This window comes from Podarcis raffonei, chromosome 13 (assembly GCF_027172205.1).
Source record: "Podarcis raffonei isolate rPodRaf1 chromosome 13, rPodRaf1.pri, whole genome shotgun sequence".
NCBI lineage: Eukaryota > Metazoa > Chordata > Lepidosauria > Squamata > Lacertidae > Podarcis > Podarcis raffonei.
Window position 1 is genome coordinate 39928432 of NC_070614.1, and position 124726 is coordinate 40053157.

Below are 124726 nucleotides of genomic sequence, written 5' to 3' on the forward strand. Positions count from 1 at the left end.
TTGGAATCAGCCGGGAGGGGGCGGGTCTGGGGGCGGGGCCCGGCTTATAATGGGCGGTCCGGTGGGTGGGCGGGGCTTCCAAGTGGGGCGAGGCGGCAATAAAGAATGGGCGGGGCTTAAACGCGACAGGGCGGGGCTGGCGATCTGAGTTCCATCGAAGCCAATTTAAGCAACCTTTATTATTATTATTATTTATTATTATTATCATTATTATATTAGAATTTAACTCAGTCCTCGGGGTTAAGGACATTTATGCTGATATGCAGTTAGACGTAAAGCAGAAATGTAAATATACGTGGGCGGGTCAGTGCAGCAGCCCGAGAGCCTTCAGCAGGTTTACTCGGGAGTAAGCCGGGCGTAATTTAATTAGGGCCCGTTTCTGCGGAGGCGAGTGCCCCAACAGGATTACAGCCTGAAAATAGTCCGTGAAGGCTGCAGCCCGCTGCACTCAGGGAAGCAAATCCCGCGGAATGCATATTTATTTCTAGCAATCGCCGATCGGGCATAGGATCGGCTTGCCAGGGAATGAGCACGTTCAACTCCACGCCGCCGCGCGCGCCCGGGACATAAAGACCTAACGAAGCAGGGGGGCTAAATTCCGAGCAGAAAAGTGCCAAGAGCTGTGCTGCATTTAGCACTAAGGATCAAAGGAGACGGGGGAAGGCGATTACTAAATTAATAATTAACTCAATGATTTAAATTAATTTCAATTCATGATTCAATTCATAATTACGACGACTTGGTAATATGCAGCTGGGAGACCTCCGTGTAACAAGCAACGAACGAGTCTAATAAATTTAATGTTCACACCAGCAACAACCCTGTGCATATAAATAAAGGCAGTCCGATACAGATAATATATGGCTTAAATAATGCCGGCGCTGATGGGAAACAAAGCACAGTGAGGAGGATAAAGGGTGTGTGTGTGTGGAGGGTTTGAAGTCCAGTAGGAGGGGCATCAGGTAGGAATGAAAAAGTAGGATTGGAATTGGGGTGGTGCTTTTGTTTGCTTGTTGTGGTTTCTCTTTTTCTTACAAGGCCCCTATGTTTAAAAGCAGCTGCACAGCAGGCAGAAATTCAACAGGTGCAGCTTTTCCTTGCATGGTGATGTAGTGATGCAACTCTGTCCACTTCCTTGGGAGAAGTGACTGGGAGATTGGTGCTATGCTGTTTTGGAGTAATGGTCTTGGGAGGACTCTTAAGCTTCCAGCCACTTCTTCTTGCCCACTAGTTAACCACACCGCCTCTCAGAGGGCCCAGGACTCCATTGCAAACTGCTGTTCCACCACTGGGGGGGGGGCTGGAAGATTGGCAGCTGCATTCTCTGTTTACTTTGTCCATCTGCCTCATCTGTCTGTTCTGCATTCCTCTCTGCAGGGCTGAGATGCCAACTGCAGCCACCCCCTCAGCGCTGCAAGAAATGCTCATATTGTTCTCTTGTTAGGCCCACTTGCGGGTAGAAAAATGCCACCCAGATGGGCACGTCTGGTGTGCAGTGGGGAGGGCATGAACGGAAAAGGCCAAGGGATCCTCTTTGCTAGAACAAGGGGCACCATCTCTCCCTGGCAGAATAAAAAAAAACTTTGCTCATGTTAGTTTAAGTGAATGCAAATTAAAATAGTCCATGACCCAGGGTTCAAGTCCTATTAAAATGAAAGTATACTCTGATCAAAACAACCCCTCTGCAGTGCCACAAATCCAACTCAGTGCTGTAACACTGGAAAGTGTCAACGACTTCTCCTACCTGGGCAGTTATCTTTCCACAAAAGCGACATTGATGCCGAAATCCAGCATTGCCTGAGCTCTGCGAGTGCAGCCTTTTCCCAACTGAAGTGCAGTGTTTGAAGATCGAGACATTTTAATTTAAAAAATGCTTGTTTACAAAGTTATTCTACTACCAACCTTACTGTATGCTTGTGGAACACGGACCACTTATAAATGCCATCTCCAACTCTTCGAAACATTCCACCAACAGTGTCTCCGAAAAATTTTACACATCCCCTGGGAAGATAGACGAACTAATGCCAGTGTACTGGAAGAAGCAATGATTCTTTAACATCAACTTTGTTGGAGTGGTCATGTTGTTCGGATGCCTGATTACCATCTTCCAAAGCAACTACTCTATTCCAAACTTTAAAATGGAAAGTGTAATGCTGGTGGTCAACATAAGAGATTTAAAGACACTCTCAAGGCAAATGTAGTAAAACACCGACAATTGGGAAACACTGGCGTGCGAGCGCTCCAGTTGGAGAATAGCCTTTGGACACTCAAACTCAGGATGAAAGGGAGAAATGTGCTAAGAGGGAGGCACATTTAGCAAACCCTCACCATGATCAACTCCCATCCGGAAACCTATGTCCCCACTGTGGAAGGACATGTAGATCCACTCACAGATTCACTGTTAAGACCGTGTTCATGGAAGACAATCTTTCTCAGCTTTGAGTGACCACCAAAGAATACTCTGATCAGATTGGTTTAAAATTTGATCTGATGGTAACAGGAAATATAGTTATTCCCCACCTCCACTGCTGAGGGGTGATGGAAAAAGCAGCCTGTCTATTAAAACAGAAACAGCATTTTTGTAAATTTCTCCAGGTTGGCTTTCAGAAGGTACAAGTGAGGGCTCCCCCCCCATAACAAAATGTTGCAGCGTGTCACCAGCTCACAACTTTGAGCATGTGCAGCTTCCAGGCAACATCCAAGGCCCCAATTACAAGTTGGCTGAGACAAAGTTTTGCAAACTTAAGCACCGTTTCCTTAAAATTTCCTAGAATTCTTGGTTCCACTAAGAGGTGCCCAGCCTTCCCAGCATTCCCTGCTCTGTGTGAGTAGGCCACAACCTCCCTCCCAAAGAACCTGCTTCCCAAGAGCAGACAGTGAGGAAGGCGTGAAGTTTAAGAACCATACTTCTTTATTTAATAAACAGAATAGTATTAAATCTGTATTAACAAAATATACAACCAAAAATATTCTATAACAATATACATCTTCTGCTTTGTAGATAAATATTTTCTCTGTCTTGGCTCTTCCCAGCGGCTTGGCTTTGCAAATTGTTGCCTGTCCTAAACAGCTGAAAAGTGACACACTGGCAAAATAGTATTGGTTTTGGGGGTTCCCCCCTTTTTTTGCAACAGTAAGGGGAAAGGGCGGAAGGAGATGAAAGTACAGCAGTACCCTCTGCTGGCGGTGCCCATATGACAAAGTAATAATTGTTCATTTGAATAAATGTATGCACAAGTCACCCACTACCGAGCACAGAAGAAGAAGAAGAAGAAGAGTTTGGATTTGATATCCCGCTTTATCACTAACTGAAGGAGTCTCAAAGCAGCTAACAATCTCCTTTCCCTTCCTCCCCCCCAACAAACACTCTGTGAGGTGAGTGGGGCTGAGAGACTTCAGAGAAGTGTGACTAGCCCAAGGTCACCCAGCAGCTGCATGTGGAGGAGCGGAGACACGAACCCAGTTCCCCAGATTACGAGTCCCCCACTCTTATTATTCATCCCCCCCCCCAAAATGAACAGCAAGGAAAATCTAGATAAAGCGAGGCCCCTAATGCTCGGTGGGTAGTAATACTGCCGCCTACTGAAGGGGGTCATTGTGCCCCCGCTGGTGTGCAAAGTTTGTGAGGAATATTTGCAAGGCCCCACCTTATGCCTCCTCCTCATAGCAACTGGCTCCACTACCCAGTACAGAGGGTGCCCCCCATTTAGCAAAGCCCAAGCTCAGAGGAAGGCACGCCTTCAGAACCTCTCATTTTCAGTCATGTTCAGAATAGACATTTAAAGAACATTTTAATTACAGAAACAGAGAATTGTAGAGTTAGAAGACACCCCTGAGGGTCATTTAGTCCAACCCTCTGCAATGCAGGAATCTTTTGCCTAATGTGGGACACGAACCGACAACCCTGAGATTAAGCTCGACTGACTGAGCTTTCCCCCAAAGAATCCTGGGAATTGTAGTTTGCCCACCCACAGGCAGAACTATTCTACCCAGCTCCCTTAACAAACTGAGATTCCAGGATTCCTTGGGGGATGCCATGTGCTTTAAATGTATGAAGTGGGTGTGGACTTGCTGTCAGTGCATGGGAAAGCATGGGAAGCTGCCCCCAAAACAGCAAACCAGGGTTTCGCAGGGAAGTAAAGTGATAGTACAGTTAGAACCTTCAGAGGGGTCATCAAGTACCGCTAATCTCCCATGGCTAACAGTTTGTCAGCCATTTCTCCCCAGACTTCTAAGAAGTCAGCATAAATTCTTCCCCACTCACTACAGAGGGAAAGATTATTATTCTAGCCAGCCCCACAGCTTTTAAGTGTGAAAGGGAGTAAAAGACCAGTGATTTATTTCATTTTTTAAAGGGAAATTTGGATGATGTTGACATTGCAGGTTTGCATCTGCAAGATCCTCTAGAAAAATCCACTTAGCTGAATCATGGCTCTTGCTGGGCAAATTTGGAACATTTGCTGGAACACAGACAGGCCAGCTGGCATTGGAAGGCTAAAGGTATTTTTTAAAAAAGAAGAGAGGTGCAAAATAAGCTAGTTTATTTATATGGCGAGTAATTCCACTGGCACTGGAAACTGCATCCAACCATGTGATTGTTTTTAGTCGGCCACTGTAGCTATGTGGCCGGCTGATGCCACCCAATCGGTGGTGGTAGCCTGTGGTAACTTTTATCGCCAGTTGGATACAAGTGCCCCGATTTCAGATGAAACATTTTGTTAGGTACTTGGGGCCCTGACTGACAGGACCGGCTGATCTGAGGGTGTAACTTGGAACCCACAGTTGTTCCAAGCAGACTATTAAAATGCAAGGAAATATCTTGTCACCGCATTAGTCACATTAGTGCTCAAATTGGTCTATCATTAGAACTCAGATGGACAGCTCAGCGTGTCAGTCTCGCTGACGGAGAAATGCCATGAAACCTCCCTCCATTGCTGGAGACAGGAGGCCTCTGAATACCACGTCCTCAAGCAGGGGGAGTAGTAGTACTTGCACACTTCCCACAGGCATCTGGCTGGCTGTCAGGAAAACAAAACATTGGGCAACAGGGGCCTTTGGCCTGATCCAGCAGAGCTCTTCCAAAGTTCTTAGGAACCCAACTCACGTGTTGCAATAGGAACAGAGTTGCACCGCTGGGCCAGCTCCCAGCTTCACATCCTGCACCTCCTGCCTGCGCACCGAGCACAGAAGTCTGTAAAACAGAGGCAGCTGACCTTTTTCTGGCTGAGGGCCACATTGCCCAAAGGCCAGCATTCCAGGGGCCACATGTCAAAGTGGGCATGCCCAAAGGGCAAAAGTGGGGTGTAGCAGAACCCCAAACTTCTTGCCATTATTAATTACCTTTTATTCCTTTCCACCCCTTCCTTCTTATCAACTTACTCTTACCAACTTTCTTTCTTACTCCCTTCCACCGCCAGCACCCCATATTCCTTATTCTCTTTCTCTCCCCTTCCTTCCTAATACAGTGGAAGCTCGGGTTGCGAACGTGATCCGTGTGGGATGCACGCTCGCAACCCACAGCGCTCGCAACCCGCGTCTGCGCATGTGCAGGTTGCGATTTGGTGCTTATGCACATGCGCAAAGCACGATTTAGAGCTTCTGCGCATGCGCAACCGCCGAAACCCGGAAGTAACCCGTTCTGGTACTTCTGGGTTTTGGCGGTCTGCAACCCGAAAAGATGCAACCTGAATTGGCTGTAATCTGAGGCCTGACTGTACATAGGGCTTTCTGCCCTACTGCAATGGACATTCCAATCTCCCTGTCTTTCTCTCCCCTTTTCTCTCACCTGTAAAGCGCATCTCCAGTACAAAGGGACCCCCAACCCTACCCCTGACATCGTGGCCCCAGGCTAACCATACGCATGTGATATCCACACATCGAGTGTGCATGCTTGTAAACCAAACTGCTGGGCCCGCCCCTGACATCATGTTCTGGGCTAGCCCTGCCCACAAGATCCGTGCAAGGAGCATGGACCCCTGTGTGTCTTGCATGCTGGTTCCTGTACACTCACAGATCTCCGCACTCAACGCTCCGCTACTGGGACCGGCAATGTGGCTCTGCTCCTATTACAACACGTGTGAGTATCCTCTGTGTGTATAGAGTGTGAACAGCGGATCAGGTATGAGCAATGTAATGGAACTGGAGAACAAATTCCTTTGGCCTGGAGTTAGTTGACAAGCTGCTAAGAGGCCCAGAAGCCATTTCAGCCCCAGCCACCTCAAGCCTTGGTCTCATCGACAGCTGCCACTTCCGCCACCAATGAGTTCTGGCGTTGATATTCCCTCCACCACCTGTCCAGCTCCTCAGCTTTTCCGGAAGAGTGAGAAGAAGCCAGTGCCGTTGGGGATGCTGGTGCCTCGGCGAAAGAAAGGAGGGTTCTTGCCTTCCGCCGGGCTTCTAGGCGACGAAGCGATGGGGTGGGTCTCTTCCTGGTGCTTCTGCAGCAGTTGCTGGTGAATGATATACTGAATATCATCCTGTGTGGCAGGAAAGAAAAGAAAAGAGGATGTAACCACAACAGTGCTCCTAAATTGTGAATTTGTCTATTCCTCTTTTAAAGCCATCCAAATTGGTGGCCTTCCTTACATCATTCCACAGTTTCGCTAGGCGCTGTGTGAAGAAATGCTTCCCTTTTTCCTGCCCTGAATCTCCCACTGTGCAGCCTCATCGGATGGCCTCAAGTTCTAACATTATGAGAGAGGAAGAAAAACATCTCTCCTTTCTTCTAAGCTTAAAGAGCCCCATACGTTTTAACTTTTCCTCATGGGGGCAGTGGCTTCAGCCCCTCGGTTGCCCTTTTCCGGCTCTACAATATCCTTTTTGAGGCAAGGTGATCAGGTTTGTGAGCCTGATGGCACTAGAGGCTCTTCCCCTCTTTTAATTGATGTGAGCTGCTTTGGGAGACAATCGTTGTCTGAAAAAATGGGACAAAGACCCCATAAACAAATAAATACATTTTTGTGTTTGCTACCCTCTTCTTCTTATTCGACATCTCCCAGCTGCTGCTGCTACTTCTCCTCCTCTTCTTACCCTGTCATGGTCTCTTTCCCTTCCTTTCTTTTTGGTCCCTGTTCAGAACTGGAATGAATCCATAAAGCAAACTTGGAACAAATTGTGAATGCAGGGAGAGAATCAGAAATTCTCACGCTCATCCCATTTGTGTCACTGCGCAGATCTGGAATTTATTAAGCACGGCAGGAGCCAAAAAGCTGTTGTCTGACTTGCAGTTTGGGATTTAAAAAATGTTGTGTTTGCTACTATGAAGTTCCCTTTGCCCTTTTGGCTGCTTCCTTCGGCTTCCAGCATATAAACTGGAAGGACAATTGGTGCAGTTTAAAATGTTCTGGGTTAAATTTCATATATATATATATATGTGTGTGTGTGTGTGTGTGTGTGTGTGTGTGTGTATTCTGGTGTTTTTTCTTACTCACTTGCCAAGCTTCCAGCTCCTGGGAAAGGGCCATCTTCTGGCGAATGACACGCAATAGCTGCTGGCTCATGGAATCCCGTTCCAGGGAGACTTTTGCCAGTTCCAACTCCATCTCGCCTTTCCTGATAAGACAGCAGATAGAGACATACACAAAAAGATAAATAAGGCTGCAAGCCTGACCACGTCTACTCAGTGAATTCACTGGGTGCTTTCAGATGGTCTGTTTACTGATCATTCATTCTGATTTGGTTTGGGGGAGGTTAGACGATGTTGCATCACAGCAAGTGTTATCCCACAATTTCCAGCTCATTTTCCCTTTGCTTACCCTATTGCAAAAGCCCTGACATTTTCGGGAAGTGAGTTTGTTGTGCAAGCCCTTCCAATCACCTTGGAATTTCCCAGTTAAGTGATTGAATCCCACCCCAAAATAGTGACTGTCTGGAAATGCCCTTACTCCCAGGTAAGTGGGGTTAGGATCACAGCCTCGTACATTACAAGGTCCTCCAGGTTGTCACTGTTTCATGGGAGGGATTCAAGCACATACCATACATCTGCCTAGCTAAAGTGGGTTAAAGGACCTCGCCACCCACAGCACAAGCAATCCAGTTTAAAATAAGAATTAAACTTTTTGCTGTTTGGAAAGTGACAGAGAAATGCACTGAGAAGTGTGGGATGAATGAACGATCAACTAACAGGAAGACGTGTAAACATCCCACAAGCAAACCAGAAAGCACGTTCATTGTCGAATAATCACCCCATAAACAAATCAGGATAAATGCTCAATAAGGACTGGATATACTATCGAACCTCTGCGCAAGCTTTGTGCAAGCAAATCAGGATGAAGGCTCAGTAATTAAGGAACAGTTTTACATGCAGTTCCCAGTTCAGCCTGAAGATGTCACAATTCCATGGTTTAAAAACTTTCCCCTTCCCTGTTGCCTGCAGAGGGGGTGGGGGTAATCCATGGAGCCCTTCATCAATGGCTGCCGGACTGGACTTTCATGACTCTGCCGCCATTTACGATCAGCCCTTAAACTGGGCAGCTGTAAAGGAGTGTTCTTAGTGCTCCAAGGCAGATTCTCAAATTACAGGAGGAATGGAGGGACCCTGCATAAATGGAATGAGTGTTCTAGGAGGTTCCCAGAATCCTCTCTGGCTCACAGGGGTTACAATAGCAGACATAGAGGGTTTTCCTCTGAAGAAAGGGTTTCCTGGAGCTAGAACATTCGCTTTAAAACACTGCAGAAGAGAAATGCATACAGCTGTGAACCGATTCAGATCATTTGAGTTAATTCCCTGCCTTTAAGGTTACTCATTAACCTGCGGGAGTAAACATTGCAGCCTCTCAAACAGTAGGTATTTTGAGGATATTTAACGAAGGCGGCAGGTTTACTCCGGGACCGAAACTGCTGCTCTGATTTGTTTGCAGGGAGGTTATGCGATGTTGTGTTGTTATCCCACACTTTCGAGTGCAATTTCCCATCACTTCCTTTATCACACACACAAAAATCCAAATTTATAGCGAAGCAGGTTTGCTGTGCAAGAGCACCAAATCAATAGCACCAGTCTGGAAACGCCCTGAATTACACTGCCCAAAAAACAGGTGGCGGTGCTTGAAAGACTGAGCATCTGCCTTGTGTGCAGAAGGCAATATCTAATTCCTCTAGACAGAGGGCTTCTGACAGTCATAGTAGACCAAGGTTTCCCAAATTTGGGTCTCCAGCTGTTTTAAGACTACAATTCCTATCATCCCTGACCACTGGTCCTGCTAACTAGGGATGATGGGAGTTGTAGTCCAAAAACAGCTGGAGGCCCTGAAGTAGATGATACTGAACTAGATGAGCCTGTGGTCTGACTCAATAGAAAACAGCTTCCTATGCTCCTTTGAATTATAGGGTAACTTGTTCGGTTTTCTTATTTTTTGTGACCATCCCTTTAAAGGTTTTTAGAAGAGAACTGAGTGTTTGGGAGAGACAATTTGACAGAAGCTGGAGAGCCTCAGGTACTTTCTGCCTCCCCCTCACTTCACCACCCCCATAATTTGATCACTGATGAAGGAAGAAGCCATTATGAATAAGATGTTCTGTGGCTGGTACTATGGTTCAAAAAAGCAGCAGAGATAAATATATATCTTACATATAATAAAAAGGTAAGGCTGTCGTCAAGTGGCAGTTCACGTGTCTGCCAACAGGTAGCACTGCGAACTGATGACAGATTTCTGAGAGTTGCTGGGCCCATGATGGAGGGAGATGGAAGCAAGCAGGCATAAATGGAGGGAGGTGGTTTTGGCAAGATTTAAGAGATGGGGGAGATTGGCTAGTGGGGCAGGATGAGGGGCAAAGTGAGCAGGGGCACAGCGCCTAGGAGGCATGTATATGTGTGTGCCCATATATACATTTATACACACACAGAGAGAGAATAAATATGCAATCAACTCACTTTATTATAGCCTCATCTCGATCTATTATGGCTAATTTCAGTGCTTCGTCCCGGTTGCTCTCTTGATACAGGCGCCTCTGGCTCTCGATCTCAGTCTTTAAATTGCAGAGTTCTACATACTGTAGTGTAATCTGAAAATGGGAAAATAAATTTTAAAAATGCTTTTTAGAAGGAAAATCATGCCACTCCACAATGTAGCATCCTCAGGTGGGGAAAGCACAGCACACACTACCTGATCCTGAAGTTTCATGATCTCTGCTTCTTTCTGTCTCAGCAGATCCTGTTCCTGGTGACTCAGAGCTGACACCCGTTTGGCATAGTCAATTCCTTCCTCTTCCAGCCTCTTTGAGGGGTGTTTTGCCACTGTGGGGGTATGACAGGAGCCATTGCAGGTGCCGTTGGCCATCAGCTAAAGCAGACAAAGAAATCCAAACACATACCCATAAACCAACGAGATCTCAATGACACTAGGACGCAGCTGACTCTAAGGTGAGTCACAGCAGTTGCTTATAAAGGACAGTAAGTCTTCAAATGCCCAGAACATATTTTCATGGAAATTCTTCATATAGCACAAACCTCCCATCTGTGTGACTCTGGACATGTGACTTAAGGTTGCAAACCTATGCAGGTTTGCCTGAGAGTAAGTACCATTGTACACATGTTCGCTGGATTGCAGTGTAACTGAGCTTAATTGCAGCACTGCAAAACAGAAGCCATGTACATATTTAGAACTGAGAAATGTTTTTGAAGTGCATTGTGCAGCACAGTTCTATACATGTCTAGTCACTGAATTCAATCTCACTGAATTCAACAGAACTTACTCCCAAGTAAGTGTGCATAGGTTTGTACCCTTAAATCACTGGTGAACTGATTCATGAACACAATGCTTTTACACATTTGTGGGGTTTTTTAAAAACCCTTCTTCTTTTTTAGGTTTTTTTAAAAAAATTCCAGCCATGAGATAAACTTTACATATTGCTTGTATTCTTGTGGAATAGTAAGGAATGTCAGAGAATTCTGGCAGAAATGGGAGCAGAAATTGCCAATGTTTGCTCATTCATCTCATGTTCACAACAGAAATGAATTCGGTGAAGACCATTGGCTGTTGTTTTCAATCCACAAACTATATGCAACTGAAAACACTCCCCCCCCCACCATGTGATGCATTTCCTTTGCCCTGAAAGGAATGGTGTGGAATAGCGTAACAATAATGTGATCAAATATGTAAAATTCTGCCATAGCCAACAGCAAGATGAATAACCTGGGTTTTGTTGGAAGTCGAACTGCAGTGAAAAAGAAACAGCGCTTACATCCCTACTTGTGGTAAGACATAAAGGTGTACTATAAATATTCCTCTCCAGCAGTGAGTGGGAGCAGCAAGTCATAATTATTGGCTTACCTCTGTGTCCAAACCAGGGTGGTTTCATGGTTTGTTTTACTTGAAACAAACCACAGTCTGAAGCCAAAGTTTGTTCTTGGCTCAACAAAGCACAACCCCTACAGGTTGGACATAAAGCTAAGCCAAGGATCACTGGTTAGAAGGGAGCTGTGAAGTGGGAGATTTGTTTAAGAACACAAGAACAGCTCCGCTAGATCAGACCAAAGGATCATTTAGTCCAAAATCCTGAGCTCACAGTAGCCATAAGCAGGACTTGAGCACAAGAGCCCTCTCTCTCCCCTCCTGCAGTTTCCAGAAACTAGTATTCAGAGGGATAGGGCTATATCCAGTTCTAGTCCTACTAGAACACAAGTTAATGAACATGGCTAACTTAGAGTCATCGGTTTTAATGGGTCTACTTTGAGGAGAACCAGCATTAGCTACAACTCTTGTTTGTTTGTTTTTTTTAAATTGCGCAATGTAATTCTGTACATGTTCCACTGAGCCCATAAACTGTGTATTATCATACTATGAAAACACAGCCTTCCCCCCACTTATAAATCTAACAGCATCCTCAACTAAGCATTTTGGAGTGGAGGGGGAGGATATAATTTGCACTTAAATGTGAATTCCTCCTCCCATCCACTTAAAAAACAGCAACTCTGCTTCGTTCTGGATTGCAAGCATTATTCCCCCCCCCAAACTTAGTACAAAAAAGAAAAAGAAAAGATAGTATGCTTCAGTCTTTCCAAAAATACATATTTTTGAATTTGCGCTGTGTGGGAAAGACTGGTGGAGAATCAGGTATGCCCAGCAGTGTACATTTCCCAAATTGGCACATGGAGAGCAATCTTCTTTAGGCATTGGAAACTTTGCCCGTGACACAAACAGGTGAACTTAGATGCCCCTCCACCACCGCTTCCTTCCTCCCGTACCTTAGGAGCCTTCCCGGGCGCTCCAGGAGCATCCTCCAAGCTACTTTCGATCTCAGACTGGATGGAGGTGACGGAAGTGTCCAAATCGTGCAGGCGGATCTCCTCCTTCATCTCCTTGACCTGATGCTGGAGGCGACGGCTGGAGGCCCGGAGCTCCTCAGCTTCCACTTCGACCTGCTGCATCTTGGGAGGAGAAACAGGAAGTGGGTACGGAGGAGCACGAAAACAACGTGCTTCTGTGAGGGGCACCTACCAATGAGTCCTTCTCTTCCTCATTCTCTGCATTAACCACGAAAACGCCTTCCTCATTCTCTTACACACAAGCCACGTGTCCCTCGTCTTTGTTTTCAGTTGACTGTCCCCAAGGGTGAGGAAATTTCCCCAGCCAGAGAGCCGCCTTTCCTTTTTAGGCAATCTCCTGAGGGCCACAGGCCAGTGGAGGACGAGGGGCCTGGAGCAAAAGTCGGTGGGGCAATGAATGTCTACGTCAACCTTTGTGCGCTAGGATTTTTTCGGCTCACACTCAAACATCTCACTCTAGCCTCCATCCAGACAAGCGAGAGGCATTACCAGGACAAGCATAGGGTGGAAACCATCAGGGTGTGGTTTGAGGAGAGTTCCAGGGGCCACCCCTGCCCATGTCTCCCATTTTCACCCTTGAGCCTCAATGAGCCCCTTGCTTAGTAATTACCCGCAGCTCCTTCTCTCGGCTCTCGTTACGGAGGAGGAGGAGGTTGTTGTGCAGTGTGTCTACCAGCGCCTGGATCGATTCGTTCTCCTCCCGCAGCTGATGGGTCTGCTTCTCCAGATCTCGCTTCCGCTCTTGTAACATAAGGTTCTAGGGAAAAGGAATGTGCATGAAAGCAAATAAAATGGTCGGAGCTACGCCCCAGATCTTCAGTCCCAGATGAACCACCAAGTGGTTGTGGTTCAGAGCTAGCACCTCCCAGGGGGTTCCTGTGTCCTATTCTGTTGGGCCAGGTTAGCGGGGCATTTTCCTGCCAAAGAAGGGATATAAAAATAAAAGATTTGTGGAGCTAGAAGGGACCACAAGGGTCATCTAGTCTAGCCCCTTGCAATGAGGGAATCTTTCACCCAACGTGGGGCTCGAACCCACAACTCTGGGATTAAGAGTTTCATGCTTTACTGACTGAGCTATCTATCCATCCCACTCCCTACCCTTAGAAAAAAACACATAATAACAGCAAATCATATAAATGCCACCCTTTAATGGCACACAAAATGGCCCACATCTCAAGGAAGCCATTTTGCTATCATAATGGCAGGGTGAGGCTGGGTGGCAGCATGTAACTCCACAGCAAGGGGTTGCCTCCAACATTAATGGTACGCTGAGCAAATCCATTGAAACAAATGGAGGTAACTGCCCATTAGTTTCAATATGTCCATTTAGTTGGATGCCAACCGCTTTCTGTGAGTGTATGCAGAACGTCCTTTTGCTCAGGTGACCCAAGTAGCCACAAGCAGCCACAGCTAGCCCCCTGCACAACAAGGACTCAGGTGTGGGAAATCGAGGAGGGCTTCTGTGAACAACAAGGCCCAGCATCATTTCAAAAACTAAGGACTGGGATTTTGGCCACCATTGTCTTATTCCATGGTAAAGCCACAAGTCTCAGCTTCAGAGACAGCTTCTTGAAGAGGGCTAGAGGGGGAAACATAGTATTTCCCTGTTCCCCAGTGCCTTCCTTGCCCCATCTGCCAGTTTGAAGATCTCCTGTCTTACCTCAGCCTGCAGGCTTTGTGCCCGGGCCGCGTGTTCAGCACTGCTAAGGGACAAGGTCCGATGCTCCCCGCGTAACAAGCCCAGTTCTTCCTGCAGCCGCTGCTCCAGGTGTGTGAACTGTGGAGTGGTTGACATGTGTTAGGTTTCGGTTTGGCAAAAAACTGACACTTCAACCTGTTTTTCGGCACTAGACCTCAGTCCTCGGCTGTGATGAAGTAGAATCTGCACCTGAGCCTATGTATGGCGCACATTCACCTTCACCACCAAATATTCAGTCTGAGTGGTATGTATACAGTGACATGAGAGAAGAGAATGCCACTGAACATATGCAGAGTGCCTTCCCTTCGGGCTAAGAGCTCTTTTTCCTCTGGTATGACGTTTGCAGCAAAGCCCCACACCTCTGTGACCTGTGCACTATATTCTCCTCTGCCCAGGCTCCCCTAAGCATGCTGAGGATGAGAGACCTGAAGTTTAAAGGAAAACACATCCTTGAAGTTGTAGTAATGTATTTTATTATAATGAAGTTTTCTTGTATTTTGCAAGCTGCCTTAGATACCAACAATGGCAAAAACCATACCCCACAAGTGTCCTGGGGAAAACTGAGACATCCCTTTTTTTATTGTGCACTGCTCCAAAATGCATGATTTTGGTTGCAGTGCCCCCAAAAAGCACCTTTTAAAAGGGGAAACTGTGGCCCGAAATCATGTGAGATCACAGCAACCAACATGGCAGCTGTGCTCTCATGATAAAAAACGGAAGATGGTGTCCAGGAAGATGGAGTCAGGGATTTTGGCTTCAAAGTGTTGGAGGGTATGAGAAACGTAGAATATACCTTTAAAAACAAAGAAGAGCTACCAGATTTGGTGATGATGTTTCCTGGGAGCCAGTTTCCAGAACAATGTAGGCTGCTATCCTAACCCTACACACCTGGGAATAAGCCTTGGTTGCATTCAATTGGACTAACTTCTGATCAGACATAGTTAGTATTGTGCTGTTAATTGTCTGTTTCACACAACAGGAAATAGAACGCCAGAAGCTGCCTCACGCTGAGTCAGACCAGTGGTCAATCCAGATTAGGCCTGTCTGCATCAGGCATTAGGCTGGTGTGAAAGAGTTCAGTTGGTCCCTGAGGTACGCTGGACCCAAATTGTTCAGCGTTTTGTAAATTAATACAACTTGGCTCAATAGTAAATTAACTGGGGGTTGGGGGTGAGGTGTTTTGGTGCCAATTAAGTCATGTGGACCATGGGGGAAAAATAGCCCCGCATATCTGAGGAACAGACACCCCACCACAAACACCTATCTGCCCTAACTGGTTCTACAAGTTCCAGTAAGCATCAAAGTCAAGAGAGTGACCAATCCAGAGCCCATAAGGGCAGAAGGGAACATCCTTTTAGGGAACAGTCCCAGTGACTTTTTAAAAGTCTAATCTGGTTTCATTATTATGCACGTATCCGACTTTTGCAGCAAATAGAATACTTCGTAAGGTTTGTCTAATTTATTTGACCTCATTAGCAGCTCCTCCCCGCAGTTAGTTTCCTACATTCCTGGAAACCTGCCAGTCTGGGTGATGATGCTATGGCACTGTGATCTCAGCCCACATGGCTTGTTTGACTCAATGAATTCCTTGTTCTATTTTCGGAGTTCAAGCATGGCGTGCGCCTCTGTCCCTCCTTCTGTGGCGCTGGTGAGCTAGTATTTGCATGGAAGCAGGAAGCTGCCTTATATTCTTACCCCCTCCGAAACAATAACAAAAGAACCCCTCTCTGCTCACAGAACATCAGCAATAGCAGGAAGCGTACAACGCTAAGACAGACCACTTCTTCCTCGCAGACTAGATCTCTGCAGGAAGGGAGTCATTGTTTTGCAGAAGTGTCCAATCTGCACCACACACAAACACCTGCCTGCATGCTGAGATTGTGCAGCTCCCGGTAAGGCTGTGACACATGCTTTTTTCTGAATGTACACAAGATGGCAATCCAGCCTCCTGTCTGCCCCAGCTTTTCACAGGACCACCACCCCACACACTCAAACATATTCCAGGCCCCCACAAATATTTGGCTTCAATCCCCACTAGTAATTTGCATACAAGACCACGCCCACACAAACTGCAGCCATAAATCTGGACTGGTGACCATGTTCCCAAGCTTTTATCAGTGGCATGTTGGGTGAAGCATTCAACGTAACTGCCAAATTAGCATCTTCTAACCCAGTGCCCTGCAGGTGTCTTGAACAATGGCTCCCATGGAAGTCCTGTTCCAAAACATCCAGAAGGCACCAGGTTGGCTAAGGTATGCTGTGCAATGTCAGACCCTCCAAGTGTCCCTATTTTCCAGGGGCAGCCCCGGATTTACAGAAGCCGCCCCAGTTTCTGATTTGATCCCAGAATGTCCTGCTTTTCCTTAGGTAAAGGTAAAGGGACCCCTGACCATTAGGTCCAGTCGTGGCCGACTCTGGGATTGCGGCGCTCATCTCGCTTTATTGGCCGAGGGAGCCAGCATACAACTTCTGGGTCATGTGGCCAGTATGACTAAGCCGCTTCTGGCGAACCAGAACAGCACACAGAAACACCATTTACCTTCGCGCCAGGGCGGTACCTATTTATCTACTTGCACTTTGATGTGCTTTCGAACTGCTAGGTTGGCAGGAGCAGGGACAGAGCAATGGGAGCTCACCCCATCTTGAGGAGGACATCCCTATTTTCTTTCGATTAATGTATTAATGTTGGAGGGTATGGAGTTATGCAACCCCCAGGCCAAGGAGATAAGTAACTAGAAAACCTTTAGAAGACACCTGAAAGCAGCCTTGTATAAGGACTTTTTTTCCTAATGTTTAATTATGTTTTTATATATGTTGGAAGCCACCCAGAGTGATTGGGGCAACACAGAAGGAGGAGGAGGAGGAGGAGGAAGAGGAGTTTGGATTTGTTATCCCGCTTTATCACTACCCGAAGGAGTCTCAAAGCGGCTAACAATCTCCTTTCCCTTCCTCCCCCAAAACAAACACTCTGTGAGGTGAGTGAGGCTGAGAGACTTCAGAGAAGTGTGACTAGCCCAAGGTCACCCAGCAGTTGCATGTGGAGGTCAGATGGGTGGGGTTTAAATAATAAAATTATTATTAGTAGTAGTATGGAATAGGATATCCCTATTTTCATCGGAGAAATGTTGCAGGGTATGCTATGTGAATTCAACAGACACAGCACTTCCCAGCATGAGGAAGCAGTTGACGAGAGCTACACCTGCGGAATTCCTGCCCGTCACACAAATGCTAAAAAGCACAGGTTTCCCTTAGGTAAGGAAAAGGGGAAGTACCGGCCGACTTCCCAGCCGATCCCTCTTGCCTCTCTTCCCCTCACAGACCTGAGGAATCTCTGTGAGCTGCGTCTCCTTTCCCCTTACCTGACTGAGCTGCTCCACCAGGCGCTGGTTCTGCTCCGAGAGGTCCAGGACGGCCTGCGAACTCTCCCGGCTAGTGTCCTGCTGCTCCATGCGCTTCTGCCCCAGCTGGGCGCGGACTGTGGCCAGGTCAGTCTCCAGCTCCGCCACGCGAGTCTCAAATTCAGCACTTCTGGATTCAAGGTGCAGGCGGAGTTCGTGCTTCTCTTGCTCCAGACGCTGGGAGAGGCCAGAGAGAAGAGTTAGGGACAAATGTAGCAGGGAGCTGTGAATTTATTATTGAGTGCAAACATTTCTAAAATGCCTTTCATGCAAGGGCCCCAGGGCAGCGTCCAAAAAGCAGGGATAAAATTATTCATATGCAATAAAAACACAGTGGCCACAGCTAAATTGTACGTGTAAAGCAGTATCACACCACTTTAAACAGTCACGGCTTCCTCCAAAGGATCCTGTGAACTATGGTTTGTTAAGGATGCTGAGAGTTTTTTGGGGGAACCCCTATTTTCCTCACAGAGCTACAATTCCCAGAGTGGTTTCACAACCAATCCTTCTTCAGGTCACATGTAAAATTCAGGTGAATTTTCATTTGATTTTTTTTTTTAATGTGGACATGAGAAGAACTGAATTTAAGATTGTGGCGGGGATGAGAAATGGAAAGAACTTGAAACAGACAGGTTCCTCCACCCTTCTTGGCTCAATCCCAACTGATGCTATCTTTGGTGAGAAAGCCAAGTTTTGAAAGATACCAAAGAAGCCTCACTTCTGCTCTTGTGGTAACCATCAACTGAAAACCTCCCTTGCTCCACCGGTCATGGAAGGAGAGGGGGGAATCTCTCCCAAGCAAACTGAAGAACTAAAAATACTGATTTACCTTTACAACATTTTTAATTGCTAGCAGTAACATTGACGTGACTCATAAAGTTGGCTTTATTTCTCCTGGCTTTAGCAATATATTTAACTGAGGCTTTATTTGCTTGCCATCACATTATATAAGTGGTGATATAGAAATTTAGTGTGTTCTACTTTTAGAGGGGTGATTGGCCAATATAAAGCCAATACTTTGGAGTGTCACGAGGTTCTATCTTGTCCCGTATGCTTTTTTTGCATGAAAAGGCTAAGGAAAGTTACCTGGAACTTTGGCTGAAGTCACTATCCAGAGGACACTCAGCTTTACTTTGTTTTTCCTTCTGCTAATCCCAGGAAAGCTCTTGAACTGGTGTCTGGAGGTTTGGGGGTCCCACAGACCCCTTCAGTGCAGGACTTTTTGGAAAGCTCTGAAGATCCATCTGTTTTCTTTGGCCTTCTCACAGAGTGTACTTGTTGGATTGATAGTCATATATTGTTACCGGGTTTAACATTTTAGGGCTGGTTGTTGCTTCATACTTTATCGCTGGTTTTATTTATAAAATACGTTGTGCTATATTGTACTCTGTTTTTATCTTGTAAGCAATCTCAAGAGGACTTGGGCCCTTAAAGGTAGTCTAAAGATATCTATATGGGTTTGTGGATCCAGAACTCCCCTAAATTCTTGGACCAAACAAGTGTTAAAAGCTGAACCGGGCTAGTTTCGCCCTCAGGTAATCGCCTGGGAGAGGAGCCATTAAGAAAACAAATGAAAGGTGATGAGCCGTTAAGAAAGCAAAGAGAAGGTGGGGCCCCTCCTTCAACTCTTAAGATAGTTGGAAGGACAAAAGCCAGAGTTTTTAGGGTTGGCTGTGATGTGACCCAGGGGGGAAAGGTTGTAGGTTGGAAAAAGCAGAGAGAGAACATGCTGTTGGATTTCTGCTTGAAACCAAGACCATGGCAGTAACAAGACCCTTTTGGGGTGTTGATGCTGTGGGCCCCTCCATTGTAGGCTCAGGTTGTATATATGCGGAAATAAACCACATATCATAAAAACACCACAGTCTCCGCTATGCCTCATTCCCAAATGAAACACCAACCCTGGATAAGTGCACAGAACCCCTAGAATGTGGCTTGGAGATGGGGGTGGCCTGCAACAATATTTTAAATTACATAACAGCAACTATATGCTGTATTGTAAGGTAAAGGTAAAGGGACCCCTGACCATTAGGTCCAGTCATGACTGACTCTGGGGTTGCGGCGCTCATCTCGCTCTATGGGCCGAGGGAGCCAATGTACAGCTTCCGGGTCATGTGGCCAGCATGACTAAGCCGCTTCTGGCAAACCAGAGCAGCGCACAGAAATGCCGTTTACCTTCCCGCCAGAGCGGTACCTATTTATCTACTTGCACTTGCTTTCAAATTGCTAGGTTGGCAGGAGCGCTGTATTGTAGCTAATGGCTAAAATATAAATCTGGATTAGAAATTCCAGAAGTAGAAGAAGAAGAAGAAGAAGATATTTGTGATGCATTGTATGCTGTGATGGCTGAACAATAAAAATGAACTGGAAGCCCCCCTTCCATGCAAAACCGTCTCTCCACCACCAGCCAAGATGTGAGTCACAAACAGTGTCCCTTAGAAGGGACCAACAACTGCATGCAGCCACTGCTGGTAGACCATCTAGCTCTGCATTTACCTAGGTGGATATTGATTGAGACAGTGTGCAGCCCCCCCCCCAATGATTTCAAGTACCTTTTTGAAACTCCTGGTTCTGGTGGTAACTATTCTGCTCCAGCTTATTTGCTTCTGTAACATCCACATGCAAATAAAATTGTATGCCACCACTCCCACCCCCGAGCTGCCTATTAGGAAGGAAAGTATAACATTATTTCATCTCTTGCATATTGTATACCTGACAATCCATATCCTTAATTGCATTTCCCTCAGTATCCAAAGGCTATTCATATAAGACATAAGACAGTCATATGCATGAGCAGATGACACAGTAAAGTCTTAAGAAAAGAGTGTTGGCTAGGCTCACGGCTTCCTGGAATCCACACCCCCTGACCTCAAACCTCAGACCCTAATCCTTGATGCAAAAGACTATTAGTCAAGGTAACTAAATGGAGCTTCAATGTTCAGGTGCAGTCTACCTCTGGGCACCAGGCACTAGGGGAAGGCACCTGCATATCTTGCTTGAGGGAACCCAGAGACCTCTTGCAGATTGATACTGTAAACAGAACAGTCTGGTCTGATCCAGAAAGCCAAGGCAATTCACATGTTCACAATCTACAAGCCCTGTGCGTAAACTCCCCTCCTGGAGCAAGTCAGTCCTGCTTGAGAAAGTTCCCAGAGAAAGTGCCCCCAGTGACAGGTGCCTACACCCAAAAAAGGGAAAGCTTTTCCATTTGGACACACCTTGGATTCCGCTGCGGATATGGATGGCAACTCTTATTAATGACAGGGTCGTGTTAACAAGCTTGGGACAATTTCTGGCTTCGCTTTTCAGCCCAATTGCCCAATTTCAACCCTGAGCCTCCACCCTTAAGGCAAAAAAAAAAAATATGCAAGTGGCTGGCATCCTTCCACCCAGTTTCTGTAAGCAACACAGAAATATATGGGCCTCGGGAGGGCACAGCTGGTGGGTGAGGTTCTTTGTGGGTGATTCATGCTGGGCGCTTTCTATTCCTCCTCCTCCTCAGTTCCATTTGGTCACTCTCTGTTCTTCCTTCCCTCTAGCTGGCTAATTATACCCACTCTGTCACCACAAACTCCACCTTGCCTCCTCAGTGCCCTCCTGCTCTGTGCCAGACTGGTTCGACCAGCTGCCACAAGTATCATGCCCAGAGGTTGCCTGTGCCAACTTCACCCTAGGCCAGGACCTTGGGGATTACTTGAGAGGCGAAACGGGTTTAGAGCGAGGCGGATGAAACTGAACTCTGGAATTTCTCAGCAATCCAGAGAACAGAAGGATCTCTGGCAGAGAAGGTCTCAGGCTCAGTCCCTGGCAGGTAGGAATGGGAAGACTGAAACTTTGGAGAGCTGCTGCCAGTCAGTGTGTGCAACACAGAGCTACATGGTGCCATGGCCCAACCTGGTACAAGTCCGCTTCCTCTGTCCCTAGGGTTCACATGTTACGAAAGAGCTTCTATGTAATAAACAGCATGCTGTCGCAGGTTCACACAACAGCAGTCCCCACATACATGTAGGATTGTCCCCAAGCTCTAGAGGAGATATGCGAGATTTCCTACACCGGCCAGCAGTGTGCAATGTGTAAAGCAAAGGAGTCAAGAAACCCCAAGTTTGGGTTTTGAAGGATGTTATAACAGCAGCAGTGTTGCTTTGGAAAGAGGACAGGACACCCACAGAAAAAATGAAAGCCAGAACTACTTTGGGCAGAGAGCTGCTGGAGTTCAACAGCTGCCAGCTGTTGCCATCTCAGGTGCCACTACAGTGGTACCTCAGCTTACATACGCTTCAGGTTACAGACTCCACTAATCCAGAAATAGTGCTTCAGGTTAAGAACTTTGCTTCAGGCTGAGAACAGAAATTGTGTTCCGGGGGTGCAGCGGCAGCAGGAGGCCCCATTAGCTAAAGTGGTGCTTCAGGTTAAGAACAGTTTCAGGTTAAGTACGGACCTCTGGAACGAATTAAGTACTTAATCTGAGGTACCACTGTATTGCCCCACCTTCCTTCTAAAGAACTTGCAGTGACAGAAACAGCGGCAATCCAATTTTCTCCTTACAACAACCCTGAAGGTAGGCTACGTTGAGTGAAAGAGAGAGGCCCAAGGCCACACAGGAAGGTTTCTGACCGAGAAGGGAATCCCCGGCCCAGGCCTGGCATTCTCCCCGCCAAGTCACGCCCTCCGCTGTGCCCCCTTACCTCTTTGGTCTCCATGTGCTCCTTGGCCAGTTCCTCAAAGCGCCTTTCCAGCTCCTCATTGCGTTCCAGGAGCATCTTCCCCAGCTCAGCTGCCAGCAGCAGGTCCTGCTCCTTCCTCTGCAGCAGCACCCCCAAGTCCGCCTCTTCGGGGTCCCCGCCCCCAGCAGCCACATCGCCCCCAAAAGTCTGTTGCCGCTCCCCCCCAAAGGGATAGAACTCGTCCCCCAGGGCAGGTGGGGTCAGAGGGAAAGGGGTCCGAAGGGCAGCCTCCTCCTCAGGGAACATGGAGGGAGCTGTGGTGGTTGCCATGGAGTGGGGCTGGGGAGAAAGAGGAGGGAAAGGGGGGTGGGATCCAGAGGGTTAGAGTGGGGAGAAGTGGGGAGCCAGGATGCCAACCTTCGCTGGCAGGGCTGTGGCTTTGAGGAAGGGGAGAAAGGCAGTCAGCAACCAGGGCACCAGGGCCCAGTTTCTCCCATGAGAGAAGATGCCTTCTGAGGGAGGGGGAGAAGCAGGCAGGTCGTTTCCTCCAGGTATCCAGGTATGAAGAGGCAACCTGAACTGCTCCTGAGGGAAGGGAAGAAGCAACAAGCTTGCCCTGGCTTCTCCGCTTCTTCCTCTTCTTCTCCTCCTTCCTTCGACTCCCGGTTGGGTTTCGCTGTTTATTTCCCGATTCCTGCCTCCACCCTCCCACAGGTTGTGACAGGTGAGGTTTTCCACTCGGCTGGCTCCTCCTCCTCTCATTCACGCCCTCACCTGTCGTTCCTGTTCCCTCCTCCTCCTCTGCTCTGGGAAATTTCCAACCACACAGTTCTTCCACTGACTTGTGCTTACAGGGCCAGCAGGGACCTGGTCCAGGAATCCTCCTGCCTCCCTTACAAACCCTTCCCAGTCAGATACAAAGAAGAGAAAGCCTCAGTGTCTTTATATAGCCTGTTTCCTAAGTGATCACCCACCATCACAAATGAATGTACAAAGTTAGCTTGCTCTGAATCAGATTATTGGATTGTCTCACTATTCTGCTTTGTGACTAGCGGTGGCTGTCAGAGCACCTGCTTGGCATGCAGAAGGTTCCCAGTTCAATCCTTGGCATCTCCAGGTACGGCTGAGAGAAAACCCTCTCTGAAATCCCGGGGAACTGTTATCCTTACAGCAGCCCCGCAAGGGAGAGCAGCACTACTAGTTTCATGCTCCAGGCTGGAGGCTGAGGATGAGAGAATTTAAGCGGATGCTTCAGGGCACCTGTATATTTACAGCAAAACTAGGATTTGAACTCTGAGGCTAAAGGGCTTGTGAGGTTGACTGCTTTGGCTCTCAAAACAAGCCGGCTTTATTGTCTTCTGTATAAACCCAGCAATCCCAGCTTCAAATTTTCCCTTTCCCAAAAAAACCCTTCCCTATTTAATACAGTGGTACCTTGGGTTAAGAACTTAATTCATTCCGGAGGTCCGTTCTTAACCTGAAACTGTTCTTAACCTGAAGCACCACTTTAGCTAATGGGGCCTCCTGCTGCTGCTGCTGCGCCACCAGAGTACGATTTCTGTTCTCATCCTGAAGCAAAGTTCTTAACCCAAGGTACTATTTCTGGGTTTGCGGAATCTGTAATCTGAAGCGTATGTAACCTGAAGCATATGTAGCCCGAGGTACCACTGTATACAATAATAATAATAAAGCAGGTTGAAAAAATAAATAAATGCATAGCCTTGGAATAGTTTTTTCCTGAGTGAAAAAATAAAGTGGGCAAAATCTCTCTCTCTCTCTCTCTCTCTCTCTCTCTCTCTCTCACACACACACACACACACACACACACACACACACACACGGGTGATCAGCCAGGCTGAAGGGGAAGACTTCCATTGTTCAAAACTAAATATGTTTTAAAAGAAGAAGATGGAAATAAAAGATGCCTGTGACACTTGGGCAGCTACACCTGTCTCCTCACTCCAGCAATCTCAAGGAATATTTTACAGTATCTTGTGAACTGTTCTGAGGTCTTTTGATGAAGGGTGGTGGTATGTATATTATAATAATAATAATAATAATAATAATAATAATAATAATAATATCTTGGCTGGGAAAATATGGTTGCATTTTCCCAGATACAAAAACATGGTTGCTTGAGTGCTGGGACAATGTGATGCCGCTAGAACAGAAGCTCAGTTATTAGGGACAAGGAACAGACCTTCAGCAGCAAACAGCAGACAAATGCCATATATGTAATTCAGCCAAGAACTGCACAGAAGTCTCTGCAGAACCCCGGAGTCTAGGAGCATCTCCCTCAGGTTTCAGACCACATGCCATTCTTCCTCCAGAGCAGGTGTGGGGAAGAACCTATGGCCCTCCAGATTGTGGCTGAACCACAACTCCCATCAACCCCAGCAAGTGTGGCCAATAGCCATGAAGCATGGGAGTTGTAGTCACGGATGTGGTCCAAAGGAAAGCAGAGCAATACGTTTGGCTGCAGGAGTTGCCAGAAGGAGGCATATAAGGCGCCATCCAACCATCTTAGGGACTCCGCTCCTGATTTGTATAGTAGAGCTTACTCCCTAGCCCTTTCTGCAAGGCAGCAGAAGTGTAGGATCAGTTTTCCTTCTCGTAGATGGGCTACTTTCCCAGGTTGATCTGCCCCTTATTTCCCTCTACAGCATGTGCAGAAACCGTCTTCTTGACTGTTAGACCCACTATCTGTCTCGTCCGCCCAATCCACCGGAGCCGGTCTTTGAGTGCAGGGGAAATCCCTAACTGGAGACCCAGCGGCTTCCCTCACCTGGTTTAGCCGGCCAGTCGAAACTGTTTCCAGGGTGTGGCCACCGTCGCATGCCGACAGCTTGGAGGAGCCACAGGTGAGAGAGGTGAGTGCAGGGTGGGGACCAAAGGTGGACAAACCACCCCAGAAGGAGCACAATGCGTCCCCCACCAGAAATACCTTCCCCTAACATCCCATGCACCCTGCAGCTTAAATACCATCAACGAAGGACAGCCCACCAGCTCCCTAGCCAATCTGTTCCACTGCCCAATAGTGCTTAACCACTAGGAAGTTTCTCCTGGTGTTTAGCAAAAACCTGCTTCCCTGCCATTTCCACCAAAATTGGTTCTGCCTTCTGCAACAGCAAAGCAGCAGCCTGCCTGCTTCTTCCGCACGACAGCTCTTCAGGTATTTCAGTATGGCTATAATGTTTCCCCTTAATCTCCAGTCTAAACATACCCAGCTCCTTGAAGCCATTCCTCATAGGAGCTGGCTTCCAGATCTGTCACCATCCAAATCGCTCTCCTCTCTCAGTATCAGTGCGATATGGAAACCAGAAGTGGACAACCACAGAACAGAGCGGAGCTATTACTTCTTGGCAAGGCACAAATCCTTTGGATTAAAAAAATGTGTGCGTGTGCATGCTGAAGGGCTGACCTGTGTTGAACACAACCACTAGAGCAATTATGAGCTATTCAAAGTCAGCCACAGCAAATCCTTTCTAAGAGGCTATCTAATCTTGACCACATCCCACAGCAAACCTTGCTGATTCCCACCCTCTGCCAGGGCTCAGGAAATGGCTCTGAGCTTTTCACTTATTTATTTTATTTGTACACTGAAGACCACAGGGCAGTTCACAACTTTGAAGTACATAATAGGAACAGAAAATACAAAATGAAAACAAATCAATAATATCCCTCTGCTCCCACAAACACATTGAAAAGGCCATAGAATGCTTTGGGCATTATAATTGTTCAGATCGTGAATTAATAAGTGAATAAAATAAATGCATAGCCCACTAGTTCTCACTTCCTTCCCAGAGAAACCAGCAATCACTGTTCTTTTCCTAACCCACGAACAACGCAATCCTGTGCATGTTTACTTTAGAGTAAGCCCTACTGTGTTAAATTCCTCGGAAGTGTGCATCGGATTGCAGCCTAAGGCTACAGACAAAAGTACATTTGCTAGGAAGTGTAAACAGGCTTAGCCTTGCACCAGCAATCACACCCTTGCTCCCCCTATGACAGGAGGTCAGGCTTATAGTGCGTATGGAATAGAAGCACCTGCTCCAGCCCCCTCTGACACAGCACCCCCTAGAGGCAAAATGCACATTTCCTTCAGGCCTTCCATTTTGCTCAAGGCACCAGAGCTTTAACAAGATGTAAGATGTATTTAAAAAAAGAAAAAAACCTCAGTAAAAACACACACTAGATAGATCGATAGTCATGGCTCCAGGCCTTCCACTTCACCTCCTCCAGGGAGAAGATGGGAATGAAGAAATAATTTCCGTGAATGCATTGCCAAGATAGATACGTGCCACAGTGTGAGATGTTTACAAGCCCTTCCAATTTTTTATTCAGATCAATTTGACAGCAAGCAGGGATTTTAGTGGGATCTGCTCTCTTCTAGGGCAACCAGTGCTGGTAAACTTGCTTCCCCCTGTGGGTTTTCCAACCAGCTAGGGTGGGGGGAAAGGAGGCCCCTCTTCTGCAAGTGAGTCCTTTTTGTGGCATGGAGATAAGCATTATCACCCGAAGATGGATATAACCTAAGCCTAAATGTCTCTAACAAGCACCGACTCACTAAGTTGCCAAATACACAAGTTGTCCCTTGTGCTTCTGCTATATTAGGGTTGCCAACAAATTAGAACTATGTTTAAATAATACAGGATACATTTTAATCATGGCATTTACACCTGCTAAGGTCTGTAGATCAAGCTGTTATTAAAGGCACAGGAGCAGGGCTGGTAAAAAAAAGTTGGCAACACTATTTTCTACTTTGGGTTGCAGTGTTGTTCTTATGAGTGGGATTTTTGAGGAAGGGGCAGCACTCTCCTTCAATGTTTGAAAAAATATATGCTTGTGATTTCATATTCCTTAATATTGGAATACCTTAGAATTGCCAACTTTTTGACCAGGGACTGCAGCTGTGGCAGAGGACAACATTCAAAGCCAACCAATATATGTAAATAAGTAAGTACATATGTAAGTAAAATAATAATAATAATAATAATAATAATAATAAATTTTATTTATATCCCGCCCTCCCCAGCCGAAGCCGGGCTCAGGGCGGCTAACAACAATCAAATAATCAAACAATCAAATAAACCAACATTCTAAAAATATTTCATTATAAAAATTAATTAAAATCAAGTTAATGGCAACCATTAAGCAAAACTCTGTGCAGGTTGCCAGAGGAGGGAGTCAGGCTGCGCCCTGACCAAAGGCCTGGTGGAACAACTCTGTCTTGCAGGCCCTGCGGAAAGATGTCAAGTCCCGCAGGGCCCTAGTCTCTTCTGACAGAGCGTTCCACCAGATTGGAGCCGCAGCCGAGAAGGCCCTGGCTCTAGTTGAGGCCAGCCTAACCTCTCTGAGGCCTGGGACCTTCAGGATGTTTTTATTTGCAGACCGTAGGTTTCTTTGTGGGGCATACCAGGAGAGGCGGTCCCGTAGGTACGAGGGTCCTAGGCCGTATAGGGCTTTAAAGGTTAAAACCAGCACCTTAAACCTGATCCTGTACTCCACCGGGAGCCAGTGCAGCTGATATAGCACCGGATGAATGTGGTCTCGCAGCGAAGACCCCATAAGGAGTCTCGCCGCGGCATTCTGCACCCGCTGGAGTTTCTGGGTCAGTCTCAAGGGCAGCCCCACGTAGAGCGAGTTACAATAATCCAGTCTGGAGGTGACCGTCGCATGGATCACAGTGGCTAGGTCAGGGCGAGAGAGATAAGGGGCCAACTGCTTAGCTTGGCGGAGATGAAAAAATGCCGCCTTTGTTATAGCTGTAATCTGCGCCTCCAATAGAGAGGGAGGTATCGAAGATTACACCCAAACTCTTAACGGACGGTGCTGGCACTAACTGCACCCCCGCAAGAGATGGGAGTTGCCCCCTCAATCCCATATCGTCCCGTCCCAGCCAGAGGACCTCTGTCTTCGAAGGATTTAACTTCAACCAGCTCCCACGTAACCATCCAGCCACAGCCTCCAGGCATCTGGTCAGTGTGTCTGGGGCCGAGTCAGGATGGCCATCCATCAACAGATAGAGTTGGGTGTCATCGGCATACTGATGGCAACCCAGCCCAAAACTCCGAACAAGCTGGGCGAGGGGGCGCATAAAGATGTTAAAAAGCATCGGGGAGAGAATCGCACCCTGAGGCACTCCTGATAACCACCACACTGCCTGATTTCTGCATGTCCAAATGCAAAAAAAAAAGACATAACATATTCCAGACCATCCAAGTGTCCCTATTTTCCAGGGATGTCCCTGATTTAGAGAAGCCATTCTGTTTTTTTATTTGATCCCGGAATGTCCCATTTTTCCTTAGGAAGTCCCTATCTTGTATAGGGAAGTTTTTAAAAAATGTTTAATGTATTATTATGTTTTTATATATGTTGGAAGCTGCCCAGAATGCTGGGGCAACCCGTTAAGATGTGTGGGGTATAAATAGTAAAATTATCATTATGGAATGGGACGCCCCTATTTTCATCAGAGAATGCGTATTATTTTCAGATCAACTGGCAATCCTAGAACACACACTCAGTGAAACACCAACATTTCCCCCCCTCAAATCTGGGGATGGGTGTGTTTTCCCTCATACCAAATTGTTATAAATATTTTTTTCAAAACAAACAAAAAAATTCTCCCAGATTCATATTATCCCATACTGGAAGTCTTTGAGATCAGGCCTGGAGAACTGCCTGTTTGCTCATTATTTATTAATAAAAATATTCATAAACTGCCCACTCACATGAAATATCAAGGCGGTGTACAACAATACAATAAACATAAGAAGCCATAAAATGATGCAGTACAGTATATTCTTTTTCCCTTTTTTGAATGACCTGAAGAAAAACGTTAGCAGTTGAATAAGTCTGTAGGGGGAGCTCAAGCTCCGTAATCTGCTGCATTGACTGACCAGACGAGGCCTGCTTCAGCAATTAGGTTTTTGAAATGAAGGAAGAGGGCTGGTTCCTTTCCCTAGACCCTGTTCCCACTTCTCACATTGCCTACGAACGGAGACCATCTTACTCATTTGCTGCAATACAGACAAGAGCACAACGTACTTTACAGATGTTTAAACCAGGGCCTCTCGACAACGTGCCTCCAGTTTTCAATGGTCCACCCCTCCCCTTGTGTCCCCATTGGTCGCCACCCTCTTCAGGGGATTGCAATTTGTTTTAAACTCTTTTTTTAATGCTGCATTTTAAATTGTTGTGACCTGCTCTGGGACCCAGGACCTTAGGGTGAAAGACAGGCAAGCAAATGCCAGAGAGCATCAACTTAGTCAGAGGAGGGTCTGGCCGCAGTCTACGTGCACTTGCCATAAACAACCTCCCACAGTGCCGCCCGCTTTCCTTCGCAATGAAAGGCAGCGGGGTGCAGTGGTCAGAGCGTTAGACTAGCACCTAGGAGCGCAAGCACTCAAGTCGCCTCTCAGCCATGAAGCTGACTGGGTGATCTTGGCTCAGCCAGAGTCATCTCTCAGTCCAGCAATTGTGCAGGGGAGAGAACCTCACACGCCACCTTGAGTTCTTTTGGGGAAAAGTGGGGTATCAAGGAAACAACAGAAAATAATTCTATATGCTTTTCAGAGCTTCAAAAGAACTGAAGGTATATGGTCTGTTTATTGGCAGGAACGGGGAAGACTGTTATTTTTAATAGTTTTTGGTCTGTCCATCCCTAAAAAGGGTGGTATTTAAATAAGTTTTACTCAGAGTAGCTCCACTGAAATTAATGAACATGACCGAGGCTGCATACACATTCTTTCCCTCAAAGAATTCTGAGCATTGTAGTCTCTCACAAAGCAGCAGGTCCCAGCAACCCTTAACAGGCTACAGAGCCCAGAATTCTTTGAGGCAGAGAAATGTGCTTTAAAGGCATAGTGCGTATACAGCCAAAGTTAGGGTCTTTAATTTCAGTAGGTCGACCCTAAGAAAAACTTGGTTGCATACAACCCCCCACCCTCCAAAAAAGTTTTACTGTCTGAACAGCTATATACAGAAGCAAGCAAAAATTATAGTACATTTATGAACTGCTGCCCTGGGGCTTGCAGATAGTGAATGAGGACTGTCCCCTAAAGGACTAGGCCGGGGTAGCCAACACAGTGCCCTCTAGATGATGTTGGATTATAGCTCTCATTTGCCCCAGCCAGCATGGCCAGTGGTAAGGGATGGTGTGAGTTGTAGTCTGACAACATCTGAAGGATGCCTCATTGGCCAAATGGCAAGGTCTGGACCTTCCATGGCAAACTGAAATTCCCTCTTCTACAACTAGTAAAAGCTGTAAGAGCCTTGCCCTCTTTCACATCAGCAACCAAACATGCAATGGGTGGTTACAAAAACTGGGTGTTGTTGTTTTTCTCTCCCTTGTAGGCCACAAAACAGGTGCATGTGGGTAAGTCAGGTAGTCAATATTTTTGTGGGTTAATCATGCACATATTTAGGTATTCTCTATAAGCTCCTTCCTGTTCCTGCTTCTCCTCTATATACAACAAGAAGATATTTACTTTATACGTAAGGGTGGCGCTGTGGGTTAAACCACAGAGCCTAGGATTTGCCGATCAGAAGGTCGACGGTTCGAATCCCCGCGACGGGGTGAGCTCCCGTTCCTCGGTCCCTGCTCCTGCCAACCTAGCAGTTCAAAAGCACGTCAAAGTGCAAATAGATAAATAGGTACCGCTCCAGCAGGAAGGTGAACGGCGTTTCCATGCGCTGCTCTGGTTCACCAGAAGCGGCTTAGTCATGCTGGCCACATGACCCAGAAGCCGTTCGCCAGCTCCCTCGGTCAGTAAAGCGAGATGAGCGCTGCAACCCCAGAGTCGGTCACAACTGGACCTAATGGTCAGGGGTCCCTTTACTTTTACCTTATCTGAGCTTCTCTATTTTACAGTGCAACAAATATGCAGTTGTTTGTTGAGCAATAGTTAGAACCTGCAACTACAGGGAAGCAGTCAATCACCACTGCTGGCTGCACTACTTGTTGGCCTTTTGGATTTTATACTGTGACAGCTGTAGCTCAATGGTACTTCACCTGCCTTGCACACAGGTTCAATCTTCAGCATTTCCGAGTAGGGGTGGGAATGTCCCTTCTCTGAAACCCTGGAGATTTGCGGCCATTCAGTGTAAATACTGAGCTAGATGGACTCAGCATTGGGCAGCTTGCGGGGGGCGGGTGGGCAGGATTAAAAGCCTGTGTCAGTTTTGAACACTGCACTATGGCAAAGTAGACAATGGCATTGTCACTATGGATTTGATTCATTTTGCAATCGCATCCGACTCCACAGAACGCTGCCGCAACATCTACCACGATAGCTTTTCAGGTGATGGGGAAAGCATGTGCTGTTTTCCTGCCCCACATCCGGTTTCAGAAATAAAATGCTTTAACTGGAAGGAAATTATGCAAAATACCTCAGAACTAGTTCTAACCCAGAAGCAAAATGCAGTTGTTGCTAAATTAGGTGGCAGCAGGGCAACTGGGTTGGCAGCAGGCAAAGTGAGATCAGTGGTGGATGTTGGGCTCTCAAATTTCAGCGGTGACCCATGCGACACAAAAATCTGGGGTGCGCCCCCTCTTGCGCTCCGTTCTACGGCCTTTTTGTGGCTCCCCCTACAGCACAGCAGAATTTGTTACACTCCCCTAAAACCGCCTCTGGCCAGATGGACTGTAAGGAAAGGCTCCTGCGTTACAATGACCTTTTCTGTTCCGTCAAAACTCCTTTTGCCTTTCGCAGGTTCGTGAGGCAAAAGCTCAACAAGTGAAACTTTCTCTTTCTAGAGTAAGCAACACCCGTGGAGTTTGTCCTGCAGGGACTCAGCAGTTAAGCTCAGTTGACCACTGGCGCTTACAGAGGTGGCAGAGCCTGGGAGCTGCCACATTGATTTCCCACAATGCCCCTGACATAATGTTGCTCCAGGGCATTGTGGGGAATTTCCCTAGCTGCCCTTGTGCCAATTAGGGAGTAGAGAGGCCGGTCATTGGCTCATCTTTGTCATGAGTCCCTTTGTTATAAGCCAAAAATAGCTGGGCCACCACCACACCTTCAAACCCTGGAAAGAGTTTGAACAGGGTGTGCTGTCCCAGAAGACATCTCTATAGGAGAGTCCCAAACAGGGGAAAGACCAGCATATGCTCTCTCACCAGAGCAGCATTTTCATGAGGAAAGAATAATGCCTGAATAGGGCTAAGGAGCCTAAACAACAAACAACCAAGGCCATCTGCTGAATGCTGAATGTCTTCTGGGAAACACAAGAGGCTCATCCAAGCAAGAGGAAGCAGTTAGCTTACTCATTTGCCTTGCTTTGTCAAGATTAGATTTCTTTTCTTTTCTTTAATGCCATTGTTAATGTTTGACTAAGACGCCATTGCTTGGCTCCCCTTTGCCTCGTAACCCGAGCAACGTCAGCTTACTCCTCCTTGCACTTGACCTGTCAGGCTGCAGCCTATCCAAAGTCAAAACAAAGCAGCCGGAGATGGAGCTTTCTTGAGAGCCCTGCCCCATAATTCCACGCGGGGGTGCCCTAATGCACTTTGCACATGCTTCTCATCATCTCTTTCCCAGCTTCTAAAGCTAAGCCCCAATATGTGAAACTGGGAGTGGGGGTGGGTGGGACGGGACAAGTCCTACAAGGGCAGAACAGACAACGTATGCAGCCCTTCCGGAGGCGAGAGCGTTTCAGGAAAAGGTTGCCTTACCAGGACCCACTAGAAGGGAAAGTGGTCACGTGCACACGTTCAATTACACGAGGGAGGCAACGTGAAATGTAGGGAAGAGCCAAAGGAGGTGACAGACTGCGCGTTTCTATCACTTCCAAGACCGCAATACTTCTCACTGCGGGCCGTTCGTGCGTTTTCGGCCCCTGAGATAAAACGATTTGCATGCACGTGTGAATCTGCGGGGCGTCTGTGTATATGGAGCCCTCTCCCCAAATAGTGCAACGCGGCTGTTTCTGGGGTGAAATCAGTTCTTCTAAATATTTCTCCTGCAACCTTCCACGTGAGTATTTTGTAAAGACTTTTTTGCTTTGGGCTAAAATATATTTGTCACTGGAGGGCAGTTGCTGATGCTGGATCAAACTCCTGCAACTTTTGACTCACCTGCCTTTCAAATCCGGTGTTTGTACACGGACCCATTCACCCCTTGCAGCTTCCATTCTTGCAGACCCGGCCTTCCTCCCCCACCTCTGAGCTTATCTCCATTAGGATGCCCTAGAGTCCCATCAGGAGGTAGCCAGGTGTGAAGCAGGAAATTAAACAGCGAGTTTAGGAAGAAATTGAGCAAAGGGAGGTGAGAGTGTGATGTGTTAGTTTCCTCTGCAAAACGATGCAAAGCGAAACGGGGGGGGGCGTGATAATGAGGGTGGGGGAAGAAATCAGGGATTTGTGAATGATCTGACTCAGTTGGTGAAAGGCTGGTCTAGACGGTTTCCTCCCCTCCTCTACAACAGAACCCAGGTGTCCTGACTTTTGTTTAATCAAACCAGCTTTTAGTATAAGGTCCCCTCCAGACTTATTATGGTTATTATTCTGCATTTATGATTATTTGTGCTCATGGTGGTGTCAGGTCAGCTGAATGTTTTAAAATGTTTTGTCGTGTCTGTTTTCCTTCAGGAGGAAGGGCTTGGGTATAAATGTAGTAAATCATGCCTCTGCTTTCAATATTGTTTTGCACCAGCAAAAAGTTTCAAACCGGAGGTATAGCATCGTTTTCAAAACTAGGGCATGCCCCATAGCTTTCTGCTGAAATCCTGTAACTTTCATACCACAGATGTGCACATGAGTGTTTTGCATTTTTTGTGCTAAAGCACAAGATTGCCCCTCTGGACAGCAATAATGCTGTATCTTTTGGGAAGCATCAAAAGTCCTAGATCAGGGGTGGCCAACTCCCAAGAGACTGCGATCTACTCACAGAGTTAAAAACTGGCAGTGATCTGCCTCCTTTCTGGGGGTTCAGGTCAAATTTGTCAAGCTTTTTTTAGGAAGGAAAGCCCTGCTTTTAGGGGTTCAGGTCAATGTTGTTGAGGTTTTTTAGGAACAAGGAAGGCCTATTTTTTTTAGGGGAGTTATTGAGCCAGTGATCCAGCTGTGATCTGCCACAGAGGTCCGGTGATCTACTGGTAGTTCATGATCTACCCGTTGGACGTGCCTGTCCTAGATCATGGAATCATAGAGGGAATATGCAGCTGTCAGAACAAGTAATAAAGCTGAATGATGTGTAGACAGTCCAGTATAAACCCAGCACTTATGCACTTTTACCGTGTCAATGATATGTTGCATAAACCTCTCTGTGAACAACAACCCCCAAAACCAGTCTGGAAAACGGCCAAGTGGTGCCAAAGAAAGATAGAACTTTTTTCATGTATGCTACAACAGCAGCAAGAATACTCATTGCAAAGTATTGGAAGACGCAAGATCTACCCACTCTGGAAGAATGGCAGATGAAACTGATTGACTGTATGGGACTGGCAGAAATGACGAGCAGAATCCGTGACCAGGGAGAAGAGTCGGCAGAAGAAGATTGGAAAAAATTTAAGGACTACTTACAGAAATATTGTAAAATTAAGGAATGCTGAATGGTGTTGGATTGAAATTGAGTAGTTTCTAGCTGTAATGATATAAAGGAACATGAATGGGAAAAAAAGGGTTTGGATAGAAAATAAGGTGATATTATAAGCTGTAATGCTTTAAGTTAAGGATTTGCTGAACAAATAATCTTAAATGGAATACAAGAAGGGTAGGTATGAGGAGGTCAGAGAAATTTGTTATAGAAAAGTATGCTTTATGAACTATATGTGGGGTTTTTTAATCTCTTTGTTTTTTTGTTTGTATAAAAAATTGGAAAATTTAATAAATATCTTTAAAAAAACAAAAAACAAAACCAGTCTGGAAAAGCCTTAAGTCTCATGTTGACTGAGAAGGAAGACCCGCAGAAGACGGACATTGCAATCGTAACCATGCCTACTCCTATTGAATTCAGTGGGGCTTGTTCCCAGTGGGGTGACACCTATATCCTTGACCCAGAGTATTTAGGACTGCAGAGTTGCTTAACTCCAACCCTGTGCTGCTGTAACTCTTCCGAGTAGCTTACACTCACCTTGCAAGAACCACAGAGCCCCACTTCCTATCCTGCTCCCCCTTCTAGGAAACCCAGGAGTTCCTGTCCCCCTTTCCTCCATTTCCCCCTCCCCCCCATATCCCCCTCTGAATCTGCTTCCCCTGGGGGGAAACTGGGATGCTCTGTGACTGGGATGGATTTTCTCAGCAGGAGCAGAGAAAGAGAACTGAGAGAGGAAGGGGGCGGGGGAAACAGGAGCTGCTGTATAGGGCCAGAGCTGCAGCTGGAGGCATCAGTGCCTCAACAGGAAAGCAAAGATGCTGCTCCTCTTGGCATCTCTCTGCCTCTGGACTTTCCCCCAGACCAGGGCAGCACCATCTAGCACCCAGGAGATGACCAGAGGGCTGGTGAGTCCAAGATGCCTGGGTTTTCTCAGGAAAGAGCGGGGTCTGGGAGTTTAGGGTAAGGGTCTAGGAGTCAGGATTCCTGAGGTTTTTTTTGGGGGGGGGAGAATCTAGTGTTTATGGGGAGAGAGGCGTTGGGACAGCAGATTCTCTAGGAGATCATTAGGGTTCAGGGGTGGGGAGGAGTTCTGCTGGCTAGGACCCCCTTGGGAAGAAGCTGGTGCCTGGAATTAGAGGGGGCTGTGGAAGGATTTGTCAATGCTTGTGAAAAAAATAAATATGCCCAGGAGTTTGTAATAAGTGGGAGCTGGACTCTGTCCCAAAGTCTCTGGGAGTGGGGTGAAGGAGGAGCTCCTATCTCTTCATCTCTTGCCCCTGAAAGAGGGATAAAATCGATCCATTTCCTTGAGGTTTCATGTTTCAAATTGCCTGCTGTTGGGAAATAATTGATCCCTTTAGTTAGTCCCTGTTTTCTTCCTCCTGCCCCCCTGCCTCAGTTCTCTAGGGATAATTTTTCGCCTCTTGGTAATGTGCAATCTGACCTTCGTATCCTGTCCCCCCACCCCTTATCTATAGCCATGGAAAAGGGTATATTCTGTCCTCTGTTGGAGAAAAACTGAGAGATCTGCCACCATCTGTCTGTCCTTTCCAATTTGATGCCTTTAATTGTCCTTTTTGAGTGGTCCCTACCCCCCAATACCATCCTTCGCCCGGGATGGGGAGGACAAACCCCTGGAATCTGCTTATTTTTTAATCATTTTCTAAATATGCAAGGCAAGTTCAAAGAGTAGCTATCCTCTGTAGCTTTGAGCCTGTACACTTGCTGAGCTCAGACTGTGTCTCAATAAGTCTGCCCATTGGGATCCTAATTTTGCATCCCAGATTCACCCCCCAAGTCCCTGTGTCTTGATCAGCTCACTTAACAAAGTCAAGGAGTCCTGGTGGCTGAAGCTGCCCATCAGCTTTCATCATTGCTGCTCCTGTTGCAGGCTAGGATATCGCCACCCACCCTTCACACTCCTAAATCCTGGGGGGGCGGATTGCAAGATTGATAATATAATCAGATAGAGGAACTGTCAGAGACACATGCACTCTTCTAGGCTAACACATCGAAAGAGGCTTCTGCACAAGGGTGCTTTCAGATGGGTGGTAATTATGGGATGGATGCTTCTCCATGCACAACGGTCATTGGCATCAAAATGCCAGCCTCTCTTCCTGCCCAGCCTCATTCAATCTGGATTGACCCTTTCCAGGAAAAAGCTGGTAAGCTTTTATTTTAAAAGCCAGTTCTTTTGCAAATGACCTGTTTTCAATATTACAATGACCTGTTTACAGTAATAAGCCCACACCTGGAAGAAACCTGACTTAAAAATGCTAGCATCCTCTTAGATCAGGGGTCAGCAACCATTTTCAGCCGTGGTCCCTCAGACCATGTGGTGGGCCGGACTATATTTTTTTGGGGGGATGAACAAATTCCTATGCCCCACAAATAACCCAGAGATGCATTTTAAATAAAAGGACACATTCTACTCATGTAAAAACATGCTGATTCTTGGACTGTCCGCAGGCCGGATTGAGAAGGCGATTGGGCTGCATCTGGCCCCTGGGCCTTAGGTTGCCTAGCCCTGTCTTAGATAAACTGCTCCCAGGATAGAAGGCTTTGCTTAGAATGAATCGGTATACCATTGTGGCCCAGGGCTGCAGTTCAGCAGTGCACTTATTATTTGGAGCAGGGGGTCTCCCTTTAGCTGGTAATGTGCCTTAGGGTGTTGCTTCCAGACATAGGACTCCTAGTGCTGCCAAACAATTGTTCTTCTGCTATTAAGGCACGAGTGGGATTGCCGTTCACACTCCGAACTTCAAGGACATATCCTTTTTTGAGTGTCACTTAGGGATGCAGGAAGGTGCCTTAACCTGAGTCATCTCATTGGTCCATCTAGCTCAGTACTGTCTACTCTGACTGGCAGAAGCTCCCCAGGGTTTCAGGCAGCTCTACCTGCAGATGCAAGCAGAAGTTCAATCCCCAGCGAGGCAGATGCTCTGCCACTAAGCTATGGCTCTTTCCCAGTAGCCACTCCAAAATACAAGCCAGATTTGCAATTTGGGAGGTGTCTTCCTGCTCATTGCCTCTGTGCCCTAAAGTCCTACCCTGAACGCACCACTATTACTATGTGCACCTGTTCTTCCTGGAACGGAAAACCAGGGCCCAGTTTCCCCCAGTGTTGACAGGGTTTAGCTCATTGAAAGCATTTGCCACCAAAATTTGGGGGGCAGGACTCCTGCATTTTGAATAGATTGGTGCCAGGCAGAACCCTTCAATGGAGTAAACTGTTAAAGATACAAGATCCTTGCCAGGAAATGTGGGGACATAAACTTGGAAGTCTCTGTGGCTTTTAACGAAGTGGAAACATCTCAGCTGTGGCTCTAGCTGCAGGATCAGTTCAGAAGTCCAGTGCCGTCTTAATATCTTTCTCCTGCGTCAGCCTCTTTTCCAAGAGTAGTGCCAGTGGGAGCCAAGTGCACAGACAAGCTTGTATCTGTAGGATTGTGAACCATTAAGATTCTAGCGGCATCTTTTTTTTCTGGGGGAGGGGTGTTACTGGGTTGTTGTTTTTATTTTGATTATATATATATATATTGTGGTTTTAATGTTGGATCTTATCTGTGAACCTCCCCGAGACCTGTGGGGTATAGGGTGGTTTGTAAATTTATAAATAAATAATAGAATAATAGTGGGAGGCTTGGGGCTGTGTGCATCATATCCATTCATTTCCTTTTGGCATACTTGGGGCGTTTAGACTCCCCCAAACAACATTTAGGTTTCCTGCATCTATGAATCAGATGAACAAACCACATTAAATAGATTGTGGAGGAGTGCTTTTCTCAAAATACTTTTTGTGGCATTCAAGCAGCACACGAGACACTCAAAACTGAAACTAAAATTGAGGGCCACATAAAAATGCACCCGTTGAATGCTCATGCCTCTCATGTTCTGAGCGTGATTGCCAAAACTGACCATTGAAATAGACTTCCCTTCCCCCATCTTCCCCAAATCAAACTTGCTAGAGACTCTGGGTTTTTACTGCTAATGCCTGCAACATGCAGCTTGGCTCACTTTCTTGAGTAACCTCCTGCTATCCTTCCTGCAGACAACTACATTTTGCAGTGTGCCTAATCCCTTTTAGCAAAGCCACTTAAATAATGCAAACAGTCTAGAGAGAAAAGTTCTGACAACAGTTTGCTGAGCAGAATAAAGAGAAATAGTGTATAATAAAAAGAACAAGAGATTTTGTCTTTCCTGGTTCAGATCTTGTACAACACATATACAGGAAAATTCCCTCAGAACTAAACAGCCAATCGGAATACAGGAAGGATCATGCCTGTATAGTTGCTAAGCAACACCATTTGACTTTAACATCAATAGGATTAACACTTAAGTCACAAACGGAATGATCTCTGCTGTTTGCACTTCCAACAATCTCTGGCTGTGTGGGATCATATTCTAGATTAGCAGTAGAGCTTTACACACCAAACCAGACTAGGTGGGCTCTGTTCTCTTCCTCCTCCAAGATTCTTTTGCTTCTTTACACAACGCATAATTGGCGTGTGAAATTAACTTCTGCAAAATGTGATGATGGTTGCTGGTTTAGATAACTTCAAAAGTTTGCTGCTTTTGCAAAGGGCAGGTCTAACAGCTGTGGCTCAATGGAGCATCCATGTTCAGAGACAGTGTATCACTGAACAGTACCAGTTGCTGGGGAATCATTTCCTCCTTTCCCTGCTTGTGGGCTCCATTAGTGACGATGAACGCAATTAATATTGCAGAGGGTTCGGCACATTTTCAAAAGTGCTTTTATTATAAATGATTCATAATACACTTTCAGGCAGGTTTTGCGGTGTTGCGGGATGTGGCAATAAGACCCTCCCTCCTCTTTGCACCATTTTTTAATGCTCACCCCACTTCTTTGGAGAGGGGGGATCCCTTCCAACTAGTAGATCTGGGGATCTAGCCGCTCTCAGTTTGGACTCCTTCCACTGGTTCCCATGGCTACCTATTTTGCGCTTCCTCTGGGAAGATGATTTCCGCCAGCCGCCTGACCTTTCTAAGAGAAAATGGCAACTCACCCATATCCCACCAGCTGGAAACAGCAGGGCGTGTGTTTGCGCCTCTGTGCAGATAGATGGATACACAGAAGGAGAAAGGTCCATCCTGGAAACTGGTGCAAAAGGGCTGGTTGTGGGGAGGTCATGGGGGTCCAGAGAAACTGGGGGCGGCTCTTGGATTCCACAGCAGCCTTCAGGGAACGAAACAAAGGGGCCTTTGAGCAGGGCAGGGGGCTGTGGTGAATCGGGAATCTGTGAAGCTCACTCAGGCCAGCCCTCCAGCCCAGAGGATGTTGCTGGGAGCTCCCCCATGAGATCAGCACTTGGTCTTTGCAGCATCCTCTTCTGGGACTACGTAGGAAACAGCCTTACACCAAGCCAGGCAGGCTGTCCATTCATTTAGCCTTGTGCCGTCAGCTCAGACTGACAGCAGAGTGTTGAGCAGAGAAGGCTTTCCCATCACTCTTCTTCCAAGGGCTGGAGCTCAGTGACAGAGCCTTGCAAAATATCCAAGGTTCAACCCCTGATATCTCCAGGAGAGACCCATGTCTGATACCCAAGAGCAGGGGGCCGGTCCACTGTCCCTCAGCCCTTGTGGGGGGCCGGACTATATTTTGAGGGGGGAAATGAACCAATTCCTATGCCCCACAAATAACCCAGAGATGCATTTTAAATAAAAGGACACATTCTACTCATGTAAAAACACTCTGATTCCCGGACCATCCGCGAGCCGGATTGAAAAGGTGATTGGGCCAGATCCGGCCCCAGGGCCTTAGTTTGCTGACCCCTGCCCTAGAAAGCCGCTGCCAGTCATTGCATACCCCTCAACTGCTCTGATTAAATTGGGACATCCTGCTTTGGGGCCGCAATCTTGCGCAGGTCACGTGACTTGCACAAGGAGCACATTCTGGGAGACACGCATTCCGGTTTTCCACGATGACATGTTGGCGGGCATGTCATTGTGGACAGGACAGAGTTTGCTTGCTTGTGATTTGTTTATGCATATCGATATTTCTAGATTACCTTTCCATGGGGTAGGCAGCTAATATTGAAAGGCAGCAAAAGCTTGAATAAACCTTGCATGCACAATACAGAAAAAAAACCCCAATCTTTCAAACTGAAAATTAAAGAAAGCTTCATTCTGTTGTGTGTATCCTTGAATCCTCTCCCCATCCCACAGCAGGCTGAAGTGGTGTCCAATTCCAGAGCAGTTATCACATCACTTGCTCCTTGTGTGAACAAGGGGCACGGGTTCAGCAAGCCATCACCATTAATTTAGGCTTTCTGTGCAGATTTGCCTCAGAAAACCTGTGTAAGGTATTGAATTTATACCATGGGCTTATCCACATCCCTGTTTGCTGTGCTGCTTTCTCCCTGGGAAACCTGCGGTTTAGCGCTGAATGGAAACAAATCGGGTTTCCCATGGATTGCTGTTTGTTCCGATTTAGCACTAAAGAGCAGGTTTTCTGGGAGAAGCTGCTCAGGACCATGCCAGGAAAGAGCAAGACAATGGACTGTTGATATTACTGGCCTCAAGCCTTTTTAAAGGAAGAGCAGAGCCACTTGCAGAGAGCAGGTTTTCTGAAGCACCTCCCTCCTTCATTAAACCTCACGGCAGCAGCATTTAACAGAGATGGGGACACACTCGACAGAGAGGTTTGGCAAAGCGCTCTGCAAAGTGCCTCTCCCCTCCATTAAACAGCTTGCCTGGACCATCTGCCACCCATGCTGTTCGCTCGCTCACATGCCTGCCGTTCTCCCATCGTGATGGAGTTTGGCAACCACACAAACTACAGTGTGGCTCCAGCATTCCCTTGTTATATATATATACTGTATATAGCAGAGTGTGTGTGTATGCACAGACTTAGACAAGCTTGGCAGATCATGAAGCCCATTGTAGGAAAACTTCATCAAAAGCCAGTTTGGATACAAAGCATTAGAGTCCTTATAAACATGCAAAGCATAATAGAAACTCTCAACACCTTCAGCTGAATCCATTCTCAGAGGCCCACGAGACAAATTATGCGATTAAAAGTTTGTTTTGAACTCGGAGAGCCGCAGTGGAAAGCTTCCTCAAGGGACCCTCTTGGCAGATTCACTAAGTTTATACACATGCATTCATATAGAGGCTTGAGAGCCCCTTGAGTCCTCCGTTTCCTCAGGGAAACTCTAGAACAAAGGCTACATACACAAGTGTATGCCTTTAAGGCACATTCTTTCCCCCAAAGCATTCTGGGCACTGTAGTTTGTTGAGGGTTTCTGGGAACTGCAAGACTGCGAGGGGTTAACCACAGGTGCCCAGAATTCTTTAAGGACAAAGAATGTACCTCAAATGTACTTTAAAGGTACAGTGTGTACACAGCCCAGGAAGCTGCATGGGACGTGGGTGGTGCTGTGGTCTAAACCACTGAGCCTCTTGAGCTTGCTGATCAGAAGGTTGGCAGTTCTAATGCCAGCAACGGAGTGAGCTCCCGTTGCTCTGTCCCAGTTCCTGCCAACCCAGCAGTTCGAAAGCACGCCAGCACAAGTAGATAAATAGGTACCACTGTGGCGGGAAGGTAAATGACGTTTCCGTGTGCTCTGGTTTCTGTCACAGTGTCCCGTTGTTCCAAAAGCTGTTTAGTCATGCTGGCCACATGACCCAGAAAGTTGTCTGTGGACAAACGCCGGCCCCCTCGGCCTGAAAGCAAGATGGTCGCCGCAACCCCAGAGTCACCTTTGACTGGACTTAACCATCCAGGGGTCCTTTACCTTTACCTTTAGGAAGCTGCAAGAGTTTGGAAGCTGGTCAAGTGTCCGGTTCCCTGTCTCATGCCTGCCATTTTCACAATTTTCTTTGAGAATTGAAGAACAACCTTACTGTGGGTCTGTGTTATAGTTCTTCTCAGAGAAGGGCCATTTAAATCAAAGGGCACAACCACCCTCAGTCCACTGATTTCGGTGTGTCTGCTCTGAGGAGGTGCAACAAGGGGGCAAAGCGTCTATCCCAGCATCCTGTATCCCCACAAGCAAGAGAGCAGACCTCTTGCCCTGTTAAGTGCCAGCATACTCAGAGTCACACTATCTCTGAGCCTCGTGGGTGCCTCTGGGCACCAGGCTGGCCCCATGCACCTAGCCATCATGACTAGTAGCCATTTATAGACCTATCTTCTGTGAGTTTGTTTAGTCCTCTTTGAAAGGGGTCATCACCCTAATCTTGTGACAGCAAGTTCCAAAAATAGTAAATACAATAATGTCCTGGGGAAAGAAGAACTGTCCTTTTGTCTGTTTGGGATCTCCTGGCAGTTGGCTTCATTGGATAGTTCATTTCTTCCACTTTGTTTCTTTCTCCTGCTCTTGTGTTCGTCTCTTTCTTTCTTTCTTTCTTTCTTTCTTTCTTTCTCTCTTCATCCTTCACCGACTGCCTGTAAAAAGAAAGTGCATTTTGGAGTGCCTACCTGGCTGGCTGATTTAAGGTACATGTCGGCGTTTGCTGAAACTGCCTTCTTCCAGGGACCTGTAGTTCTGCAGCTCATTAATCACACGCTGCCATTTCCAAGTTAACTTTGGGCAAAGCCTCGGCCATGAGGCTGGTCCCAGACTAATACATTTCTTTGTAGTTCAGATATGCCAGAAGAGGAAGGAAAGCGTGGTGCCTTTATTCAGAATAGGTGAAGGAATCGGGTGCAGTGAGAGGAGCTGCAGGGCTGTGCTTTAGCCCTATCCCACTGTTGCCACAGAATCATAGATTCAGAAGGGACCCCAAGGGTCATCTAGTCCAACCCCCCTGCAATGCAGAAGTTGTGGGGACAACTTCTGGGCTGAGCACCTTGCAAGGCAGCAAGAAGGCTGCCCCCCCCCCACGTAATTTAGAACCCTGGGGAAATTGTGGTTTTAAAGCATGCAGAAGGTGTGTTCTAATTTGGTGATGGTTGGAGGAGTCAGGTGGCTTGGGGATAGGGGGCTATATATCTGACTCCCCCAATCTCTTTCACCATGCAGTAGTCTCAGGGGCTACTATCTGCATGCTAATTTCCCGAGAAGATTTTATCTTTCAAAAAGAAAAAAACATTTCCTCTTTATTTAGTTAAGAAAGAGTCCAAGCCTCTGCAGGCATAAAAAGTTCTTTTTCCTTGCTCTCAATTCCCCTCAAGTAGCAAGAAAGGCACCACTCACTTCAGGGGAAAGGAAGGGGAAGTTGGGAATCCCCTCAAGAATATCTGTCCTCCTCAGTCACAAAAAATAATTAGAAGACCAAACATGGACTGAAATAATTGGGGCGGGGGGAGTCCTTCTCACCCATGCTTTCCACATTCTTTAAATCAGAATAGAATGTGAAGGGGTTTTTTTTTAGCTCTGATCCTGCATTCACTTGAATACAGATGGCTGAAAATCACAGATGGGGTCAGGGATATACACTCAAGTCCCATCCTCCAGCAGCCACAGGTGTGCAGACTCCTCTTTAGACCTTGGTCACATTGAACGCCAAGGTCTGCAAAGGATTTCTAAGAGAGTTATGTCTTATGAGGCACAGGGAGGTTTCTAAGCATGCTGAGTAGAAGGCACTTAGGAACCTTCTCCAGATCTTTGCACAACAGTCTAAAGAGCAGGCTGCTTGCCCAGGTCTCATGTGTGCACTTGTGTTTTTAGGCAAAGCCCTGAGCAGGGACATACAAGACTTCAGGGTTGTTTGATCAGCTTTGCTTTTTTCACTCAAACCCCCAAATCTACCAAACAGCAGCAAAAAGGAAGCAAGAGTTTTAAAAAATGGAGTGTTCAGAGTATTGCCCCATCTGCACTGTACATCAAAATAGGTATCATAGCACTTTGTACAGTCATGGTTTCCCCCAAAGGATCATGGGAAGTGCAGTTTGTCAAGGATGTTGAGAGTTTCTCAATTCCTCTCACAGAGTCACAGTTCCAAGAGTTCCCAGGAATTGCTTCTACTGACTAACAAACCCCCACTAATTATGTCCTCGCAGGAGTGGTTAACCCGCTACGGCTACCTCCCTCAACCAGACCCAAGGGCAGCTCGCCTTCAAAGCCCAGAGGAACTGAAAAGCGCCATCAGAACAATGCAAAGATTTGCAGGACTGCCTGTGACCGGGACGATGGGTATGTACTGGGTGAAGGTGAATCTGGTAACACCTTCTCCCCACCCCCAGTGTTGGTTGGGATGTGTTGCCGTTTCTCTTTCCGGCTGGTCTCTTGGGTGTCAGATCTCAGCTTTTCACACCAGGGAAAGTGTAAGTAAAAACGTCTCTAAGCGTGTGTAGATTGCTCTTGCCTCCGCAATGAGGGCCTGTCTCATACGACACATAGCCAGTTTGCAGCTGTCCGTCATGTTTTCCATTATGATCTATGTGTTTGGAGCCCATATGCACCTCTTAAAGTTTGACAGGAGCATGTGTCTAAAGATCAGGCCTGTCAGGCTGAAAAGGTTCCTCACCCAGGAGAGGTGGTCCCGTAGGTACGAGGGTCCTAGACCGTATAGGGCTTTAAAGGTTAAAACCAGCTCCTTAAACCTGATCCTGTACTCCACCGGGAGCCAGTGCAGCTGGTATAGCACTGGGCGAATGTGATCCTGCAGTGAGGACCCCATAAGGAGTCTCGCCACGGCATTCTGCACCCGCTGGAGTTTCTGGGTCAGTCTCAAGGGCAGCCCCACGTAGAGTGAGTTACAATAACCAAGTCTGGAGGTGACCGTCGCGTGGATCACAGTGGCTGGGTCAGGGCGAGAGAGGTAAGGAGCCAACTGGCACGTCCCATGGAGGACCTTACGGTCTTCAAACAAAAACATCTTGGAGGTCCCGGGCCACAGGGAGGTTAGGCTGGCCTCAACCAGAACCAGGGTTTTTTTGGCTGTGGCTCTGATCTGGTGGAACGCTCTGTCACAAGTGACTAGGGCCCTGCGGGACTTGACATGTTTCCGCAGGGCCTGCAAGACAGAGCTGTTCCACCAGGCCTTTGGCCAAGGCACAGTCTGACCCCCCTCCTTTGGTAATCCTCACAGAACTCTGGCCCAATGGTTGTCATTAACTTGATTTTGAATTGATTTTAGATTGCTGTATTACTTTACTGTTGTTAGCCGCCCTGAGCCCGGCTTTGGCTGGGGAGGGTGGGATATAAATAACTTTTTAAAAAATTATCATCATCGTCATCATCTATGGGATGTTGGGCCCAGAGCAGTGTAGTCAATGTAGTCACCTGCAGAAAAGATGTGTTTGGGACCTTAGCAGGGCTCCTCAGGAGCACACCTGGTGCTCCAAGTTGAATCCTGGAGCACAGCTGGTCTCAGCTGGAGGGCAGGGCTCTAGCTTCAGTGGGGGCATGTGCTAGGCCCAGAATCCAGGGACGACAGGCCACTAGTTGCAGATCCAGGAAGCAAAGTCATGCCAGGTTCTGGAAGGCAAGGCATAGCCCAGGTCCAGATAGGCAACATCAGGCAAAGCAGGGGTCAAAACCTCCAAAGCAAGCATGAGAGGTGGGCAGCACCCTGGAGAGCTCCAAGTGGTGGGACAAGAAAGGTTTGGGCGAAACTGATCCAGCAACCATAAAATCTTAGCTGAGTCTTGGGGCTCGTCCACACTTCTGCTTCTTGTGTGCTAAGAAAGCGCAGGTCCGAGGCGTTTTCTGCTTGTCCCGGCTTGCTTTAAGAGCATGGTGTGGATGTGGCCTACGTTCCTCTCCTTTGCAGACCAGAAGACCTTGGACATGATGAGCCACCCTCGCTGTTCCCTTCCGGACATTATTGGCACCTCGGAGTTGATGCGTCGCCGGCGCAGGAGGAGACGCTATGCTCTCAGCGACAGTGTCTGGACAAAGACCAGCTTGACATGGCAGTAAGCAGAGGGTGGGGTTGAGTGGGTAAAACCACATCTCACTTCCTGTTACTCTTTTCTTCCTGTGGTTTCACACTAAAATATTTTAATGGTGTTGGTTTGCATTGCTATAAATGATTTGTTTCCATTTCACACTATTTTTAATTTATTCTAGACATCCTGTCGTTTTCTTACCTTTTTTGGGCAGGTGTCAGGAATCTTTGGACTGCTAGAAGATGCCGAACTACAATTCCCATCCTCTTTACCCCTTGGCCATGCTTGCTAGGGCTGATGGGAGTTGTAGTTCAGCAACAGCTGGAAGGCCAAAGACTCTTCACCCTCACTTTATGGGCTGCATCCAATTAAGAGAAGGCCCTCTGAAATTAATGAGCCTAAGTTAGTCATACCTATCATTTCTAGTGGATCTTTTCTGAGTAGGTACAACATTGGATAGAACCCAGGGTTCCATCGTTTTGCTCACAACCCTGTCAATCTGTTGCCTTCCTCTCCCTTATTCCCTCGTTTTTCATTTTCCCACGGCAGCATCCGTTCCTTCCCCCGCACCTCCCAGTTGAACCCCTACAAAGTCCGGGAACTCATTTCCCTCGCCTTCCGGGCCTGGAGCCGTTCCTCAGCTTTGACCTTCCGAGAGGACACTTCTGGGCAAGCTGACATCGTGGTGGACTTCAGCCGCTCCTATCACGAAGACAGCTACCCTTTTGATGGGCCTGGAGGCACCCTGGCCCACGCCTTTTTCCCTGGGGAACACCCCATTTCTGGCGACACTCATTTCGATGATGAAGAGACATGGATACATGACCCGGACAACAAGTATCCAGGTACCTTCAGAATCAGGGTCCCTCCAGACATCTTTTTAGTTGTGTGTTTTCATGATGATTTGCACTCGTGTTGCGATCTAGGAGGCAGGTGCGTCTTACCCATAGAGGCTAGTGGCGCGGGGCACCAGGGCACCAAGTTCTGGAGGGCACCAGGGAAGAGGTGGAGGCTGGATACAACACCTCCTGGCATCAGCTTGCTGCCCTCACTCGCCTCTGCCATGCTGCGCCAAAGCAGCGCCACGCCCAGAGCCTTCGTCTGCCGTGGCCACCACAGCATGAAGCTGCCGGCTGAGGCGGGAGGCGCCGTGTCCAGCCTCTGTCTCTTTCCCGCCGGAGGAGCCGCCCTCCTCCAGCCCCGCCGGCAGCGCCGCCCTCCCTAAAAAAAGGTGGGCAACTCTGGGAAACGGGGGGCGGGGGCGCGCCGGAGGGAGTTTTGCACCACGGCACCAGATATGCTTAAGACGGCCCTGCTAGGAAGTCAGACACGATTCCGGCTTTCGATACCATTTGCACACGCAAAAGTTCTGGGACTGTTGCACCCGCTTCCTTTCATTCCAGTAACTTCCTGCTGAAATCACACTGCAAATGCTTTGGTGTATTTTTTTGCCCCAGCTTTTATTGCGTTGTAGCTCCTCTGGATAGCAAGAATGGAGAAGCATTGGGGATACATCGCAGCGCAAACTAAAGCAGAACAGACCCTTCGCTGATGTGCTGTTGTTGTGTCGAGAACATGCTGAGGAATACACCACAATAAAACACCTGATTGGAGAGGCTGGCAGGGAGAAGAAGCCAAGCCCATGGGTAACCTTTCCCTTTTCTCCTGACATCAGGTCAAGGCACAGATCTCTTTGCCGTAGCAGTTCACGAATTTGGCCATGCCTTGGGGCTGTCTCATTCTTCCATCAAGGAATCGATCATGATGCCCTATTACCAGGGACCTGTTGGGTCGCCTGAGCTCTACCAGCTGCCACAGGATGATGCCATGGGGATTGAACAACTCTATGGTGAGAGACTAGCCAGTCCCCTCCTGTTTTCATCTGCTGTCTTTCCATCTCAATGTCTCAATGGCCAGCGTTTCTTCTCCTTCCTCCAATCACATCCTGTCCCTTCCTTCCTTTCTGTATCCTTTTATAACACCCCCAACACACACATAGCCACACAGTTGGCAGTCAGGGTGCAGTAAAATACACCCAGTGCAATTTGCCAACACCCTGCCCCAAATAACCTACTGAGAGAGCAGGAGCTGTAAATTCCACACTGGCTAGTTAAAGGCCAAGATCAGCCTTGTAAGTGAACAAGCTCAGCAGAGGAGGGAAGGAGCACTTCGCCCCTCCTCTGTCAAGCCAGCTCACTCGCCTGCATAGAATTCCTAGCTGCCTATACTGACCAGGCGACTGCTGAAATACAAGGCTGACCTAGCAAACTTCTCCAGCCGCCACAAGAATCTGGGCCCCTTCCAAAGCGGAGACGGGGAGGCCTACATCATCCACTGAGCTCAGGCACAAAGGTGACCTCAGATAGCACAGCAGGTGTGTCTTGGGCATAGATTTCTCTGCATCTCTGCACACGCCGCCCCTTTTGGGTCGTCCTCTTTCTTCCGTCTCAGTTTCTGCTTTTTCTTTCATAATGTCACTGCTTGCTTCATTTTCTTGTAAGCGTCTATTTTTGACATCCTGTCATAGAGTTGCATAAGGTGAGGCAAGGCCATCTATACTTTGCCTCTAGAAAGAGAGAGTATCTCAATTTCTCTATTCCATCACCCTTCTGAATACATACATCTTCTCTCTTCCGCTTTCTCCCATGTCAGAGAACACCTTGTGCTTGGATGTATGTTTCATATTTTTTTCTGACTCATTCCCCCCCCCCATTGTTGTTGTTTTTTAAATTGCCTGCAGGTAAGCGTCCATCAGGTTCATACCCAGATTCCGATATCCCAAAATTTCCAGTCCCCACAGACCTTCCAATCCCTGACCTGCCACCCGACAGACCCACACAAGGGTGAGTATCCTTCCTTATTACATATGGAAACCCCACAAGAAGTGGGTAGTTCCAGATGTTGCTCACCTATAGCCCACAGCATCCTGGACCCCATGACCTATACAGAGTGGGGTTGATGGGAGTCATAGTCCAAAACATCTGGAAGGTACTACCTAGGCTACCCCTGCTGTAGGCGTTGAAGCTAAATTAACTGTGAGGGAATATGGACTAGCTATGGCACAGAAACCCAGAAAAACCAAAAAACCTAGTCAACAGCAAAGTTTTCTTTGGGTTGTCTTAGCATACTGGCTGGTAGTTTTGGATACACCAGGGCAACTGACAGGAGATGAACAGCACTGGCCAGTCAGGTCAGAGAGTGAAGATGGGATCTGATGACTGAAAACAGGAGATGGGGAAAACTTGGCTGGATTCTTTCAGGCCCCCAGAGCCCAATATCCCATCAGTACTTCCTGATGAGATCCAACATAGGCCAACAGCTACACTGGTGCACCTTAATCTGGGTCTCTCTAGGCTTAAATTCCAGCTCCGTAATGAGCACACTTGCCTTGAGGAAGCTGTTTTGTTTTTCTCTTGCTTTCAATTCCCCTTTTTGTGTATTTGGGAGCATATGAACGACCTAGCTGACAAGGTTCTTAAGAAGAAAAGGGAACCTAAACACTGCAGTGTTGCTTATTTGTGACCCTCTATAGTCATTGGCCGAATTTCTGTGATGTCACTACAGGTCCGCTTGAAATTCCAGAGTAGTCATGTTAGTTCCAGGGGCAGGTGGGGGGGGAAACAAATAATCTATTAGTACCTTCAAGGCCAGCTAGCCTATTTGTACAGTCCACTTTTGCAAAAGTGGTAAGTGGGCATCATGCATGGAAGGGGTTCAGGGAGGGGATAGAACAGTAAACTGGGAAGGTGGGAGAGCTGAAATGCCGAGAGCACATCCTGATAGCTGAGTTGTGACACACGAAGGTCTGTTGCAGGCAGGTGTTTCACACACTGTGATCTGCTAAACTGGGGTCAGTCTGCTCAATGGGGGAACCTCAAACTGGTCCCAGGAACAAGAGGAGCTGCATGAAGCAGGGAGCCAGACTTGGGACTCAGACTTGAGCAGACACATGGGCAAAAGATCAAGGAGAGGCTGTGAGGGGAACAGGAAGAGTTGTCTGTACTGTTTTGGGTGTGGGCTGCAGAGTTAAATAACCAGCTGGGTAGTTTAAAGTAGCTCTGAGACTCTTTGTTCAAAAGTGATGAATGCATAGAATAATATAGGGTAAGAACCAGCCAGATCTTGAGCTCACAAATCCCCAGTTAGCAGCAATCCTGAGCGCCCCTCCTCTCCCTTTCAGGCCACGTCCACCATCACCTGATCGCTGTGAGGCCCGGTTTGATGCTATCGCCAACATCCGTGGGGAAGTTTTCTTCTTCAAGAGTAAGTAATGCAACCCCCCCCCCCCCATTCCAGATTAGCTGGCTTTGGAGTGGGCAGGGGGCACCCGAACCTTTTGTTGGGAGAACAAATCTTTGATTTCCAGAATCACACGTAATTTGGCCCACTGGACCTGCAGGGCAGCATATCCTTCTCTTATCCAGAGGACGCCATGTGCATAAGAATTGTGGTGGGACCATTTCCTGCTAGTTTGATGGGAGGCGGGATCCTTTTCCAGCAGCCACCAATAATAATGACTTTTTAAACGCAGCGAATGGTTGCACAGGTTACTTCGAGAAGAGCCATATCTCTATGATCTGCTTGGCAAGTGGTCCCCAGTTCAGTCTCCAGGTAGAGAACCCCACCGAAAATTCTGGACAGCTGCTGCCAGCCAGTGTAGACAGCTAGATGGACCCCCTGGTCTGACTCAGCTGCAGAAGGGAGCTTCAGAGGCTGCAGTGTTCATATAATTGTGCTCTTTGCACACGCTTTCCCCTGTGCCACCTCCTTGCAAAAGAACAATGCTCTGATTGGCATTTGTAAAGTTTTCTGTGGCATGTTGTTTGCCTTCTGGAGTTTTCAAACGGTGGGTTTAGGAGAGGCGACTGTTATTTGGTTTCTGAGCTGGCTAATAGGCACCCTATACAACCCCTTTCGCAGAAAAACATTTCTGGAGGCTGCAACCAAGCCAGCACCTGGTTTCCCTAGAGCCGGCACAGACGCTGCGGTTTTGGAACGGGCTTCCCCAGGATTTCAAGGCCATTGATGCTGCCTATGAACGGGCCAATGACAGCCAAATTGTGTTCTTCATTGGTGAGTGTGACGCAGGACAATGGAAGACGGGGCTTCTGGTCTCTTTGGAAGTAGAGTGCAGTCGAATATTTAAAGAAGTGTGATAACTGGGAGAATAAACTTCCCTTTAGGATTTTTTTCTGGAACCCTGGGAATTGGGAGGTTTCCTGGATCCAGCTGCAGGAATCCAAGCAATGTGAAATCTTAAGTATTCACCTGCAGCAGCAAGGAGGTTGAGCTTGCAATTCTGAGTAGTGGCGTATACATGCTCTGTGCATGCAGAGTAATAACATTTGCTCTAGGGTGCAAATGTACAACATCCTGGGAGCTGAAATCTTGTGAAGAAGCTTCCCTTTTCAAACCATTTCTAATTTAATTTGAACATTGCCTATGTATTAAAATGTGTGCTAGGCCGTAATGTCTGACATACTTAGGCTTTTAGCGGTCCTTGCTTATACACTGTTGAAAACTATAAATAAAAAACGACTGTGTTTTTAAAACACACCCCCAACCTCAGATGCTTCCGAGCAGAATTCAATTTGTAAAGAATATGAATGTCTATTTAGCCTTGACTATTAGATCCAGGTTCTACAAAGGGGTTGAGTTGAGGGGGTTATATACTGCTTCTTAGCAGGGCTCTTAATACAGGCCTGCAGCAGGATTTCTCCTCAGTCCAAAAAGCAAGGGAGTGGGACTGCTGAGTGATAGGGCGATAGAGCCCAGTTAATTCACTGTGTCTGACTGTGATGTAAACAATACTTTGGGGAGTCTGGACTAGAGAGGAAGGTGGGAGTGTAGGATACAAATAGTCTGTGCTCTGTGGAAATCCTGCACATAAGGCTGCTAGAATCTCTTCTGGTAATGGATCCTTTTTCTTCCTCATTCATTCTTCCTTCTCTGCAGGGCCCCGCTTCTGGGTTTTCACTAATACTCAGGTCAACCCGGGCTACCCCCGTCCTGTGTCCGATCTTGGCCTCCCTCCCCGCACTGTTGTGGGTGCCGTTTTTGTGTGGCCTCACAATGGCAAGACGTACCTCTTCGAAAAGGACCAGTACTGGCGCTATGATGATCGGATGGGTCGGGTGGAACAGGGATACCCCAAGCCTGTCAGCCTTTGGAAAGGAGTACCTAATGACCTGGATGATATCACAAGCTGGAACGAGGGTATGTTTCCGTTGAAACCGACTCCCTTTCGGAAAGTATCAAATGTGTCTGTTCCTGGCTGTGGTTTCCCTGACAATAATTGCAGGGGTGGGGAAGACACATACTTTTTTTGTTGGACAGCTTTGCAAATAAAAATCCACAGAAAAAAAACTAGACCACAGTTTCTTAACTGCCCTGACTGCCGCTAACAGAAGGAAATGGTTGTGGTAATGGGGAACTCTTAACTTTCCAGGGTAATTAAGGAAAGCCTACCATTCTAATGTAACCAGTTCTCAAAGAGGCTGCTGTGTGACCCATGTGCCCAATAGGCCTGTAGCCAGAAATGTTATGGAAATGGGGGCCTTGGGAGTATATTGCTTTGTGTGTGCAGAGAGGAAATGCAAAAACCAGAGCAGCCAGCCCCTACATATGGGAAGTCTGATATGTTTAAAGTTGTTTAATTAAATTTTATATTTTAAAAAAAATCATTAGGAGTCCCCTATTGAACTCACAGAGCTGCATTTCCCTGAGAAGAGGGACTAGTTGATGCGTTAGTTATTGTTGATTTATTGTTATTGTCGAATCTTAAATAAAATTTATTAATTAAAAAAACAAACCACTTTGGGAACTGTACTCTGTGAGCATAGCTGTCAACTTTTCCCTTTTCTTGTGAGGAATCCTATTCGGAATAAGGGAATTTCCCTTAAAAAAGGGAAATGTTGACAGCTATGTCTGTGAGGTGAATAGGCAGTCTCCTAACAACTCTCAGCACCCTTTACAAACTACAGTTCCCAGAATTCTTTGTGGGGGAACCATGACCATTCAGGCATCATGCTTTGCATGTATATAAACAGCGCCTCTCTGGCTCCCCCAGCTGGCCATAGGCATAACTCACTGCTTGCGTCTCAACCTGTTCCCTCCGTTCTCAGCTTTGCCTTTGTCTCTCTCTCTTCACCTGCAGGCGACACTTACTTCTTCAAGGACACCCAGTTCTGGAAGTTCACTGGTGGCAGCGTGGAGTCCGACGCCGGCTACCCACGTTTCATTTCCCATCACTGGCTGCACTGCGAGGGCCCTGCCACGTCCCCCCCTCCCTCCCCACGGCAGGGGCCAGAGAAGGGGATGTGCCTCTGTGGGGCAGCAGCCCCAAAGGCAGCCCCTGTCTTGGCCTTCGGGATCCTGGCCTTCCTTTGGGCTGTGGGCTGCTGACCTCCCTTGGGCAGCTATCAAAGTATTGAGAGACTAATGCACTTTATAATACCCAAAGGAAGGGACCTGCTGGGAAGGGAATGTGGTGTCCCTCCCCAGGAACAGTCTCGGAGCCAAAGCTTTCCCTTCCTTCCCACCCATCCGCCTTCGATGGTGCTCTCACCCCTTCCAACCTGCTTGGCCCCTCTCTACTCCTCCCCACACCCCACAATTCCATGCTTAGTTGTTGGTTTGTTATATTAAAAAATAGGTGCTAAGACTGCTTGCAGGCCACACCCACTGACCTGAAAACTCTTCCCCCTAGTCCCAGGTATGTGGTGACGGTCTGATTTCTCAGGGGTGAAGGAAATGCACTCTGTACCTGTTCAGAGGCACTCTCCTTTTTAAAAACCATTACTTCACACAGCGCAAGCCTGGATTGGGGATCAAGCCCTGCCCAGTTTAAATCCTCTATCTAGCCTCAGTTATCCCCATCGATCTGGCGATGCCCCTTCCTTGCCTTTCTCCCAGTGGGAGACATATGGAGGGCTGAATCATCAGCTTAAATCAGGGCTTAAGTGCAGACCTGGCGCTTAAGGTGTTTTCATGTGCATAGAGATAGGTGAGTTTAGTGACATAGGATTAATGAGAAGATGCGCTTTATGACAAGGCTGGGGGGGGGGGAGATGTGGCTTTCCCCCTGCAAATACATCACCAAAGAAGGCCTTCTTTCTGGGTGGCACTTGCCCACACTGTGACAATAGCCACGTGCGAACTTGTGGCACAAAACACAAATCAGAGCAGCAATGTACGCATTCAAAAAACCTCCCTCTCCCTTCTCAGAGCCAATGCCAAGAAAATATAACAAGGGTGATTAAGTTATTGGGTGATTTAAAATTTGGAATTGGTGACGAGGGGTCATGTAAACAGGTGTGCCTTGGCCTCCATTTTTATAATAAAATCTTTAAAACACGCACCTGACTTTCTTATTATTATACACCTGTGATTGAAAGAAGAGGGGTTCTGGTCAACAACATTTGGAGGGCACCCCTGATCTAAATCAGGGAGGTTGCAGGGAGCCAGGTTAACTTCCAGAACAACTTCCAAGCATTATAAGAGAGAAACCTGCTGGTTTTCTTTCCTTTATTCCCCCTGTGAAGGAGTTTGAGAGCAGGGAACAGCTACCATCTAACAATACATTAATTTTCAAAATTATTTTTACCCTATCCAAGGAAGTCAAAAGTTTCATACGTTGCCTGCCTACCCTTTATCCTCACAACAGCCCTGCAAAGTTGGCTAGCTAGAAACTGAGGTTTGTGGCCAAACAGAAACTGAGTCTCCTTGGTCTTAGTCCAACACTTAAGCTGGCTCTCTTAAGCTCAGGAGTCCTTAGAAAATTATATATTAATTAAACTATTTAGAAATTTGGTAGGCAGGAAGGAAAAGCAGGTTCCTCTGAAATTCTATGAAAACGGCCGCTGTTTGGTGCACAGGGTGAAAATTACAGGAAGATGTCAACACAAGACTGAATCACATTCCTTTTAATTTATGAGGACATTCTGCTGAGCTCACTGTGCCTCAACTTCCTCTGTTTCAAAACGGCAGAAGCAACATGTCCTGGTACAGAGAGAACAAAATATTTCCAGACACTTGCACCTGACCCATTCTGTCGAACACATTCCACTGGGTATCTGCATATTTTAATAAGAGTTTTCCCAAAGTCGCCTCCATCTTTTTTTCCTCATTTATGTACTGCATAAATTAACAAGTGGTCTAGCACTGTTGATATTCCCACCCCCCCAAAACCCCTAAACTTTCCACTCACTAGCGTTTTAGCAACATTGTGTTGGATCAGAAGCGTTTGATAAGAGAAAACAAACATTAAACACATCCAGTTAAGGTTTACACAGAGTAAACCTGCTGAGATCAGTGGACCCAGGTTAGTCATATTAATTAACTTCAACGGGTCTACTCCAAAGCATGGCTAATGAGGGAAAGCACCTTTTAATTTCTGACAATTCATGTGAGTAGCAACGAGCAATCACGCCTATAAACAAATTAAACTTTAGTGCTATATAAATAAATAAGTCATTTTTATTTGTGTTGTTTTTAAGGAACACTCAGAATTTTTGTTTTTAAATGGCAACTCAGGCGACTTGAAATAACACAATTAACATAGAAATCAGTTTGCAACTCCTCTTGTAGATTACAACAGAACAGCAATGATTTATTAGTGCTAGGAGCCATCTCTCCGGAAGCAGCCAAAATTGCTAGGCAGACTTCTTGCTTTTCCTTCAAAACATACCTTTTCTTAAGTTTAGCTTTCTACCTGGATCCCAGACCCCTCCTCTCAAATCCCATTCCTCTCGCCCAGGGAATCCTTAGGTCCTGCCTCCCAGATCCACATGATTCCTCCTTCCCTTGTAAGCTAGTTGGTTGCTTGAGGAGTTTGTTCCCCGGGCCCAGCTGGTTCTGACGCAATTTCATCTGCTAGGGACACTCGATTGCGTTTGAAGAATCCAAACTGGAAAGGGGGAAGAGAGAGAGGTTTAAGTCTTGTCGGGGCATCCCATATCTCTTCTGAGGTCTGTCTGATGGCAAAAATGCCTACCTTAAACAGGACTGCCACGATGATGGCCAAGAGCAGGATTCCTCCAATGGTGCTGCCAACGATGATGGGAATGGGATTGAATGGTGAAATCAGCTCAACTTCAGTGCTAATCTGCAAAGGAGAGGAAAGGCACTCAGAGTTCCTGCCCATAACGATAAGCAGTGCCCCTCAAATCCTCTGGGCCAGACTTGATCCCCGCAAAAAAAGAATTTTGCTAGTATGTTCAGGTGTTTAAATGTCACCAAAGCATATCAGGGAAAGCAAGACCTTATTGTGTGGCATTTGGGAAGGCTGATTGTGCCAAGTAAGAACTCTGCACATCCTCAGAGGCACCCCTAATGTTACTTCATACATTCCAGGGCACTGAAAACAGGTTTTTGAGGCCCACAAGGCATTGGAAGGTGGTGCATTCTTCTTCATTAGAGGTTTTAAAACAAAAGTTGGGTGGCCATCTGTTGATATGACCCTGGAGATCCCTTCAAGCACTACAATTCTTTTGAGTCTACATTTCTATGATTCAATGCAACTGAATTCTGTGCTCAGTAACCAGCTCCACTATTTGCACAGTGAGGTACACACAGCGCGTCCAACGTCCATGACATAACCATGCCCTGCAAGTTTACCTGACTGAACTGAAATTCTTCTGGCTGAAAAAACCTGGTCTCATCAACCACCGCAGAGGCTTCGCTCCGAAGATGGAGTTTCTGGGCCGTCAGCTGTAGAATCAATAGGCAAATTGAACAGATCAATAACATTTGGTCCTCCACGTCTCCCCTCTCCCTGGCACAGCTCTGTAGGGCAAGAGTGAGGACTCTTCAGGCCCTCCAGATGTTGCTGAACTACAGCTCCCATCAGCCTCAGCAAACCTGGCCAAGACTTCAGCAACATCTGGAGGGCCATAGCTTCTCTACCTGCTACAGGGAGACACCCAAAGCCAGCTAAATACAACTGAGGGCTCTTTCATTATTTTCCACCCCACAATAATGTTTATGCATTCTTTAAGATGCCGAAAACTTAGCACTTAACAGAGGGCGCTAACATTGGTCTATGCATGAATGTGATTACTATATTATTAGGACTTTAATATTATGATGGATTGTATGTTATTGTTTTGTTTTATTTCTAAAAATGTACAGACTGCTTACTCAAAGAAATGTCTAAGCAGGGTACATATAAAACAATGCATAGAACCCATAAAGCAATATATATATATTTTAAAAACCTAATATACGCACATTAATTAGCATTAAAACACAAAACCAACTTTTTAAACTTTTTAAACTGATATAGGCAACTGAATTATATGTCTGGGTAAACTTGTTGCAATCAGTTAAAAGAACAGCAATAAAAGGAGGACATTTGCCAAATATCAACAGCAGGGAGGTTCCAAAAGCAAGGTGCTGCTTCCGAGTGACAAATTTAATTTATTGTTTTACTGTTTTGTGCAGCACTTTCAATCTGTCCGATATACAACAGTATATAAATGTTTTAAAAGAAATACAAATGATAAATAAGTGGTCAGGTGTGGAGGTTGATCTAGGAAAAATAATCTTTAAAAAAGTCCTATTTTTCCAAGCTTCCAATGGAAACATCCCCTCCAACCATATTCCTTACCGTTTGAAGGGAGCACCACTCACCTTGCTAGCGATGTCGTCTATGCTGAAATTCCATGAAAATTTGAACTTGACCCACTGTCCCCGAGAGAGATTGGAGATCAGGCACTGGAATGTGGAGCAGACAGTGGCCCCCAGGCACCCTCTCTGTCAAAACAAGAAATACAGAGAACCTTAGGGTTACTAAATGTCCTTTCCACACAAGCAGCTGTGTGTCTGTCCTGGGCAAGAGAGACACCCTTCTATGAACCACCAGCCAACCCTGAATTTTCCACCGGGTTCTTACTGTGATGGGTCCTTTGAGGTCTTCAGTCTTGTGTCTTGTTCTGAGCAAGGGCATTATCGGACATGAGGATGGGTTTATCTGGAAGAAAACAGGCAATATTCTGTAGGGGTAAAGGTGGCACTCCTGTATTCCAGCCAGCCAGCCAGCCATGCCCTCTCCCAGGATATTCTGCCCCCCCCCCAACCCTCACTCAACGGTAGGTCAGCATTTCCCATCCGCTGGGCTGGTCCAGCTCTCCCTGGGCTGCCTCTGGGGGTTTCCGGTCCCCACAAGGTTTTGTTGCTTCCGTTGTTTGCAGAAGGGCTTGCAGGTCACCCAAGCTGCTGATACCACTTGTATGCGGACTGTAGCATTTTGTCTGAGTTCACCGTTGTTTTTTATTTGATTTCTGTAACTTGCTTTCTGTGGGGCTGCCCTTGTATCTGGTCCAGAAGGTGTGCAGAACGCAAAGGCCAAATACCTCACGGGGCAATTACTGGCAACATGTTATTCCACCGCTGAGAGAGTTTGCACCTGTTGCTGATTTGCCAGCTCCACATTTCTTGTGTTAATCCACAAAGCCCTGATTTAACTTGGGCCCAAAGTACTTTAAGAACTGCCGGATCCCTCATACTCCACCTTGATCACGGAGACCACCTGAGGGGGCACGTCATTCTCTGGTGGTTCCTCATCCCCCTGAGGTCCAGATAGCCTTTCTTAGGAGCTGAGCCTTTAGTGTGGAACTCTAGTGCCCTGTGGAACTCCCCACCACTTCGTCAGGAGCTGTCACTGCCCTCTTTTAGACGTCTTCCAAAAACTGTACTATTTAGACAGGTCTTCATAAAGTGGGCGTCTCTTTTTAACCAGCCAGTATTACTGATGTTAATTAGGTTTTACGGATATATATGGACTGATTTTTCTTCTGTTTTATATGCTGAAGGCCATTCTCATATAGCTTATGTAAGTGCAGATTATAAACATTTAAATAGTAATAGTAATAATTATATATGCTACAAACAAGATGTATCTCCAAAGCACCCTCCCTTCCAAATCTATTCAACTCTCATTCCATTATCCCCTTTCCCACCCACCCCCAATTGTCCAGAAATCCCACCTCACACAACTTTGAATTTATAAGACACCCCCTCTGGAGCGTACCCTTCCTCAAATCTTATACTCACCACATCCCTGTGGGATGGGGTTACATTCCAGGAGAATCCAACTTCAGTGTTGAAGGGGAGTTCAAAGGTCACGTTGACTGGAGTAGCGGTCGAATCCAAATTTCTAACCTGCCAGGACAGAAGAGGAAATGGGGGGGGGGGATTGGAAGATCAGCGGAAAGATGATAGAAGTTATTGAGCAGGTGGTCAAAAACTGTTGGGGGGGGGAACATTTCTTGTCAGGTCGCAAATGGAAGGAACTGAAATTGAGGCTTCTCCTTCAGATCTTAGAGGGCCGGGTGGCTGGGAGATGAGGACTGAGGAACCAGTGGTCCTCCAGCTAGAGTTGGACACCAGTTCCCATCAGTCCTAGTCATGGAAGGTGGGAAGTGTCATCTACCAACATCTTGAGGCCACGGGTTCGGTTCCCCATTCTTGCTCTAAAGTATGGACACAGGGAGAAACGACAGGAGGGTGGACAGAAGGGAGAAGAAGATACATTACCTCAAAGGCATGTATGAGAGTCTTCTTCTCTGGCATCTTGGTGGAGAAATTGAGGTACGCCGTGGACGCCAGCCTGGGGGAGGACAAATGTTTATGTACGTCACCGAGATCACTTCCAGTATTAAACGGAACATTTTGTCAAAATTATCAGGGAGATGCCAGGGAGAGAGCAAAGGCACTGTGGATTTGCTAAAAATCATGATGAATCATGGGATTTTTCAGGCTGTAGGAAACTCTGAATTTTTCACTCTCTCTGTGGCTCCAAGAGGTGAGCATTTCCCACCCCCCACCCCTGGCAATTCTCCCCCCCCGAGAGCTAGAACACATGATCAATTTTGTTGCTCCCAAGAGGAATCAAGAGGTTTCGTGACGCATGTGTATGGCGCCCCTTTAACTCGGGGGTGTGGGGTTTACTCATCCTGGGGCCATATTCCCTTCTGAGGAACCTCCCAAAGGCCCCATGTCAACAGTGGGAGGGGCCTGAGACAAAAATAGGCAGGGCAACAGCGGTAAATTTTATTTATAGCATATTGGCTAGTTTCTACAGACACTCACACCCCCGTCTCTATCCTTTGTCCAGACAAACAAGAGGCGTTATCAGGGTTCAAGATTTCAGCCATGCAAAACCACACAGGGTACAAAGGAGGATACTGTGCCTCCAAGGGCCAGATAGAAAAGCATTTGGCCCCCAGGCCTAAAGTTCCCCACTGCTGTTCAACTGGAGATGCTAGAGGCTGAACTCGGGTCCTTTGGAGTGCAAAACACACACATTTCCATTGTGCTATGGTTCCTTCCTGATATGTGAGGCCGTTTGTTGTGTAAGGTCCAAAATGTACAGCCTCCTTTTGACCCTCCCTCATGGCTCTCCGTGGGGGACAAGGGTGTGTGGGTGTTCAATTACCCCTTGACAATGACGTTGACTCGGTGCAGCACAGGTAGCCGGCCTGTGGCCTTGTTGTCGCTCAGTGTGTCGTTCTCATTCTCACTGGAAGGCCACAAGCGAAAGGAGAGTTAGTGATGGGCAAGGAGAAGTCGCAGAGGCAGACAGAGACATGCTGTGCCTTCCCCTACCTGTGGGCTTGGATATCAAAGTAAGCAAAAGTGTCATTCCAGGAGTCGCCTTTCGAGGACTGGAGGGAAATCTGGAGTACGGCCTTGAGAGAACAAAAGGCAGAAATGGTTGAGTCTGTAGACACACGGTTTTCCATTTCGGCTCTGTTACCCACCCTCATCATTCTTTCTTAAACTTTTTAATAAAAGCAAGACCGAAGGCCCATTTTCAATATGGTGGCACAGCTGATAGATCACAGAGGTCCAGAAGGTTAGAAGATGCCAGACCTCTAGATATATTTATTCTCATCTTAAAACTGATAATTTATTGACTGTCGGACATTCTCAGTAGAATAGAACCAGTGTTGGATCATTTAAGTCTTGAGAGTTGGCTAGAATGAGGGGGAGACAGTTCAAAATCCCAATGAAGCCATTGGTCCAGAGTCAAAAACATCTGATATCAACAGGAAAGTGTGCTCTCTGCGTCCCACTGTCCCAGCACCCCCAAATTAAATGTTGTGTTAAGCCAGGTAACCAGTTCCACGATTTCCATGCCTCCCTTTAACTTGGAAGACGCATGGTGTGCAAATATTCTCTCAGTGCTGCTCCTGAGCTTCTTGAATTCCCTGTGCAAAGTGAAGAGACTGGAGGGGCTGTCGGGGAGCTGAGCCCTCTGCTGGTCTTGTAGTGCCAGCAAGCATCTGACCTCACCACCCTTTTGAGTTGGCCCTGGCGGAAACCCCAAATCTGCAACCTGTATGAAATGCACAGACGCAACAGATCTGCTCCCTTTGGCTTATTTTACATAACTGATTTAGCTTCTACCAAGTCACAGGGAAAGGCAAAAGACTACTCATACTATTCAAATCTGACAGCCCTCTCTGTCTTCTTGGATGTCACCACACACGCCATCCAGTGTCATGATCCCCTATCCCGGCATATGGACGAGAAACGGGGTGGTGGTGGGGGGTTAGAAAATAGAAAGAGCAATGCTGAATTCTGTGCTTTTGGGGAACACCAGCAGCCCTGCCTATAACTACCACAATCTAACACCCTGTTCTCTTTCTTGTACCTTTTTCACATTCTTAAAACTTTCTCTCTCTCTCTCTCTCTCTCTCTCTCTCTCTCTCTCTCTCTCTCTCAATGTCTCACTCATAGCCCAATTATTCCATTTCACTCGCACATTGATTTTCTCAGGCTTCCACTCATTACCTGGGTGCCTCCCTTGAGGACTGGTGGGTTGAAGCGGCAGGAGCTGTGACGAACTGACGCATTTCCTTGGGGTCCATGCATTTGGCAGGCCGGGGAGAGACGCCAATTGGACTTGAATGAGGGATGGAGGGGGTGTATGAATCATCATAAGTAAACTCACAAGCGGATTACAAAGGAGGAATAGAGATTTCTGTTGTTTACCACAAAGTAGCAGAAAACAGAATGAACAGGCAAGAAGGCTTAAGACAGGTGAGGCTCCCCCCCACCTCCACCTTGGGCAGGACTGCATGGGGCCACATGCACATTTTTTCAAGGGGTGTTGGTTGTTTAAACGAACAGCAGCCAAGGGAGGCTGCAGTCTTGAACTAGGGACCAAGGGGACCGCTTAGCCTTTCCCCCTTGGGTCAACTCCCCTCGCACCCTTCAGAATTGCCCCTCACAAGCACCTTTCCCCTCCCTTGGAAAAGATACAAGTCTCTGTAACGTTCATAGAATTGTAGAGTTGGAAGGGACCGCAAAGGTTATCTCATCCCAGCCCCTGCAATGCAGGAATTTCAACTAGATCATACATGACAGGTGGCCACCAAACCTCTGCTTTATTTCCAGATAATATGCTCAGGGCTTAAGTCTCCAGAAACTATTTTTGGTTTCATATATTGGAGAAGGGGTTTATAAACAACAGATTGGTAGCTGGGCCTATATCTTATTATTATTATCAGACACTTATCTCCTTGCCCACAAGTTTTCAGTTGTCTTCCCTGGCATCCTCTGCCTCCAACCTTTCCCAATCTTCTACTCTCCCCCACCCCCGAATTATTCATCCAACTCACCTGAAGAACGGAATGCCCTCGGAAGGACAAAACAGAAGAGTAGTAAAATGAAAGGTGTGGGTTGTACGCTGCCTCTCCCACGTTTTCTAGTTTCAGTGTTAAGTTCAGTATGAAATTTGGACTCAGTTTAAGACCATTCGACCTGAAATTTATTGAGAGAAACATTTGCTCAGTCTCCAGGAACTCACTAGTTAGATGCTGGGCAAGCTGGAAGTTCCCTTTGGGCAACATGGCTCTGTGGTTAAAGCATCTGCCTTGCATGCAGAAGGTCCCAAGTTCAATCCCCAGGTAGGGCTGAGACAAAACCCTGTCCAAAATCCTGGCGAGCCACTGCCTTGTCAGTGTAGACAATTCTTAGCTGGATGGACCAATGGCCTGACTCAATAGAAGGCAGCTTCCTGTGTTCCCAAGTCTCTCTGTCTCTTCACCTCTGTTTCTCACTCTGTAAAATGGGCACAGTCACACCACTAGAGTTGTAAGAAAACGATGGTAAAGAATTTGACCTAATGATCAATGTCTCTTTGTCCTAGCCGGTGAAGCAGATCACCTGACTCCCACTCCTCAGCTCAAGGTGCCTGAAGAAAGCCAATAATCTGTGTGAGCCAAGAGGGGCTCTCAGGATCCCTGGTGTATGGGGAATTCTGGGAGAAACACTCAGGTTGCACATTAAAGTAACCGGCAAGCACATGATTAAAGAGGTTCACGCCCACATGTTCTGGTGTATTGTATTTTAATATTCTGTTGGAAGCCGCCCAGAGTCGTGGGGGAAACCCAGCCAGATGGGTGGAGTATAAATAATAAATTATTATTATTATTTTATTTCTTGGCTCTTACACTGCTTCATACTTGCCGAGAGTCACAACCCAACATCCCATGCAACCTCTGAGAGAATGGCAGGGTTGCACATCCTGTTTCTGAGTAAGAGCATAGGAAGGATCCTGTTGGATCAGGCCAGTCACCCTCCACATCCAGCATCCTTTTCTCACAGTGGCCAACCAGAGTCTGGGGGAAGCCCACAAGCATTGCCTGAGCACAACAGCACTACTCTCCCTTCCTGCAATGTTCAGAAACGTTGCTGCCTCGGTGAAGGTCAGTGGCAGGGCACCACTGGAATCATAGCATTGCAGAGTTGGCCCTGCGATGCAGGAAGATGTAGCTGCCCCATACGGGGATTGAACCTGCAACCTCGGCGCTATCGGCACCGCGCTCCAACCAGCCGGGAAGGGGTCCGGAGGCACAGCATCTAAGGGCAGCAAAAAAATATTGGGGTGGCCCTCGTAGGAACAAAATAGGCTACTCACCCTGAAAAGTTAAAGGAGATTCGAAGATCAGCTACACAAATTTTATCGAGGCCGCAGTCTTGCTTGAAGGGAACCTGGCAATATAAAGGAAATGAACATCCAAGGGTGTTCCAAGGTCTTGCCTGCTTTCCCACCGGGAGACTACTTGGAGCTATCCATGGTGCTACCTGCTTGGATTGCTGGGACCTCTCCTAGCTTGCCGAGTTTGCTTAACTGGATCTACCCTCTCGCTTTGCTTGGCTAACCTCATTTCAACCATAACTCTGCTTGCCCTGCCCCTGCCCCCTGGACTCTAAGCTCCGGTTGTTTAGCTTTGCCCCTGCTGGAACGTGGCTTCTCCTTGGTCTGACTTTCCTGACTGATTATTGAAATGGGATTACCAGTACAGTGGTACCTCGTACAGACGCTTCAGGTTACATACGCTTCAGGTTATAGACTCCGCTAACCCAGAAATAGTGCTTCAGGTTAAGAACTTTGCTTCAGGATGAGAACAAAAATTGTGCTCCGGCGGCGCGGCAGCAGTGGGAGGCCCCATTAGCTAAAGTGGTGCTTCAGGTTAAGAACAGACCTCCAGAACGAATTAAGTACTTAACCCGAGGTACCACTGTACATGACCCTGGAACCCCAGGTCTCTGTGGCCAACAGACGCCTCCTGGCTGGGGTCACTGCTTGGGCCGGACCAGGGTCATGTTTTGCTTTTATTGCATTTTGGGTTTTTGTGCTGAGATATATTTGAATGAAGCATGGTTGGGACATTTTAATTAATAAATAAATATTTCGGTAAAGTCTACAGAAGCATACAAGTTCTCTGTGAGAATGTTTTTCCCCTTATCCTTTCATCTACAGTGGTACCTTGGGTTCTCAAACTTAATCCGTTCCTCAAATCTGTTCCTCAAATCCGTTCCAAAACCAAAGCGCTCCAAAACCAAGGCACGCTTTCCCATAGAAAGTAATGCAAAATGAATTAAGTCGTTCCAGACTTTTAAAAACAACCCCTAAAACAGCAATTTAACAAGAATTTTACTATCTAACGAGACCACTGATCCATAACATGAAAGCAGTAAACAATGTACTGCAGTCACACAATCAATTAATCAATCAATCAGTAGCTGAACTGGGTTCCACACAGTCACAAAAAAAGAGCCACAAAAACAAAAACACAAAATAAATAGCAAAACCAGACAGAACTCAGCGTAACACTCAAAATGGAAGTGTGGCACTCAAAACGGAGCAAGTTCGGCTCCTGAAAAAAGTTTGCAAACCGGAACACTTACTTCTGGGTTTGCAGTGTTTGGGTTCCAAGTTGAGTACCAAGGCATTTGAGAACCAAGGTACCACTGTATTTCTTTTGGTCATCATTGTTAAACAAACTAAGGCAACAAAGTTGCTGATTTCTATTTCCACTGTGCATTCAGTATATATTATTACATTTATAATACTTTCCCTGTGGCATGCACAAGGTTCCACCACCCAGGCACTGACCAGGCCTAGATCTGCTTAGATTAAGCAAGGTTCATTTATTTAGAAGAATTGAGGGCTGCCCAGTCAACAAAGCCCTCTGTAGTAAGTACTCTGGGATGAGCCGTTCCTTTGATGGAGGAGGCTTTGTCCTAGGCTTGAAAGGGAAATGGCCAGGAAATAAGACCTTGATCTCAGTGGACAAATTAGTTGCAGGGTCCAGGACAGGGCGTAGGTTCCTTGCAGAGGCTTCTGGTTCCCCCTTGGCTGTTACATCCGCCCGCAGCACAAGTGGAGAGAAGGAATCATCCAGGCAGAGCTGGAAGACAGTAAAAAAAAGGGAATCACAAGTTTCCACCCAGCCAATACATTTCTCCCCGAAAATGAAGTGATCATTCCCACAGTAATGTTTCTAAATACTGTGAGCTTCCAAAAATCAGTGTTTCTCCAACAGGTGGGTCATTTACTTTACAGTGGTACTTCGGGTTACATATGCTTCAGGTTACATACGCTTCAGGTTACAGACTCCGCTAACTCAGTAATAGTACCTTGGGTTAAGAACTTTGCTTCAGGATGGGAACAGAAATCGTGCTCTGGCGGCGCAGCGGCAGCAGGAGGCCCCATTAGCTAAAGTGGTGCTTCAGGTTAAGAACAGTTTCAGGTTAAGAACGGACCTCCGGAACGAATTAAGTACTTAACCTGAGATACCACTGTATCACTTTTAGACCATTGTAGCTGTCATGGCTTCTACCAAAGGATTCTGGGAGCCAAAGTCTGGTGAGGTGCTGAGATAATTCTGCATTAGATATTCCTAGCACTGCCCCCCCCCCACAACTAAGATTACCCAGGGCGCCATATTTCAACCTACTGGAGCATGGAGAATCTTTTCGACGCAGACTCGCTTAGTTCCAACCAGAATGGTGTCTGAGAATGTGGAAGCCTCATTCTCTAGCGTCAGGCGTGATGGGGACTGCTTAGCATCAGACCGGAGAGTAAATGAGATCGCAGCTTGCAGGGCACCTATTTTCTTTCCAAAACATACAAACAAATTGGATCACAGGAGCAGAACGAACTAAACATTTTGGCTGTCCAAGATGTACTGAACTCCAGCTCTCATCATTCCTGCCCCATAGCCATGCTTGCTAGGGCTGATGGGAGTTCTGGTTCAGCAACATCTGGAGGGCCAGGGGCTCCCCATTCCTGCGCTAAACGGGTCTCTGGAGTCACTATGAATTTAATGAGAGAATCACTGAGAAAATGAAAGACAGAAAGAATTGTTGATCTTAAACATAATTTTTAACGCAAGAGGGAATGGATAAGAAAAACAAGTGAGAAAATAAGCAACAAGAGTCGGGCTGGGAGAATGGGATCTAAAGAAAAATGATAAGATAATGAGCAGCTGCAGAGAGAATAAGTGAGGGGAAAGGAACAAACAAGTCCACAAAAAATAAATAACACTGAGAGGACTCATAAAAGAATGAGAAAAATAACTAAGCAAGAGGCGAACTGAGATGGTGCCTTTACCGTGGGTCCATTTTGTGCTGATGAGTTTTAGGTTGAAGCAAAGACTGGTTTTCCCACGGGGGGCAATTCCTGAAACGTTCCCGCTTCCACACTTAGGGTCATCCAAGGGGATCCAGCGATGAGAGAAAGTCAGCGAAGAGTTGATTGTGAAAACAGGACGAGATCTGGGAGGCAGGGGATAAAAGGGGAGGCCTTTTCAAACCAGCAGCTGTCCAAAATTGCCAGCAGTCCTGGATCAGGCCCAGTCTGGAACCCAGCCCCACATTAACTTCCTGGAGCAGGAAGTGCCCCACTCAGACTCTGCATGGCTCTCTGTGCTTCATATTCAGCACGCTTGGTCTTTCAACATCTATAGACTCCAGCTAACGCAGGGGTCAGCAACCTTTTTCATCAGGGGGCCGGTCCACTGTCCCTCAGACCTTGTGGGCGGCCAGGCTATATTTTGAAAAATATAAATACCCTGCAAGCTGGTCCCGCAGCTGCCTCCGGACCTGGAGGAGGAACTCACTCTGCACGTGCTCAGGAGCACGTATCTGCGCCGCCCGCTCACCAGCGTTGTTGACGAGCAGCAGCCGCTCCATCAGCCCGTTCCTGCAGAGCTCCCAGGAGGCAAGCACCACGCACTGCGGCCCATTGTCTGACACCAGGTCGGCAGGCAGGCCGTGCACTCAGAGCACCGGGCAGGCGGCGCACAGCTCGCCCTCCAGCTGCTCCGAGCGTGCCACCAACAGCAGCACCAAGCCGGGCACCAGGCACAGGGCAAGCAGGTGCACCAAGCTCTGGCTGAAGCCCCGCGACACGCCCTTCACAATGCCCATGCCGCGGCCCAGACCCGCCGCCTGCCCGCCAGCCTCTCTGTCCATGGCCACGCCGGGTTTACCTCAGCCGCAGGCGGCGAGGTTTCGGATTGGCTGCAGGAACTTCCTGCAGCCAATTCGAAACCACACCAGCGTCGCCACCTGCCCAGAGCCGTCCGCGGCCTCAGATTGGCGGCAGGAGCTTCCCACCCAGAAGCTGTGCCAGTGTCACAGAAGTCAGTCCCCACGCGGCAAGGCAGGCCATTAGGGTGCACCAAATTGACCAGAGTACATGCAACAGGTTTGTGCAGGTTTTTAAAATCAAGTTCAGGATGCAGAATTTGGAGGCAGTTGGGGAACACACACTGCAATTATTTCCTGCTCTTTGTGGCCTACCCACAATCCATCACCGCCCTCGCCCATTCTTACCGAAGCAGCACTGCGCTTCCTAGTGCCCCAACAGCCAGGTCAGTCAGCCCATCCTCGCTCAGATCCATTCTTCCTTGGATGGACTGTCCGAAATAATGGAGCACCAGGGAGAGAGACTTGGCAGCAATCCGCTAAATAGGTTGAGGGGGGGAGAAAGAGAAAATAGGGGAACAAGGAAGGTTAGAGATCCTCAGCAGATGAGGTAGACACACCCTCAGTTCAGCTATTTCGCATGCCCATTTCTCCAACGCCTTTGTTTTAGACCCAATTAAGAAAATATTAGCCAATTAATCAGTTCCATTTTAAGTCCTTTAAAGGATTCATTAATTAAATCTGCATAGGGCAAACTAGAATAGTTTTGAAAAAAGAAGCACACTTTCTTTGTATATGTGTGTGTGTGTGTGTGTGTTTGCATGTGTGTGTGTCACAACAGCCAGAATTTATAAAATGTCCTGTTTAGTTACTGGATGCAAGTTGTCACATCTGTTATTATTATTGTTGTTGTTGTTTTTTAACTATAGAAGTACAGATTCTGCATTAATCTGTGCAAAGATGATCTGGGCCCGATATTGGGGGGTGGGGATCACATCTGTCATCCAAAAAGGGAGCGGTTATTGAGATTATGTATTGAATTGGGTTTCTATCCAGACCTGGCTGCAATTGCGTTCCAACAGCTCTGTTGCTTTACTGCTTCCATTTCACCAATGATCAGTGGAGACTGATTCAGGAATCGGCTCATAAGAATCCAATGGAGAGATGTGGAGGGACTGAATCTGTACTGCCTGCATCAGGAATAGGAAACCTGTGCTCTCCCCCACCCAGCCAGCATGGCCATTGGTCAGAGACGATGGGAGTTGTAGTCCAGTATCAGGAGGGTCACGCATTCCCCATCCCTGGCCTAGCTCTTTAGCCATTGGACCACCTTGCCACACACAAGCAGACAATATATGCACTTGCTGTTCCAATATATGCACTTTTGACTCTCAGGCTCACCTGGCCGTGGTGTTTCTTCAGCCCGCCTGCTTCTCCCAGGAAGATGTAAATGGCCCCACAATCTTCATCCTCCATGGGAGCTCCGATCGCCACATCTGCAAAGCCATCCCCGCTTATGTCCCCTAAAGCGCAGAGTGCTGCCCCAAAACGGCCAAAGCTGCTGCCAGGATCCCCACGAAGCGTTTGGAGGGAAACAAGGTGACCCTGCCGGGAGGAGTGTAACTTGTTAACATAGTTATACCCTCTCCAACTTCCCTTAACCAAATTTCAAGGCGGCAAATATATTTGGCATTAAAACGACTCCAACATTTAACAATCAATAACTGGAAGAAGGAACAGCATTTAAAGCAGCATTAGTATGACATTATTTTTTTAAAAAAATAGACAGTGGGAAGATGAGCTAAGACCATTCTCTAAAAGCAATGAGGCAATACAACCAAAACACATATCCTGGATTAAACGGACCTCAATCAACCTCCTGGGGTCTGACAATGATGTTTACTGTCCTAGTGAACGAAATTCCCCCAGTTAAATCTTATTTCATCTATGAGCTCAAGATGGCAGTCTCTGCCCTGGTGTTACAATTTAAGGTCCAATTTTGTACCATGGTTGACTTGTACCATCAGACGACACAGCAAATCTTCAAACAGCTCTTGTTTATTCACAGGCCAGAACAGAACTGGGCTGAAGGGTTCAGCCAACCTGCTTATATAGAGCTCAACTACAAGCAACAGTAACCACTTTCTGTAACTATCCAATCACTGAACGTCACTTTCAATTCCTTATTTGCTTATGTGGACCTGAGTGAAAACTATCTACAATATCCCCCTGCTGGCCCAAGGTGAGAACTTCAGTACATAACACCAATCACAGGAGGAAGGAAAGAGATCGGCCTTCAAATGCTTCTTGAAAATAAAATGTGTTGATTATACTCTGCAGAGTTAGCACACAGCTTGGAAACTGACTGCATGCCGAGTCCTTGCTAGGAGAGCAAGCTCACCTTGGTTGCAGTCGCACACAGAGACACTTGGTATTGAAAATAAAAAGGGCCTGGGTGGGTTTTTTTATAGGCAAGACATACTTGGGTAGAAAAGAGTTCTTAGTTCTAACTAAATCTGGAGATGCAGCAGAGCCATGCTTGGCTCCTGGGATAGCTCAGTTGGTAGAGCATGAGACTCTTAATCTCAGGGCCATGGGTTCGAGCCCCACATTGCGCAAAAGACTGCAGGGGGCTGGACTAGATGGCCCTCATGGTCCCTTCCAACTCTACTATTCAACCCTATTCTATTACACCCCCCTTGCAATCAGCAGAGATACATCCACAGATGTCCTCTCCCCATCAGCTTCAGAAGCAAGAGTGCAAAGAAGGAAATTTGATCATCTTTATCAGTCTAACATCAAAGGAAAGTTCAGCACAGAGATCCAAGGACAGTGAGAAAGTTTGGGAATCTTTAAAAATTCCCCTCTCTATCTGCATTAACCCTGTGCAAACCACTCATCAAGCTGAGCTGCATCCCAACATTTCCCATGAAAGCTGGATGGAGCAGAAGTTCAGTTTTTCCAGAAGTTCAGGGCAGCTGCTTATCAGCTCCACCTGGTACACAGGCTAAGACCCTACCTGCCTGCAGACTGTCTCCCCAGAGTGGTGCATGCTCTAGTTATCTCTCGCCTGGACTACTGCAATGTCCTCTATGTGGAGCTACCTTTGAAGGTGACCCAGAAACTACAACTAATCCAGAATGTGGCAGCTAGACTGGTGACTGGGAGCAGCCGCCGAGACCATTTAACACCGGTCTTGAAAGACCTACACTGGCTCCCAGTATGTTTCCAAGCACAATTCAAAGTGTTGCTGTTGACTTTTAAAGCCCTAAATGGCCTCGGTCCAGTATACCTGAAGGAGTGTCTCCACCTCCATCGTTCTGCCCGGACACTGAGGTCCAGTGCCGAGGGCCTTCTGGCGGTTCCCTCGCTACGAGAAGCCAAGTTACAGGGAACCAGGCAGAGGGCCTTCTCGGTAGTGGCACCCGCCCTGTGGAATGCCCTCCCATCAGATGTCAAAGAGAAAAATAACTACCAAACTTTTAGAAGACATCTGAGGGCAGCCCTGTTTAGGGAAGCTTTTAATGTTTAATAGGTTATTGTATTTTAGTGTCCTGTTGGAAGCTGCCCAGAGTGGCTGGGGAAACCCAGCCAGATGGACGGGATATAAATAATAAATAATAATAATAATAATAATAATTATTATTATTATTATTATTATTATTCCAGATGCTAGCAAGTCTGGTCCATCCTCCTCTTTGCCCCTTCTTCCCACCCACCCACCCTTCCCAACCCTACCACTGGTGCGTTTCCTCACCTGGTCATTCATAGAGCGGACATCAACAAGCCCACCTTGGTTCTTACTGTAATAATGGGGAGCCCCAATCAGAACAAGGTCAGTATTGTTGTCTTCATCTAGGTCAACGGAGCAGACCTCAGCCCCATAGTAAGAACCCAACTGGAAAGAAATAGAAAGACAATATGGAGGTGACTGGCAGAAGTGAAGATGACCAATTAGACTAGTGGGCTTAATCTTTGCCAAAACAGACTCATGGGCCAAACTGAGAGGCATGGGTATAGCCAAGGCAGGACAGGGTGGGGCAGCTGTCCCCCCATAAAAAAAATACATAGCTAACTGAGGATATGCCTTCCCTAGCAAAAGGCCCTCCCCAACAAAAAACCTGGCTAAGCTCATGTCAAAAGGTCTAGCAGGTTTAATGAGGTCCATGGATCACAGCTTTACCACCAATTATTTAGATTTTAAGAACAGGGCAGGCTAATGGCACTCATATCTTTAGTTTCATGTCTAGCTTGGCCCTGAGAGGGAGAGAGGGAGAGAGAGAGAGAGAGAGAGAGAGAGAGAGAGAGAGAGAGAGAGAGAGAGAAGGAAGATGTAGGCCCAAAACCCTCTTGGAATATTGATGTGAAGCAGTTTGAGACTGACAGGAGTATCCCATGGCAGAGTTAATCAGTTAGTCAACTGGAATCTGTGATCAAATAAAGGTCAGTCAGAGAAGGGGCACAAGAAAAAGAAGAAACACAGGAATAGAGCCTTTTCAGATTTTAATACAGTGGTACCTCGGGTTAATTCATTCCAGAGGTCTGTTCTTAACCTGAAACTGTTCTTAACTGAAGCACCACTTTAGTTAATGGGGCCTCCTGCTGCCACCGTGCCACCGGAACACGATTTCTGTTCTCATCCTGAAGCAAAGTTCTTAACCCGAGGTACTATTTCTGGATTAGCAGAGTATGTAACCTGAAGCATCTGTAACGTGAAGCGTATGTAACACGAGGTACCACTGTAGTTGCAGGATTTACTCCTAATCACTATCAATATGATGTCTGCTTATTGTTTAGCAGCTGCTCAGTGATTTTTGACAAGTTGTTCGATTATCAACTCCCTCTGTCTCTTCCATGTGTTTGAAGTAAACTTTCTAAGAGAAAGAGGGGAAAGGCTGTAGGACACCTGCTTGGCATGCAGAAGGTCCCAGGTTTCCATCCTCAGCATCTCTAGGCAGGGATGGGAAGATCCGCTGCCTGAAGCTGACTGCTGCCAAGTCAGTGTAGACAGTACCAAACTACATGGGCCAATAGATTGACTCCTGCGCTCCTATCTCTCTGCTGGTTCTAGATTAGTTAAGGTAGCCTGCCTTGCTTTAACACTAAACTTCCAGGGCAGCTTACAACTTTCACACCCAACATGAAGTGAATGGGAGACTGATCTGCACCCCGGTTTCTGCCTCTTACCTGATCCCCTTCAGAGAATACCACCAAGCGCTTACTCCGGCTTTCAAAGACTGCGACAGCTCCGACATGCTGGTATCGTGGAGCCCCAGCTATATAGAACTGCTTCTGCCCATGTTGAGCTACAGCCACCGAATAGCCTGTCAGAGACAAAGAAAGAGGAGGTTGTGGACGTCGGGTTGGATGAGTTAGCTCCTGGCAGGCCATTAGATATGGAAGGCAAAGGAGAAGCTGCGTCGACTTCCGGTTGGCGCCAGCGCTAATGGCCGCCTCCCGCTGAGCTCTGCTCAGGGAGGCTTCTTCACGAGTTCGGGTCTGACCGCTACGGCGAAGCGGGGACCCTTAAAATCTCAGGCGCAGAAGCCTGAGAGCAAGGAGGCTCGGTGGGCACCTGAAGCGCCCCTCTTTACTGCAAAGGAGCCTTTTTAAAGGCTCCGGAGTGGCAGCGGGGAGCGCGGTGCTGAGAGCCGCTACCCAGCCCGTGAAGTGAAGCCGCGTCGCCATTGATGGAGAGCGCCGACTTCTTCCTGACATTTGGATTACAAATTGGACTACCGTGAGTAAGACTGAGCAAAAAAAATTAAAAGGAAATAATTATAAATTGGCTGAAAGCGGAGAAGGTAAAAAATAAGGAAGTCTGCCTTCTCCGGACTGCATGTAAATAAAGCATCGAAACAAGAAGCTGCAATTGTCAGAAAGTGCTTTAAAAGAGACGGACTCAGGCATTGGACTTAGCTCCCCCCCTTGGCAAGCAGGGGCAGGGGGGAAGATTTATGAACTGTCTTACCTGCATGAAAGAGGCTTAGAAGGGAAAGTTCTGCCGTTTTAAACCCTTGGGGAGGACTGCCTGGGAGTGAGCTACCGGGACTGAGAACTGTCATTTGAGACTTGCTACAAAGTACGTGTTTTGCTGGATTACAATTAAAGATTTGATCTGACAGAAGTTTGGAACTTTGGAAAGATACAATTTGGCTAGTTAGAAGATATTGGACATTTGGTTGCCACTTTTGTTTATCCAGGAAGGGAACTTTTGTTACCTTGTATTGGAAATTCTGAACTGCTCCATCTAGAGGCTGTAGGGAAATAGCTATTATTTTTCTGCAAGGAACAGACTTGTGGAATTTTCCACCTGAAAGTGATTCTCGTGGGAAAGACCTTGGGATATGAGTGGCCCAACAGAGGAGAGAACAACAAGGGCTAAAAGCAAAGCTGAACAAAAGAGAAGAGGTTCAATTGTACCACCTGCAGCTCCCTCCATGGATACAGTAACAATAACAAAGGCATTAGTCAAGATAAATGAAACCCTAGAAGTGCTAACAAAGCAGAGCACTGAAAATTCCAAACAGTTGAATCAATTATCAACAAAATTGGACTTGAATACAGAGACTATAAATAAATTAGTTCAAGAGAATGAGATAACTAGAAAGATTGCAGAGGAGGCAAAAGTTTCGGCAGAGGAAGCAAAACTTTCTGCAGGAAATACACAGGAACAGATAGTACCAGTCTGTAAAAAGCTGGAAGAACATGATGCTGCTCTGTCTTTACTGGAATTACAGAGAAAAAATAAAAATCTGAGACTGAGATCGATTCCAGAAAATGAAAAGGACAATTTGATAGACTATTTGACAAAAGAATTTCTGGAATTCTGGCAGGACAGCTTGAAAGAGGAGGAATTTAAGATAACAACGGCTTTCAGACTGGGAAGGAAACAGAACAGAAAGAGCCCAAGAGATTGCCTTATAACTCTGAGATCTCAGGAGGAGAGAGATAAGATATTGAATTTACATTTCCAAACAGCCCTTGAAATTGAAGACTCGCGTGTGCAGATTTTTAAGGATATTCCTAAAAATATCTTGGAAGCGAGGACCCATTACAAGGATTTGGTCACTCTATTGAGAAAGAACAACATACTATTCAGATGGGAGTTCCCACAAGGCCTGTCCTTTAACTACAAAGGAAAGAAAATCAAGATAAAAACAGTGCAAGACAAAGAACAGTTCCTGACAAGAAATGAGGAAGATCTTCTTAAGGAAACGGCGGAACCTACGGATCTAGAAAATCTACCAGATATTTCAAATCTGTCTTTTGGAGCTAGAAAATCAACAGAAGAAGATCTCCTTGGTGCTGTTGGAGGGGCAACTGAATAAATAACAAGATGTCTCTGAAATTCTTAAGTTGGAATTGTAATGGTTTGAACCTTCCTAGAAAGAGACGAGAAGTCTTTCATATTCTGAAAAAAGAACAATTGGACTTGATTTGTTTACAGGAAACCCATGTGACTAGGGTACACCGAAAATTACTTATCAATAAAAGATTAGGACAAGAATTTATTTCATCGGATAAAGTGAAGAAAAGAGGAGTGGTGATTTATGCAAAGGAGAAGTTGGCCCCTAAATTAATATTTAAAGATGAACAAGGAAGGTATTTGGCAATTGAAATTCAAGTACAAGGAGAAAAACTATTGATAATAGGAGTCTATGCACCAAACGAAGGGAAGTCGGAATTTTTTAAGAAACTGCATGAGACATTAATAGACTTTCTGGATTACAATGTAATCTTAATGGGAGATATGAATGGAGTGGTCTCTACAAATATGGACAAAGCACAAAAACAGGTGATCTCCAAGGATGGGAGATTACCTAAGACATTTTTTGAAATGACTGATAATATGAACCTGATTGACATTTGGAGAACAAGGAACCCTCTCGAGAGAGAGGGAACCTTTTTCTCTGAAGTAAAAATGACATGGACGAGAATCGACCAAATATGGATAACTAGTGGGATGGCAGCAAAGGTCAAGAAAGTGGAAATCTGCCCAAAGACTTGCTCCGACCATAACGCTGTAAAGATGGAAATGAACCCAACAACAGCTGGTTCCTTCAGATGGAGGATGAATGACTCCCTATTTAGAGATGAAGAGGTATATAAAAAGGCCCAGAAGGCGGTCAAGGACTATTTTGAGATAAATCTGAGAACAGAAGTGGAAAAAAGAATAGTTTGGGATGCAAGTAAAGCTGTTATGAGAGGATTTTTAATACAACAGAATGCCGTAAAAAGGAAGAGACAGAATGAGAGAAAGGATAAGATCATGGAAAAGATAAAAGAAGGAGAAAAAAGACTGAGATCTAAACCAAAGTCTCATGAAATTTTGAGAGAAATTAAGTTTCATCAGAGACAATATATGGAATTGATGAATCAAGAGATAGAATGGAAAATAAAACAAATGAGACAAAAGACATTTGAATCGGCAGATAAATGTGGGAAACTTTTGGCATGGCAATTGAAGAAAAGACAAAAACAGAATATGGTTACCAACTTAGAAGTCGAGGGAAAGAACATTTATAAACCAAACGAGATTAGAAACTGTTTTCAGAGCTATTTCAGGAGACTCTATGCACAAGGGCCGGTGAACGAAAAAGAAATTGAAGAATTTCTCCAAAAATATGGATTACAAAAAATTTCGGAACAAAGTAGAGTGATTTTGAATCAGAAGATAACTGATCAAGAAATTGAGGGAGCCATTCAAAATATGCAATTGGGAAAATCTCCAGGACCGGATGGACTGACCTCCAGATACTACAAAGCTTTGAAAGAATGGCTTATGCAACCGCTGAAGGAGGTCTGTAACGAAATTTTGGAGGGGAAGAAGGCACCTGAATCGTGGAAAGAAGCTTATATTACACTTATACCAAAGACAGAGACCGAGAAGAACCAGGTCAAGAACTACCGCCCTATATCATTACTCAATGTGGACTACAAAATTTTTGCAGATATTTTGGCAAAAAGACTGAAAAGAGTTTTGGTGGAGGAGATTCATAAAGACCAAGCGGGCTTTCTTCCAGGAAGACATTTGTCAGACAATGTGAGGAATATAATAGACATTATGGAGTTACTGGAAGCTAATATTAATACTAAGGCAGTATTAATATTTGTGGATGCGGAGAAAGCCTTTGACAATATTTCTTGGAGTTTTATGAAAAAGAATCTCCAAGGGATGGGGGTAGGCCAAGGTTTTGAAAATGGTATAAGTGCAATTTATTCTGAGCAAAAAGCAAAATTGATTGTAAATAATGTGGTTACAGAAGAATTTGCTATTGAAAAAGGGACACGACAGGGATGCCCAATATCCCCACTACTTTTTATATCTGTCCTGGAGGTTTTATTAAACATGATTAGAGAGGACCAGCTGGTTAAAGGGATTCAGGTCGGAGCTAAACAGTACAAACTGAGAGCATTTGCAGATGATTTAGTTTTAACCCTACAAGAGCCAGACACTAGTACGAAAAGAGTTTTAGAACTAATACAAGCATTTGGTCAAGTAGCAGGTTTTAAGTTGAACAAACAGAAAACGAAAGTACTGGACAAAAACTTAACAGCTGTTGAAAGGGAAAAGTTTCAGAGTGAAACGGGTTTAATGGTAACAAAGAAGGTGAAATACCTGGGGATTAATTTGACATCTAAGAATGTGAACTTATTTAAGGATAACTATGAGAAATGCTGGTCAGAAATTAAGAAAGATCTAGAAGTATGGTCAAATTTGAGACTTTCCTTGTTAGGCCGTATTGCTGTTATTAAGATGAATGTCTTGCCTAGAATGTTGTTTTTGTTTCAAACATTGCAGATTTTAGACAAAATGGATTGTTTCAAGAGGTGGCAAAAAGACATATCTAGATTTGTCTGGCAGGGCAAAAAGCCCAGAATAAAATTTAAGATATTAACTGATGCAAAAGAAAGAGGGGGGTTTGCCCTGCCGGACTTAAAGTTGTACTATGAATCAGCGGCGTTTTGCTGGCTGAAAAGTTGGCTGCTTCTTGAAAACACAGACATTTTGGATTTGGAAGGGTTTAATAACAGATTTGGCTGGCATGCATATATATGGTATGACAAGGTAAAAATTCATCAAGGTTTCAAGAACCATATTGTTAGGAAAGCATTGTACAAGGTTTGGACTCGATATAAAGATCTGTTGGAAAACAAAACCCCCAGGTGGCTGTCACCAATGGAAGCTAAGGAAGTGAAAAAACTTAATATGGAATCCAAATGGCCAAAGTATTGGGAAATTATAGAACAGGAGGAGGGAAAAGTGAAATTGCAGAGCTATGAGAAATTGAAGTCAAAAGTAAGAGACTGGCTTCATTATTATCAGATAAATGAAGTCTTCAAACAGGACAGGAAAATTGGCTTCCAGGTGGAGAGGTCAAAATTAGAAACAGAGCTATTGGAACCCAATACTAAGAACTTGTCAAGAATGTATAACTTGCTGTTGAAATGGAATACACAGGATGAGACGGTTAAATCAGCTATGATTAAATGGGCACAAGATATTGGTCATAATATTATGTTTGCTGACTGGGAGCAGTTATGGACCACCGGTATAAAGTTTACGGCATGTAATGCCTTGAGAGAGAACATTATGAAAATGATTTATAGGTGGTACATGACCCCAGTCAAGCTTGCAAAAATTTATCACATGCCCGATAATAAATGTTGGAAATGTAAGGAAACGGAAGGTACTTTCTACCACCTTTGGTGGACGTGCCCAAGGATCAAGGTATTCTGGGAAATGATTTATAATGAAATGAAAAAGGTGCTTAAATGCACGTTCGTGAAGAAACCAGAAGCCTTCCTCCTGGGCATGGTAGGCCAATTGGTGTCAAGGAAAGATAGGACGTTCTTTATGTACGCTACAACAGCAGCAAGAGTATTATTAGCGAAGTATTGGAAGACACAAGAACTACCCACACTGGAAGAATGGCAGACTAAGGTAATAGACTATATGGGACTGGCTGAGATGACCGGCAGAATCCGTGACCAAGGGAAAGAGACGGTGGAAGAGGATTGGAAGAAGTTTAAAATCTATCTTAAGAACTGTTGTAAAATTAATGAATGCTAAAATGTTTTGGGCAACGTAAAATAGAATTGCAGTGATTAGCAATTGGATATGAGAAATAAGACTTAAAGAGATATTATATTGATATTAGGGGATGCTGAAAAGATTGTCAACAGGGATGCAGAAAGGGGAGGTATGGGGAAGTCGCTGAAAGAAGGCTTAAGAAATGAAAGGTCAAGAAATTATACGTGTTTGTATGTTTGTTTGTCTTGTATTGTGTTGTATTGTCTTGTATTATGTGTGGAAAAAACTAATAAAAATTTATTAAAAAAAAAAAAAAAAGGAGAAGCTGCGTCACTCACCCAGATATGAGACATTGAAGGAAATGTTCAGGAATTGGATTTGGGGAGGGTCTCCCAAAGACTGTTCCTCCAAACCCCCAGACCAAGTGTGAGCACCAACAGCTCCAGTCACCACATGTTCCTGGAAGAGGATGGAGGAAAAAGGAATGGAGGCATGAAGAAAGATAGGGAGGTGAGGGGAGTACAGACTGCAGTCCCAGGTGTGGTGGTGGTTTCTCGGTGTTGAAGGACTGCCTTTTCCCATAGGAACTGACTTGGCCCCTGCACTTGTCATCTGAGGCCGTTTTTTATGTCTTTGCTCCCCAAGAGGTTTGGAGGGCGGAAACACAAGAACGGGCCTTTTCTGTGATGGCTCCCTGACTGTAGAATACTCTACCCAGAAAAGCTCGGCTGGCGCCATGGTTACATGTCTTTAGGCACCAGGAAAAACCATTCTTTACCCTTTGGTCATTAAATAATCTATGGCTTGTTAAAGCTGTGGGATTATATTATTATTATGCTGTCTATTATTATGTTTTTTATTGTGTGTGTTTTGTAGTGCTCTGTAAAATGTGTTCTTAATGTTGTGCACCACCCTGGGACATTTTGATAAAGGGTGATATAACAATTGAATTAACAACAAAAACATCAATAACTGAGCTCTACTCCCCCGCCCATTCTGTTTTAGGCATGAGTAGTCAAATTGCACCTCTCAGTTCTCCTCCAAAGCCACTTCCGGCCTGCCCAGGAGGTGGGGTTGCGGGCTTCACGCCCACCCCACATGAGCGGGGGCTGGTTGCAGCCCCCGTGAGAGCAGGGGAATCCTGGTCGGGTCTGCCCCCCCCCAGCCAGCCAATCAGCTGGCTGGCTGGGGGGGCATGGCCTGCCCTATTTAGGGCCGGCACTGAGGGGGCTCACCCTCTTTTCGCTGACCAAACCACAGCCAAGTCAAGCATTTCCCCTCTCTGCATAACAAAATAACAGGGTGTTCTACATGTAATCATAGAATTATTGTGGTGTTTAAAAAAACAACACAAATTTATTAAATTTATTCAATGATCATCTAGTTCAAAGCTATTCTCCTACCAGTCCTATCCCTTAGAGGCCAGTATACAGATTTAAATCCAGATCAGTTTACAAATAGGAACAGCTGAACTACAGGAAGGTACCTGCAGAGCACAGAGCTGCAAATGGCTTGAACCAAACAGTCAAACTACATCCACACAAAGGGAACAACATTCCCAGGGTGCGAACCAATCGGGAGGGGGAAACAGACGAATCCATCCCACACAGTGTTGTATTGCTAGTTGTGGCAGCCCATGAGGAGAGACTTCCCTTTAAATAGGGACGGTGGTAGGAATTGTTTTCAGAACTCATGAATGAAAGATTAAGAGGAACCGACTGAAATGCATAACTGAATGGGAAAATAAAATTGGATTACTTTTTCACCATCTCTCATTACATTGGAAGCCAGGGTCCTAAAGGGAGTAGAAGCAAATTATAGCTTCTTCTAAAACAAAGTTATTGTTCTCTTTTATTTTATACACACACACACAAGTGCATTTTTCTGAGGGGACGCAGGGGTATACATACCCCTAAACATTTTGTGAATCTTTGTACTTTTGTCCATTTACTGTATTTATTTTCCCCGATTTGAACCATAAAATGGTGAATTTCTTGAGTCAAAATGAGTGTACCCCAAACATTTTTTTAGAAAAAAGCACTGTACACACACACACACACACACACACACACACACTTATTGTTTGGATGGTCTTTTGTAAACCGCTCTGTGAGGTCTGCCTAAAAAGCGGGATATTAATACCCCAAACAAAGCATATGTTCTTATGACACGAGTTTCTACTCACTGGGGTGAGGAGGGCACTGAATCCTCCCTGAGAAAGTTCTTTTTGAAATGAATTGCCAGCAGAGATTCCAGAGGTCCCTTTTGGGGAAATGAAAGATAATTAAGACAGGCAAGAGGTAGAGAATGGAAGGGGGGGGGCAAGGAGAGGAGGAAGGTTGGCCTCAAAATCTGCCCTTTCTAAATGGTCATGTTAGAGCAGAACAAATGCAGTTTTCCAGGGGTTGGGAGAAGAGTAATCTTTCGTACAAGAAGTACTTCTGTTGTGGGGCTTCAGCATGGATGGCACCCCCACATTTGCACCTCCTTTGCAAACGGCTGGGCAGGGTCAGGTTGCACAGTGTCGGTGAATCTGTTGAACGCCTCAGCATTGGAATAATGATTGACACAATGGTTCACCCTGTTCCACAGTGCCCATGTCATTTTGTGAATTCTGAAATGTAAACTTCATTCCCTTGTTAGGTACTTCAGTTCTTTACAGCCTGCCCCCCCCCCTTTACTGTACCACACCTATAGTTCTTGGACAGAACTGAGCATCAGCAAAGATGCTCCATCACCTTGTGACACTGACCTTCAATGGCAAAGATCTTGTCCTTCAGCTGGTTCTGAATGCTACTGAGCGCATCAAAGCTGTCGACTTCGAAAACATTATTAGGTGACGAAGCAATTGTGTTCAGCTCATCTGTTCTAGTTTGTTTGCCAACCTGGAACAAGCAACAGGGAATTTCTAAAAAGACGTCTTGTCCCCCCGTTACTAATGGGTCCCTGCCACATATAACCTCAGCACTTGGTTCCCCAAGGCACCAATCCTGCACTTGTCTGCTTGCATGGTGCAGTCACAGAATCCACACATTGCAACCTCAATGATGGTTTTGAACTCCATACCCCAATGGCATAACGGATGATGCCTTTCTTATCTGCAGCCTGTATAGCGACTTCAAATGTGGTTTTCCTGTCATTGGATACGCCATCGGTCAAGACAATGAGGAGTTTCTTGCTGTGAGGTCGCATGCCAAGCTTGGGTAAGAAGACTTTATCCCTGCAAAGAAGGCAGCAAATGGCTTGGGTCTGAAGGGGAAAAAGGCACCTGGCTCTTCCTCCAACCCAAAAAATCATTTCCCTGGTACTCACACCACATAGCGGATGGCAGTCGGGGTGTGAGTATTTCCTTTGGTCTGTTGAATTGCGTCGACTATTTCCTTCACCTTGCTTTTAAATGCATTGTAGTAGTTAAAATCAAAAACCAGGTTGACTTCAGTGGAAAACTGGACCATAGCAAACTGGAAGACACAACAACGGAAAGTTGCACTGCTCCTCTTTCCCCATGCAGTGGGGAGTTCGGATGCACATGTGAAGAATCAATATCATTTGGAGAATGGCTTATGTCATCAATGAAAATACAGTGAGCACACCCCACACTTTGGCACCGTTAGTCAACATTCAGGACTTTGAAGCCCAGGAGCTCCTCTCTGGCAAATGACACCAGATGGTATGTGGCAATTGTTAGAGTGGTGGGAAACTGTGGCGTGTGCTGCATACATCTGCCAGCCTTGAGCTGCCTGCCATGTGCTGCCCAGAAGCATTCTGGGTAAATAAGTCTAGCTGACACAGTGGTTCACTTCACAGCACCTGATGCCCAACCATTCAATATATTTTTCTAAAGCAAGCAGTAGTAACAAGAGGGCATGAGAAGGGCAGCCCAGCCCAAAAGGTCAGCAATGGCAGTGACGGGGAAGGAGTACAGAATTAAGGGCAGCAGATGAAGAATGACCGGTGCCACATGGGGGTTCCTTTCAAACTTGGCAGGGCCTGTGACCAGGTGAAACTCAAACTCAATGGTAGAGCATCTGCTTTGCATGCAAAAAGTCCAGGTTTAATCCTCAGCATCTCCAGGTGGGGATGGGAAAGAACCCTCTCAGGAATCTGAGAAAGGGGAATTATGAGTCTCAACACCCTTAACAAGCTGGTGTTCTTTGAGGGAAGCCATGACTGCTTAAATGCTATAAGAGTGCTTTGAAACTATGGAGGGGGTGTGACCTAAGAAGCAAAGCCCAGTGACACCCACCCACCCAGTCACTTCCCACATGCAGCGCCAACAAGCTCCTTATTGCTCTCACCTGCACATCTGCCTCAGAAACAGAAGCCATTAGCTGAAGGGTGAAGTTCTTCACTGTGAGAAAGGAACCATCAGAAATGCTCCCAGAGTCGTCAAATAAGATCACAGCATCCACGCCAACAGTGCACTCTGAGTGGAGAAGAGGCATGATGGGGGTGGAAAATGGATTGCATTCCCACGACATCCCAAAACAAAGACAAATGAATAGCCTCAACGAGGAACGGAAGCCGATATGCCCCAGCATCCTAAAATAAACTTTGCAGGTCTCCATAATGTGGGGATTGTCCCATTCAAGAGCCACAACATTTCTCTCCAGTCAGAACCCTTTGCACAACAGTCTTTAACACATGATAATCTCAGGTAACAACTGCAAATGAGGAATTGGGTCTGAACATCCCAAATTAAACTTTGGGCTGCCACAAATCACAGAGCCACACCTCCAAGGGAACATGAGATGTTTGAGAATTATGTCCAACCGAGTATTTGGTTTTAGTACATGACATTGCCAGGTGTACAAGCCCACATCAATAATAGTCAAAAACAAAATGAACAAGGAACCAAGGACATGTACCCCAAACTAAGCTGTGAGTCACCCCAAATCAAACATCCACACCTTCAGGAGAGTGACCTCAGAGACACGATACAGGTAGAAGATACCATTCTGGAGGTGTGCAAGTATGATTTGCAATGGTCAAAATTCCTTATTTGTAATTGACATATTGGGTCACTGTGTATTACAGAGCAATGTACAAAAAGAATGGTTTGACAGGAGAGAATTGCCATGGAACTCAAAGGGGATAGCCTGGTAAATACAATATGGGGTAGGCCAAAGCTTATCTTGGGATGCTAGAACTGCAGAATAACTCTCACCTGGCATGCAGATGCAGCAATGGTGAAAAGCTGCACATATTGAATTTCTAACTGTGCTGCAGCACTTAAAAGGACACAATATGTGTGACAACCTTGGTCCAACTTCATGCGCATGACTGTCTCCTCTTCCCCTTTACCAAACCGATGCTCCCGAACCTAGCTTATTAATGCAATATGCTATGAGGCATGTGAAGCTAATTTTCTCCAAATCTTACCTTGGAAAGCTGGATGGATCTCTTTGGCAGGTTGGTTAAAATTGCTCATGATATAGCAGACACCATTCAGATAATCAAAGTCCCCACATCGACGCTCCCATGTTGGGCCACAGGCCTGTGTGGACAGGAAGGATGAAAACAGCCATGGGATCCCAGTCTCCTAAGCTGATTCACCTAGGTCATATCCACACCATAGACTTATTTATTGAAATGTTTAAAGCACTCTTATACCACGGCTTCCCCCAAAGGATCCTGGGAACTGTAGTTTAGTAAGGGTGCTGAGAGTTGTTAGGAGACTCCCCCCAGAGCTACAATTCCAAGCATCCTTGAACTACATTTCCCATGATTCTTTCAGGGGAGTAAAGGCTGTTAAAGTGACATAACTGTGCTTTAAATGTATGATATGGATGTGACTCTAGATTGTCTCAGCCAAACTGAGAGAAATTCCTCCTCAAGGCCAGGTCAGGGCATTTTCTGCTTGAGCTCAATATTTTCTCTCCAAAGCCAAGTTGCAAGGCACCCACAGCTGGTCAAGTTATTCTGTCACCTGAAGCAGAAAATCCCACAAGTTCCTCTTCCCATCCCTGACAGTAAAAATACAATATTAATAAATTTCAAAATGATTTTTTCCTCCTTTAATTAAGCCCTGAATCAGCTGCTTGAGGCGGCTGCCTCATTCTCACTAATGTCAGGGCTGCCTCTGTTTCACCTCCTTTCTGAGTGACAGACACTGCAAACACAGACACACCCATGGATTTGCACTATTTTGCTATTTGATTCCACTCTGGTTTTACTTACTATTATTTTGGAGTCTGATTTATCGGCAGCCAGCGAAAGTCCCAGAGATATTCCAGAGGTATCTTTGTTTCAGACAAGGAGAGATGGCATGTAGAAAAAAAGAGACAGACATATAAGTGAGACATAATATATAAAGAGACTTTGTCCCCATGTCTCATGGATATTAATACATACACAGAATTCCTAGCTATTCTGCATACCCTCCAAAATTTAACTGATGAAAATAGGGACTTGTAACATCTGTATCAGTCTGTAGTGCAGATATGCCCTCAAGAGTTACCTCTCTCTTCTCAGGAGATAAAATCATCAGATGTGACACTCTCACCTTCAGAAGAATGGAGGCACACAAATTTTTAGCTTACTGTTGTGGTGGAGAACCACTGGCTGGCACTTCTCTGTATCATACGAGCAGCGGAAAAGCGATCCCGTCCGGTTGCCTGACATGGGGGCACTCACTACCAACCTGCAGGAGGGAAGCAAGTTTTAGAAAACAACTGTTTATGGGCATGTGGCTGCTCTGAACAAAATCAACTGGCAACGGTTTGGTTCTCACCAGGACGTGCCATCGTCTGCTCTCGTCTGGACAACCCGGTAGCCAAACTGAGGGGCCTTGTCACCTTGGAAAAACACCGGAGTCTCTGTATCAATGATGTTGAAATCTGAAGAGACTGCAGAACCTAGAGTGGAAAATGGTAGCAGAATGCTGTGGCACAGAGAGTTCGGCGCATAAACACTGCTAAGAAAACATTTCCTTTTCACAAGCTGCCAGGGGCTCTTCCAGATGTGGAAGATGTCCAAATTCCAATTTAAAATAATTTTTGTTAAAAGCCCAACCTGAAAGCAGCCTTGGGTTGGGGGGGGCGGGGAGCAATTGGAGAGGCTACCACTTGAATAAACAGGCCCAAGTGTCCAGTTATTTTTTCACATTTTGCCACCATGAATGTTGTATATTATGCCTATGCTCCAGCTGTCCCTATTGACTCACCCCAGTCCCTGGTAAATCATTGCTCCTTTGGGGAGAGGGGACAAACCTTGTTTACATCTTGTTACTATAGGTTGCTAGAGTTATGGTATATGCTGGACAGTTATACAGACTGGGCCCAAAGGCAAGTGAATGGGCAGGGAGGAGGCCTGTTCAGGATATTTTGCCTGTAGCCCCCCCCCCAACCCTGGAGCCAGCACAGGGTTCTGTTTTCTTTCCAGGGGTCTCTGGCAGTTAAATCTTTGGCTGGGGAATGGACACATCTTGTCTCTAGGAAAAGTGGACAAGTGGCCACAGGTAGAAGCAACAGGTGTCTAGGAAAAGGAGACAGGAGTCCTGAGAAGCTTGCAAGTGGGTGGAAGGGGCACAGTAAGGGAAGGTTCAAGGAAGGAGGGGGAAATGCCGGAGAAGAGAAACACAAACAGCCGGCAGCTGAAGTTCACATGCTGCTCTTTGGAAACAAGGCAACCTCTGACTGTTTGGATGAAGTCTGTGCTTTCCAAATGCTGGGGTGGAAAGTCTGTGGTTGGCACTTTCCAAGAGCTGGTGTAACCTAATGGCTGAACTATGGATCAGGAAGATTTTTTCTGATAGTAAGAGCTGTTCCACAGTGAAACAGGCCCCCTCAGGAGGTTGTAGACTCTCCTTCCTTGGAGTTTTTAAGCAGAGGTTACGGACGCTTTACTTGAGATTCCTGTGTTGCAGGGGGGTTGGACTAGATGACTCTCAGGATCTCTTCCAACTCTACAAATTATTTGATTCTATAAGTTGTTCAAATCTTGCACATGCAGGAAGCTCCCTCAGGCAATCTGTTCTCTCCCAGTAGCAACCCCTGCTCTGCAGTGAGGATGCGGGGAGAAAGAATAGTGCTGCTGACCTACTTTCCAAGCTCTCTGCATAAGTTTTACAACAAAACCGTATGTAAATGGACTCAGAGTGCTCAAAAATGCTACAAAAATGCCCAATATTCCTAGGGATAGCCTGGCTGCAGCAGGATGCAAGCCCACCCCCATCGTAGGCGCCACTGCTTTTAGCGTATGAGTTTTAATATTTTATTTCCTCATGCATACATTTGGCTCTTGACCCACATGTCTGGCCGGGAGGAAGTTGGCCACATTTGGACATTCCCCAACACGCGGCTTCTCCGTTGACAAAGAGATGGCTAGATGAGTCATCTGACCCTTATTCTCCTTCCCAGTCTTATGGCCTCTTCCACATCTTTGCAATGCCCTGAATCTCCGTGAGTTTTCTTAGCGTGCCAGTGGGTGCATGTTATTTCTTCACAGAATGTGTCAGAATGCACACAGTGGGAAAAGAAAGGGAAGGGTTTGTGGCGGCGGCAAGGAGGCCTTTTTGCCCCCTGAAGTAACTCTAGCCGCCAGAGGCCAGGAAGCCGTGTCAGCTCCCTTGCGCAAGATGCTCTCAGTGACCCCACTGGGGAAGCGGCAGGCAGCCCAGATGCTCTTAAACATTGGCTTGATGCCAATGCGAAGGTGGTCCTACCATTTGGTAGGCTGAGGAAACAGCTTCAGACATAAGATGCTTGGTGTGTGTGTGTGTGTGTGTGTGTGTGTGTGTGTGTGTGTGTGTGTGTACCAAGCAGCTACAGGATGGTGGGAAGCAGAGGTGTGTGTACCATGTCATCCGCTGCCTTGCAGCTCCAATCTACTGTATTTTCTGGCATATAAGACGACTGGGCATATAAGATGACCCCCAACTTTTGAGAAGATTTTCCTGGGTTAAAAAGTCGTCTTATACGCCGGAACATACTGTAGTCTGCTGCCCTCAGGTGGGGCAAAGGAAACTCTTCCGCCATCAGTGTTGGACTAAAATGAAAGCTGCCCGTCTACTAGAGCTTTTGGGGACAATGGTCCCAGCTCTTTCTCTCTCCCCTAGCTCCCTGCTCTGCCAGCTGCCTTTGACAAGGGGAGTTCAGTCCCGCTTTCTGCAGGGTTCAGGTGCATGATCTACCCTCATGTGCAAGGAGCCTTCTCAGGGACTTCCACCAAGCAGGATTGTTTTCCACCCTTCATCTGATGCACAAGAGAGTTCAGTTCTGTTTGCTGCAGGGATAGGATGTGCCATGCCTCTTCCTGCCCCACACCTGGTGTTACATATGACATCTGGTGTGATTTAGGGAAAATTTGGCCTGGCGTCCATGGGCTGAGCTTTCCCACCCTTGCATTAGGGAGCAAGAGCCGAAACTCATGCTTTTCCCTGTAGTTCTAGTTTTGTGTGTATCCAGATGGAGGGCTGCTTTTTAAAAAAAATAGTAATACAGCATTATACTTGCGGTCTCAAGTGGTACAGTCCACTCGACCACCTCAGGAATCTACCATCTTATTTGTTTATGTAAGCATTTCTATCCCACTTTTCAATTCTGAAGAAATGTCAAAGGTGGCTTACAATCAAATCTCAAATAATGGGGGGGGGGGGGGACAGGTTATTAAAAAAAGGTATACAGTAAAAGCAGCCTGATAAAGCAGTGATAAAAAAGAGGACACGAAAGTTAAAAACAACAGGCATCACTAAAGACTCGACATTTCTGTTTACTAAAAGCCTGGGTGAATAAAATAACCTTGACAATTGCCTAAAAATTTAGGAGATATCCCTGGATGGATGTTGCAGGGGGTGGATTAGATTAGATACACCTGGGAAGGCTGTTTCAAGACTGTGGCTGCAGAACAGAAAAGTGCCTGCATTTGCCACTGTCAATTTCTGAGGCTCGAAGGCACCTGAGTCAGGATACGTTTGCCTTAGCTTAGAGAACAGACAGGGCCATGTGAAAGCAGGCATCCTTATTCCACGCTCCAATTTGTATAGGGCTGTTTAGATTAAGCCCAACGATTTCAGCAGAATTTGGAAAGCCAGTGAACATCACTGAAGAGCAGCGACATGTTTTGCGAGACCACGCATCTCTCGTTCTCAAACCAGTTTGGAACAAACTGAAGATGCTGGGTAGCCTTCAAGGGTAGCCCCACGTTACACACTGCAGTAGTCTATAAAGTGGCTGTCTGCTGAACATCTTGAGCCAGCCTTTGTAATCCTGGTAACAGCCCTGCGCAGTGGGGCAGTATTAATTAGCCTCATATTGGTTGCACGAGGTAGGAAGGTCTCAGATTTTAGCCCCAAACTCTCAAGGTAGCTTTCAACAACTTGATGCACCGCCCCAAACAATATGGAGAGATGAATATTAACCTACCTTACAGGGCTGTTGTAACAATACAATGGATTAGTGCGACAGGCTTTAAACACAGGCAAAATAGATGCAAAGTGGGGTTATTATTTAGTAAGCACTTAATACCACTAGACCTGTAGAAACATTTTTTGGTTTTTAAAAAATCCCCATTTCAGTGCTTGACTGAGCAAGCCTTCCCACGCACGCTAAGTTTTTGTTCCTTTTTTAAAGTCACTGTCTAAAACACTGCAGCCCCCTCCCTGCCCCCCCATTAGCCCTGATTCAGTTTACCTGCAACCCAACCAGCTGCCCCACTCCTGATGGCTCCAACTTTAACCAAAAAAAACCCCCCAACCCCTGCTCCTGTGCCTTTTAAAACAGCTGTAAGCAGGTGGCACTACTTTTCTCCAAGCTGTGAACAGATTCACCTGCCGATTGCTGCAGATCAACTTGCTGTTAAAGACACAGGAACAAGCCAAAGCCAGTTCCTTTGGGATCAGTTGGCAACCCTACACCTGCCCCACAAGCCAAAGTCGAGCTGCAGTACGTACACCAGCCAAGGCAGAGAAAGAAAGCAGCTTTGAGGATCCACTTCGTTTCGATGGCAGGCTCCATGCTGTTGCTTCATCCAGTCCTCTGCGGCCGACTTGCATGGAGACTGCGCTGCTGCAAAGTCTGGCATCTCATTTCCTATTATTGCCACACCAGTATCCGTTCCCCCCCCAGTTTCAGCATGAATCTCTGATTTGCGCCACCTACAAACCACACCCAACATTAAATGCTAGACAATGTTAAATTAACAGAGTAGGGCTGCCTCTTTTCCCAGAGGCTTTCTTTCATTCCATTTTGGTTGCATGGGACAGACAAAACCTAACAAAGTTTTTCTCGCCACTGAATGTCCAATGTTCAGCAAAAGTATATCCCTGCATATCAGGTGCTGGGGGCAAACACAGGGTCGTCGTCACTTTCAGGATGTGCTTCCTAGAGGGCGACCCATCAATAGACACAGAAAACTGTGCTAGGGATGTTTTCCAGTGTATTCCAGTAAGACATCTTAAAGGAAGGGGTTAGAACCTGTGGTGCTGGATTCCTAAATCCCATCAGCCCCAGCCAGAATGACAAAATCACCAGGAATGATGGGGCAGTATACTATCCAGAGCACTAGATTCCCCATACGGAGGAAATGTGGACTTCAGGCTACCAAACCTCTATTTTGGTCTGTACATCAGTGGCTTGTTTCTCACCGCCTGAACATTAACCCATTATCCATACGTCAGAGCCTGCTAGCGGGATGTTTTCATCTTTTAAAGATAAGAACCCACAATAAATATATTGTGGAAATTCTAGCTTCTGAGGAAGTAATGCGACTATTTACTTGAGTGTGGGACAGTTGTGCTGGATGGCCAACTTACAAGATCTTAAATGAGCTCTGATCTACTGGATAACCGACTGGACCAGCATCACAGAAACTAAAGGCAACCCCTTTGCTAGCATCCTCTTTGAAAATGAGGTTTCTTCATTATGAACAGGAACAGCCCAAAGCATTTTGTTGCCTCAGGTGGAGCAGAAATCTCTCCACGCCACCCCCAAGTCAAGTTGCATAGTTTCCAAAGCTCATGAAATTATTTTCTGCGCTTGTGGCAGGAAATCTTGTGATCACCTCTCCCCGATAATAAAAAATACTGTAATAATTAATTAACTTGCTACCCTTTCAGAACACCAAAATATCTGTATGTGGCCAACATCTAGAAGTTGTTTTTATTTTGCTGTTGGCTTTAATTTCTGCAATTGTCCATTTTTAAAAAAATCTGTGCATGTACCAAAAATACCTGTCTTGTTTTAAGGGCTCTGGACTAGTGTGTATTACAAAGGGAAGCCACTATCTGATTTGCCTAAACACTCTACCCTGTAAGACCTAAGAGGGATGGGTGTAGATGAAAGGGGGAGGGGCACACTTAAAAGCATGGCCTTCCCATGAGGTTCGTAACAAGGAGTGGGGTAGTATAAAGGAGCTGAAGAGCAATGAATAAAATTTGAGTCATGAGTAAGTTTGGGTAAAAAAAGGCCCCCTTTAAGTTGATCCCTACAGATGAAAATAGTAATAGACACAAAGTAAACCACAATTTCTTCACCAAATATTGTGCAAGATGGTAGAACAGTGAACTATGTCACTGAATGGCAACTAGTTTTACCCTCTCTACCTCCCCCCAAATCTTCTATTTGTTTGTGTATGACATGCTCTCCTCCCCATCACCTAAGATGCTACTGGAAGCATTGAGGAGCAGACAAGAACTGGCAGCTAGAAGGCTGCATGCCAATCCCTAACCTATGCCCAACACACGGGAATCATCAGCAGGGAAACAGTAACCAACCCAGCCAATTTAAGGTTGATTCTTTTTATTTCTCGCAAAATGCGAAGCAACCTCAGAATGAGACGGCAAATCAAACCTCTCCCTCTTTCCCTCTGCAAACACACGCACACAAACACACACACGCCTCTCCTCCCCTGGCCCCCACCCCCTAAAGTCCGGCAAGTTCTTTCAGTCCGCCATTGTGTTGAGTTGCATCTCTTGTGCTCTGTGGGGCAGGAGGCGGGTTCTGATCACGTGTAGAGGTCAAAATCAATGCGCTTGGAATTGTAGAATTGGCCCTCGGAATTCTCCACCTTCCGGCAGTAAACCCCATCGGGGAAATAGCCTTGGGATACCCAGTCCTGGAGGGATACAGAAGAGGAAAGTGTTGAAGGAGAAAGGGAATTGCTGAGAGAAAGAAGAGATGGAGCTGGCAAACTGGATGGGGCCAGGGGATGAAGTGAACAAACAAGCACTGGGGGGAAATTATCAACATAACCAGCAAATTCAAACACGACTGACGTTAGCATGTCAAGGGGACCAACAAAATCTGGACACATGGAGAGCCAAAAAAAAAAAAAAGTTGGTGCACCTAATGGACGTGGGGGTCCTACAAACTAAAATGTGTTTGGTGGTTTTCACTCAAAAACAGGCATGGAAATGAAGGTTGTGAAAGGCTAGAAACTTGGCTTTAAAGATGAAACCGCAGATTCTGCAGAACCCGAATTCTGCACTCAATGCCCAGTTTTGTAACTGAGATATTGCACAACACACATTGCTGGCAATACAGTGGTGCCCTGCAAGACGAATGCCTCGCAAGACGAAAAACCCGCTAGACGAAAGGGTTTTCCGTTTTTCGATGTGCTTCACAAGACGAATTTCCCTATGGGCTTGCTTCGCAAGACGAGAGTCTTTTCGCTCCCCCCCCCTTTTTCTAAGCCGCTAAGCCTTTAATAGCCGCTAATAGCACTAATCCGCTAAGCCGCTAATAGGGTTGCTTCGCAAGACAAAAGAACCGCTAGACGAAGAGACTCGCAGAACAGATTCTTTTCGTCTTGCGAGGCACCATTGTATTTGCAGAGAAAATGAATGGTGGTGTGCAAGAATAGTCCAGATTTTGCACTTCTAGGCAGCCTACTCAGAGGTATTCTCTTAAACAAAAGCCAACACAGTAAATAAACAGTTCACTCGTAATTTATCAGTGGTGAAATGCTCATTTCTTCTCTTTCCAAAATAGATTTTATCTTGAACAATTGCAAATGCAGTAATAAGGAGTCCACTTGTGATATACCAGTGGTTCAGTGCTCCGACGCTGTTCCAGTAATCAGACATTTTGTTGATTAGTCATTGAGCTTTGTAGTAAATAATATATATGACAGTATATAAACGACTTAAAGTAGGGATATATCTGTCCCCATCTGCATATTTCCATCAGGAGGAGCACAGAAAGAGGAGGTTTAACAAACTGAAGGACATCATCTTTCAGAACAAAGAATTGCAGTAGTAAATGTAACCAAAATGATCTCTGTGGCAACTGATTACATTAGTGTTAAAAAATCCTTGATGCAGCTTGACAGCTGTCACTACAAATCGAAACAACTTCTCTAGCAATATGATTTCCTTGCTTAAGTGGAGTTCATAATCCCAGTGTACAGGAATTATTCTTCACTGTCTTTGCATATACTTTCATTAAATGTCTGCATTATTTTTACATATGGAACTGCTTTTAATTGTTTTTACACTTTTCTTGTTTTACAGTTACCAATATTTTATTTGTTTTTATGATTTATATTTTATTGCTGCAACACACCTGGGGCCACATGGTAAAGAGCAGGTAAGAAATCTAACACATTGCTTCTCCAATATGCCCACAGCTGCTGACTCACCTCAGCAGGCAAGCCACAGAGAAGTGCACTTGCAACTACGGACAAGACTTATACACCCAGGAACAACAAATGGAGAGAGATGGACATGAAGATCGAAGGTTTAGGGGAAGAAATGAACATAAAAAAGAAAAGAGGGAGGAAAAAACCAAAGGCTACTGAAAGAATGGAAAAACAAAAAATTATCAACGAAAGGTCACTGGTATAGGCGGAAAGAATGAAGACTGAATGATGAAAACAAGACCTAAGACAAGAGAGAGACATGAAGAAATATCTGAGAGAAATAACAGCGGTTTGACTGCCCCACTTTGTCTCTTACCTGCATCTGGGAGCTGCTAAAGGGGCCATAGAGTTCGGACGTGTTTGTGTTCTCCCATTTGTATTCCCACATGACCTCGGAGAGAGCATCATCGTCGCCCTGCTTTTGCTCCTCACTTCCCACTGCCGGAAGAATGTTAGAACTTGTGTCAGGTTGCCAATTCCAACAATAACCCAACGGCTAAGATCCGAAATACAATCAGGACAGTCGTGTAGTACAGCTGTACTATTTCAAACATCAGGATTCTGTGGGACCGGTGGGTGATCCCACATTTGAGTGCTTCCCCACAGAAACACCCTGCATGCTGAAAGCTCAAGTATTGGAGAGAATCTTAAGAGCAGAAGCCTTTTCCCAAGAGGGAATACTTTTCTCTGCAGGCAGAAAATGAGCACAACACACCTTCCTCTACCTGCAGCAGTAAATCTCAGCAAGCAGCTGCACCAGGGGATTATTATTTTTTTGCAAATCATGTGCTTTTGGTCTTCCCAAAACAGCAACGCAGTTCCCAACAAAAGGACTCACCCGCTGGTGTCTTCTCCCCCAGTTTTGCTTCATCGATATCCTCAGCAAACATATCGAGCTCCGGTTCGGCTGCGGATGCTGCTGCAGGAGGTTGCTCCAGGGCCCGGAGCCTCAGCGCCAGCTTCTCCCGAGTCTCCTGGTAGATCTCATACACGCCTCGCGCCACCATTTGGTCAGCCAGCCCTGAGAGGCGCTCCAGCTGCTCTTTCCGTTCTGGCGATCCGGGCTTCTGGGGCTCTCCTTCCTCGGCTGGCTCTGCCTCCTCTGCCTTGAGGCGGCTCCAAGGCCTCCTCTGACGCCCACTGTTCTTGGGCCCGCCCTTGTCTCCCAGCCTCTGGATGGCCCTGGCCACCGTCTCGCCGGGCAGCACCAAGGCCACCATCCCTTCCAGCAGCGCCTTCTTGTCCAAAGGTGCCCGTCCGACTTCAAGATCCTCTTCCTCGTCTTCATCGGCAGAATCTAGCGGTGGCTTCTTCTGACCAGGACGCTGCTCCTTTATCCTGACCTGGTTGGGAAGCGAAAGGGACAGGAAAGCCGTAAGAGGCAAGTGGCAGACCATTACAAAATGTGGAGGAGCTCAGCTTGTTAGAGCATGGTGCTGATAACGCCAAGGTTGCAGGTTCGATCTCCGTAATGGGGCAGCTGCAAATTCCTGGATGGCAGGGGGTTGGACGAGATGGGCCTCAGGGTCCCTTCCAACTCTACGATCCCAATGTATGGGCTTCAGGTCCAGTCAAAGAACTCTAGCAGGTGCCGCAAGCCAGGAATAATATCCTTTTTGTTATTTGTACTCCCTGTTCCTATTAGATATTCCCAAGAATCATAGCAGCCTTGTTTGATGCAACATTAATTCACTGGTTGCCCAATTCTTGTGGTAGTGAAAAGCCATGGAGGTAAGAGAGCAACATTATTCCCGCTTACTTAGTTTTAAAATACTACACCTGACTATGTTTTCACCAACTACAGCCATCTTTCGAAAGATAATGAAATTCTGAAGTTTAACCTGTGCTGTAAGCATATGGGGCGAGGGGGGGAACCCACAAACGGGGGGGAACCCACATCCTAACCCATTTTGCCCATTTCTCATGTCTATCCTTGCACTGGTTTCTATTGTGTAAGGTACTGCGTGCGCAGTGCGGAGCTTGTATGGGAGTACACAGCATCAAATCCCTACTCAGCTATGAAGCTCACTGGGGTTTGGGAGAGCTGCCGTCTCCAAGGCTATCTTGTCTCAGAATTACTCCAAGAGCCGTAAGTCCTGAGGACCATGCAGGAAAGCAGCTTAGTTATGACAATCAACCTGATTTATTTCTGACTACTTAGGGTACCCAGATTTGAGCCATGAACCCAGTTCACTCCTGTCCTGGCCGCAGAACTATAGCCCATTCCCCTACTGCTGTTCCCTCTTGCAGACATTTCAGAATTACTTCCCAGAATCTCTGTATTTATGATTGTACAATGCAAACACAAAAACTGATGTGTTGCTTCCTGCTACAGTGCAACTGGGGAATCAACCCAGCCCCTCTCTCTATACACTGTAGGAACAGCCAAGGTTATCAGCTCCCTGTTTGCACAGACTGTCTTCTGCTCAGCCCAGACAGGCAACCTTACCCAATCTATGTTGTCCAACCAGTTATCCCGAATCATCGCCTCTTTCTTCAAGAAGTAGTTGCCTTCTGAATCAAAATGGCCTTCTTCCATCTCCTCCTGCAAATTGAATGGAGTGATCCGGACCCCATCTTCATAGTCAATAGTTGCAGATTCCTGCCCTACGAGGGTAAATAAGAAGGGGGGGGGGAATCAAATTATGATGGAACAGCCTCTCATAATACTAGAATAAAATGACTGTTAACTTTAATAAATCACTAGAGCGGGGCTGATACGAAACCGTAAGAACATCCTATACCCTTTTAAAATGTGGCTCTTTTCAGGGGGGCGGTGTTACTGGGTTGCCGTTTTTATTCTGATTATATATGTCGCAATCTTTTCTGTGAACCGCCCAGAGACCTCTGGGTATAGGGTGGTATATAAACTTAATTAACACCAACACTGAAGAAGTGTGCATGCACATGAAAACTTATACCAAGAACAAACTTAGTTGGTCTCTAAGGTGCTACTGGGCATTTAAAAAAAAAAATTATATACCGTATTTTTCGCCCCATAGGGCGCACCTAGTTTTTTTGGGGGGAAATAAAGGGGGGGAAATTCCTTTATTTCCCCCCCCAAAACCAGGTTGGGGAACAGCGGGATGGCGGCGCTCCGCCTCCCCGCTGTCCCCTGAGCTTGTGGGGCTGCCCGATATCTTCCCGAAGTCCGGGGCACGCTGTGCAGCGCGCCCCAGGCTTCGGGATGCAGGCTGCTATCTGCAAGCCTTGGGAGCCCGACAGGAACTCCCGCGGAGCTCCCAAGGCTTGCGGAGAGCTTCCTGAAGCCTGGAGAGCAAGAGGGGTCGGCGCACACCGACCCTTCTCGCTCTCCAGGCTTCAGCGAAAGCCTGCATTCGCCCCATAGGACACACACGCATTTCCCCTTCATTTTTGGAGGGGGAAAAGTGCATCCTATAGGGCGAAAAATACGGTATATTTCAACACCAACACCTTGAGAAGAGTCTGCTGGATCAGGCCAGTGGCCCATGTAGTCCCGCATTCTCACAGTGGCCAATCAGTTGCCTGTAGAAAGCCAGCTAGATTTGAGCACTAGAGCCCTCTCCCCGCCTGTGGTTTCCAGCAACTGGTATTCTGAACCATTGCTGCCTCCAGCTGTGGAAGCAGAGCACAGCCATCATGGTCCGTGGGCATCGATAGCCCTATCCCCTATGAATCCTTCTGCTCTGCAATCGTAATTCTGCTAGCCCTAGTACATCCAATAGTGTTTATAGGTAAAGGGACCCCTGACTATTAGGTCCAGTCGTGACCGACTCTGGGGTTGCGGCGCTCATCTCACTTTACTGGCTGAGGAAGCCGGCGTACAGTTTCTGGGTCCTGTGGCCAGCATGACTAAGCCGCTTCTGGCGAAACAGAGCAGCGCACGGAAACGCCGTTTACCTTCCCGCCGGAGTGGTACCTATTTATTTACTTGCACTTTGACGTGCTTTCGAACTGCTAGGTTGGCAGGAGCAGGGACCGAGCAACGGGAGTTCACCCCGTTGCGGGGATTCGAACTACTGATCTTCTGATTGGCAAGCCCTAGGCTCTGTTGTTTAGACCACAGCACCACCCAAGTCCCAATAGTGTTTATACACGTACATATATAGAGGCAGGATTCCCCATTTTAGCTCAGCACTCTGACATGGCTTCAGGGGGCTCAGAGGTGTGAGGCTGAAGCATTATGAGTGTTCTCAATCACCCACCGCTAAAACAACTCCCAGTTTTTAACCTTGGGCTCTGGAAGGGAGGGCTGGGGATGACCAGTGGTGGATGGCCAAGATACTCCAGCCACTCCAATGGCCAGCCTCCCAATGAGCTCCTATTCCCCCCCTATACAAGCTCCAAACATATGGAGCTGAATTGGGGAGTATTCATCTTCCACAGAGGAACTGGGGAGCGCTGATCTTCCATAGAGGTGTAGTTATGAGATCAGGGGCTACAATCCTATGCACACTTACCTGGGAGTAAGTGCCAGTGAACACAGTGGGCTTACCTCTGAACAAAACTTGCATAAGACCTCTTAAAGGGTCCCGACAACCCAAAATATTGTCTTCACTTCCAAGACCTTCTAAAATTTGTGAATACCTAAACACAACCTACTTTAAAAGGATGCTGTAAGGCTTAATGAAATAATGTATCCAAAGGGCTTTGAACACATACAGCCCAATCCCACGCATATCTACTCAGAATTAAATCCTATTAAATTCAGTGGGATTTACTCCGTGTCCCTGGATTGCAGCCTTAGTTTTCATGCAGATGTCCCCCCTTAAGTACTGAAATAAATACTCAATGGCTCCATTTCCTTTAGGTCTGCCACATCCATACCACTGCAATTCCAAGCAAAAGTAGCCTCTCTTATATTTATAAGGTCTAGTGGCTGGCTTGCTGTTTTTGGGGGTTTCAGAAAGTAGAAATATCACAGAACACAGAATCTCATTATCCAAATATGTACACGTACCATGGTTCCAGTTCCATACTTACCTTCTACATCATCTGATGCAAGGATGTCATATTTGCTGCCTCGCCCTTCCTCCTCGTCATCCTCCTCATCACTGTCCAATGAGTGCTTGCCCTTAAAGCGGCTGCCTGGGCCTCCAACTGCAGGTTCCACCAGCTGTTAAAGGGGGTTGGGAGTTGGTAAAGAATGTAGAAATTATCCATTCAGAAGCTGAAGAATCTTCCTGTATTCCCCAGCATCACTAGTTTAGAGGGATTTTTTTTTTCCCTAATCAGCAGCTTATCTTTTTTTTTTAAGAATAATTTTTATTAACCAACCAATCACATCAAATCAAAGCAAATTACATAAATTCCAAATTACACAGCCGAATTTTAAATTTTTGTTGGGGGTACCCATATTTCAAGTTCCGAAGGAATCCAATCAACTTCTTGCTTCTTACTGCTGTTTTAATGTCCACAAATCTAACCTTATGATATTCACAGCACTATCCAGTCCTTTCTTATTATTTTTCCACATCTCTTGTTGTTATTTTCATATATTTTTCCTTTCTCTTTGTGACCTCTGATAGTCTCCGCAAGCTGGTTAGAACAGTTTGTAATCCTGCATGGATTTTTTTTTTTTATCCAGTAGCCATATCCAGACGTTTTCCATATAACATCACTTCCATACATCAAAACAGTCTTAGCGTCATAAATCTTCACCAATCTGCCTCCTTTCTCAAAACCTCTGAGGAGATTCCCTAGGAATGCAGTCTGAAAACAAGTCCATTCTTCCTCCCGGCTATAAATCCTTTGGCAAGATGGCGACTCCAAATTAATTGCTGCGCCATTCCCAAAAGCTCTTATTGCTTCTCGGTCTCCATAAAGCATACTTTTGGTTAAAGTTTATCTCCACACAGACCTTAATCATCCTGCTTGGGTCAGTTCAACCGACGGTTCTAATGAGGAGGGGTTCTTGTAAATCACATAGAAGGAAAGTAAAAAAGGCTTCCCCCCCATTCAGCCCCGTTGTCAACATACCCCGCCTTTGGTGTATCTTCATCGTAAAATACTCCTGTTTCTCCAGCCCGTCGTCTTCTTTCGCAGAGGTCACTTAAATTAGCAGACTTCACTCCCCTTCTTCATTTGAAATATGTGCATTTGCTTCTTTTGTAACTAATTATTCCAAATTGCTGCAACTAGTGTGCGATCAGAGACAGCGTCCAGGAGAGCCGAGGTCCACACGGGGGCATTCTGCCTAGGGCCCTCACCCCCTTCTTTCGAATTAGGGGGTGATTTATGGGCACAGCAGGCAAGGGCAGTGTTCCCCATTTCCTTGGGGCAACAAGGGAGGCTGCCTACTCCCATAACAGCCTCTTAATTACCCCGTGTGGGTCGGAGAGATGGTATTGTCGGCCATCTTCCAATGCGCCCCCTAGTGGCCCCCCCTAATCAGCAGCTTATCCCTCTTTTAAGCTCCCCTAAATCTTCAGGATACGCCACTGTGCATTCTCAAGTCAAGCTCCCAGATTTTAAACACACAGTTCCTCCTTCACTTTATCCCCTGAATATGAAGATATTGGAGAATAGCCCCTTTCGCTCACCTTCTTTTTTGGCAAGTTCATTTCCTCCTCATCCTCATCGCCTTGGTCCTCAAAGGTCACCTTGCGTTTTGACATTATGGCTCTACGAAAAGCAAACCAGATTCAAAAGATGAGCAGAGGGGATGCAAGACACCCAAGAGAGCTATCTGTGGGCAACACAGGAGAGGGGCTTGGCTGTTCTGATGGGTTTGGTTAACCAGAATTTGCATAATGCTGCTTCCACTGATGATAAGGCCCTTATCTCTACCATGCAGGTCTCAGGGGAAAGGGCCTTATCTCCACCATGCAGGTCTCTGGGGAGGGTTTGTAAACAAAGTAACTATCTCTGATGCATATACTGTGTTTTATACACATCGTTTTACCCTCTGCAAAAGAAAAATCCTATCACAATACATCTCAACCTGTTACGTAAACTCATTGAACAAAAGAGCCCCGCAAAAAGATAGCAAATAAAAACTCCTTGCATATTCTGTCACAATGCTTTGATTTAGAAATAGCTGCACTAAGAAACCCCAAATTTCTTAGTAAGAATGGCACATTTAAGTTTTGTATACATAATTTACTCAGCTTCCAAAAGGATTTTTTTCACATAGCTCAGGGTTTATTTGGGGGCCACAAAAAGGGATGTGTGCGTGCAGGCTAATAAGCCTCTAAAGAGCAAAGGAGTGCAACACCTGAGCTCTGACCACTAAAGTTAACAGCAGCCTTGGGAGAAAGGTAAAATGCTCCAATTAGTTGGCAGACTTAATCCCAGGACCATGGGTTCGAGCCCCACGTTGGGTGAAAGATTTCGGCATTGCAAGGGGCCGGACCAAATGACCCTCGTGGTCCCTTTCCAACTCTTCTACAATTCCTCCTCTTCCTCCTCTGTACTTTGGCTGCTGAAAATAATCCAATCGTAGTCAAGCTCCACTGCTCTTCATCATCTCCAGAGGACTAAAACGCAAATGAACTCCAGGCAAAATGTGGGTGTTTTTTTAAAAATTATTATTATTATTATTAAAAAGAAACCCCGACACCAATTACGTTCCTAAATTAACCACGCTAACTAATTGAGGGAGAGGCCTCCCAAACTCCAAAGAAGCCTGTCGCACGGCTCGGAGGCCGCCCCGCGCTTTGCAGGTGTGAGCAAGGGGGGGTCATTGACCTGGGAGCGCACCTGGGCAGGTATGCCGCCGCCGCCACCCCCCCCCCCCGCAGCCAGACGTTCAGGCGGGGCGGGAGCTATTAGAATGTGCGCATTACGTCACTCCCATCCTCCCCCCCGCGCGACGGAATGCGACTCCCACCTGAGTCCTCACGCAGCCCCCGCTGCCCAACTCTCAAACCACCGCGGCGAGGTAATCAACATCCGGGTCCCGCCGCGCCATTCGACGAGGACGTGACGCTAAACAGGCGGCGGCGCACGCGCTCCGGAAGTGACAGCAAAGTATTGGCAAGCGCCGGCTTCGTTCGCGCCGACTAGCTCGAAGAGTGTGGGCAAAGCCTGCGCGCGCGGCGGGGGACGGGGGGCGTATTTCCTAATTTTGGACCTCCTCCTCGGGCGGAAGTTCTATATCATTTCAAGCCTGTGCAGCCCACAGGAATTGTGCAGTTTATTGCTCAGCTCCAGTGTATCTTGGGTTGCCTGGGTGCAAAGCCACGCACACTGGACTTCCTCCTGTATAGGACTTCGACCTTAGGAATGAGTAGTTCTTTAAACTGATGTGGTTTTAATGGCGCAAATACTGCAGGTGGAATTAAAAGGGAACCACACACGTTCCTGAAACAGGTCAAGCAACAACCCTCAGCCATAATGGTTAAACTGAACCTCCATGGTTCAAGGCACTGTATCCCTGAATAACAGCTGCAGGAGATACAAGCATCTCCTTGGCCCTTTCAAATCATAGGGCAGATGAACCTTTTGTTTAAGCCTGATGCAGAAAGCCTCTTCTTTACCTTGCCACCAAACAATATATAGATAGATAGATAGATAGATAGTTTTATATATATATATATATATATATATATATATATATCTCCACACCCACACCCAGAGGTATCAGGGCAGTTCACAGAACAAAATCAAAATATAAAACCATGAAATAAATGATCAAAATAAAAACAACAACCCAATAACACCCCCCAAAAAAGCAACCCCACATATTATTATTATTTATTGGCTTTATGTCCCACCAGACACAGCATGCAGAGATTCCCATGTTTAGTTAAGGCAGAGGCTGCCGTTGCCTGCAAGAATCTGTGGATTAGGGTACTAATCCAGCCTTTAAGATGTCTTTAGCCCTATTAGTTTGTTGCAGTGAGAGAGTCTTGCAGCACCAACAAATTTACCATGCCACAAGCAGTAGCTTGTTTCTTAATACTGTAGACAAAGCGGGCTTATGCCACAATACAATTGTTGGGTTGGGCTACAATTTACTTTACTGTACTTCTAGGCCAACTTTCATTCAAACTGATGCCAGGGTTGTGTGCATTAAACATAAACAATATTTATTCCAAATAACAACAGCAACAACTTCATATGAACAATAAACTGAGGAGAAGAAGAACTATAAAATGATAAGGGAGACTGAGGCAACAAACCATTTAAAATATCTGGGCAAAGAAAAATGCCTTGGCCTGGCACCGATAATTATATTTTCTGCATTGAAAAGTTAGGGTACCATGACAATAAAAATCTTCTCTGTTCGATACGTAATGTACTTTCACTAGAAAGAGCACTTGAAAAAGGACCTCACTCAAAGATCTTACGGCATGGACAGGCCAACAGAGCTGTCTTTCCCATTGGGCTTAGTGGTGCGTTGCGCCAGGGCGCCGGCCTCTCAGGGGCACCCCAGCGAGTGGGGGAGCTGTGCGGCTTTGCCGGTGGCCTCCCCTTTCCCTGCACGCCCTCCAGCTGCGCCCCACCAACCACATGGCTTGTGGGTGTGCAGCTTGCCTCCCAAGTCTTCGTGGGAGGAGAGCGACCCCTTGCAGAGGCTTGGGAAAAAGTCGACAACTCTGGGAAATGGGGGGGGGGGAGGCAGAGGGATCTTTGCACCACGGAGCAGGATATGCTTAAGATAGCCCTGCAGGCCAGGGTGGTATACAGACTTACTCCCAGCTATTCCAAGCTGCTGGGATAGCTCAGTTGGCAGAGCATGAGACTCTTAATCTCAGGGTTGATATTGGGACAAAGGATTCCTGCACTGCAGAGGTTGGACTAGATGACCCTCATAGTCCCCAGACACAGGCATTAGAAAATAAATATAACATGGCAGTGTTGCCCTCCCTCCTAAAACAAAACGGAGGGAACCATCATCAAGGAAAGCCACAGCGTTTCCTGAGCTGCCTTTCCTCACTATTAGGTGGTGATAATTAAAAGTGGAGGGACATTCACCCCCAACAAGTCAAATGAGACTGTAAAGATCCCTTGCCAGGGAGCATCCAGCTACTCAAGTCTTTGGGGTTCCACCCTTTGTGAATTATTGACCCAATAATTATACTCTCATAGCCCTTCCACTTGGCTTATTATATGCAGAGTTGATGCTGGGCCTCTCACAGATGAATGACAGGCTGAAATGCAACAGATCCATCTCCAAGGGAAAGTTTTAAAACAGAGTCCCAGAGTAAGCAGAGAGAGAATACAACTTGCTCATCAAAAGCCTAATGAGGAAAGAAAAGATCTTTGTAATACATCTAAAGACTGCAAGAGATGAGAATTGCTGGTTTTCCCCAGCAGTGCCATTACTGACAATACCCGATCCCTAGAAACCACCATATTTTCTTAACTAATGATGGACAAGTAAGTATATGATATTCCAGGGTGGGTGCATGGGGAGCGGGACAGGCAAGCTCAGAAAAGGGGGCACTTTATAGGGAACTGTAGCAACTAGAACTTAGATCCCAACGATTGAGGTTCCTGCATTGCAGGGGCGTTGGACTAGATGACCCTCCGGCCCTTCCAACAGTTCTATTATCCTACCCTCCATTCCTCACAGCTATTTCTTCCTGAAACGAATCCATTCTAAGACAACTCTCTTTAGGACCAGAGAGAACTTTCCTTCGAGGTTACGTTTCAGTAATTGGTTGTGGGTTCCTTACTTCCTCTTTCTAGTTGCTTGTTCTTCTTGATCTTGGGAGAGAAATTGTGGGTGGGGAAAGCAAGGGACCACGATCAAAGGGGAGGCAAGCTTCTCCCATAGCTACCTTCTCTTCCTGGATCAAGTGACTTGTGAATCGCCAGGTGAGCTGTAGTCCCGCCCCTTCACCTGGGAAATGTTTCCTCTTGAAGAGTGGGAGAAGGAGAAACTGCCATGAAGGAAAACCAAAAGGGGGAACTCAGACGCATCTGACACCAAAGGTAAGAGCATTCAGGGGTATTTGTTTCCCTTTTTTACAATATCCTCATGTTTGCTTGGGACACTTGCTATAGTTACATTTATTTCAAGACAAACTGGGCAAGTTCTTGCTCCTTCCCTCTCACTCAGTTCTTCTCCAGCTTCCCCCCTTTCCCTGTATTTTCTTTAATTATGCATAGATTCGTCCTCTCCTTTTTTCTTCTGGCACCCTTCACCCTATCCTTTCATTACTTTTATTCCTTCACCACCTTTTGTCCTCACTCCTTCTAAAACCATTATTTCAATTTGTTTATGTTCTCCTGTCCTGTTATGCTTATACAGTATAGCACAATTGGTTTGCTCCTTCATTAAGTTATGTCCACTTTTGTTGCAACATCCTACTCTAGATCCTGTTCAGTTTTCTTAAAAATAAAATAAAAAATCCATCCCAAATTAGAATCTCTCCCAGCTGGATAAACACCACACATTTAAAGCAACCCAATAATCCTGGCAACTGTAGTTTACCCGCAGGGAGCTATACTTCTCAGCACCTTTAACAAACTACATTTCCTAGGATTCTTTTTATTTCCGGGTGTGTGTGTGTGTGTGTGTGTGCGCTTTAAATGGAAGATGTGTACACAGCCGGAGATCTTTCATCTCCCCTTCAAAAGCATGATCCCTTTTTTCATGTGCTTTGCTTCATTTTTTCTTATTCCCTTTCACCCCATCCCTAAGTTATTCCACACTCTCTCTCATTTCTCCCCCCCCCCCGTTCTATATCTGCAGCTCCTTTTCTGGGCCCATTATCACCTGTACTTTCCTGACATGCCCACCTGTTTCATTCACCGCCACCAGTCGTCCATCATTATTTCACCCCTCATTTTTCAGGGTTCTGTCCGCCATGAAACTCCACCTCTCCAGTGCTCTCGCATCTTCCCACCTGAGGCATCTCCCAGACCGGCAGGGATTGCTGTACAAGAAGAGCATCCGCACAGCCTCCTACCGGCCATGCTGGTGCGAGCTCTGGGGCAATATCCTCTTCTGCCGAGACCAATCGGGAGATAGGGGTCCTCTTCGGCTCATCATCCTGGAAGGCTGCACCGTGGAGCTGCAGGAGTCTGCATCTGAACCCCACACCTTTGAGATTTCCTACCCCAATGGTGTACCTGGCGCCCGATCCTACAAAATGGCGGCCGAGAGCCAAGAAACCATGGAGGGTTGGGTGCGAGCTCTCAGTACGGCAGGCTTCTGTTACCTCCGAGCTTTGGTGACGGAGCTGGAGGGACAGTTTCAGATGTTGAAGCACCAGCAGCCTCCCAAATGTGAAGGACAACCGAGACACTTGGCAAGAGACTTGAAACACCCCACTACAAAACCAGCGGTGGAAGCTGGTCCCTTCAACATGGGTTTTGTCCAGCTCCATCAGCAATTTGGAGAAGATATTTTGAGGCTGAGGCGGAAGTGGCAGGAGAAGCAAGGCGAGCAGCAGCCAGAGAATGAGTCCTTGATTGATTTTGATTAGGGCAATTCAGGCCATACCAAACGTTTGGACCGTGCCTTTGCGAAGTCTAGAATCTATGAAGTTTCAGGCAAGAAAGTCATGCAGAGCCAGTATCTGATTAATGCCTTTGAAACATATGTCAGCACATTGACATTGATTTTTACACGCTACAAGAGATTTTAATAAATGTGTATTTTTAAACAAAGAAACCTACCAGCCTTGAGAATTGCTTTGTTTACCATAGTAGCAGCTGCCATACCTGATATAGTGAGAAAGGAGGTTGAGCTCAGTAATGGTATATTTTGGTGAGCGCTTATTGTGGGTGGAGTCTTCAGCTGTGCCAACCTCCTGAGCGTGGAATCAAAACCATTCGCCAAAGTGAAAGCTTGGCTTCTTTGTCATTATTTGGTCCAGCCCATGCATTCAGTGGTGTGATGAAAACAGCATTGGCCTACTCTCTGGTCTTTGACTGGTGGGTCAGGACCATAGCTGTCAACTTTCAGTTTTGAAAATAAGGGATCAGCAGCCTCGAAAAGAAGGGATCAGCAGCCTCACCTGTCCCGGGGAAAGTCTACGGGATATCTAACAATCCGGGATAGCAGCGGGAAACGGCGCTGGAATAAGGGAATTTCCTGCAAAAAAAGGGAAGGTTGACAGCTATGGTCAGGACCCTTGCCTTAGCCTTAAGGATGCAGTGCCACAACAGCACTATCGCGATATGGTAAAGTAGCAATAAAAATGAAGCAACAGGTATCCACCATGTCTGGCCTAAAAGTTGACTGCTATCACCCCAGTCAAGCTTGCAAAAATCTATCATTTGCCCGATAATAAATGTTGGAAATGTAAGGAAACTGAAGGTACATTCTTTCACCTTTGGTGGACGTGCCCCAGGATTAAGGCTTTCTGGGAAATGATATATAATGAATTGAAAAAGGTATTTAAATATACCTTCTTGAAGAAACCAGAGGCCTTTCTCTTGGGCATGGTCGGCCAAGTGGTGCCAAAGAAGGACAGAACATTTTTTATGTATGCTACAACAGCAGCAAGAATACTCATCGCAAAGTATTGGAAGACGCAAGATTTACCCACTCTGGAAGAATGACAGATGAAACTGATTGACTGTATGGGATTGGCAGAAATGACTAGCAGAATCAGTGACCAGGGAGAAGAGTTGGCAGAAGAAGATTGGAAAAAATTTAAGGACTACTTACAGAAATATTGTAAAATTAAGGAATGTTGAATGATGTTGGATTGAAATTGAGTGGTTTCTAGCTGTAATGATATAAAGGAATATGAAAAAAAAGGTTTGGATAGAAAATAAGGTGGTATTATAAGCTGTAATGCTTTAAGTTAAGGATTTGCTGAACAAATAATTTGAAATGGAATACAAGAAGGGGAGGTATGAGGAGGTCAGAGAAATATGTTATTGAAAAGTATGTATTATGAACTATATGTCTTTTTTAACCTTTTTGTTTGTTTTTTGTTTGCATAAAAAATTGAAAACTTTAATAAATATCTTATAAAAAAAAAAAAGTTGACTGCTATCAAAGCCAGGATTGCCTGGAGAGTGGGGGCTCAGCAGAGGCCGCAAGCAGAAGTCTCCCTCAGATTAACTGTAAAGAGATCCTGTTAACTGGGAGAGACGGGCCCTTCCGAAGTGTGCCTCTACCTCTAAACTATGGTCCTTCCGATGGTGTCATTTTCCCCAACCCACCATAACACACACACAATTTATCAATGATTTCCAGGTAGTTGCCTACGCAACTCATCATAAAATCATTCCTCCAGCACAACTTTAAAACCTAAAAGGATCTTTGTTCCCAACAATATTCTGAATTTTCTGTATTTCGATTTTCCAGTTCTGCTCTCACACCCTTAAAGTATCCATGTGTAATTTTACTTTATGTTCACTTGCTCCCTGGCTCAACATCATTTGTGGCTGCCCAACATGGCACTGGTCCACCTCTGGCTACACAAGCCCACTGATTTCCCCACACACAGATCAACAACGAAGATTCAAGAGAGCCAGGGCAATGGCTGGTTGGGTGGGGGACGGTATTCAAATCTCCATTCCACTATGAAGTCCACTAAAGTAACCATTGTCCAAGCTCTGTCCCAGCCCCACCTATTATGCAGGACTGCTCCATGTATGTCATCCATAAGTTTCTTGGAGAAAGGTTGCAATAGGTGGCAAACATATTGATCTTAAAACCACCAACAGCCTTCCCCAATCATGGCAGAATTGAGAGGGACGTCAAAAGTCACAGAGTTTTGGGACAGAGAATATTTGACCCGGCAGCTGATGCTGGAATACATCTTCCCATCATCCCTTACTGTGGACTGTGCAAAGTGGAGCTGATGAGAGCAGGAATCCAACAACATCTGGAGATTCCTCTTCCCTGATCAAGGTCCCCCTACAGAATTCATGTTGGCAAGCTAGTAAAATGTGGGCTAGATGGCGCTACCATGACATAAGAGTTGTAGCTAGTGAGGGATTGCATCCAAGGAGTGCTCATCAGTGGCTCCTGGTCAACCTTAAAGAGAAAATGTCCTATCTGCACTTGTCTTTTAAGTACTATGGTGATATCACTTCAAAGAGTCCTCTCTTCTCCTCAAAGGATCCTGTAGTTTGTTCACCGTATTAAGAGTTGTTAGAAGACCCCTATTCCCCTCACAGAGCTACAATTCCCACAGTCCCCTGGGAAAAGGGGTTGGTCATTAAACCACTATGGGAATTGTAGCTCTGTGAGGGGAATAGGGACCTCTTAAAAATTCTCAGTATCCTTATCAGACTACAAGTTCCAGAATTCTTTGTGAGGAAGACATGACTTTTTAAAGCTGTATGGCACTGCTTTAAACGTATAGTTCAGATGGAGCCAAAGTGACAAGCTGGGTGCTATACAGTTGTGTTTGGGCCCAGTGTTGTTCAACAATAAATGATTTGATGAACGCTGGGGGAGGGGGACGTACTCATTAAATCTGCAGATGACACTAAACTGTGAGAAATAACCAATGCCTTAGAAGACAGAGATTATCTTGATAGGAAGGAGACCTGGGCCAAAACTCACAGAATGAAATTTCAACAGAGATAAATGTGAAGCTCTGTGTTTAGGCAGGAATTAAATCAGATTCACAGGTAGCACCCGCACACTGCGTGTACCCTTCAGCAAAGAAAACTTTCCCCTACTCCAAGGATGCAGATACTCTAATCCCACCGAAGACAGCCCAAACCATCAAAAATCAATGAAGACGCTTGACAAACTGGACTGTCATTTTGTTTTGTTAACATTTTTAAACAAAGCAATGAGGGGAAAATCCAGTAAGAACGAGGCACGAACAAAAAGAAAGACATTATTAACAAGGAGGACATTAAAGAGATGTCAGCTGTAAACTTCCAATTTTCTTCTCTTCCTGATTAGCAGTGGTGGTAAAAAAAACTAATAAAAAATTAAAAGGCAAGGGGAGAAAATGAATTCCTAATTTTTCCAGTGTCTGTCCCATTAAATAAGAGCACAAGGTCAAAAAAATAATAACCTCAAGGTTCTGTATACATAATTACAATACTGAAACATATATATAATATATGTGTTATAGAGAAAAGTTATATACAGAAATGAGGATGGACTAATGGAGCTTTTTCGCTGGCTTGTAGATGGGATCGTGGAGTCTAGAAGCTGCCATTTAGGGCAGGCGTGTTCTGGGAAGCGAGATTCTGAAACAGGCTCATGATTTTCAAGCTATTCACAACTGCAGAAAAATGTGGCCTAAGGCGGAGAGCGATGCTGCGGAAGGTGAAAGCAGAAGGGGCAACGGGGAGAGTTATGAAGATGCACAAGTCCAAAGTTGCCCAAATCCATTCAGTCCACTTCCAACTCAGCCCGACCTCCAAGGCAGCAAGAGTTCTCTCTCCCTGTTGCAGAGACCCTTCTTCCCACAACATTTCTAAAATTCTGACCCGCCCAGGCTCTGCTAAGCTACTGTAGATATCAGCATCCCAGGTCTCGGTAAGCTGCATGGAATAAAAGCCAAGGATCTGACCGGCTGCATTCTGCACCGCTATCAAAGGAAGGCCTAGCTAGCTAATGCCAGTGTGTCGGAACGCTAAAAGGGTTTGTGGTTGCATAACGAAAACACATCAAGAAAAATCATTCGAGTTACAGTATTTTAAAGGAACCAATTTGCTTTCCGCTGAGGGACAGAGGAATAAAGCATGCAACTCGGGGGCATGTACTATATTAACCAACTAAAAGCATTTTAAAACCTGTTTTAAACCGCCGTGCCTCAAATTTTATGAAGGGACTGTGGGGGTTCAAAATATGAAAGCATTCTCAGCCTGTTCCCCAAATGACAATTCCTTAACCTGACCCTAGGCCAGCCTTCTTCCTGCTGCTGGTCTCTCGATAAATGTTAGGGTACTGTACCGCCTCTGACTGCCATGCTGGGCTGGGGATCATGGGAGTTTTCATACCAAACACCTGGGAACTTGGGAAAGGGCTCTTCAAGAGAGCCCAGAGAAGTCAAAACTAATGGTCCACTGGCTTAAATGTGTTGTGGAGACGCGTCCTTTGTATCCAGCAAATGACCGGTGCTGGGTGTATGCTAATAAAACAAGGGCAAAGATTTCCAAATATGTTGTTAAAGGACTGATATGGGTACCGGTGCTTGGAGAGGAACAGTGTACAACACAGTCCCGTCCCCCTTGTTGGCAGAAGCTCCCTAGAAACCTGGCTGCTTCCCTCACTGTCTGGAGGCAGCAAATGGGAATGTTTGTGCCAGAAGGTAAATACTGAAGGACAAGAAATTGCTGAAGAGCAAAAACCTTTCTCAAGTGCATATCACCAAAGGGGGAATCTCAACATACGGCCCCCTCTCTGCTCCAATCTCTTTTCTCCTTTCTGCTCAAGAAATCTCAACAGACACATATAGGCACCAACTTTTTTTTTCCTGACCACTGCTAAGAAATCTTTGCATAGGAGCAGCCAAATGGCTGAGTTTCTGGGTAGCAGGGTAGCCAGCTCCCCACCCCCAATACACATACACATACACACACTCAGACTCGCATTCACAGAAAGGCTTCCTGTCTCAATTCACGGTATGTGAGGGAGCAATCCAACAGGTTCAGCTTTCCTCTTTGCTGCAGGCCCATGTGGGCTAAAGCCGCCTTGATTAAATTTCAGGCTGCCATGCGGCTTTCAAAGAACAGAGACACCGCCAGCAAATAAGGCAACTATTGTAGCCTGTGGGTAACCATGCATGGGGGCCAGGTAGCCAAAGGAAGGAGGGATTTCTTATATGGGAGACAGTCAAGTCTGGGGTGGAGCCGAGGGAAATATATATATATATAGCAATGTTATGAGGGCCAACCCACAATGGAAGAAACATTTGTTAATATATTGGCGGGAAGACAATACCTTGTTCTCGAAACCAGCCTCTCTGGGGGTGGTTTTGTAAGCCTGGAGTGGTTAAATAGCTTTAAGGAGAGAGGATTCTATATACAGTACTTGAAATTGGGATGTCAGGAGTTATTATTATTAATAATATGGTTACCTCCTCGGTTAAGATTCCCAACCTTTCGGTAGGGGAGCGGAGTGATGCAGCTGCTCCTGTCGGTTGCGACAAAAACAGCAGTGGGCGGCCATTTTCCGTAGCCACGCAGAGCGCAGCCGCCATCTTGTTTTGGCCCTATTCATTAACGAGAGGGGAAGGGGAGGGGGAAGGGAGCCACATCCACCTCAGGCACGCAAAGGGAGGTAAAAACATGGACCTCCATTAAATATTCCACTACCCAACCGCGGCCCTAAGTTGTGTGGTTCAGTGCATGGCAGCTATCCCTCGCCTTGGCACAGCTCCTCCTGCCCTCTGGGTCCCCCTACCACAACAAGTCTCTGGGTGGCAGCCACCACCTTGGTCCTTGGCTGACAGGAGGGAGTCGTCGGGGCCCGTGTGGCCCCCCAGCCCTACTCAAAAGTGTGTGCTTTGTACCACGGACGCCCCTGAGGTTCCCCCCTCCTTCCCCTCCTCAGCGGGCGGCGGAGGGGCTGACTTGGGTTCCTTTTTCCTCAGCGACAACTTCCTCTCCTTCTTTAGCTTGGCCTCCTCTTTGGCTCGCTCCCTCTGCTGCTTCTTCTCCCGCTCCTTCTCCTGCTTCTCCCGTTCCTTCTGCAGCTTCCGCTCGCGCTCCTTCTCCTGCTTTTGCCGCTCCTTCTCCAGCTTCTCCTGCCTCTCGCGCTCCTTCTCTTTCCGCCTCTCCTCCTTGCTGCTGCCGCCCGCTTTCCTGGGGGGCCCTCCGAGCGGCATGTTGTTCCCGGTCGGGGACGGCAAGGCCGGGTGGAGGCCTTCGGACACCACCACCTGGCTCTGGGCGGCGGGAGGAGCCGGAGTGGGGACAGCCGACACAGCCAAGGAGCCCACCGTGTGTGCTGGGGAGAAGGAGGGGCCGCCAGTACTGCCAATGGCAACCCTCTGCCGCAGGCCGGTGAGGCTCAAAAGGCTGGCGCTGGCGCTCAAGGGCGGGTTCATGCGGTGGCTTTCCTCGTGGATGGCCCGCGAGCCATGCAACCGGCGGGAGGGCTTGTACTGGAGCTCTCCCCGCGTCTCCCGCCATTTCTTCAGCTGCGTGGCGTTCTCCCGCTCCACAAGGGCTTCCGTCACCGGGAGGTTAATCACCTGGGCAAGGGGCGGATGGGAGACGGACAAAAGAAGCACAAGAGGAATAGCCACGTGGCATCTTTCACCAATGTCCGCCACAATTCCACCCCGTCTCAGCAGCCCCCTCGTATGTGTAACATCTCCCGGCCCACATAAAACAAAGGCAATGCCAGGGCAAGGCTACGTCACAGCTGCAATGGAAACCACTTGCCATGTGGAGTTCCTGGTTTCTTCCCTCTGTGGTTTCTCTCTCTTTCAAATCAGCCTGGGCAAGCAGAGGAAGGCTGCTTAATCTTTTCCGCTATGGTCCAATCAACTTCCGCCATGCCACCTTATAATCTGCATTTGGGGGAATACCAGGATCCGGGACTTCACCCACGTGCAGGCGAAAAAGGGCCTGGTGGAGGGCGATTAGGTACTGACAAACACGAAGGGGAAGGGTTAGGCAGAACCTCCCCATTTGCCCTTCCTCCACTCCCAACTCACAGCCTGCCCAGGCAGATTTTGGTTGTGTGGGAAAAAAGAAAATCAAAACCATTTTAAAAGTTGAGGGAAAAGCAGCCTCCCCCCCCCAAAAAAATCTGAACTCCATGTAATTTGTCACTGGAAGCATGTGATTAGCAGATTTCTTAAAGCACTTTCCACCAAATCTGGAGACAGTCTATTTTTATGAGCTCATTTAAGATCCCTTCCTCAGTTATCTTACGTTAGGATTTTGATTGCATTTGTATCTTCAGTTCATGTCTATTTGAATAAATATGGACATTGTGGATCGTCCCTTCTTTAAATCTGATATCCCTTTGATAATTTGCATTCTCTACACCAGAGGAGGGCAGATTTGCAGATCATCTAGAAATCAAACAATTGACCCCAATCTGCCTTCCCCTGCCCTGTGCATCCTGACTACTTTCCCAACTGGCTTTCTGCCTTACGGATATCATGCAGTAACTCATCCTTGGTGCAGAATCCAAGGCTCCTTGTTCTCCGCTTAGAACTCTGCCCTTACGACCTGTTTCTCACCTCCTGGACAAGGAAGTTCTCTTGCATGGTATCAACAGGCAGGTTCCTTAGTTTCTCCATCGTCTCGTACATGCCTTGGCAGGAGCGCAGCTTGTCTACTGAGCCCAGCGTGTTCCGGAGCAGCACTAGGCCCACACGGAAGATTATCTTCACCCCTGCAAGTGGGAGAGAAGGATCACTCAGGGGTTGGGGTGGGGGGAGAGGAAGGAGCTTGACACATCGTATGACAGGCATCCCTAAACTCAGCCCTCCAGATGTTTTGGGACTACAATTCCCATCATCCCTGACCACTGGTCCTGTTAGCTGGAGATGATGGGAGTTATAGCCCCAAAACATCTGGAGGGCCGCATTTGGGGATGCCTGTCGTATGAGGCCAGGAATCCCATCATCCTCTGTGAGATGGAGATAAGCGTTATAAAAAAGGAGGCTACACAAGTCGAGTTTGTAACAACCAAGTAAGCAAGGGCTCAGGAGTCACCCTTCTGATTCAATGATGGAAAGGCAGTTCAAAAGAAAAGCCAAAGGAGAGGATCCAATTTATAGCAGAAAATGCCGTTGTTCTTGTATCTTTCCCTACTGACTGGGTCGGCATAAGCGGGGGGGGGGGGATGCAGAGACTACGTAATCAAGACACCCAAGGCCTGGCAGAGAGAAAGCGAGTGGGGACCAAGGAAGGAGCCTCACCTTCACAGAAGAACATGTCCCAGACGCGCAGTACAGAGCACCAGGGCAAGGTCCGGGAGAAGATGCACATGAACCACTCCGTCATGTACAAGATGGGGTCGACCTTGTACCTTTTCAGGTGGCGGTAGGCAATGGGAGACGCTCGCCGCAGCAGGGCAAAGAAGATCTCCCCGTCCAGCTGAATCGCCTCCTGCGCAGGAAGCACAAGAAACCTCTGGGATGAGAGGAGCACTGGGAGGAAGGGGAATCACCAACCCTGTATTTCCCCTCCCCACTACTTTCACCTTTCTCCTTTTAACTGTATCTTGCTGTACCAGCCCAAAGGAGGGCCTGTGGGAGTGGTTGGGTGCAGGAATATCAAGGTGGATAAAAATAATTGAAAATCATGGGGTTTTTTTATTTAAATTGGATTTTTTAAATTGGATTTTTTAAATTTAAATTGGATTTTTAAAATTAATTGCTTTTGGAGGAAAAATCTTTCTAAAGATAGTTTTCTATTTAAGTTACATTAGAGTCCAAAGGCTATTCATCAGGCAATAAGGATTTGTTTTAAGTTTTTCATGCGTGCTAAAACTCAGTCTAAGGTGTGTGGTTTTTTAAAAAAAAAATGTTTAACCACATCAGTTAACAAACATGGATACTTATGCTATAATGTTATTGTTTAGTTAAAAAAAATGTTTAAATTGTTATTAAGGAAAAGATTTTCTTCTTCTAATAAAGTGCAGCAGAAAAGTTGTCCAAATATAAACAGTTAATTTGTTAAACCTCACAATAATTTCATAATTATCTGTCAACGTATTTCTAATAGTATAACCAAATCAGTAATTTTTGATATAACTGTAAAAACTACTCTGAAAATTTATTATTCCAAAAATGAAACCTTCATCTGGTTGTAAATATTAAGATCATACCAGCAAGAATGAGTCTTTCTGTAAAAAAAATATGATTTAAATCAAGTCTTACTAACTAGTGATTTAAATCGTGCTATAAATCGATTTGACTTAAATCAAATCCACCCTGAGGAATACCAAAGAAGGATGTAAAAGATCCCAGAGTGCTTTATTAAAAGGTGTAAGGTAAAGGTAAAGGTACCCCTGCCCGTACGGGCCAGTCTTGCCAGACTCTAGGGTTGTGCGCCCATCTCACTCAAGAGGCCGGGGGCCAGCGCTGTCTGCAGACACTTCCGGGTCACGTGGCCAGTGTGACAATGCTGCATCTGGCGAGCCAGCGCAGCACACGGAAACGCCGTTTACCTTCCCGCCAGTAAGCGGTCCCTATTTATCTACTTGCACCCAGGGGTGCTTTCGAACTGCTAGGTTGGCAGGCGCTGGGACCGAGCAACGGGAGCGCACCCCGCCGCGGGGATTCGAACCGCCGACCTTTCGATCAGCAAGCCCTAGGCGCTGAGGCTTTTACCCACAGCGCCACCCGTGTCCCTATTAAAAGGTGTAGACTTCAGCAAATCAGCTAGTCAGGTCTCCCAGCCTTTACAGATGCAGACACGGCAGGAAGGAGATGGCTTGTCCACACCCAAGCAAAGGTTTATACAACCTTTATACACAAAGCAGCATTTGTCACTCTGGCCATGACTTCTCATTGTGGCTCCATCATGGCAAATACCAAAATCTCACAGACAGTTCCCCTTTCTGGGCTCAGAGCCCAGAACCCCAAGCCCACAGGTAATGAAGCCAATTAGCCTGTATCAAAGCAAACGAATATATATATCTTCTGGTCTATGACCGTAATAAACTTATTCATTCATTCAAACGAATATATACGTACAGTGGTGCCTCGCAAGACGAAATTAATTCGTTCCGCAAGTTTTTCGCTGCCGCCCGCCAGCATTTTAAGATCGCCCCGGGACAGCAGAGAAGTCTCCGCTGTCCCGGGAAGGCAGGCAGGGGGAGCAAAGACTTTTGCCCCCCGCCGGCCTTCAGAAGAGGTCCAGGACCTCTTCTGAAGGCCGGCGGTGGGCGAAGTCTTTGCTCCCGATGGCCAGCATTTTAAAAGCGGTCCGGGATAGCGGGAAAGCCCTGCTATCCCGGACCGCTTTTAAAATGCTGGCGGTGGGGAGCAAAGCCTTTCGGCCCCCGCCGGCCTTCCTGGACCTCTTCTGAAGGCCGGCAGGGGGCGAAAGGCTTTGCTCCCCACCGCCAGCATTTAAAAGAGGTCACCGGAGATTTCCCTATGGGCTTTCTTCTTGTGAAGCAAGCCCATAGGGAAATTCGTCTTGCAGAACGACTCAAAAACGGAAAACTCTTTCGTCTTGCGAGTTTTTCGTTTTGCGAGGCGTTCGTCTTGCGAGGCACCACTGTATATGAGCTCACTGCTGCTACAACAACTACCAATTATTTGCAGGATTATCTTGACTACCAAGATGATGTCTGCAGAGCTTCTGGAACAGTTCACCTTTGATTCAACACACATGGGAGAACAAAGAAGCCAAAAAGCAGCTTGAGAAGCCTGGTTTCAGACCCTGAAAGTAGTTGTCACTTCTGAGAGCAACAGAGAAATACAGAGGGACAGGAAAGTCAGAGACAGTAACTAGGCAGGCCTGAAGTGGTCCCATGGACCACAGCTTAAGGCTGCATGGAGCTAGAAGAATTGCCATATTTTTAATGGATAAAGGTTCTGTGACTAATGGCTGTATATAAGGCAGAAATAAAGCTTCCCCCAGCATGAAACGAACATAGGAAGCTGCCTTTAAGTGAGCCCACCTGGCTTAGTACTGCCTACAGTAGGTTGCCAAGATTCAAGAAGGGGTCCCTCCCAGACCCACCTGGAGACACCAGGGGATTATACCTGGGACCTTCTGCTAGCAAAGAAGGTGTTCTACCACCAAGCCAGGGCCCTTCACCTGTTGATTTTTGCCTGCTTGGCAGTTGCTTAAAGGCACAGTCTCTGTCCATATAAAACAGGGATGGGGAATCTGTCCCCCCCCCCGATGCTGTTGGAGATCCAGTTCCCATCAGCACCAGTCAACATGGCCAGTGGTCAGGAGAGATGGGAGATGTGGCCCAACAACAAGCTAGAGTGCCTGGGGTTAGTCACCCCTGCTCCAGTGGGATGGGGTAACAAAAGACTCAAGACATACAGTTAGCCACTGATTCCTCTTTAGCTCTGCTGTTCATATGAAAGGTTGGCTTTATTTAATTCACTTTTAACTCTCTTTCACCCTGATATTTTTTCCACCGTGGGCCCACTTTTAAGCAGTCACCTGGTTTAAAGAATGTGTTGCTTAATTGCACACATTTTAAAAAAGCAACTATCCCTGCATATATAAGCAGCTGAATAATAATAATAAAAAAAAAAACAGTTCCAAAAGGGAAAGGGCATCTTTTCTTTATTTCGAGAGGATGCACACACATCACGACAGGCAAGATCACAGATGTCGTATTTCCACCACTGAAGAGATCACCTCTTCTAAAACGGCACTTGCTGCCCCGTTATAATTATAATTCAGCCCATTATAAGCTGGGAAAATAAGAAGTCGGCGACTTGAGTCCAAGGCGAGCTCACTCTCCGGACCAGTCATCCGTGGTGGCAGGGGGTGGGAGGGCAAGTTCCAGGTCTGACTGGAGGAAGGATGAAGGGAGAAGTGAAACAGGTTGGAAAACAAACCCTTAAAAAGCTAGTCCGATAAACTGGCCCTAACAGAGAAATGAAAGTGAGGAAAGAGCAGGCAGGTGTACAATTATGTGTGTCCCTGCTGCTGCTGCTGCTGCTGCTGCATGTTACCAGACTACAAGCCTCCCGTCCTTTCCCAGGAGGGCAAGTTTCATTCCTCTCCAGAAAAGTAGAGAACAGGAAGATACTGGGCGGTTCTTGTAGGACACTGCTAAGCAGACATTCCAGTGAAGTAGTAGTGGGGGGAAACATCTATTCATTAGAGTGTTTTTTTTAAGAGTGCAGAAAACATTTCCCCGTAAAGAAGCCCTGTGGAAACGCCTGGGGCCTACTGCCCTTCCTCACAGGACCACAGCCGTACTCACCAGTCCAGCGCTGTAATAGCCAGGGAGGTATTTCTCACAGATTTGCACCAGGCACCAGAAAGCTTGCTGAAAAGACAGAGAAACAGAAACTCTCAACACTGATAATCTGGGCAGTCATACCCTCCTGGCTAAGGCAGTCCTTCCACTAGTTCACTGCCCAATTGCATGCAATAAACCCCTACTAGTGCATTCAGGAAGGACAGCCCAGAGAGTTACCTCCTCTGTTCTGGCTGCCATATTTCCTTTGCAGTACTGTTCAGGTGGCACACAAGCAACCAACGTCCAAAAAGAAGAACAAAGAAAGCTGCATTATATTGGGTCAGGCCATTGGTCTATCTAGCACAGCATTATCTACGCTGACCGGCAGTGGCTCTGCATGGCTTCAGGAAGGGAATATTTCCCAGGCCTACCTTGAGGAGTCAAGGATTGAACCTGCGACCTTCTGCCTGCAAAGCAGATGCTCTGCTGCTGAGCTACAGCCCTTGACTTCCACTGGAGTTGAAGAAGCAAGGCACCACCGATGGATTGCTGTGGGCCTTATAAATTCTGAAATACCATGGCTGTATTTCTACGTTGGGAAAGTGTTTGCAGGTAAGGGTGTTGACAACTGGCCTGAGACTAAGTAACAGGGCTGAAAAGTGGCAGGTTGCCAGAGAGAGAGAGAGGGTTAAGGAGAGAGTGCCCAACAGACTCTTATCTCCTGGTAGACATGCCTTGAGGGCCCGTGCGCAGTCATAAAGATTGCTGCAAGACTAGAGTTTGAGTTTGGAGGCTCTGAGACATCTGTTTGGTTTGGTGATTAGAGTGCTGCACAAGGACCTGGGAGACCAGGGTTGAAATCCCCACTCAGCCGGGTGACCTCGGCCTGGCAGTCATCAGCTCTCGGCCTAGCCTACTTGTTGTGAGGATAAAATGAGGAGTCGGGGGAAGCCTGCCCATCAGCTTGAGCTCCTTGGGGAAAAGAAGGGATGTGTGTGTAATAATCAAGACAAGCCTCTGGTCTGACCCAGCAGGGCTCTTCTTAGGTGTCTCTGAGAGCATGGAGCAAGGTGCCGGCTCCCCCTGCCTACTGCTTCAGCAGCACAAAGGACAGTTTCTAGCAGAGAAGGAACCACTGGGTAGGCCTGGTGTAAAAGACCCTCTCCTTACCAACACCAAGACCCCAAGAGTTTTGGAGTCAGGATGCTCTCCCCCCTTCCACTTTTCCTGCTGAAGATTCTTCCCAGCATATACAAACTTTGGCTCCTCCCCAGACCTCAGCCGCCACATCCCATCCTTTTCTTTTTCAGAGAACCCACATTCTCAAGGTGTCCGCTGTCCCTCCCTCTGCCACACAGTGTCATGAAGTAGCTCCTCACCTCTGCAGGCATATGCATCAGCAAAACCGCGGCCACGGGTGCCTGTGCCTGGCAGTAGCCTTCTTCTGGCCGGTAGATGGTGTAGGCCTTCAGAATGCGGTAGAGGTCCTGCTGCCTGTGACGGAAGAGAAGGGTGAGGACCAGGGATCCAGAACCCCTCTCCTAGCCTTGAAGGGGCAATCAGATTCAAAATGGGACCCAGCAGGCTCAGGGAAGGGTTGGAAGGTGTGACGTAGGTCTTTGGCCTCTAGGCAGTGCCATTTCTAACCCAAGACTAGACCGCAGATAAGGGCTGGGCCTCCAATGGAGGCTCAAGGTTTCCAAAGCACAGGCTGTAATGGTCCTGGGGCAGGCAAAAGAGAGGTGGGAGTCATGAGCGTCTGACTACCAATAGGCTGTGCTACTTCAGGTGGGAGATGGAAGGGATGCAGGAGAAGGATGAATGCTGGAACCTGAGTGAGTGCTGACAGTCTTTCCCAACCTGGTGGGCTACAACTCCCATCATCCGCACCCAGCACAAGGAGCTGGAGAGGAAGGGATGAAGGCGCCTTAGAGGGCAAATTCTTCAAGTACACGGGGTGGAAGCACAATCCTAAGAGTCGGAGGTGCACAAGAGAAGCATGGAGACCTCCCAACCTTAGATGACACTCCTTTTGGCCACTGTAGCAAAACCATTCCCTGCCACCCGTCTTCCGTTCTCTCACCCGTGGCCTCCCCGAGCTGCAAACATCTCGTGGAAAGGGAATTGCCTGTGCAGGTCTTTTTCAATCACATCTAGCCATTTGGGATCTCCAGGCTGGCGCTCCAATTCCTAAGAAAAAAGCAGACAAGAAACAAAACAAAACAAAATGGAGAGGGAGAAAGGCTGAAAACTTGTTCTCTCTTCTTTTCCCAGCAGAGAGCCTGACGTCACCCTCCCATCAGCATAGCAGCCAAGACAAGGTATTTGGAAATACCTCAAATTTCCCTGGATTTTGATCCAGAAGCTCCTTGCTGTTTGAGAGGAGTTGCCATGCTTTGGCACGGAGAGAAGAAGGGATCCCCTTCCGGCAGCGCAATTTCACCTGCAAATGAGATGGAGGAATTAATAAATTCAATAAGAAAGGGAAGCTCAGATCCCAGCTGGAGTCTTTCCCTCTACACAGTCGGGAAGGTGGTACTCAGAAGCTGATCTCTGCTTACCTTTTGGAATCTGCGTGACAGCCATTTGTCCCAGTGGGAAAACATGTCCAGCCATTTGAGTTCCCTCTGCCTGGCCACATCCACTGGAATGGCGCTTTCACTGCAGGGAAAGAAGAAGAAGAAGAAAGGATAAGGAAGCAGATACTGAGCTAAGGAGAAAAAGGTTGTCAGTTCTACTCAGTGCCAAGTGAGTTTCAACCATGCTTATTATGCTCATTTTGCAAGAAGTACACAACATTCATGGAAAGAGCTAAAGGGCTATGCAATATACTGGTACCCTCAGCCTCTTGGCCAGCTTCTGAACTTTCAAAAGGACACAACTACAAATTCCTTTTTTGAAAAATGCAGATTATGCAGCTGCACTGGGGAGGTGGGACCACTGGGACGGTACCAAACTCCCCCAGCCCAGTGTCCTTCTCTTGCTCCCCAGCTTCATGGTCCCTGAGAGTCCCCCTCTTCCAGACCCTTTTAGGAAAAGGGATTGGCAGGATAAGCCCTCTAGGCAGGTAACAAACACTTTCCGAGCCAGGCACCCTCTACTTGCTACCCTGAACATACCATCTTTGTAATTTCTACTCAACACATGGGAAAATCCTAGACTGAGCTTTTGTTCCATCAAACTCATTGCTCTTGGTTTGTGGCCACCAAGGAGATTGTGGGAGGGCATTGAGAAATGGAGCAGTTTCCTCCTGCGTAACCTGAGAAAATGTTACAGGGTAAGGTTCCAGTCAGAGTGTCTGTGGTTTCCCACTATCCATTCCTGCCTCCGGGCTCACCAACCGTGTACTACATGACTACAAGTACATGCAAGATTCATAATGTATTCAGCTTTCCTCGCTCCTCCCCCACAAAAGAAAACTTCAAAGAGTATTCGGGGATAACTCTGATAAGCATGAATGAAAGTAAGAAGCCCTTCAGCTAGTCGTGATGTGATTCACAATTAGCTGGGCAGTGGGCAACAGGCAATTCAAGCTTGTCCTTTTTTAAAAAATAAATTTTCAAAATACAAACACAAGAAAGAAAGAAAGAAAGAAAGAAAGAAAGAAAGAAAGAAAGAGACAACTCAAGCTTGTCCCTGTATTGGGGAAGGGGGGGGGGAATAGCAAGGTGCCTAATTTCACTTGCTTCCACCCCTTACCCGCATCAGTTTCAGTCAAGAGGCCTTAGGAAGGCGAACATACAGAAGGATCTGGGCAGGGCTCCCTTTAACAGAACCCAGCAAGAAACAGGAAGTGTGGTTTGCCAAACAGGAAGTGGTGGGGCTGCTTAATTGAAAAAAGCCAGGGAAGGAGTTTGGTGGGGAAGGAACAGCAGTTTTCTCCCACGGCCACACCCATCGGAGGAAACCAGTGGCTGGTGCTTTTGTGGGGCTCCACTTCTCTGCAAGGCAACCTATAAGCCTCCAGCATTATAAGGCTTTAGCCCACACATAGAGAAACCAGGGACCTCCACTCACTTCCTACAGTGCATTGGGGTGGGTGCATACCTGGGCTCAGCCAGCACCCCTATGCCCCATTTCTATCCTGGTCTTCCTTCCATGGAACTTAGAGCAGCACATGTGGGGTTTATTTGATCTTCACAACAATTGTGTGAGTGACTTGTTCAAGGTCACCCAGGGGAGCGTTGTGGCTGAGCAGCAGTCTGAACCAAAGCTGCCTACACACCCTGTACTCAAGCCATGAGTCAAAAGCTCTACTTCGCCCCAAAATTTGCTAGAGGAACCTGCATTTCAGAGCCTAAGACAAATCAAAAGAGATATATTTTAACCAATGTGGATAAGGCAGGGAAGAAAACCAAACACAAAACAACAAATCCTGAATACTGGCTCGGCTCAGCTCCCAATATCCCGGTTCCATTTTTTTCTGCTCTAACCCTGTTGGCTGCCGATACCCATAGTTCTTTTTCTATTGACTACTGTTTACTTTGTCAGTCATTCTTCCTCAATAGCTGGCTTTCCTTACAGGTTCCAGCATCGGCCAAAAGATGACAGAAGGTGGTACAGATGGCTGAGCAGGAACAGCAGCTTATCCGCATCCAATAAGACAAACTTCAAGCAATTGGTCCCACACCCGCCAAGCAAAGAAGGCAACCCCCCAGGCTGCTGCCACCTACATGCATTCGCCAGCTGAAACAAAACAACACCCCACTAATCCTTAGCACAGACAGGCCTCGTTACTAACTCATATTCTGCAGACGAACAAGCTGACGGTCAGCAGACTGCAAAACCAGCAGGAATTTGCACTTGTCAGAGCTATCAACTAAAAAGGGCATTCCACAACTGAAATCAATCCTGCAAATTAGGACTGCCAGCATAAACTAGTTTTCATATTTAATTTGCATCTAACTTTTCTTGTGGGCAAAACTGGGAACTGTTTCTTCCTGCCACATCCTTGCATCTTGTAAGAAGACTTTAAAAATGGATCCAACGCATTGCTGGAAATTCCAGCGATTAGACAGCTTACAACAGAACCTCCCCAAGCCCCGCCCCCATTTTCAGAAAGTGAATACTTCCAATTGCTAGAGACAAACAATAGGGAGAAAGCTGTCAGCAGCACCTTGCCCTCTGGGGGTATTTGACCAGCCAGCTAGTGAAAACAAAGGGTGCTATGTAAAAAAGGATCTGGCCAAAGGCTCCTCTAATTCAGCGTCCTATTCTCATAGTGGCCAAACAGATGCTTGTGGGAAGTCTAATATCATGTTGAAAACTAGCAGGGAGAAGAGGGCTGGCCTCCGATGAGGTCTTCCTCATCAAACATGAGCTCAGCAGACTTTTCTCTTTAAAAGAAAACTAAAATTCTTAGGGTTAGGGGTGGCTGCCAAATCCTGTGTTAGTGGCTGTTTACAGGTACGTCACTTTCTAAATACACACATACACAATGTTCCACATGCCATACACACTATTCCACACTCCCATGTGAAACCAGGGCAACCGAGGAGAGGCAATGCTTCCTCCTCCACACCCTTTAGTGGCATCTGATTAGGGGCCTAGGTAAGTCTTTGAGCTAAAAGACATCCCTAGACATCCATCAGTCAGTGTCACTTGGCATTACTATGCTCAGGAATCCAGGGTAGTGAGACAAACTTCCAGTGTGCTTAACTGCATTACTGAAGGCCACAGACAACTGCCGCTGTACAGTTACAGGTCCTGAAAGGTCAGCTTTTGAACCCACCCAGAATCTCCCAGCTTTTCAGGGCCAGAACAGGCAGCAAGTCTGGGTAGACTGGGTAGAGTGATACACTGGCATGGAGAGGAAGAGGGGAAACACCTTCCAATAGATAACGGCTCAAAAGCTCTTCAAAAGCAACAGCATATTGGTCAGTCCACGCTGCACAAATCACCTGAGCACTAACTCACTTTCTTTCCTCGCCCCATGTAGATGACAAACTGCTTTTAGAAGAAGCTGCTTGTAACTGAGGACTGGGGGAATGGTGCTCTTCAAAATAAGGAAACAAAAGCCAAGCACTCTTCACAGAATATCTCTTCAACAGCCACAGCTGTATACACTTTATTGAGAGCCTGAAAACAATTAAGAGCACACAGGGCAAGTTGAATGTGGTCCATCCATTCCTGCATCTCATCTCCAGGAGGAGCAAGGAAGTGGTGTTAGAAACTCAGATATATAAGCTAATTGCCAAATGGCATCTTAAACCTGGGTTGCAGTTGCCACAATGGTATGTCTAGGCACCATTCCCACCCCCCAAAATAAGTTTATTAGTATTATTATTAATATCTCTATACCACTTTATATTTTAATACAGAATAAAATAAATTCAAGCTTCAGGGGAAATATTTCA

At 46.5% G+C, this 124726-nt stretch overlaps 6 protein-coding genes across 9 annotated transcripts in view; 2 read left to right on the top strand and 4 right to left on the bottom strand.

The window, feature by feature from the left end:
- Window positions 1–3497: 3497 nt before the first annotated feature.
- BICDL2 (BICD family like cargo adaptor 2) lies at window positions 3498–23320 on the bottom strand. Its single transcript, XM_053363535.1, has 9 exons — window positions 22045–23320; window positions 17321–17536; window positions 13923–14039; window positions 12873–13019; window positions 12182–12364; window positions 10101–10277; window positions 9869–9999; window positions 7431–7551; window positions 3498–6476 (listed from the first exon to the last, which is right to left on the bottom strand). The coding sequence occupies exons 1-9, from the start codon at window positions 22351–22353 to the stop codon at window positions 6303–6305; spliced, it is 1575 nt and encodes a 524-aa protein (XP_053219510.1). The 5' UTR covers window positions 22354–23320; the 3' UTR covers window positions 3498–6302.
- Window positions 23321–32623: 9303 nt separating this feature from the next.
- On the top strand, window positions 32624–54716 carry MMP25 (matrix metallopeptidase 25). 2 transcript variants are annotated; one of them, XM_053363527.1, is made up of 10 exons: window positions 32624–32999; window positions 44527–44659; window positions 46242–46386; window positions 46909–47204; window positions 48035–48208; window positions 49100–49202; window positions 50540–50622; window positions 51280–51432; window positions 52315–52575; window positions 53516–54716. In XM_053363527.1, the coding sequence occupies exons 2-10, from the start codon at window positions 44620–44622 to the stop codon at window positions 53761–53763; spliced, it is 1503 nt and encodes a 500-aa protein (XP_053219502.1). In that variant the 5' UTR covers window positions 32624–32999; window positions 44527–44619; the 3' UTR covers window positions 53764–54716. The 2 variants fall into 2 exon arrangements, with proteins under 2 accessions (XP_053219502.1, XP_053219501.1); XM_053363526.1 differs by lacking the exon at window positions 32624–32999 and adding an exon at window positions 35274–35464.
- Window positions 54717–56018: 1302 nt separating this feature from the next.
- LOC128400856 (integrin alpha-X-like) lies at window positions 56019–91757 on the bottom strand. Of its 2 annotated transcripts, none has more exons than XM_053363467.1 (30): window positions 90018–91757; window positions 85860–85983; window positions 85669–85769; window positions 85307–85368; window positions 84509–84623; window positions 83425–83552; window positions 82439–82587; window positions 82193–82346; window positions 81879–82011; window positions 81312–81388; window positions 79465–79585; window positions 73276–73412; window positions 71846–71986; window positions 69490–69693; window positions 68497–68627; window positions 67271–67434; window positions 66615–66766; window positions 65934–66065; window positions 64289–64362; window positions 62988–63129; window positions 62158–62268; window positions 60967–61049; window positions 60797–60880; window positions 59896–59968; window positions 59413–59520; window positions 58253–58330; window positions 57991–58113; window positions 56977–57069; window positions 56354–56464; window positions 56019–56266 (listed from the first exon to the last, which is right to left on the bottom strand). In XM_053363467.1, exons 1-30 carry the CDS (start codon window positions 90079–90081, stop codon window positions 56171–56173), a joined length of 3465 nt encoding a protein of 1154 aa, XP_053219442.1. In that variant the 5' UTR covers window positions 90082–91757; the 3' UTR covers window positions 56019–56170. The 2 variants fall into 2 exon arrangements, with proteins under 2 accessions (XP_053219442.1, XP_053219443.1); XM_053363468.1 differs by lacking the exon at window positions 90018–91757 and adding an exon at window positions 86292–86415.
- Window positions 91758–91846: 89 nt separating this feature from the next.
- Window positions 91847–101637, bottom strand: CD2BP2 (CD2 cytoplasmic tail binding protein 2). Of its 2 annotated transcripts, none has more exons than XM_053363573.1 (7): window positions 101517–101637; window positions 100228–100309; window positions 98669–98801; window positions 96153–96310; window positions 94542–95046; window positions 94020–94141; window positions 91847–92179 (listed from the first exon to the last, which is right to left on the bottom strand). In XM_053363573.1, the coding sequence occupies exons 2-7, from the start codon at window positions 100300–100302 to the stop codon at window positions 92069–92071; spliced, it is 1104 nt and encodes a 367-aa protein (XP_053219548.1). In that variant the 5' UTR covers window positions 100303–100309; window positions 101517–101637; the 3' UTR covers window positions 91847–92068. The 2 variants fall into 2 exon arrangements, with proteins under 2 accessions (XP_053219548.1, XP_053219549.1); XM_053363574.1 differs by having other exon boundaries at window positions 94542–95041; window positions 96148–96310.
- A 2045-nt stretch (window positions 101638–103682) lies between these two features.
- On the top strand, window positions 103683–106257 carry LOC128400922 (sesquipedalian-1-like). Its single transcript, XM_053363640.1, has 2 exons — window positions 103683–104569; window positions 105435–106257. The coding sequence occupies exon 2, from the start codon at window positions 105448–105450 to the stop codon at window positions 106066–106068; it is 621 nt and encodes a 206-aa protein (XP_053219615.1). The 5' UTR covers window positions 103683–104569; window positions 105435–105447; the 3' UTR covers window positions 106069–106257.
- A 3057-nt stretch (window positions 106258–109314) lies between these two features.
- TBC1D10B (TBC1 domain family member 10B) overlaps window positions 109315–124726 on the bottom strand; it is an 18165-nt gene continuing 2753 nt past the window's right edge. The window contains exons 2-9 of the mRNA XM_053363504.1: window positions 120932–121031; window positions 120706–120813; window positions 120454–120560; window positions 119750–119864; window positions 118392–118457; window positions 114400–114589; window positions 113716–113870; window positions 109315–112713 (exon numbers count right to left, since the gene is read on the bottom strand). Coding sequence (XP_053219479.1) covers window positions 112009–112713; window positions 113716–113870; window positions 114400–114589; window positions 118392–118457; window positions 119750–119864; window positions 120454–120560; window positions 120706–120813; window positions 120932–121031 — 1546 coding nt within the window. The 3' untranslated portion in view covers window positions 109315–112008. The remainder of the gene's footprint in view (window positions 112714–113715; window positions 113871–114399; window positions 114590–118391; window positions 118458–119749; window positions 119865–120453; window positions 120561–120705; window positions 120814–120931; window positions 121032–124726) is intronic.

Coding starts and splice junctions, on each gene's coding strand:
- BICDL2 (XM_053363535.1), bottom strand. CDS start 22,353: ATGGCAACCACCACAGCTCCCTCCATGTTCCCTGAGGAGGAGGCTGCC. Junction 17,537..22,044: donor AGCACATGGAGACCAAAGAG/GTAAGGGGGCAC, acceptor GGCCTCTCCCAG/CGTCTGGAGCAAGAGAAGCA. Junction 12,365..12,872: donor GCCGAGAGAAGGAGCTGCGG/GTAATTACTAAG, acceptor TCTCCTCCCAAG/ATGCAGCAGGTCGAAGTGGA.
- MMP25 (XM_053363526.1), top strand. CDS start 35,375: ATGCTGCTCCTCTTGGCATCTCTCTGCCTCTGGACTTTCCCCCAGACC. Junction 44,660..46,241: donor GCCTGTGACCGGGACGATGG/GTATGTACTGGG, acceptor TCTCCTTTGCAG/ACCAGAAGACCTTGGACATG. Junction 48,209..49,099: donor GGGGATTGAACAACTCTATG/GTGAGAGACTAG, acceptor AATTGCCTGCAG/GTAAGCGTCCATCAGGTTCA.
- LOC128400856 (XM_053363467.1), bottom strand. CDS start 90,081: ATGGAGCCTGCCATCGAAACGAAGTGGATCCTCAAAGCTGCTTTCTTT. Junction 82,347..82,438: donor ACTGCCATCCGCTATGTGGT/GTGAGTACCAGG, acceptor CCTTCTTTGCAG/GGATAAAGTCTTCTTACCCA. Junction 58,114..58,252: donor ACCTCAAAGGACCCATCACA/GTAAGAACCCGG, acceptor TTGTTTTGACAG/AGAGGGTGCCTGGGGGCCAC.
- CD2BP2 (XM_053363573.1), bottom strand. CDS start 100,302: ATGTCAAAACGCAAGGTGACCTTTGAGGACCAAGGCGATGAGGATGAG. Junction 98,802..100,227: donor TGAACTTGCCAAAAAAGAAG/GTGAGCGAAAGG, acceptor CCCCTTTAACAG/CTGGTGGAACCTGCAGTTGG. Junction 95,047..96,152: donor GGTTGGACAACATAGATTGG/GTAAGGTTGCCT, acceptor CTTCCCAACCAG/GTCAGGATAAAGGAGCAGCG.
- LOC128400922 (XM_053363640.1), top strand. CDS start 105,448: ATGAAACTCCACCTCTCCAGTGCTCTCGCATCTTCCCACCTGAGGCAT.